At 43.9% G+C, this 121896-nt stretch overlaps 1 long non-coding RNA gene and 1 other non-coding gene across 4 annotated transcripts; both read right to left on the bottom strand.

Annotated features, from left to right (window-relative positions):
- Window positions 1-1362: 1362 nt before the first annotated feature.
- Window positions 1363-121449, bottom strand: LOC123464079. Of its 3 annotated transcripts, XR_006639336.1 has the most exons (6): window positions 121235-121449; window positions 96571-96667; window positions 63775-63868; window positions 26258-26396; window positions 23051-23200; window positions 13419-13697 (listed from the first exon to the last, which is right to left on the bottom strand). It is a non-coding gene; the product is annotated as an uncharacterized LOC123464079 (long non-coding RNA). The 3 variants fall into 3 exon arrangements; XR_006639335.1 differs by lacking the exons at window positions 13419-13697; window positions 96571-96667 and adding an exon at window positions 1363-1394; XR_006639334.1 differs by lacking the exon at window positions 96571-96667.
- LOC123464212 lies at window positions 75548-75654 on the bottom strand. Its single transcript, XR_006639450.1, has one exon. It is a non-coding gene; the product is annotated as a U6 spliceosomal RNA (small nuclear RNA).
- Window positions 121450-121896: the final 447 nt, after the last annotated feature.

Genomic DNA, 121896 nt, shown 5'->3' with positions numbered 1-121896 from the left:
GGCCAGCACAGCCTCACAGTTCTCCTCCTGGCTCATGTGTTTGAACACCCAGTCCCCGGCTGGTGGTGCTGCGGCAGGATCTGTGGAGCATTTGTGGCAAGACTTAGAGGGAGTCCAGCCTCGTTCCTGCCTTCCTCTCTGCTTCCTGGTTGGCCAGGATGTGAATAAACTGCCCGCTCCCGTCACTGCGGACTGGGCTGCGCTGTCACGCCGTTCCGTGATGATGGGCTATGGTCTCCGAAATCGGCAGCCAAAGCAAATCTCTCTTCCCTTAGTTGCTTCTGTCATGTGTTTTGTCACAAGACATAAAAAGTAACTAATGGGGGCTGGAGAGATGGCTTAGCGGTTAAGCGCTTGCCTGTGAAGCCTAAGGACCCCGGTTCGAGGCTCGCTTCCCCAGGTCCCACGTTAGCCAGATGCACAAGGGGGCGCATGTGTCTGGAGTTTGTTTGCAGTGGCTGGTCCCCACCTTCCCCTTTGAAACTCCACTGTCCATCATATCCCCTCCCCCTCTCTATTAGTCTCTCTTTTATTTTGATGTCATCATCTTTTCCTCCAATTACGATGGTCTTTAGTAGGTAGCGTCAGGCACTGTGAGGTCATGGATATCCAGGCCATTTTGAGTCTGGAGAAGCACATTGTAAGGAGCCCTACCCTTCCTTTGGCTCTTACAGTCTTTCCACCACCTCTTCCGCATTAGACCCTGAGCCTTGGAAGGTGTGATAGAGATATTGCAGTGCTGAGCACTCCTCTGTCACTTCTTCTCAGCACCGTGATGCCTTCTGAGTCATCCCAAGGTCACTGCCATCTGAAAAGAGGAGTTTCTGTAACCAAAAGTGAGAGTAGCATTAACATATGTGTGTGAACATTAAGAGAAGTGGTTACTGGGCAGTTTGGTGAGCATGGTGTATGCATTTACACCTTCTAGAATTTGATGATGCTGGTTCCTGACAAGGAGCAAGAGAGGGTCCCATATGTCACTGATAGGAGTAAAAATCAGTTCAGCTAGTGTTCAATAACCTGGAAAGCATCCTAGTAGAGTTGGAATATCCTATTCCTTCACCATTTCCATTTTAATATAGTCCCCAGAGGAACCCTCATGTGTGTCCAAAGAGACATACACAAGGATGTGGATAACATTGACACTTGAAATAGCAAAAAACAAACAAACAAACAAACAAAAAACCCAAAAACAAAACCAAAAACACTGTAGACATAGGGCTGGAGAGATGGCTTAGCAGTTAAGGCATTTGCCTACAAGCCAAAGGAACCAGGTCCGATTTCCCAGGACTCACGTTAGCCAGATGCACAAGGGGGTGCACATGTCTAGAGTTCATTTGCAGTGGCTGGAGGCCCTGGTGCGCACATTTTTCTCACTCTCTTTCCCTCTTTCTCTGTCAAATAAATAGAAATAAAACATTAAAAAAACTATAGATATACTCTATCTACAGGAGACTAGAGTCTAAAATATTTATGCAATGGGACAATATGTCACATAATTTTATAATATAGTATTACAAGCCAGGCGTGGTGGCGCATGCCTTTAATCCCAACACTCAGGAGGCAGAGGTAGGAGGATCTCCGAGAGTTCGAGGCCACCCTGAGACTACATAGTGAATTCCAGGTCAGCCTGAGCCAGAGTGAGACCCTACCTTGAAAAAAAAAAATAGTATTACAATGTTATAAAAATAGACCAGTTTGGGCTGGAGAGATGGCTTAGTGGTTAAGGTGCTTGCCTGTGAAGCCTAAGGACCCATGTTCCACTCTCCAGATCCCATGTGAGCCAGACACACAAAGGCTAGACATGCACAAGGTCGCACATGCCCACTAGGTAGTGCAAGCGTCTAGAGTTTGATTTTAGTGGCTGAGGCGCTGGTGCACCAATTCTCTCTCCCTATCTATCTCACTCACTGTCTCTAAAAAATAAAAAAGTAAAAAGCCGGGTGTGGTGGCACACGCCTTTAATCCCAGCACTCGGGAGGCAGAGGTAGGAGGATCGCCGTAAGTTCGAGGCCACCCTGAGATGACACATTGAATTCCAGGTCAGCCTGAGCTACAGTGAGACCCTACCTCGGAAAACCAAAATAAAATAAAATAAATATAAATAAAAAAGTAGACTAGCTCTGTAAGTATATAAATCTCAGAATCATGAGAAGAAAGTTATAGAAAAAAATGTATACTATTTATGTATGTTTGAATATTGAAAACTTGTAACAAAAGTAGGAAGCATGGGATCTCTGTTGTAAAGGCCTTTCAAGAAATTCTGATCCTCAGCTAGGTGTGAAAATGATAATTAACCATGCTTATGTTCTATCAATAGTTTCAACAAAGTTGGGAGAAAAAGAATTAAGAAAACGAGAGCTGGGCATGGTGGCACACACTTTTAATCTCAGTACTCGGGAAGCAGAGGTAGGAGGATCACAGTGAGTTCAAGGCCAGCCTGAGTTCCAGATCAGCCTGGGTTAGAATGAGCCCCTATCTTGGGAAAAAAATAAAGAAAGAAAGAAAATGAAAGGTGGAAAAGAAGGAAGATGGAAGGGAAAGAGGACCAGAATAAGCCTTTTAAGTTTAGTTCTAATCCTCCCCACTCTCTTTTTTTCTACACTTCTCTAGGCTTCTTCCCCTAAACTTGCTAGAATTCTATTTTTTTTTTAATTTTTATTTATTTATTTGAGAGCGACAGACACAGAGAGAAAGACAGATAGAGGGAGAGAGAGAGAGAATGGGCGTGCCAGGGCTTCCAGCCTCTGCAAACGAACTCCAGACGCGTGCGCCCCCTTGTGCATCTGGCTAACATGGTACCTGGGGAACCAAGCCTTGAACCGGGGTCCTTAGGCTTCACAGGCAAGCGCTTAACCGCTAAGCCATCTCTCCAGCCCAAGAATTCTATTTTTTTAATAGCATTTATCTGGCAATTACATTCTTTCCTGTACACTCCTAAAATGGATGTTTACTCAGTAAGTACATGCTTTATTTCTTAAACTAGGCTATAAGCTTCTGAGGATAAAAACAATATCTTGTTCATCTTTATACTTTCACCCATCCAGGTACTAACCAGGCCCAGCTCTCCTTAGCTTCCGAGATCAGAAAAGATCAGGTGTGTTCCGGGTGGTATGTCTGCAGACCACCTTTATATTTTCTACAATGTCTAACATAATGCCTCTCAGCGTAAGTAGTAAAGCATCCTAATTAAGATTATAAGGTTGGAGAGATGGCTTAGCGGTTGAGGCCCTTGCCTGTGAAGCCTAAGGACACGTGTTTGACTCTCCAGGTCCCACAAAAGCCAGACACACAAGGTGACGCAAGTGCACAAGTCACACATGCACACAAGGTGGCACATGCGTCTGGAGTTTGGCTGCAGTGTCTGGAGACCCTGGGACACCAATTCTCTCTCTCATAAAAAGAAAAAGAACATAAGATAAAAAGCCTGTGGCAGAGGAGGTCATGAGCCCTAGGGTTGTAATGCCTGTTCTTGCCGGGCTAAATGCATATATTATGCTCACCAAACTGCCCTGTAAGCACTTAAAAAAATTCATACCCATATATCAATGCTACTCTCACTTTTGGTTAGAGAAGCTTCTCTTTTTCAGATGGCGGTGGCCTTGGGATGACTCAGAAGGCACCATAGTGCTGAGAAGTGACAGAGGAGTGTTCAGCACTGAAACATCTCTATCACACCTTACAAGACTCAGGGTCCATTGCAGTAGAGGTGACAGGAAGAATGTAAGAGCCAAACGAAGGGTAGGACTCCTTACAATGTAATCTTTTGGGCAGAAATTGGCCTTGATATCCATGACCTCTCAGTGCCTAGCATTACCTTCACAAGACCCTCATAACAGGAGCAAAAGATGATGACATCAAAATAAAAGAGAGACTAATGGAGAGAGGAAGGGGATATGATAGAGAGTGGATTTGTGAAGGGGAAAGTGGGAGAGGGGAGGGAATTATTACAATTTATCATCTATAATTATAGAAGTTGTCAATAAAAAGAGGAAAAATAAGATAAAGCCGGGCATGGTGTCACACACTGATAATCCCAGCACTTGGGAGGCATACAGGAGTTTAAGGCTAGCCTGAGACTTCAGAGTGAGTTTTGGGCAAGACTAGGCTAAAGTGAAACCCTACCTCAAGCCTCCCCCAACAAAAACAATTTCAGAAATGTGTTAACATATGAAATCAATATATAAGGACTAGAGCTGGAGTGATGACTTAGTGGTTAAGGTGCTTGACTGCAAAGCCAAAGGACCCAGGTTCAATCTCCCTGAATCCACGTAAGCCAGATACACAAGGTGGCACTGGCATTTGGAGTTCATTTGCAGCAGCTAGAGGACCTGGCATGCCCATTCTCTTTCTCTCTCTCAAATGAATGAAAAGTAAAAATATTATATATATGGAGTAATCATACTTCTGTAATCTAGCAATGAAGAATCTGAAGAAATGAAATACAATGTAATTCCTATCCAAAATATTTTTGGGGGCTGGAGAGATGGCTTAGCAGTTAAGTGCTTGCCTGTGAAGCCTAAGGACCCTGGTTCAAGGCTCAGTTCCCCAGGTCCCACATTAGCCAGATGCACAAGGGGGTGCACACGTCTGGAGTTCGTTTGCAGTGGCTGGAAGCCCTGGCGTGCCCATTCTCTCTCTCTCCCTCTGTCTTTCTCCCTGTGCCTGTCACTCTCAGATAAATAAATAAATAAATGAACAAAAAAATATTTAAAAAAATATTTTTTGCAGAAATTGATGAACTTATCATAACATTCATAAAAAAAAGAACTACAGGGCTGGAGGGATTACTCAGTGGTTAAGGCGTTTGCCTGCAAAGCCAGAAGGATCCAGGTTTGATTCCCCAAGGCCTCCGTTAGCCAGATGCTCAAGGGGGCGCACACATCTGGAGTTTGACTGCAGTGACTGGAGGTCCTGGCACGCCCATTCACTCGCTCTCTCACACTCTCCTTCTCTCTCTCTCCTCTTTCTCTCCCTTTCTCTGTCAAATAAGTAAATAAGTAAAAAATATGAATATAAAAAAGAAAGAAGTACAGATAAAAATAGGCACAATAACCAGAAAAGCAACAAAGTTGGTACTTCATATTCCCAATTTCAAAGCCTACAGTTCAACTACAGAAATCCAGTGTAAGGAATATCTGTATGGACTGATGGAAAAGAATTGAGAGACCAGCAATTAAACCTCATTTATGGTTAATAAAGCATCACTTCATGGATAATTTAATGGGAACATAAAATAATAGGTTGTGTTGTTGTTGTTTGCATCTTTGGGGTCGGACCTTGGGCATCATGAACCTGAAGCAAACCTCTGTACCCCTGAGCTCCATCGCTGAGCCTCCTTTACTTTGTATTATGACACAGGATCTGATCTCACTAAATTACCCACGCTGGCCTGAGTTCATTTGTAGCCAGGCAGACAGGGAGCTTGTGATTCTCCTGCGTCAGCCTCCTACGTGGATGGATTATAGGCATGTGCCACCAGGCTAGTAGCTAAGAATAGGTTTTTATGAACAAATGGTGCCAGGGCACTGTATATCCACATGCAAAAGATGAAGTTTGTCTCTGTTTTAATAAAAGAATACTCGAAGTTTTAAAAAAATACATTTAACAAATATTTAACTTAAAAATTTTTTTGTTCATTTTTTAATTTACTTATTTGAGAATGACAGAGACAGAAGGAGGCAGAGAGACAGACAGAGAGAGAGAGAGAGAGGGAGAGAGAGAAAATGAGAATAGGCATGCCAGGTCTTCCAGCCACTGCAAATGAACTCCAGACGTGTGCGCCCCCTTGTGCATCTGGCGAACATGGGTCCTGGAGAATCGAGCCTTGAACGGGGGTCCTTAGGCTTCACAGGCAAGTGTTTAACTGCTAAGCCATCTCTCTAGCCCCTAACTTTTATTTATTAATTTGAGAGAGAGATACAGAAATAGATGGAGAGAGAGAGAGAGAGAGAGACAGAGAGAGAGAGAGATAAAGAATGGGCACCCCAGGGCCTCCAGCCGCTGCAAACAAACTCCAGATATGTGTGCCCCCTTGTGCACCTGGCTTATGTGGATCCTGGAGAGTCAAACCATGATCCTTTGGCTTTGCAGGCAAACGACTTAACCACTAAGCCATCTCTACAGCCCAAACAAATACTTTTTCTTTTTTTGAGGTAGGGTCTTGCTCTAGCCCAGTCTGACCTGGAATTCACTCTGTAGTCTCAGGGTGGCCTTGAACTCACAGCCATCTTCCTACCTCTGCCTTCCAAGTGCTGGGATTAAAGGCGTGTGCCACCATACCCAGCTTAAGCAATATTTTCATTTACTTACTTGCAAACAAGAGAGAGAGAGAGAGGAGAGACAGACAGACAGAATGGGCACACCAGGGCTTCCAGCTGCTACAAACAAATGTGCTATTTTGTGCATCTGGCTTTATTTACATGGGCGTTGGGGTATTGAACTTGGGTCATTAGGCTTTGCAGGCAAGCACCTTAACCACTAAACTGTCTCTTCAGCCCCCAAGTTTGACTGTCTTGAACACCATACCCCCCAAGAAAAGTTCAGCAAAGAATATGAAATGTATCTATGAAAATGTAAGAATCTAATTCATTATTTTGAAGTCCAACTAAAAAATTCATAAAAATACTAATTCAAAATGGGCCATTCACCTAAATGTAAGAATCTAAACTATAAATTCTATTTTTTTTTCCTTTTTTGAGACTGGGTGTTACTATGTACCCCTGGCAGGCTTGGAACTGGCTATATAGAATAGACTGGCTTTGAACATGAACCAATCCTCTTGGCTTTGCCTACAGTGTTGCAGGATTGCATGCATGAGCTACCACACCTGGTATAATATAAAACTGGACTGAACATATAGCTCACTGATAGATCATATGTTTAGTGTGTGGGAGGCTCTGAGTTCAATCTATAGCAGATAAATAAATAAATAGATAAATAAATAAAATCTCCTAGAGGAAATACCAGAGCAATGGTTTCTTAGATACGTCACCAAAATAAAAGTGACACAATTCAAAAAAATGGCCAAATTTGGGGCTGGAGAGATGGCTTAGCAGTTAAGCACTTGCCTGTGAAGCCTAAGGACCCTGGTTCGAGGCTTGATTCCCCAGGACCCACGTTAGCCAGATGCACAAGGGGGCGCACGCGTCTGGAGTTCGTTTGCAGAGGCTGGAGGCCCTGGCGCTCCCATTCTCGCTCTCTCTCTGCCTCTTTCTCTCACTGTCTGTCACTATCAAATAAATAAATAAAAATACCAAAAAAATTTTTTTTTAAAATAGGCAACTTTCAAAAGTAAAAACTTCTATGTTTTACAGGACACCATCAAGAAAACAAAAAGGCAAACCACAGAATGGAGGAAAACTCTTTGTTTAGCATGTACCTGAAAAGGGTCTCATATTCAGAATACACACGAAAACCCAATAAAACAAGTAGACCAATTAAAACATGAGTGTGGTGGTTTGAATCCGATGTCTCCCCTGAAGTGATGCACTCTGAATACTTGGACTTTGAGAGATGGAGTCTTGCTGGAGGAGGTGTGTTGTTATGGCGGGCTTAGGGGTGCTGGGACAGCTCCCTCTTGCTAGAAAATTCTGCTCACTCTTTTGCTGTGGCCTTCCATCTGCTGTGGCCGAGATGTCCGGCCTCTGCTTGTGCCATCGTGGAACTTCTCCTTGAGATGGTAGCCAAAATAAAAGCTTTCCTCCCATCAGCTGCTTTTTGTGCCAGCAACACAAAGGTGCCACCAATAATGAACAAGGAATTTGAAGAGACTTTCTCAGGAGAATGTATGCCCACGAGAGATGCCCAGAGCCATTAGTCCTTAAGAAAACACAGACCTCCATATAATCTGCACACCGACAAGAACAGTTATGACAAAAACACAGTAACAATTGCTAGTGAGGTCTATGAAGAAACTGGAACCCTCATATGCTGCTAGTGAGAGTGGAATATGATGCAAGCCCTTTGGAAAACCATATGGTATTTCCTTAAAATGTTGAGGAAATATATATAGTCAGTGGGCAATTCCTTCCCAGGCATACACATGCCCAGAGAAAGGAAAATGTATGTCCACACAGAAACTTACACATAAATGATTCTAGCAGCATTGTGTGCAATGAACAAGATGTGAAAGCAGTCCATGTTCATCAACTGAAGATCACAAGAACAAAATGCAGCAGATCCAAACAAAAACAAGTCATATGCTGAAATACATTACAATATGGGCGGACCATGGAAACATTATGCTAAATGAAAGAACCTGGCCACAAGAGACCACATATTGTAGGATTCCATTGACAGAAATATCAAGGATGACCCTTTTATGAGTGCTACTCTCACTTTTGGTAGAGAATCTTCTCTTTTCAGATGACCTTGGGATGACTTGGAAGGTATCATGGTGCTGGAAAGAAGTGACCAGAGTGCTCAATACTGTAATATCTCTATCACACCTTCTAAGGCTCAGGGTATGATGTGGAAGAAGTAGCAGAAAGAACGTAAGAGCCAAAGGAAGGGTAGGACTCCTTACAATGTGCTCTCCCAGGTACAAAATGACCTGGATATCCATGACCTCACAGTGCCTGACACTACCTACACAAGACCATCATAAGAGGAGGAAAAGATCATGGCATCAAAATAAAAGAGAGACTGGTTGAGATGGAGAGGGGATATGATGGAGAATGGAGTTTCAAAGTGGAAAGTGGGGGGGAGGGAGGGTATTACCATGGGATATTTTTTATAATCATGGAAGTTGTTAATAAAAATTTGAAAAAAAAGAAATATCAAGGATGTGCAACTCTAGAGAGACACAAAATAAATTCATAGCTGCTTGGGGTGGGGTGAGCTTGAGGGAAGGGAATGGGGGTGAGGAATGATACTTGGCAAATACAGTACCTCTTTTGTGGCTATTGACAATGCACTTGAATTAGATCTCTGTTGATGGTTACACACACCTAGGAAAACAGGTTTTAAAAAATTGACTGCACATTTTAAATGGGTGATTTTTTTAATGGTATGTAGAATATATTACAATTGCTATAAAAGAAATAACTAGAAAGAATGCTGGGTGCGGTGGCGCATGCCTTTAATCCCAGCACTTGGGAGGCAGAAGTAGGAGGATCTCCATGAGTTCGAGGCCACCCTGAGACTGTATAGTGAATTCCAGGTCAGCCTGGGTTAGGGCGAGACCTTACCTTGAAAAACCAATAAATAAATAAATAAACACAAATAAAAATAATAACTAGAGGGCTGGAGAGATGGCTTAGCGATGAAGCGCTTGCCTGTGAAGCCTAAGGACCCCAGTTCAAGGCTCGATTCCCCAGGACCCACGTTAGCCAGCTGCACAAGGGGACGCACGCATCTGGAATTCGTCTGCAGTGGCTGGAGGCCCTGGCATGCCCATTCTCTCTCTCTCTCTCCCTCTCTGTTGCTCTCAAATAAATAAAAATAAACAAAAAATTAAAAAAATAATAACTAGAAAACCCACTTTTGCATTCTAAGTCAATTAATGTTGCCAAGCAAGCCAAGCTCTTTTGCCCCCTCAAGCTCTTGGCATTTGTTGTTTCTCCAAGTCTTCGTAGTGCCAGCTTCCCATCATTTAGGCCTTCTGAATCCTTCGTCCACCCTGTGTGATCTCCTTCTCCTCCCCCAGCCCCAATCAAGCACCATTAAACACCGAAATTCATTTTTCTCACAGCACTGATCGCTGCCGGAAATCATCTTATCTTTTAGTTCACTGAGTTTACTAGTTCCCTATCTGCCCCTTTCACAAGAAGATAAACCCTGTGAGAATAAGGCCCTTGTCTGCATCCATTATCACAGTACCGTTATGCCTGGCACACATAAGCTCAAAAGTATTATTGGATGTTGAGTGAATGGAAGGTAGCTGATGTCTCTAGAGGATGTTGGCAACCTGTGACCCATGGGTTACAAGAACATACGTGTTTATTTTGCACGACATGCTGACATCATCTACAAAGTTCTGCTTGAGAAGGGCACAATCAAGTTACAAAACTAAGATCATAAAACAAAAAATCTCCATATTTTAAGTGTGTTTGTGATGTCACTCTTCCTGCTGGCTAGTTTTCACAGTACTGGAAGATAAGCTCTGCAGACTCTCGGACAAGAAAAGTCACCAGCAATAACTTGCACTAGCTAATCCTGCATTCTACAATACTGACCCATCAGGCAAGACATGTCCTCTGATGTAATAGTGGCATGGCTGTTATGGGGGTAACCATCACCTCTCTGATAAGATTTGGGGGCCACTCCATAAGAGGGAACTCATGCCTCATAGTGAATCTCGGGTCAAAAGCCCATGGCTCTGGAGACTACAGGCCAAGGGAAGAGTATGATATTGTATTGCTAAGCAGATGTGCTTCAAACTGCCTCCTAAATGTTTGTCTTTATACCCACAGATCAGCTCTGACCTCAGCCCTAATCACAGAAGCTGTATCTGGCCTGGAGGGATGGCTCAGTGGTTATAGACACTTGCTTGCAAAGCGTGCCCAACTGGGTCTAATTCCCTAGTACCCATGTAAAACCAGATGCACAAAGTAGCATAAGTATGCGGTGTTCGTTTGTAGTAGCCAAAGGCCTGTCCTGTCCATTTTTCTCTTTCTCTCTCACTCTCAAATGAATAATTTGCTTTTCAAAAAAGAAAAGGTGTATCTTTTTTCTCAGCACAGAGAAAAGAATCATAACTGGTCAAGTGCTGAAAATGAATGGCTGATGGATGGTTGGTCCTACACAGGACTTGCAAATCACCTTTTCAGGGCTGAGGAAACACTGTGGAAGATGGGATGGAAAGAATGTAAGAGCCGGGGGGGGGGGGCACTGTGGAATTCTGTCATCCTGACGTGACGAAGCCAACGTACCCACACCCACAGCAGCCGAAGGTTCCTGCTCAGGTCCTGCACATGATGGGGTCAGGCAACATTCTGTTGGGTAGGGAAGAAGCTTGAGGAAAAGTCCCTTTCCTGATGAGCTCATGAAAGCAATGAAGACAGGAGACAATGGGGAACTAAGGGGGAGGAGTAACGTGGCGGTACATATGATCAAAATGAAATGTATGTGTATGAAAAAATTAAGTTAATCTTTTTAAGTTTATAGTTTTTGTGTTGGGCCACATTCCTAGCTATCCTGAACCACATGTAGGGATTTTCATTTCCTAGTAACATGATGGCAACCTGATAATAATTACACGTAGCCCATAGCGTTATTGTGAGGGTTGAATAACAGTGTACGAAAAAAGATAGCTCATGATGACATTCAAACCATGTGAATAGTAGTTATTGTTACTGTTTCCACCACCACTGCTAATCCATGATTAAAATCGTCTGGATGAAGATAATGAACACCTGAAATAAGGTATTTTCAATAGGAAAACATAATTTAGCTTCCATCTTCAAGGCTAGACAAATTTGCAATCAAGACCCCTAGAATGTGGCTCCTCTTTAAACTAAAGTAATAGCTATAGTTATATTTTTTCTTTCATTTGGAGGGTGAGATGGATGGGCTTTGAATCTAGGGCCCAGTGCATGATAAAAATACACACCATCGCTGAGTTACACCTCAGCCCAGTAGCTATAATTTAGTTGGTATTACCTGTATTATAATGACGCAATACAAAATAGAAAAGAAAAAGGAAGAGAAAGAGAAAAAGACTAAATATCAATTCCCACCTCCTAAAGAGAAAAAGAGAGGGGGGCGGCCTGGAGAGATTGCTCAGTGGTTAAGGTGCTTGCCTACAAAGCCTAACAATTGAGGTTTGATTTCCCAAGTACCCACATAAAACCAGATGCATAAAGTGGCGCATGCATTGGAGTTTGTTTGCAGTGGTTTGAGGCCCTGACACTCTCAGTCTCTCTGTCTGTCTCTCTTCTATCTTTCTCTTCTTGCAAATAAATGAATAAACATATTTTAAAGAGAGAGAGAGAAGCCAGGCGTGGTGGCACACACCTTTAATCCCAGCACTTGGGAGGCAGAGGTAGGAGGATTGCTGTGACTTCGAGGCCACCCTGACACTACAGAGTGAATTCCAGGTCAGCCTGGGCTACAGCGAAACCCTACCTTGAAAAACCAAAAAACGAGAGAGAGAGAGAGAGAGAGAAAGGGAAGATCTTAAACCTATTGATAAGATTCTAGTAACTTTTCATCCATGTATTTAATATTCCATAAGCATCGAGTGGTTAACAAATATAATAGCCACTTGATGTTTGACACCTACTTGTTTCCTTAAAAGATCCAGGCCATAAAGTCAGTGAAGCATAAATCTGAAGTGAGGAGTGAGGCTGGTGTGTGAAGAAGTGGGTCGTGCAGACAGCAAGTGACTTTACACACTGATCAGCATTCACCCTGAGGCTTGTCACATTCGCAGTCATTCTCGTTAAAGTCAGACAGAGTCGCAGAAAGCTATCCTTTATCCTTTCCGTCTTTTGAGAAAGAAATGATATGGTGTAGAGGCGTATAAATCAGGAAAATTACGGTTATGCTGCAAGAACAAATGATCCCTAAAATCTCAGTGGCTTACAATAATGGTTTATATGTCACTCATGCCTCTTGTCCGTTGGAAGTCAGATGGGGCTCTGCTCTGGGCTTCTCTCCTATGAGGCCCAGAGTTAAGGAGCAATGCTGTCTAAAACTCCACCGGCTGTCATGAGGAGGGCAAAGAGAGTGGGCAAGCTCTGCCCACTTTGCTTCTGCCACACCTATTTCACTGGCCCACACAGCAAAATGAGAAAGTTCAATCTTCTGGTAGGGATAGAAATGGAAGGGAAGAAACCTGGAATGTCTGGGAAAATGTGAAACAACTCACTACATTGATCTTGTTACATTTTAAAACTTGGGAAAAAAAACTGCCTAAAAAGATCTCTCTTTTATTATTTTTTTTTAAACTTTTTTAAAAATTTATTTATTTATTTATTTGAGAGCGACAGACACAGAGAGAAAGACAGATAGAGGGAGAGAGAATGGGCGCGCCAGGGCTTCCAGCCTCTGCAAACGAACTCCAGACGTGTGCGCCCCCTTGTGCATCTGGCTAACGTGGGACCTGGGGAACCGAGCCTCGAACCAGGGTCCTTAGGCTTCACAGGCAAGCGCTTAACCGCTAAGCTGTCTCTCCAGGCCAAGACCTCTCTTTTAAATCTCAAAACTGTTCTTTGGGGGCTGGGAAGATGGCTCAGTGGTTAAAGGGGCTTGCTTGCAAAGCCTGACGGCCCCCAGTTCAATTCCCAAGCTACCCAGGTAAACCAGACACAGGAAAGTGGGGCAGGCCCGTGGTGTTGGTTTGCAATGGCAAGAGGCCCAGACCCGCCTCCACCCTTCACACACATATGCAAATAAATAATAACAGTAACTAAAAACTGTTCTTTTGAGTCGGGATGCAAAACTAAGCATATATGGAACGGAACGACAAGTCAGTGTAATAAAATAACCTTTAGAAGAAAATAGGTTATGATGTCCTCTAGAGTCTAGAGATACGCAAATTGCATGCAAAAATGCAAACAAGAAGCCTTTGAGAAGTGGGACTTTCAAGAGAATGTAGTTTAGATGACGGCTCTTCCTAGCCCGCCTGAGCACTAGTCACAGGGCCATTCCATGAATTTCTCTGGGGACTGAGACATCCTGTCTTTCAGGAAACTGGTGCCTTGTACAGCTGATGACTTGCTGGATGCTGGAAATGAGCCGGTTCCTGACGGCTGTGAATTACAGTAGCGATCGCATTAGATTTCTGGGAGACAAAGTGTTTTACTAGCACATCTTATGACTTATACATTTCCTCAAATCTAGAGTCCCGAACTACTCATGTTTCTTTAAAGAACTGTAGTGGTCAAGGGCTAGATGGCGTACCCCCATTCCAATGCATGTTGGAGTCCTAACCCTTAGTACCTCAGGCTGTAATCATATTTGGAGGTAAGGTCTTGAAAGAAGTAATTAAGTTTAAACTGAGTGAGGCCTTTGGGAAAAAAAAATAATGAAGTCTTGCCAGGCATGGTAATACACAACTTTAATCCCAGCACTTGGGGGGCTGAGGTAGGAGGATTGCCATGGGTTTGAGGCCATCCTGAGACTACATAATGAACTCCAGGTCAGCCTGGGCTAGAGTGAGACACTACCCTGAAGAAAAAAATGAAGTTTTTAAGTTGGGCGTGGTGGTGCATGCCCTCAATTCCAGCACTTGGGAGGCAGAGGTAGGAGGACTGCCATGAATTCAAGGCCACCCTGAGACCACATAGTGAATTCCAGGTCATCCTGGGGTAGAGTGAGACCCTGCCTCAAAAAACTTAAAAAAAAAAGTCGTTGATACAATCCCTTATCTCATTTGGCTGTTGTCTACATAAGAAGAGGAAATCTGGGGCTGGAGAGATGGCTTAGCAGTTAAGTGCTTGCCTGTGAAGCCTAAGGACCCTGGTTCAAGCCTTGATTCTCTAGGACCCACGTAAGCCAGATGCACAAGGGGGCGTATGAGTCTGGAGTTCGTTTGCAGTGGCTGTAGGCCCTGGTGCACCCATTCTCTCTCTCTGCCTCCTTCTCTCTCTGTTTCTCTCAAATAAATTTTTAAAAATGTTTTTTAAAAAGAAGAGGAAATCTTGGGCTAGGGATATCAGTTAGTGATAGAGCACCTTCCTAGCATGTACAAGGCCCTGGGTTAGAGTCTTAGACCCTGAGAAGAAAAGGAAGAGAGAATGGAAGGAAGGGAAAAAGAAAAAAGAAAGGAAAGACCATGTGATGATACAGAAGCGAGGCAGCCATGTAGTCCAAGGAGAAAGCGCTCAGAAGTCAAGCTGGCTGACACTTGGCTCTTATACCTCCAACCTCTAGAACTGTAAGAAATACAATTCTGTTACCCAAAAAGCCCAGTCTATGGAGTTTTGCTTTTGAAGCCCTGGCAGACCAATACATCGGTGCTTTTGAGTCCGAAACAGTGACATGCTATGTCAGAAAGGACTATGTTTTTGTTTTCCTTTTTTAGTCCTAGGAATTGAACCGTGAGCCTCACCTATGCTACACGGTAGACTTTGAACTATACGCCCAGGCCTACGCTTGGTGTAACCTGTTGTTTTTCACACTACAGGTGTTAGGCGTCACGTCGGATCCTCCTTGTGCATAGACAGTTAAACACGTACCACGATCAAGGGCTGCCCGGGTTACTATGCACATACGCCCTGAGAAGCCCTGACCTGTGGGAGCACTTAGCTCACCTGTTCAAAAGGCCTCTCTCCAGGGACTTTTGTAAATTGGTAGAAATTAATCCAGATGTGCTTAAAAACAGGGGAAATGTCATTTTAAATGATGTCTAATTGCTGAGATCTCTTAATAAGATGGAGAAGTGATCACATCACAATTTACATAAAAACCAGGGTGCAAAATTAAAATGGATAGACCGAATCACCTCATCTATGTAATAATATGCGCAAAAGAAACACTAGCTAGAGACGTAGAGTTAACATTAGCTTTTCCTTGCGAGGAGATGGGCTATTTTTGTTTTCTTTTTTATACTCTTCTGCATTTCTGAATTTTTCATGTTGAGCATGTGTTACTTTTATGATCACAAAATATGCTCATATTTTAAAGATTAAACATTTGAGCAGAGGGTAGATGAGCCAGTGCCACAGATGAGAGCCAATTCCAGGGGATACGGACTTCAGGGCTTGTGGGTATGATCCAAATGCCATCAGAGGCCTGGTGCTCTTGGGATTTGGCCCTATATGTACCCCCATGTTTGGAAGCTTCAACTTCTTTTCTAAAATATTTTTATTTATTTATTTGCAAACAGAGAGATAGATAGATTGATAGATGATAGATAGATAGAGAAAATGGGCATACCAGGGCCTCTAGCTGCTGCAAACAAACTCCAGATGCATGCACCATTTTGTGCATCTGGTTTTATGTGAATACTGGGGAATTGAACCTGGGTTATTAGGCTTTTCAGACAAGTCCTGAACCACTAAGCCATTTCCCGATCCCAGAAACCTCAACTGCTATGTAGAACAGGTATCTGAGTGCCGACCGACCCTTATATCCAGACCTTTTAAGTTTTGCCTGTGAACGTGGACTTTCCTTGCTGGATTTAAGCGTCCACACCTTTCTTAACCAATGTCCCAACCTAACTGTTCCTCCCTTCCCCAGCCTTTGCTCCCAACCTTCTGTACTATGAGGTTTTTCTGGCACCTGTGTCTTCCATGAGCAGAGCGGCTACAAAGTAACAGGCACCAAAATGAAGGGAAGAGGGAAAAAAGGAGAGAAGTCTTGGAGGAACTGCTTCGGAGGTTTGCTTCCCTGTGGAGGTTTGACAGTTCTGGCTCTCCCAGGCCCTTCTCTGTAATTCTTTTTTTTTTTTTAATTTTTTTTCTTTGTCCATTTTTTATTTATTTATTATTTGAGAGCGACAGACACAGAGAGAAAGACAGATAGAGGGGGAGAGAGAGAATGGGCGCGCCAGGGCTTCCAGCCTCTGCAAAGGAACTCCAGACGCGTGCGCCCCCCTGTGCATCTGGCTAATGTGGGACCTGGGGAACCGAGCCTCGAACCGGGGTCCTTAGGCTTCACAGGCAAGCGCTTAACCGCTAAGCCATCTCTCCAGCCCCCTTCTCTGTAATTCTTGACTGTTACATTTGCAAAAAAACACAAGGTATAATCAGCGAGTCTCCTCCGCCCTTTCCCTTGCCTAGCTGTGCGCCCGCCCATGCTGAAGATATCACCTCGCTCTGCTTCACACCAAAGTCTCCCTCCCAGCCCAAATTCCAGCCCCAGCTTGTGCAGGCATGTTACCTATGATGGGGTCTGTTTACCTAACTAAAACACAGACGTCCTATTAGCTTTCACAGTGATGGATCTTCACCCCCTTTTTTTTCACCCCAGCACTGGGAAGTGAATCTATGGCCCCTTACATGCTAGGCAAACACTCTACACCTGAGCCATATCCCCAGTATCAGCTGGTCTTTATCTGTAATAGTAAAATAAAAACATGTACTGAATAATACACCCCCACAGTATTGTGTTGATACACAACCCCCCCCCATGATGGCATTAGGAAGTATGGTCCACAGGAAGTGATTAGGTCATGACAGTGGGGAGCTCATGAGTAGGATTCCTGCCTTTAAAAAAGGCTCCACAGGGCTGGAGAGAAGGCTCAGTGGTTAAGACGCCTGCCTGCAAAGCCAAAGGACCCAGGTTCGAGTCCCCAAGACCCACATAAGGCAGATGCACAGGTGGCATGTGTGTGTGGAGTTTATTTGTAGTGGCTGAAGGCCCTGGAGTACCCATTCTCTCTCTGTGTCTGCCTCTCTTTCTCTCAAATAAATAAAAATATTAAATATATATAGATATATATTGGTTTTCCGAGGCAGGGTCTCACTCTATCTCAGGTTGACCTGGAATTCACCACGTAGTCTCAGGTTGGCCTCGAACTCACAATGATCCTCCTACCTCTGCCTCCCAAGTGCTGGGATTCAAGGTGTGTGCCACCACGCCCAGCTAAATAAATATTTTTTTAAAATTAGACACACACACAAAAAAAGGCTCCTCAGAGAACTCTCCCATTCTTTTATACCATGCAAGGTTATATATAGTGAGAACTTGGTGTATAAGAAGGACCCTCACCTGATCATACTTGTGCCATGATTTTGGATTTCCACCATTAGAACTGTGAGAAGTAAGTGTCTACTACTAATTAGCCATCTGGTCTTTGGTACTTTTCTCTCAGCCTGAACTTGGATAAAGATGATTATTTTTAAAGTTATTTATTTATTTGCAAGGAGAGGAGACAGAGAGAGAATGGACGTGCCACAGCCTCCAGCCATTGCAAACGAACTCCAGAGGCATGTGCCACCTTGCGCGTCTGGCTTACGTGGGTCCTGGGGAATCAAACCTGGGTCCTTTGGCTTCACAGGCAAGCACTTTAACTGCTAAGCCATCTCTCCAGCCCAAAGGTGATTCTTTGATATTCACTGGCTCACTTTTTTGGTCTCTCATCCTGATCAGAGTTGAGGTTAGAGCTTGGGTAAAGGAGATGCCATTATTGAGTTCTTCCTGGAACTCAGTCAACTCTGTCCCACCAGAAAGAAAATAGCATTACATGTGTTAGTTTACTTAATCCCTAGGTACCAGATTTTTCTTTCTCTCTTCCCTTCCTTCCTCCCTCCCTTCCTTCCTTCCTTCCTTCCTTCCTTCCTTCCTTCCTTCCTTCTTTCTTTTTATTTATTTTATTTTTTTTTTTTTTGAGTTAGGGTCTCACTCTAGCCCAGGCTGATCTAGAATTCACTCTGTAGTCTCAGGGTGGCCTCGGACTCACAGTGATCCTCCTACCTCTGCCTCCCAAGTGCTGGGATTAAAGACGTGCACCACCGTGCTCCTAGGTGCTAGACTTTTCATCCCTGTGACATCATACCTGAGAAGACTTGAGAGAGGAATAGTTTTTTTTTTTTTTTTTGGCGCACAGGTTTGGCGGCTTGGTTCTGGACTATGATGAGGCAAAACAGCACGGAGCAAGAACAGGAAGGAGCGAATTTTCTCATCTTATGACAGGAAGCAGAAAGAAGGAACAGGAAGAAATTGGGTCTAAGACACCAGCAAACCTCCAGCTATGCTCATCCTCCAACCACCTCATACTGTCTATTCAAAATTGACCTCCTCAGCCAAGTGTGGTGGTGCATGCCTTTAATCCCAGCACTTGGGGGGCAGAGGTAGGAGGTTCACCACCCTGAGACTAGTTCTAGATCAGCCTGGGCTAGAGTGAAACCCTACTTCAAAAGAAAAATTAATTAAAATTGAACTCATCAATGGATCCAACCATTAGATTACGTCAGCACCCTCACGAACAAATTGCCCCTGGAAATGCCCCTCCTCACCCCCCAGAGGCATGGCTTTTCTTATCTCCTATGCATCTCCCATAAGATTAATCATCACACCCTACAGACATATCTGCTATTCTCCCCATCACATAAAAGAAAATTAAGGTTTGGAGGAATTAAGAAAATTGTCCAAAGTTTCACACTTAGTCAGTGGCAGGTGTCTAATTTCCAAAATGAAGCATATGCCTTTAACCCCAGCACTCAGAAGACAGAGGTAGGAGGATTGCTGTGAGTTTGAGGCCAGCCTGAAACTACAGAGTGAATTCCAGGTACCTTTGTTAACACTCATCATGGTTTCCATCTTCCAAAATAACCAAGTAAACTACCAACTGAGTGGCATACAAAGAAGGCAAAGATGCTACCACAAAGGACAATAAGTAAAATAACTATAAAACTGCAGACTGGGCCGGAGAGATGGCTCAGTGGTTAAGACGCTTGCCTGCAAAGTCTAAGGACCAGGGTTCAATTCCCCAGTCCCCACATAAAGCCAGATGCATAAGGTGGCACATATGTCTGAAGTTTGTGGTGGCTAGAGACCCTGGCTCACTCATTCATTCTCTATCTGCCTCCCTCTCTCCAAATAAATAAATAAACAAGATATTAAAACATTGAAGACCAGGAAACCTCCAAAAATCCATTTTCCCTCAGATTTATCAGAAAAAAATTTAAATTAACACATATATTTATTTTGAGATTGAGAGAGGCAGAGAGAGAGGGAGAGAATGGGTACACCAAGACCTCTAGCCATTGCAAGTGAAATTCAGACCCATGTGCCCCTTTGTGCATCTGGATTAACAAATTGGCACTCTAACTAGTATTATGGAGCATAAGAAATGCAGGAAAGAGAGGGTCACTGAATTTTCAACACGGTCTTGTGGTTTGGAAACTGCCATGGGTGATGTGAAGCAGGTTTGCTGGATGCCTGCATGAAGACCCGATGTAGCTGTGAGGATGGACCATGGGTTGCAGTGGAGACCCAGTGGAGATGCCAGGACCACAAGACAGCTGTTAAGGAAAGCTGCCATCCCTGGATAAAGTTTTCTAGGACTATGAGTAGTCTAGCTGGAGGGACGGAATTGGAAGTCCAGAGACTTGTTGCTGGTTAGAATTATTGGACTTGGAGAATCGTCACTGACTAGAGCTGTTGGAGTTGGAGCTACAGAGTTTGATGTTTGCCCTGTTTAAATTTGGTATTCATTTGGATATTTCTTTGCTATGCTCAATGCCATCTTTTGCAGTGTGAATGTTTATTCTGTGCCATTATGGATTTGGGGGAGATTTTTTTTGGTACTATGGCTCAGTCAAAAGACCTTGGATTATGGGGATGTTTGAGTACCATTAGGATTGATTACAAAGAATGGGGACTTTAAAAAAAAGTTGGACTGAATGAGGTGCATTTTACATCATGGATGGTTATCAGTTTATGGGGGCCAGGGGCGGGATGTGGTGGTTTGATTCAGGTGTCCCCCATAAACTTAGGTGTTCTGAGGGCTAGGTTCCCCAGCTGATGGCAATTGGAAATTAACACCTCCTGGAGGCAGTGTATTGCTGGGGGCAGGCTTATGGGTGTTATAGCCAGTTTCCCCTTGTCAGTGTTTGGCACACTCTCCTGTTCCCATTGTCCATTTGATGTTTGCCAGGGGGTGATGTCTATGGTCTGATCATGTCATCATTTTCCCCTGCCATCATGGAGCTTCCCCTCGACTCTGTAAGCCAAAATAAACCCTTTTATTCTTCCCCACAAGCTGCTCTTGGTCAGGTGATTTCTGCTAGCAATGTGAACCTGACTGTAACAAGGCTCTTACCTGCAAAGCCAAAGGACCTAGGTTAGATTCCCCAGGAGCCACGTAAGCCAGATGCATAAGGTGGCACATGCATCTGGAGTTCATTTGAGGTGGCTGGATGCCCTGGTGTATCCATTGTCTCTCTTTCTATCTCTCTCTCTCTCTCAAATAAAAAAAAAAAAAATCTTATGTCCTACTGCCTCAGGTAGCATGGACATAATTATAGTGAGTAACAAATTAACAACGTATGAAAACCAGAAGTAGTGAGTTATGACTACAAAATGATATTAAAATGCCAGTCATGGGTGACTGACCTTTTAAGCAGACCAGCTGAGGAAGTTTAGATATGACCTCTGAAGGGCAGTCAGCTGGGCCACAGTCTTTCTCAGCGAGCCAACAGACTCCCAGCTGCCAAGGACCGGGCGGCGCTTTCAGGATCTCAAAGCAACGCCACTTTCCTCTCATCTTCCCAACAAAAACTGAGAAAGTACAAGGGCATCTCACAGGCCACTAAGCACATTCCTGATTGCCCTCCAGGGAAATCTGATACTGAAAAATGGGCCTTTTTCCGGCATCGTGGTTCAAGCCACATGAAGAATTAGAGAAAAGACGGCCTTCCGTGGAAAATACCCTGCCTCCAAATCCCTAATGTCTTCATTAGGAAACTGAAAACACAGGCGACCAGCTGGTCCCCACTGCTTTGAAGCACGGTAGGGTAGTGGAACACTGCTGTAGAGGCTCGTGATGAGAGACCAGTCCTTCGGTCCCCAGCTCTGCCAAGTTTTAGCCGAGTGATCTTGGCAAAAGTGATTTATTTAAGGTCTGATTTCTTCAATGAGATCTTCACCAGACTAGGCTATCTTATGATTCTGATATCCTGTATCTTTCATCTTTGGATCAGCACCTTAGATCTGATGAAAACCAAGGCAGGTTCTTGGGTGTTATGTTTCACAGCGATCATGCCTCTCTGGGGCTGGAGAGATGGCTTAGTGGTTAAGCGCTTGCCTGTGAAGCCTAAGGACCCCGGTTCAAGGCTCAATTCCCCAGGACCTACGTTAGCCAGGTGCACAAGGGGGCGCATGTGTCTGGAGTTCGTTTGCAGTGGCTGGAGGCCCTGGCACGCCCACTCTGTCTCTCACTCTCTATCTGCCTCTTTCTCTCTCTGTCTGTCACTCTCAAATAAATAAATAAAAATGAACAAAAAAATTAAAAAAAAAAAAACTTTTCCATGGCTTCTCTTCTTGTACAAGGCTAAGGCAACCTTTCCATAGCATGGTAGCAGAATTCTTTATAATTGGGATATGCCTGCCTATCCCGGCACGTTCACTCTCACCAATCATTTATTTTAAGCTGCGCAATTGCTATACTACTTGATCCCATAATGCCCTTACTGTAATAGCAGATGTTTATTGATCATGCTTTCTGTGTTAGATACGCACTGTTGTATGTGGTTGCTCATGGTGCTGTCTTTGAGCGTCGCGCATTACTTAGGTGCGGGCTTGCTGCTATGACAAACTCTAATATATCAGTAGTTTAACGCAAGAGAAGATTATTTCTTCACCACGTGTGTCAAGTGGCTTTCCCCATGGAGTCCATCTATTTTACAGCTCTGCCATCCTTGAAGCACTAAAGCCCTTCACTTCCAGAGTTGACAGTTGGGGCAGGGGAAGGAAGCAGAATATTTTCATTTATTTGCAAGGAGAGACGGAGAGGAGAGAATGAGTGTACCAGGGCTTCTTGGCAGTGCAAACAAACTCAAGGTGCGTGCCACTTTGTGCATCTGGATTTATGTAGGTACTGGGGAATTGAACCCAGGCCAGCAGACTTTGCCAGCAAGTGCCTTTAACTGCTGAGCCATCTCTCATGCCCCACAACTACTTCTCTCTCTCTCTCTCTCTTTTTCTTTCAATTTTGGCTTTTCAAGGTAGGGTCTCACTCTAGCCCAATCTGACCTGGAATTCACTATGGAGTCTCAGGGTGGTCTCGAACTCACGGCGATCCTCCCACCTCTGCCTCCCGAGTGCTGGGATTAAAGGCGAGCACCACCATGCCCGGCCATATCTACCTCTTAACCTGGCTCAGATATGTTGCATGTCACTTTTGCTCCCATTCCTTTAATGAGAACTGGCATCCTGGTCCTATCTAGGAAAGGGGGATTGGAAGTTGGTAGGGCTACTTTCTGTCTTTCCATAAAAATGGCATACTGTGGAAGGAGAGCACACATCTTTGATTGTCAACCAGGATCTCACGGACTGCCTTGACCTCCTCTCTGGAGAAAGGGTTATTCACTGCTCAGATTGCAATCTAAGTGCTACTTTCTTCATGGGATGTCCCTGAAGGCCTGTGTACATGAAGCAAGGTCCACAGTTTTCCTGACCCACTGTATTGCATTTCATTCTCCACTATGACACTTACCACGTGGTGGTGTGTGGTTTGTATGTCAGTCTACTCAACTGGATGGACGGACTGTGGGATTCCTCCCTTCCTTCCTCTTCACCTCTTCCGCCCCATTCTTCCTTGTTTGTCACTGGCAGGTGGCACCATGCTACAGCCGAAGGTTCTACACTGAATAGATGGGGTTTATTTTATTTTTTTTTTAATTATTTATTTATTTATTTGAGAGCGACAGACACAGAGAGAACGACAGATAGAGGGAGAGAGAGAGAATGGGCGCGCCAGGGCTTCCAGCCTCTGCAAACGAACTCCAGACGCGTGCGCCCCCTTGTGCATCTGGCTAACGTGGGACCTGGGGAACCGAGCCTCGAACCGGGGTCCTTAGGCTTCACAGGCAAGCGCTTAACCGCTAAGCCATCTCTCCAGCCCTAGATGGGGTTTCTTGGGATGCTCTGGTAGGAGTTTGGGACCAGGACACCAACAGAATTTGACAGTGAAGGCATAGCTCATGAAATTTCAGAGGGGAATAAGGACTTTCCTGGGAGCTGATCACCTTGACTGCATTTAGAATTGCCTTAGAAATGGAATCTCCAGATATGTCCATGAAGGCACTCCCCAAAAGTTTAAACTAAGGTGGGAAGACCTGCCTTCAATATGGGCAGTACTGTCCCTCAAGCTAGGGGCCTGGGATGAATAAAAAGGAGAAAGAAGGTTGGAGAGATGGCTTAGCAGTTGGGACACTTGCCTGCGAAGCCTAGCCTTTACTCATGTTTTACTCTCCAGATCCCACGTAATCCAGACACACAAAAGGTGAGGCAAGCATAAGGTTGCACATGCCCACTAGGTGGTGCAAGCGTCTGGAGGTTGATTGCAGCGGCTGAGGCCCTGGCATACCAAATCTCTCACTCTCCCTCTGTCATTGTCTATCTCCCTCTCTCTTTCTCTCACTCTTTTAAAAAAAAAAATAATAATAAACAGCTGGGTGTGGTGGCACATGCCTTTAATCCCAGCACTCTGGAGGCAGAGGTAGGAGGATCACAGTGAGTTCAAGGCCACCCTGAGACTCCATAGTGAATTCCAGGTCAGCCTAGACTAGAGTGAAATCCTACCTCAAAAAACAAAAGAATAGAAAAAATAGGGCTGGAGAGATGTATTAACAGCTAAGGCATTTGCCTACAAATACAAAGGACCCAGGTTCAAGTCCCCAAGACCTATGTAAACCAAATGCACAGGGTGGTGTATGTGTCTGGAGTTTGTTTGAAGTGGCTGGAGGCTCTGGCGGGCATAATCTCTCTCTCTCTCTCTCAAATGAATAAATAAAAATTAAAAAAAATCAAAAACATTTAAAAAATAAAAAATAAGTAAAAAGTAAACTTAAGAGAAGGAGAAAGCAAGAACATTGGCATTCATTTCTCTTTGCTTCTTGATCGGGGACACAGGTAGCCAGCTGCCTTACGTGCCTTCCCCGCTATCACGGGCTGCACCCTCAAACTGAGCCAAAAATAAACCCTTCCTTCCTTCAGTTGTTTTTGTCAGACATTTTGTCACAGCAGGGAGAAAAATAGTTTATACAGTATGCAATCATTGTGCTTAGCTTTGGCTGAGTTTTTAAAAAAATCTTTTCATTGAGAATTTTTACACATGTACATATTGTATTTTGATCATAATTTCCTCCCTTTGCCAACGCTGCCTTCTTCTTCTCCTTCTCCTTCTTCTTCTTCTTCTTCTCCTTCTCCTTCTTCTTCTTCTTCTTCTCCTTCTTCTTCTTCTTCTTTTTTTTTCTTTTGAGGTAGGGTCTCACTCTAGTCCAGGCTGACCTGAAATTCACTATGGAGTCTCAGGGTGGCCTCGAACTCATGGTGATCCTCCTACCTCTGCCTCCCAAGTGCTGGGATTAAAGGCTTGCGCCACCATGCCTTTTCTTTCGTTTGTCACCCTTCCCATCCCCCTTGCACTGACCCATTCTTCATTCTAGCTAGTTTCTTTTCTACTTTGACATCTTTTTATTTCTTTCCCCTATCATCCATGAGGAATGTTGATGGGCCCAATATTGTGCAGGTGATGTACCTGGCTGTGATTCTTGAGGCAGAAATCTTGTCATTTCTTTCTCTCTCTCTCTCTCTCTCTCTCTCTCTCTCTCTCTCTCTCTCTCTCTCTCTTCCTCTCTCTCTCTCTGTGTGTGTGTGTTCTGAAAGCTTAGCACAGACTCTGGTAAGTAGAAATTTTGCAGTGATATTGAATGGATGAATATTTTGAGTGAATGAAGCAATCAACGAATGATTACCCTAAGGAAAAGAAGCTAGTTCTTACAAAGGAACAGATTCATTAAAAAAAAAAAAAAAAAGGCAATTAAAGGTTATCCAGGATGGAGCCTGCTATGGTGGCTTGCACCTATAATCCCAGTACTTAAGAGGCTAATGTAGGAAGATCACCCTAAGTTCAAGTCCAGTTTGGTATACAGAGAAAGTTCCAGGTCAGCCTGGGCTAGAGTGAGATCTCCTGCACCCAAACAAACAAACAAACAAAGTCTAAGGCATTAGGAACAAAATAAGTTTCCTTGTAAATATAGCAAGTATAATTAATATCTAATGAAACTATTTATTTAGAATTTTTCCAATAAGCTTCACTGTAGGAGATCTATATCTATATCTGTATCTATATCTGTATCTATATCTGTATCTATATCTATCTATATCTATCTATCTCTATCTCTATCTCTATATCTAATCTATATCTATATCTATATCTATATCTATATCTATATCTATATCTATATCTATATCTATATCTATATCTATATCTATATCTATATCTATATCTATATCTATCATCTTCTCCTCACTTCAGCACCTAACATCCAGAGTACCACAAAGAAGGTAGTCAACAAATATTTTGCAATGGACAAATGATGCATAAAAAGTATGGGCTGGAGGGATGTCTTAGCGGTTAAGGCATTTGCAAAGCCAAAGGACCCAGGTTCAATTCCTCAGGACCCATGTAAGCCAGATGCACAAGGGGCACATGTGTCTGGAACTCGTTTGCAGTGGATAGAGGCCCTGGCACACCCATTCTCTCTCTGTCTCTCTTCTCTCTCTCTCTGCTTGTACACAAATAAGTTATTTTTTAAAAAGAAATGATATGCACATCAAGATTATGCTCTTAAACCCATGAGTCATAAGAACATAATTTTGTGGAAAAAAGAAGGCAGAGAAGGACCAGTAAACTTACCAGCAACACTGGGGAAACAGTTGAGTGCACATCAGGATCTGCCACCGTCACCTCTCACTGTCCATGTCATTATCCTCTTTATGTGAGAAGATGAACAAACACTTTTTGCGGAAGTGAAAACCTCAATGGGAATTCTGGCCTGTGAGTAAATGAGAACAAATGGATGTCTCTAAAATGGTCAAACTATGAAACAGCCTTTGTAAATTAGTTAATGAGCGAAACAGGAAGAAAGGCTACAGACGATAATGTAGCCAAGACAACTGCAAAATATACTTTGCTTAAGAAAAGAAAACCTTTTGTTGATTTATTTATTGAGACAAGGCCCAGGCTGCTCTCAAACTCACAATCTTCCTGTGTCAGCCTCCTCAATGCTGTGAAAAATATCACTGAAGGAGGCCGGGAAGATGGCTCAGTGACTCAAGATGCTTGCTTCATAAGCCTGCTGAGGAGAGTTCAGACCCCTAGAACCCACATATAGTCAGACGCAAAGTCATGCTCCTGTCTGTAATTTCAGGGTTCCTATGGCAATGGAAGGTAAAATCAGAAGCATTCTGAGGTTCATGGGACAGTTGGTATGGCTTTCCCAGAAACAAACAACAAGAGAAACTACCTCAAACAAGGTGGAAGGATAGGACCAACACCCTGAAGATGTCCTCTGACCTCCACATGTGCATACCTACACCCATACACACACATACACATACATGTACAATATAACGACTAAAGAAAATACTGGCAGTGATTGAGATGGGGAGGTAATATGATGGAGAATGGAATTTCAAAGGGGAAAGTATTGGAGGGGAGGGAGGGAATTACCATGGGATATCTTTTTTATAATCTTGGAAAATGTTAATAAAAATTTAAAAATTAAAAAAAAAGAAAGAAAAAAGAAAATACTGGGCTGGAGAGATAGTTTAGAGGTTAAGGAGCTGGCCTGCAAAGCCTAAGGACTCATGTTTGACTCTCCAGGTCCCATGTAAGCCAGACACACCGTGATGCAAGCATGCAATGTCACACATGTGCACAAGGGGGTGCACGTGTCTGGAGTTCAACTGCAGTGGCCAGAGGCCTTGGCATGCCAATTCTCTCTCTTTCCCCACCCCTGCCTCTCTCACATTAAAACAAAGAGGCTAGACTGTTGGGCTTGCCTCAAAAAAATAACAAATTAAAACAAATGTTATTGAAGAGGCATTACAATAGACTAAAAGTTTATTTCTACCAAAAATTCATCTGTTTGAAACCTAACCTCTTCAATGATGATATTTGGAGATGGGGGCCTTTGGGAGGTGATGAGGTCAGAAGGCCAAAATCCTCCTAAGCGACCTCAGAGTGATCTTCACCCCCCCACACACCATCAGGGGACACAGTGAGAATGTATCATCTATAAACCAGAAAGCCGGCACCGAACATGCTGGGCTTTTCCGTTTCCAGAACTGTGAGGTCCAAACGGACCATGGTTTATAAACCGCTGCTGGTGGATCGAATGGATAGCGTCTCTCACAGCCTTGTGTGTCTGGGATTCCTGGGAGGTGGAGCCTTGCTGGGGCAGGCCTCGGGGTTTGATAATCCAGCCGCCCCCTGTCACTCTTGCTGCTTCCTCCCACCCGATGTGACAAGATGGGTCACCCTGCTGTCGGCTTTTGCCCTGTTTTTCCTGCTGAGATGAAACTTCTCCTTGAGACCTGCAGCTGAAATAAATCCTTTGCTCCCATAACCTCCTTCTGCTGGGTGTTTTGCCCCAGCAACAGGAAAGTAACCGCTACACCTCCTGGTTATATGTTGCTCCAGCAGCCCTACTGGACTAAGTTGCGCAACTATGGACACAATTCTTTTTTAAAAATTTTTTGTTTATTTTTATTTATTTATTTATTTGAGAGAGAGAAAGAGAGAGAGAGAGAGAGAGAGGGAGAGAACGGGCACGCCAGGGCCTCCAGCCACTGCAAACGAACTCCAGATGCATGCACCCCCTTGTGCATCTGGCTAACGTGGGTCCTAGGGAATAGAGCCTTGAACCAGGGTCCTTAGGCTTCACAGGCAAGCGCTTAACCACCTCTCTAGCCCAGAAGCAATTCTTTAGTAGACCTTATGTGACAAGTTTTCATTTAGCTAATCTGCATGGCTTCATGAAGATATCATGTTAGCAATATCATGGGAACCACCTGGTGAGATGGGCAACATTCAAGCGCAAGGACAGCTTGCGATACACAATCTTAGTATAGGTATCTTAGTATAGGTATCTGGAGGCTCTGAAAGTTCTATAGATGAATAAATGACTTCCTGTTTGGACTGGTTCATGGTCATTATGAGATTGATGATGTTGTTGACAGACCTTTTCTTTTGTCCCCTGTTTTTTTGAAACTGACCATACATGAGTGGCAGATCTAAGCATTAAATGAACTGAAATGGGATAAGATAGTTAATTCTGCACACGTTTGGTGGCATACAAGGACAGGACTAGCATTGGTACTATTTTTTAAATTTTTTTGGTTTATTTATATTTATTTATTTGAAAGTGACAGACAGAGAAAGAGGTAGAGAGAGAGAGAGAGAATGGGCGCGCCAGGGCCTCCAGCCACTGCAAACGAACTCCAGATGCGTGTGCCCCCTTGTGCATCTGGCTAACGTGGGTCCTGGGGAATTGAGCCTCGAACTGGGGTCCTTAGGCTTCACAGGCAAGCGCTTAACCGCTAAGCCATCTCTCCAGCCCTAACATTGGTACTTTTTGTCAATGGAATACAGAAACAATGAGTGCTAACCAATTCCGGGTCTTACCTTTAAAAAGCCTCTCGTGTAGTTGTGTAGTTGTTCTCTGAAGGCTTTCTGTCCCACTGGCTGAGTTGAGGGTTCTCTGGGAACCCTAGAAAACATGACTACAGCTCAGAAGAAGCCTATGTCTCTGAATTTCTGGATAGTGCGGATCGCCTCGTCTCCCACTTCTCAGCTCCAACCAGTGCGCATCGGACTGTGACAAGAGCTGTGTCTGTGGGACTGTCGAGATGGCCTCGTGGTTACGGGTGTTGGCTGGCAAAGCTTGCCAGCCTGGTTCAATTTCCCGGTACCCACATAAAGCCAGTTGCACAGATTGGCACATGCTTCTGGAGTTCGTTTGCAGTGGCATGAGGCCCTGGCATGCCCATTCTCTCCTTGCAAATTATATATATATATATAAAAGAACAGTGTGTTTATTTTAGATCAAACCTTTCAGATTTGGGGGGGTCATTTGTCACAATTAGCCTAGTCTGACCAGTGACTTATTTTCCAACTTTCCTCTTAGCCACAAGAAGAAAGAGTAATGGGTTAATTTCGGGAGTCCCAGAAGCTCAAGAAAAAGGAAAATATTGGTGACCAAGCTCAATATCGGAGAATATTGCATTTAGCAGAGTCTAGAGTGATTTCTTTTTTCTCTTCTTTTTTTCTTTTCTTTTCTTCTCTTCTCTTCTCTTCTCTTCTCTTCTCTTCTCTTCTCTTCTCTTCTCTTCTCTTCTCTTCTCTTCTCTTCCTTCCCTTCCCTTCCCTTCTTCTCGTCTCTTCTTTGGCAGTGTTACGGATTACATGCAGGGCAGGGCCATATGCATGTTAGCCAAGTACTCTACCACTGAGCTATATCCCTAGCCACTGGAGTGAACTTTACAGCCTTAGAAATTCTCACAGGGTTGAGGTCATACACATTACTTCTGCTTTTCTTTTTAAAATATATATATTTATTTATATATTTATCTGATGGGGAGAAAGAGAGAGAGAGAGAATGGGCGTGCCAGGGCCTCCAGCCACTGCAAATGAACTCCAGACGCGTGTGCCACATCACCTCATGCATCTGGCTAATGTGGGTCCTGGGGAATTGAACCTGGGTCATTTGGCTTTGCAGGCAAACTCCTTAACCGCTAAGCCATCCCTCCAGCCTTACCTTTGCTTTCATAACCATTCTTGAGGTCATTTTGATAGTCCTGAGAGAAGAGTGAAATACCACCTCCAACCTAGTTGTCCTGTGAATCCTCAACATAAACTAGTAGATTGACTATATGCAGAGTTCAAATAATAGCACATCTAAACCTGCTTGTTTCCATTTTTTTTCTAAACATGGTGATTAAGGAGAAGCACAAATATATTGGTAAGAAATTTTCTGCCTGGGAGCATATTTGTAAATGATTATAAAATGTTGTGGTTAGGTACAATACTAGTCGACAATTAGGGGGACCCAAACATCATGTAAAAAAATGTGATATTTTTGAGTGTGCTTGCCTGAAGATGTTATTGGGAAACTTTTGTTTACTTACCAGACTTTGAAATTTAAGACCATCTTTAACTAGCCTCAAGGTATTAAGGACAATAAATAAAAATGTGCTGATGGAAAACATTTAAAAAATAACTTGTTATGGTCTTTCAAATAATAAAGGGTAAATTCAGCTTAAATCAGAATACAGGCTCCACATTCATCTAGCCTGCTCAACAAAACCCCAGATTTAGCATCTGGATTCTAGGAGTCATCTCTGTCAGGATGCTCAACCAAATTGTTTTTAGAAATATTTTATTTTTTACTTATTTGCAAAGATGAGAGAGAGAGAGAAAAATAGCTACACCAAGGCCTCACACCACTGCAACTGAACTCCAGATGCATGCACCACCCTATGCATCTGGCTTTACGTGGGTACCAGGAAACTGAACCACGCTGACATAACACACCATATTCCATTGACAAAAAGTGCCAAAGATTATCCTGTTCTTGTATGGCATAGATCTGCCACTCATCTCTTGGTCAGTCTCAGAAAAAAAAAAATGTTTGTCAGCACCATCATCAGTCTGAACCATCTTCTTCAGCCATTTCATTAAAAGAAGTTTGGCAGGAGACCGGGACATGGGTTCTAGAAATTGCTAGAAAGTTCCTGGCTCTTAGTTGTTAATCTAGTTCCACTGGTAGAAAGATGACCACTTAATCTGTCTACTTCTAGAAGGATGAACTTGGAGACTGTCAAGGTCCAGGCAAAGAAAAGAGGGACAGAGTCAGCAGAAGGTCCCATTTCTTTTTTTTTTTTTTTTTTTTTTATTTATCTATTTATTTATTTGAGAGCGACAGACACAGAGAGAAAGACAGGTAGAGGGAGAGAGAGAGAATGGATGCGCCAGGGCTTCCAGCCTCTGCAAATGAACTCCAGACGCGTGCGCCCCCTTGTGCATCTGGCTAACGTGGGTCCTGGGGAACTGAGCCTCGAACCGGGGTCCTTAGGCTTCACAGGCAAGCGCTTAACCGCTAAGCCATCTCTCCAGCCCAGGTCTCATTTCTTAGAAGAGTCCCCATGGGACGCAGACAGGAGAAAAAGATGGGACATTTCTCTTCAGGGAAAACAATCCCTGACTTCATTTTCCAAGGCTGAAAATTAAGCTCTCAGAATGCCCTTGCACGCCTCATCTCTTTTACAATCTTCATCTTTAGCCCTTTTCCCTAGACACTATCCCTTTTTCTTTTTCTTTTTCTTCTCACCCGACATTTCCAGGACCACACCTGGTACTTACTGAAGTTCCCCAAGGCTATGTCAAAATCACATAGAAGCCAGGCGTGGTGGCACACACCTTTAATCCCAGCACTCTGGGAGGCAGAGGTAGGAGGATCGCCATGAGTTCGAGGCCAGCCTGAGACTCCATAGTGAATTCCAGGCCAGCTTGGGTTAGATCGAGACCCTACCTTGAAAAACAAACAACAACAACAACACCAAAAATCATATAGAAACTTGTCAGTGTAGCACCTGCCTGTGATCCCAGCCCTTGTGAGGATGAGACAGATGGATGGTGCTAAGTTCCAGGCCAGCTTGGGCTGCGGAGTGCAATGTGTCTCAAAACAATTACATCAGAATCAAGCAGGAAAACGAGCGGGCTGAAGCAAATGCTGCCAGGAGACTGGATAACTTTCGAGATGAGTCTTTTCATCAGCTCAAAGATGTGGGACTTCCTTGTATATACCCTAGTCAGAGGCCTTAGACTGGACATAAAAATCTGTTTTGTTTTTTTTTAAAGATAGTCTCACTATGTTCCATAGGCCGGCTGTGAACTTGAGATCTTCCTACCTCAGCGTTTTCCGTGGTTGGCTTGACATAAAATCTAAGAAAAGACTGATATGGACGGAGGAGACAGCTCAGCTGTTAAAGTTACTTGCTTGCAAAGCTTGTTGGCCTGGATCCAATGCCCCAGGACCTATGTAGAGCCAGATGCACAAAGTGTCTGGAGTTAGTTTGCAATGGCAAGAAGCCCTGATGTGCCCATACTATCTCTTTTGGCAAATAAATACGAGCAAACATTTTCAAAGCAAGAACACAGAAAAGACTAATGTGTCTGCACAGCTACCTCACGGGAGTGTTTCCCACCCTCTTCTGTCAATGATAAGAAAGATTTATCTCCCAAGGGCTGTGCGCTTTGAAAGATCTTTAGCTACAAATAAACTTCATCTGTAAAGATTTACGTATTTATTATTGGAAGTATTACCTTAATGGATGGTCAGTGCATATTATTAACAATCATCACAGTAGCCTGCAGAAGGGAAATTATTGGTCCTATTTAAAAAAATATATTTTATTTTATTTATTTAACACAGAGACATAGAGGCAGATAGAGAAAGAGAGAATGGATGCGCCAGGGCTTCTAGCCACTGCAAATGAACTCCAGATGCTTGCTCCCCCTTGTGCATCTGGCTTACATGGGACCTGGGGAACCAAACCTGGGTCCTTAGGTTTAGCAGGCAAGTGCCTTAACCATTAAGCCATCTCTCCAGCCCCTATTAGTTCTATGTTTTTGTTTTGTTTTTCAAGGTAGGGTCTCACTCTAGCCCAGGCTGACCTGGAATTCACTCTGTAGTCTCAGGGTGGCCTCAAACTCATGGTGATCCTCCTACCTCTGCCTCCTGAGTGCTGGGATTAAAGGCGTGCACCACCACTCCCGGAAGTTCTGTTTTTTTTTGTTTTTTTGTTTTTTTTATAAACAAGTAAAGTGAGGTTTTGGAGGTGGTAGGTAAATTGCCCAGGTCTTCTCACTAAAAACTAATTTCTGGTTGACCTCATCCTTAAACACATGTTCTTTCCTGTATATAACTCTTTTTGCTCATTGTTACTTTTCTTTTGTTTTTATTGCTATTTATTAATAAAATTATTGTTACTTAATTATCATTATGTTTATTTTTTAGATTTTTAAATTATCTTTCAGCATAAATAAATATAAAGGATGTATGTGTATGCGTGTGCACGCACACACCACTGTGGGTGTGTGCTTAGGTCAGAGGATGATCTCCAGGTACTGGACCTCCCCTTCCAACTTGCCTGCGGCAGCGTCTGTCACGCATCGTTCACTACTATGCTCACCAGGCCCGCTGGTCCCTGAGCTTCGCAGCAATTCTCCTGTCTCTGCCATCTCACCACTGTTGTGCTGGGATTACATAAGCCCACCACAGCCGCCGCGGATGACATATGGGGACCCAAACTCAGTTATTCAGGATTATATAGCAAGCGTTTCCTCCACTGAGCCATCTCTCCAACCCCACTATTTTGACTTTTTTTTTTTTTTTTTTTTTTTTTTAGGACAGGGTCTCACTATGTAGCCCAGGGTGGCCTCATACTCACAGTCCTTCTGATCCAGTTTTGCCTAGTGCTGGGATCATAGGCATGAGCCACGCCTATCCCCCGCACCATATATTCCTCTCTACCTAAAAACACAACCAATTAGAATTTCTTCATACGGGGTTGGACCGATGGCTCAGGTTAAAGGCACATGCTTGCAGAACCCGACAGCCCAGTATCCATGTAAAGGCAGATACACAAAGTGGCACATGCATCTGGAGTTCATTTGCAATGGCAGGCGCTCTGGGGAACCCATTCTCTCTGTCTCTGTCTCTCGTAAATAAATAAAATATTTTAAAACAATGAGTTATTTCTTTATAAAGGGCTATGTTCCTTACAATCTCCCCCACCTTCCAGTCCCATACGCCTTATTATGCTAGTTCATCTCTTTGGGGTTTATTCTCTGTAAATATACAAAATCCTCTAGGAATATTTAAGGGCTGGACATAGTTCAAGCGATTCTGACTCTACCTTGTTAGGACTCGGAGAGTCTAGAAATCCAGCCTAGAAGCTGCAGTTGGCAGTTCAAAACAAATGCAAGTTGGCCAGAAGGGAGTTCAGCACCTAGACCCAGGCACAGCCTGTCCTCCCCTGGGATTCTTCCAGTGGTTTGAATCTACTGAGTGTCACGCCACGGGCTGTGTGAAGCAGGAAAACACTATGAGAAAACAAAATTTGGCATGGAAAATCACCGAAGCACAGCAGGCTACGCTGGCAAAGAAAAGGAAGGAAGGAGGAAAAGAAAAGAAAACAAAAAAAGAATAGGTGGGGATGGAGACGGGGAAGGACCAGCCCAGGAGAAGAAAAGAAAGCAGCTGGAGGTCCTGGCACGCCCACCCTCTCTCTGTCTAACTCTCTCTCTCTCAAATAAATAAATAATTTTTTTTTTTTTTAAAAAAAGGAAGCAGGAAAGAGAGAAAAGAGAAAATGAACAGCTTCATATTATTTGGTCTTGTTAACGAACTGTGGGGTTTTTTTTAGCACCAATGACTAACTCCAGTTGTAAAACAAGACTTAGGAACCTGAATAGTATCTGAAGGTTAAATTCTGTTGTTTCTCTGCAGAAAATTCACAACTACCCTAGCTGAAAAACAAAATAACAACAACAACAACAAAACCCAAAAATGGACATTACAAACAAATAGGCAATCATCACCCCACCAAAAAATGCCCTTTAGGGGTCTGGGAACCCAGGACAGCCTTGGGTAGAGTTTAACAGGTGTGGCTATTTAATTGCTTTAGAACAAAGTGCTCCGAGCCGGGCGTGGTGGCGCAGGCCTTTAATCCCAGCACTCGGGAGGCAGAGGTAGGAGGATCACCGTGAGTTCGAGGCCACCCTGAGACTACATAGTGAATTCCAGGTCAGCCTGGGCTAGAAAACAAAAACAAAAACAAACAAACAACAACAACAAAAAGTGCGTATTTATCTCTCATTTTATTTATTTATTTTTTTCTGGAGAGGCTCACATTCTTAGTTTGAACAGAGAAGTCCTTCAGCTTGGCTGGGCAGATCTTCACAGGATCAGATGCCCAGTTCAAGGCAGCTGTGCAAGGAGCAGTAAGCTGCTGGCCAGGAAGCGCACGTGTGCTTGATCCTGGTTCTGAAAATCATGGCGCTCAAGAGGCGTCTAAAGATCTATTTACTTTGCACCCAAATAAATGGTCTTCCTTAACTTTTTAAAATTCTGGAACATAGGGCTGGAGAGATGGCTTAGCGGTTAAGCCCTTGCCTGTGAAGCCTAAGGACCCCGGTTCGAGGCTCGCTTCCCCAGGTCCCACGTTAGCCAGATGCACAAGGGGGCGCACGCGTCTGGAGTTCGTTTGCAGAGGCTGGAAGCCCTGGTGCGCCCATTCTCTCTCTCTCCCTCTATCTGTCTTTCTCTCTGTGTCTGTCGCTCTCAAATAAATAAATAATTAATTAAAAAAAATTCTGGAACATAAAGTGATTTGTGAAGATGGGAGGAGGAGGTGGAGGAGGAAGTAAGGGAAAATTACTTTAGAACATAATTTTAGAAATGTTCGGGTTGAGGAGATGGCTCAGTGATTAAAGGCACTGCTTGCAAAGCCTGGTGGTCAGGGTTCACTTCCCCAGACACACAAAGTGGTACATGAGTCTGGAGTTTGACTGTAGCAGGAAGAGGCCCTGGCATACCCACATCCATTCTTTCTCCCTCTTTCTCTCATAGGTTTTTTAATTTCATTATCTTAATTTCTAGTCTTCTATCTTTAGTAACTGCCAGTAAAAAGATCTGTTTGTCTATGGCTGAATTCTGGTTAATGATCACTTTCAGTGGGTCTTCTCCCTGAGCCCAAAGAATAAGTAGTCTCTTCTGGACCTCATATTCCAGAAATTTTTTGCCCTGATTAGCTACTTTTGGAGAAAAAAAAATTGCACTCCGGGATGGCATCCACTCCATAAAGAGGAAAAAGTTTTGGGTAATACTCTCTCATTGTTTGATTATTTTGAAACAAGATTTTACATAGCCCAGACTAGCCTTGAGCTCCTGATTCTCGCCTCGACATCTTAGTGCTGGGATGACAGGCGTGTACCACCACGCCCAGTTCATCTTCCTCTTTATACAAGGGAAAGACTACATCTTAGGGCTGGAGAGATGGCTTAGTACTTAAAGTGAAGCTTAAGGACTCATATTCGATTCTCCAGATTCTGTGTAAGCCAGACACAAGAGGCAACACAATTGTGCAAGGCCACACATGTGCACAAGGTGGCGCATGTGTCTGGAGTTCAATTACAGTGACTGGAGGCCCTGGTGTGCCAATTATCTCTCTTGCTCTCACTGTCACTCTCTCACACTTTTTATTATATATTATTTTCTTGGGAGCCAGGCAATTCCTGACAGCCACTTCACCTGAACACTTAAAGTAGGGACACTCCTTTTTATTATATTTTTATTTTTTTTTACTTATTTATTTGACAGAAAAAAAGAGGCAGAGAGAGAGAGAGAGAATGAGCACACCAGGGCCTCTAGCCACTTCAAACTAACTCTAGACATGTGTGCCACCTTGTGCATCTGGCCCACATGGGTCCTGGGAATTGAACCTGGGTCCTTTGACTTCACAGGCAAACGCCTTAACCGCTCAGCTATCTCTCCAGCCTAGGGGGTACTTCCCTTTAAGAGGTATAAGTAGTATACCATTTTGTAGCCCAGCTATTAAAAGGTGCTAGTGGGGCTGGGGTTGGTAGCTTGTGGAACATGTATGAAGCTCTCAGCTATATCCCAGTATCACCCAAACTAGGGGTGGTGGGCTGGAGAGATGGCTGAGCAGTTAAGGTGCCTGCATGAGAAGCCTAAGGACCCACGTTTGATTCCTCAGCAACCACATAAAGCCAGATGTACAAGGTGGAGCATGTGTCTGAAGTTCATTTGCAGTGGCTAGAGGGCCTGGTGTGCCCATTCTCATATCTACATATCTATATATATATCTGCCTCTTTCTCACTCTCTCTTAAATAAGTCAATCAAATAAAATATTTTCAAAGAACCTAGTTATGGTAGCCCGTGCCTGTGATCCTAGCATTCTGGAAGTAGAAGCTGGAGAATCAGGAGAGCAAGACCATTGTTGACTACGTAGGGAGTTTGAGGCCAGCCTAGGAACCACAAGACTCTTAAAATAGTAAATAAATTATAAATAAATAAAGCCGGGTATGGTGGCACATGCCTTTAATCCCAGCACTCGGGAGGCAGAGGTAGGAGGACCACTGTGAGTTCAAGGCCACCCTGAGACTACATAGTGAATTCCAGCTCAGCCTGGGCTAGAGTGAGACCCTACCTCAAAGAAACAACAACATTGACAAAGAGTAAGACTTAATTACTTTATATATATATATTGGTTTTTCGAGGTTGGGTCTCACTCTAGCCCAGGCTGAGCTGGAATTCACTATGTAGTCTCAGGGTGGCCTTGAACTTTTGGTGAGGGGATCCTCCTACCTCTGCCTGCTAAGCGCTGGGATTAAAGGCATGCGCCACCATGCCTGGCTCAAGTCTTATCTTTTTTTTTTTTTTAGCCTGTTATTAATAAGCTATCATCTCCTTAGCCTATGGATTCAATACTAACCCCACCAATAGTGGGCAACCAGGCATCATATTTGGTCTAATATATCTAGCAGTAAACATACAGCGTTACCCATGGGGAATTTGACCAGAGTCTGAACCTGACTCTTTTCAAGCCTTTAGATCTAATTACCAGCTTGCAAGATTAAAGAACAGAAGAGCATGAAATAAAATAAATGTGAACGTGGAAAGGGGAGAGAGCACTAGATGAAACATAATGTCTAAATAAAATACGTGACTCTTGTTTGAATGAAACAGAATCAAAAGATGCTTGGGGGACAGGGAAGATCATTCAGTTGACAAAGTGCTTGCTGTACAGGCATGAGGACTTATTTTTGTTGTTATTGTGTTTTGGTTTCTTGAGGTAGGGTCTCGCTCTTGCTCAGGCTGACCTGGAATTCACTATGTAGTCTCAGGGTGGCCTCGAACTCACGGCGATCCTCCTGCCTCTGCCGCCCGAGTGCTGGGATTGAAGGTGTGCGCCAGCACGCCCAGCAAGGATCTTGGTTTTGATCCCCAGTACCCATGTAAAATCCAGGCACAGTGGCCCACATCCGTGTTAGTCTAGTCAATGGGAAATGATGCACTCTTCAGTGGGGATCATGTCTCAAAAAAATAAGGTTTTAAGCCAAAGGAAGTGTAGGACTGCTTACAACGTAATCTTCTAGACACAGAGTGGCCTGGTTATCCATGACCTCGTAGTGCTTGGCATTACCTACACAAGACTGTCATGCCCAAGAGGGATGTTTTAAAAGAGGGAGAAATAGAGAGTTATTCTTCATTGGGTAGACTTCATGTTTGGGATAACAAAAACGTTCTGGAAACAGACTGTGGTGATAGTTGTACAATATTGCAAATGTACTTAATACCACTGAGTGATACACTTAAGATGGTTCAAATGGTAAATGTGTATTCTGCCATAATACAAAAGACCTTTCAGAGGACAGACAGGGAAATTTATAATGTGGACAGATATATAATGCTGTTAAAAAATTATGTGACTTGTGCATGATAGTGGAATTGTGCTTACCTAAAAATGTGTTTATCTTTCAGCAATTCAGGTTTTGCACATGAACTTTACTAAATGATACGTATTAGCTTTACTTCAGAAATGAGGAAAGTGGGCTGGAGAGATGGCTTAGTGGTTAAGCGCTCGCCTGTGAAGCCTAAGGACCCCGGTTTGAGGCTCGGTTCCCCAGGTCCCACGTTAGCCAGATGCACAAGGGGGCGCACGCGTCTGGAGTTCGTTTGCAGAGGCTGGAAGCCCTGGCGCTCCCATTCTCTCTCTCTCCCTCTATCTGTCTTTCTCTCTGTGTCTGTCTCTCTCAAATAAATAAATAAATAAAAATTAAAAAAAAAAGGTGGATCCTTACTTAAAAAAAAAAAAAGAAATGAGGAAAGTGAAGACTATGTGGCACAAGTTTAGCAATTATCTCATCTAGGTGATAGATACCGTGTGTTCATTACACTATTATAGAATTATGTGTGGAAGAGGAGAACTATGGATACACCATCTCTACAGACCAATTGGTAGCTGGGGTTCTACCTTGGAAACATGAGTTCTCTCTGTGCCAGTGCTCTTTCTCTCTCTCTCTCTCTCTCTCTCTCTCTCTTTGGCTTTTCAAGGTAGGGTCTCACTCTGGTCCAGGCTGACCTGGAATTAACTCTGTCATCTCAGGGTGGCCTTGAACTCATGGCAATCCTCCTACCTCTGCCTCCCGAGTGCTGGGGTTAAAGGTGTGCGCCACCACGCCCGGCTGCCAATGCTCTCTTGAAGGGCAAAGTCTCTCGCAGTATGAAGGTGGCACAGGATAAATGCTAGTGGGCATAACCATGTAAGTCTAACTGGTTACATTAAAAAAAATAATAACTCAGGCTGGAGAGATGGGTCAGTGGCTAAGGAGCTTGCTTGCAAAGCCTAAGGGCCTGAGTTTGATTACCCAGAACCCGCACAAAGCCAGATGCACAAGGTGGCACATACATCTAGAGTTCATTTGCCATGGCTAGAGGCCCTGGTGTACCTATTAAATTTCTCTCCCTATCTGCCTCTTTCTTTTTCTCTCAAATAAATAAACTATTTTAAAAAAATAGCTCAGAGAAAAGTTAAAGAGTGAAGAAAAAGTTTCAATCCAAAACCAGAGTATAAGAAGTCTGCCCAGGGGGAGGGAGGGCATTGCCATGGGATATTGTTTATAATCATGGAAAATGTTAATAAAAAATAGTTGAAAAGAAAAAAAATAAAGTTAAAAAATAAAAAAAAAAGAAGTCTGCCCAAAGAATCACTGCTCTAAGCTGTAAATAGTTCCCTACCTATCCCCACGTTCTCCGTCAAGGGTTATACTATTTAATTGTAATGAAAAAAACAGACAGTCGCATGTCTGGGAGCTAACCAGAGAGAAGGGGACTGCTTTTATCAAAGGCATCCTGTAGATCATTTTCCTTTTACAAATCAACATACCATAAGCAAGTCAGTAGGTCACGTCTCTTCCAGGTAATCACGAAGCTCATCTTCATCTTTCTTCTTTATCATAAATAGAAGTGTAGCATGCCTTCACTAGCGGTGATTCCAGAAGAGAAGGGAAGAAAAGGAAATCTAGGCCCAGCGTGGTGGCACACGCCTTTAACCCCAGCGCTCTAGAGGTGAGAGGCGGAAGTAAGAGGGAAACACTGTGAGTTGGAATTCACAGCCTGGAGCTAAAGAATGAATGCCAAATCAGCCTGGGTTAGAGTGAGAAGCCTACCTTGAAAAAAAAAAAAAAAAAGGCTGGAGAGATGGCTTAGCAGTTAAAGCATTTGCCTGCAAAGCCAAAGGACCCAGGTTCAATTCCCCAGGACCCATGTAAGCCAGATGCACAAGGTGGCACATGCGTCTGGAGTTTGTTTGCAGTGGCTGGATGCCCTGGTGCATCCACTCTCTCTCTCTCTCTCCCTGTCTCTCTCTCTCTCTCTCTTCCTCTCTCTCTCCTTTTCTCTGCCTCTTTCTCTCCAATAAATAAACAAAAATATTTTTTAAAAAACGAAAGAAAATAAAACAGTAAAACTAAAGGAAAGCTAACCACTCATACTGCAATTAGAGTAAGTCTCTAGAATTGTAACTGGGTGGTGCCCCTTCCCAGCATGCTGATAAACATCTACAAAGCATTTCATTTATACTAACAACTGTGGCTTTGATATAAAACACAACTCGCTTTAATGATTGTGCAATTGCTTTCTGGATTGAAATGTTACTTGAAATGTGCAGATTCCGCTCTCCATTGGATCTTTGATTTCCGAGAAACTTAGAGCATTCTAACTCACTAAGGCATTCTGCTCAGGTTTAATTTTACCTCATCCACCACCTGTCTCTCTATACCTCTGCCTGAAACCTTCCTTCCAAGAAAAGACTATCTCGGATTTTATCACAGGGGCTTTATTTCATCTTCCATTCTGAATGGTAGTTATACTGGATATGAGGTTTTTTCTTTCTTCTTTCCTTCCTTCCTTCCTTCCTTCCTTCCTTCCTTCCTTCCTTCCTTCCTTCCTTCCTTCCTTTCTTTCATTCTTTTTGATTTTCAAGGCAGGGTCTCACTCTAGCTCAGGCTGACCTGGAATTCACTATGTATTCTCAGGGTGGCCTTGAACTCATGACGATTCTCCTACCTCTGCCTCCCAAGTGCTGGGATTAAAGACATGTGCTACCATACCCGGCTGGATATAAGATTCTTAACTGATCTCTTTTTCTTTTCTTTTTTTTTTTAAATATATTTTATTTATTTATTTGAAAGAGAGAAAGAGGGAGAGAGAGAGAAAGAGAGAGAGAGAGAGAGAATGGGCTTGCCAGGGCCTCCAGGCACTGCAAACGAACTCTAGATGCATGCGCCCCCTTGTGCATCTGGCTCACATGAGTCCTGGAGAATCGAACGGGGATCCTTTGGCTTTGCAGGGAAATGCCTTAATAGATAAGCCATCTCCCTAGCCCCTGAGCTCTTTTTCTGTGAACATTTTGAATACATGAGGTTTTAGCAAAGCTCTCTTTGCCTTTACCCCTGTGCTCAATCTCTCATGTTTCTCTCTCTCATTATCTATCCCCTCTTGTTCTCTCTCTCCTTCCTCTTCTGTTCACCTCACGTGGTCTGCTTCTGGCGGGCTCTGATATCTAGCTCTTAGGCCCCGCTAGCTGCAAGCTCATTGTGCTTTTCGTTGTCATAATATTCTGGAAACATAAATTGTTCCATGCTTTGATCCAATCAAATTGAAGCAGGCCTAGCTTTTGAAGTCTGTCTTTAAGCTTTTCTTCTGAGCCCAAGCGGGCTCTTCAGAACTTTCTCTTTCCCTGTTTTAGCCAATCTCAAACTTAGCTTACAGCTCTCATGAAGACCACCAGCTTCCTTTCCATCCATCGTTTATCACCAACCTCTCTATTGTTCTTAAGAACTAACTTGAACTTGAACTTCTCCATGTTCTATTCCAAATAGAGTCCACTTCCTTTTCTCAGAGCTCCTTGCCCTTTGGACAGAGTGTCCAGGGGCTCTCCTCTAGGACTTGGCGTGGCTGGAATATCTCACTTCTCTTAGATTGATGTCCTTGCTTTAAAAGAAGAGCGATGTGTGGGGGCAATAACCACTGCTGTTCCTGGCTTGTATTCCCCTCTGTCTCACGTACAAACTACAGTGGGTAAAATCAGGACCCTGGGTTTTATCAGTCTATGACATCTTGGGAAGAGTTTCCATTCTACAAATGGAGGCTTGGTCAGGAATGGAGCCCCTAACCTGTTGGTTGTACTTTTCTGGAATTTAGCACCTGGAACATGGATCTAGGAAGGAGCAGAAATCCCATCATTCACACCGAAGTCAATGACCAGAAGACAGGGCAAGGGAAGCTCTATTTTCCTGGCCATATCTGTTTCAAGTTGGAGCTCCTGTCATAGCAAACCTCAGCGTGGGAGGCTGGAAGAGAGTTTGTGGTTCAGATACCATAGGGTTCTTGTTGGAGGATGAGTAAATCTCCCTGAATAAATGATTACTTATTTGCTGCATGCTCTTAGAAAACTATGCAGAGACTCTTAATGGTTATTTTTATGATATTTTTCCCAGTCACGGTTATTTTGTTGAGAGTGGGACTACAAAGCTCCTTACGCTATCATTCTGAAAATCATCTCCTAATAGGATCTTAATAGCTCCGAACATTTTCTTGACTGTTAATAATGTTTGTTTTTTATATAATTTTTTTGTTTATTTTTATTTATTTGACAGCAAAGGACACAGAGAGAAAGGCAGATATATATATAGAGAGAATGGGCACACCAGGGCCTCCAGCCAATGCAAATGAACTCCAGATGTGTGTGCCCCCTTGTGCATCTGGCTGACATGGGTCCTGGGAAGCGAGCTTCCAACTAGGGTCCTTAGGCTTCACAGGCAAGCGCTTACCATTAAGCCATCTCTCCAGCCCTGTTTTTTTTTTTTTTTTTCCCTGAGCTTCCTCTCAGGGTTAGGGATCTGATTAAAAAATGTGCAATATGAAGACTAAGTTGAAGGTGATACTGGAAATATAATATAGCTAGATCACCCCAGATCAAATGAAAACTTTACAGACAGGCTCTGAGCACCGTCTCGCTTGTGTATTCCAAGTACAGAGGTACCACTGACACTGACCACAATGAACTATGAGCTCGGTCATGAGAAGGTAAAAGTACCAATCTCGGATTTTCTGAATGATACAACATAAATCAGTCAACCTCCCCTGAGGTAAGCCTCCAGGAATGCTATTTCATATTAAATTATTTCTTACTAAGGTCTCTAAAACATGGTATGCAATTTAGATTGAATTTACAGTGGAACAATTTTCATTCAATCAACTCCATCCCTTCTCCCCCTGTTGCCCTGTGTTACTGACACCATGTATCTGTGAGGTGTCTGCTTGAACTTTAGGGGTTCTTGCTGCTTTGAAGCTAAGAAGTTCATACTGAGTCTTAGTCCATATGTTCTAAACACTTTGGCCTTATTGGATGACAAGGAAAGTCTCAAAGCTTTCTACCCTCCCATACAGAATGTTTTCAGTTGTGAAAGAAAGGGGATTAGGAAAATTTAAATTCTGAGTTGTGAACTTCTGGTCATAGCTATAGTTCTGCATTGGAATGATGTCTCATCTTCCCCAAGCACTGATGATTTTGGTTAAAATGCAGTTGGCAATTCCTCTCACAATTATGCCCTGCCTTGAGCAGGATCTTTATAAAGTCCCCTTGGCCCTGACTTAATTTGCACTGTCTTCCTCTTCTTCTCCTTCCCCTTCTTCTTTTTTGAGGTAGAGCCTCACTCAAGCTCAGGCTGACCTGGAATTCACTATGTAGTCTCAGGGTAGCCTTGAACTCATGGCGATCCTTCTACCTCTGCCTCACAAGTGCTGGGATCAAAGGTGTGCACCACCATGTCCAGCCACTGTCTTCTTTATAAACGTTGCCCTTATCCATCTGAATGCCTTGGGGAGCAAAATAAGTAAGTCTCATCAGTCACTGTGATGACTAAAATCAGTCTCCTCCCAGAGACTATGTTTAACAAGTTCACCCATAGGAACAGGACCTTTTGACCTAAAGGACCCTCATGGATGAATTAAGAGCAATTGATCAAAGAAGATCAATCCAGTTTTCTCAGTGTAGCAACCAAACCTTCATTTTGCTTGCAGAGATTTTGCAGCACAATAAAGTTTACTTAAGACCTTCTAGGGCTGGAGAGATGGCTTAGTGGTTAAGGTGCTTGCCTGCGAAGCCTAAGGACCCATGCTCTCTCTCCAGATCCCACGTAAGCCAGACACACAAAGATGATGCAAGCACAAGGTCGCACATGCCCACTAGGTGGCACAAGCATCTGGAGTTTGATTGCAGTGGCTGAGGCCCTGGTGTGCCAATTCTCTCTCTCTAAAATTTTGTTTTAAAAAATAAAAAAAAAAGACCTTCTATACTTTGGATATAGTTTGTCTCCCAGAATATCATATATTGGAGGTTGGATCCCCAGTGGAGTTGTGTGGAGGTGATAGGGCCTGTGGAAGGTGTTGATGGTAGGAGGGTTCAACCCTCATAAACAGATTAATGCTGTTCTAGAGGGTTCTGCCTTGTCATGTCTTTTCCTTCACCAGTAAGCACACTGCTATGAAGTTCTCAACACACTACACTGATGCCAGCATCATGCTCTTGATCTGTGAGCTCAATAAACATTTCTCCTTTAGAAAGTGTGTGTGTGTGTGTGTGTGTGTGTGTGTGTGTGTGCATATGCACTAACAATATAAAATGAACTAAGGCCCATGTCACTGGAGCACTATGGCTTAATGTATAACCATGATCAAATTTTGGAAGGACATATTGATGATGACACACCCATACACTGTAGACATACTTTTAAAAAACATGTGCTGGCAAAAGTCAGTAGCCTTTCTATATGCAAAGGACAAATATACAGAGAAAGAAATCAGTGAGGCTGTCCCATTTTCAATAGCAACAACAACAAAAATCAAATACCTTGCACTAACACTAACCAAGTATGTGAAAGACCCATATAATGAAAACATTAAAAAAAAATCTCAAGAAAGAAATTAAGGAGGACTTGAGAAGATGGAAAGACCTCCCATGCTCCTGGATGTGTAGAATTAATATTGTGAAAATTGCAATGTTAGCAAAAGCAATATACAGATTTAATGCAATGCCAATAAAAATTCTAGCATCATTCTTCATAGAGATAGAAAAAAATGATCTCAAAATTCATATGGAACTACAGCAGGCCTTGGATATCCAAACATATCCTCAGGAAAAAAAAAAAAAAAAAACACCACCACTGGAGGTATTACCATACTCAATCTATATTACAAAGCCATAGTAACAAAAACAGCATGGTACTGGCATAAAAGCAGAAACATAGACCAATGGAATAGAATTGAAGACCTGGGCCTTAGGGTAAGTAACTATAGCTACTTGATTATTGTCAAAGGTGCCAGTCATGTAGGTTGGAGAAAAGACAGTATCCTCAACAAATGGTGTTGGATAAATTGGATAACCACATGTAGAAAATTGAAACTTGACCCATTCATCTCCCCATACTCTAAAATCAAGTCCAGATGGATTAAAGACCTTACCATCAGACCTGAAACTCTTCTCCTACTGGAAGAAAAAAAATAGGATGAATGCTCCATGATATAGGAATGGGGAAAGACTTTCTGAACAAAACCCCAGTAGCCCAGGAAATTAAACAATCACTCAACCACTGGGATCTCATGAAGCTAAAAAGTTTTGCACAGACAAACATACCATAAGCAGAGCCAATAGGTTAACTACTGAATGGGAGAAAATCTTCGCCAGCTATATCACTGACAGAAGCCTAATATCTAGAATCTACAAAAACTCAAAATCTAAATGATAAAACAATCAAATAGCCCACTCCAAAAATGGGGCAGAGAACTGAATAGGGAGTTCTCAGAGGAAGAAATTCAAATGGCTAACACACACTTAACAAAATGTTCAACATCCCTAACCATTAGGGAAATGCAAATTAAACAACCATGAGATTCCATCTTACTCCAGTAAGGATGGCAATCATTAAAAAAAAAAAAAAATCTAACAACAACAAATGTTGGCAAGGATGTGGGGAAAGAGGAGCCCTTATTCACTGTTAGTGGAAATGTAAACTTGTACAACCACTGTGGAAATCAATATGGAGATTCCTGAAAAGGATGAACATAGAGCTACCAACAAACCCAGTTATTCCCTTACCTTGCATTTATCCTAAATGCTCCATGCTTCACTACAGAGATACTTGCTCAACCATGTTTACAGCTGCTCAATTCATTATAGCTAAGAACTGGAATCTACTCAGATGCCTATCATTGGATGAATGGATAACCAAGTTGTGGTACATTTACACAATGGAATTCGACTCGGCAGTAAGAGAAAACGGTACAATGAAATTTGCAGAAAAATGGACAGGCTTGGAACTGACCATACTCAGTGAACTCACACAATCACAGAAAGAGAAACACCACATGGTGTCACTTATCTGTGGTTCCTAACCTGGACCTGCCTGAGTTGCTGTCATACCTGATAGGTAACTCAAGGCCCAGACAATAGGAATGGAAGGGGTTTGAGGCTAGGGAAAGGGAGGGAGGAAAAACAAACACAAAACTAAATGCACATGCAGGTACCATAGGAACCTTTGTCCTTGGAGATAGCCTAAAAGACAAGCCTCAAAAGGAATAAAGGGGGAGCACCTGAAAAGTAAGGCCCTGAAGAGGGTGGGATGAAGCTGAAGCTTAAGAGAATTTTTTTTTTTTTTTCTGTCTCTGGCCTTTAACTCCCAGTTCCAGAGATTGGTTGCTGCCCACATTGAGCTGTTGACCGGAGAGACCTATGAGGTCCCCAAATCAAAACAGCTTTCTGTCAAAGCACTTGACTACCTGCCTGAGGCAAAAGGTGAGACCCTATTGCTGAAGACACCATATGCTGCCGACACAGAGCACAGAGAGACCTGGCTGGAATTCAGAAGAAAGCCAGTTCCCGGACAGTTAGCCTGTCTAGTGCTGGAAAGCGCTACATGAGCTCCTGGGGAAAAGTGGCCAAAAATGATCTGAGCAGCCAGAGGTCTAAGCAACTCAGGAGCAAACACCCTGACAGGATGTACACGCCAGTGCAATAGTGTCACACAGCCTCGGTGGGTAACCAATAGCTTTCTGACTGGCTAAGAGATCTGCTCAGTGGAAAGGAACGTGTATCTGGAATCGGGAGCCAGATCAGAATCCTATGGAGACAAAGATTATGTTCTCCAGCGTCAAGCTCTCACTAGTCTTTGACTAGAAGAGGGTTACGTACATCAACTTTTCCCTAAATTAATAATGCTTATCCCATTTAAACTGTGCTGACTTCACTGTCCGTTGGAGAATCTGTTCTTCTTTTTCAGAAGGTAGAGAGACCCCAGGAGATAAAATACCCCTCACACTTCAGCCAAGCCACAGCTGAATCCACAGAGGAACTGGGGAGATGAGCAAGAATGCTGCTTCCATGCTGAACCTGATAATCAGCACTAGGGTGAAGGAGACAGACCCTGAGGATACTCAACACCTACCAAAGCAGAGATCCAGAGGCTCCTAAAAGCTCATTACTGATGTAGACTTAAAACTCATCTATCACGGCTCAGGAATTTTGCAGAAGAGGGGGTGGAAAAGATTGTAAGAGCCACAGGTTGAGACATCATGCCCAGAGGCATTCCCTCCTCCCCACAAAATAACTGCTGCTCTTGTAATGCATAACCTTCAACCCCATGGGGAACACCTGCAACCCCACTGAGGAGCGTCCCTGACAGAATGCAGGCAGGGATAAGGGAAAAGGGGGTACCAACTCATGATGTATGCATATGAAATATGTTGTTAAAGAAATAACAATAGGGTTGGAAGCCGAGTGTGGTGGCGCACGCTTTTAATTCTAGCACTCAGGAGGCAGAGGTAGGAGGATCGCCAAGAGTTCGAGGCCACCCTGAGGCCACAGAGTGAGTTCCAGGTCAGCCTGAGCTATAGTGAGACCCTACATTGAAAAACCAAAAATAAATAAATAAATAAATAAATAAATAAATAAATAAATAAATATGGCTAGAGAGATGGCTTAGCAGTTAAGGTGTTTGCCTGCAAAGCCAAAGGACCTCAGTTCAATTCCCCAGGGCCCATGTAAACCAGATGCACAAGGTGGCGCATACATCTGGAGTCCATTTGCAGTGACTGGAGGCCCTGGTGTGCCCATTCTCTCTCTCTCTCTCTCTCTCTCTCTCTCTCTGTCTGCCTCTTTCCCTCTCTTGCTCTCTCAAATAAATAAGTAAAATTACAAAAACCCCCAAAATAAAAATAAGCAAAACAAAAAGTGGTGTTGGGAACTTAGGCCAGGTGCATGCTGAGTACATGCTATACTGAAGAACTGCATCCCCAGCCCAACACTGTCCATATACTTTAATGCCATTGAACTGTGTACTAAAAAGTGCCTCATGGTAAACCTTATGCTATTTTTGTTTGTTTGGTTTTTCGAGGTCTGGTCTCACTCTAGCTCAGGCTGACCTGGAATTCACTATGGAGTCTTAGGGTGGCCTTGAACTCATGGCGATCCTCCCACCTCTGCCTCCCGAGTGCTGGGATTAAAGGCATGCACCATCATGCCTGGCTGCTATATCTATTTCTTAAGTTTATTTTTTAATTTTTGTTTGAGAGTGACAGAAAGAGAGGGAAGCACAGATAGAGAGAGAATGGGCACGCCAGGCCCTCCAGCCCCTGCAAACGAAATCCAGACACGTGCACCCCCCTGTGCATCTGGCTAACATGGGTCCTGGGGAATCGAGCCTCGAACAGGGGTCCTTAGGCTTCACAGGCAAGCGTTTAACTGCTAAGCCATCTCTCCAGCCCTGCTATATCAATTTTAATACACACATGCAAGAAACATTTGGAGTGTCATTGCTGTTGGCTTTTTTTGTTTGTTGGTTGGTTGGTTTTTGTTTTGAAATAACGTCTTGTGAAGCTGAGGCTGGCCTTGAACACCTAATACTCTGGCTTCCATGTCTTGAGGGCTGAAAGCTGCTGGCTGTCTGTGTAGATGGTCCTCAAACTGTCTAACACATCCAGTCTGCCTCTTGGCCAGAATATTAGGGTTTGTAGGAGCTCCAAAAGCATCCTGTGTTATTTCTGCCATGAGCATGACTAATCAAAAAGAGATTAACCCTTCAAATCTCTGCCTAGTTCTCTAGACAGTTGGAAATAACATATAGTTAGTGATTTAGCGTTAAGGGATGTAGAATGGCTTGGGTATCTGTATGTTCAGAGTTCGCCTGAATTGGTATCTGCCTCCTTGTGCTGTTGTTTCTGGTACTTGAAATATCTAACAGGATCACAAAGTGACCTTCCGAAGTGGGAATCTAGAATTCTGACGAGACAACCCCAATTAGCTACCAATAGTTTTGAACATCCTTTTTTTTTATTGTGATTGATCATGCCTTTTTCCTGTTTATATGTTAGCCAGCTACAGCCTTGTGACCCAAGGCTCTGGAATAGATCAGCCCTCATCCCCTCCTGCGCACACCACAGCGTCTCCATGGAAACAGCTTGTCATGCCCTGCTTGGCGGCAGGTACCGGAGACCTCTAATCTGCAGGCTTGGTCCCACACAGATTGTCTTATCAACCAGGTAGGTGTTAGGAGCCGCATCCTCTGTAGCCTCTGAGATCTGGTCCCACCAACAAACCTCCTCTGGGGTGTACCTGGGAGGCTCCCAACCCCTCCGACATTTAGACAGCTATCAAGGGGATGGTAGGATTTCTGCACTGACTTCTGGTTTCAGCACGAACTCATTATCTCCCTCACTGTGCCCACGCTCCAAAGCCCAGAGCCATCCTCAGTTCCTCTGGCCCCACTTAGCAAAAACTCCTTCGTACCCTCAAACACCCATTTCTCTGCATTCCTGTTGCCTCTGGTATAGCCCGGACCTATAGGATTTCCTTCTTTAATTACCACAAGATCTCCCACACTGGTTCTAGTACTGCTGTGCACACAGTCTCCACGTTATGATTACTCCCTAAACATAGTATGTTCTAAAAAAAATGGAAGGATGTGGGGACAAGAGGATGTGGAGACACTGGGCAATAGGTGCCAAAATCAAGTTAAGGTGAATATAGTTTACAGCAACTTAGTACGTACTTTATAAGGAACCAAGAAAGAAGAGTTACAGGCTCCAAATACAAAGAAATGATAAATGTCCAATAATAATATAGAAATGCTCATCACCCTGATTTGATCATTACATGTCATATATATGTATATATCTATATACATATGCATATATAAAGTATGTATGCATTGTAGCCCATAAATATGAACAATTATTATGTATCAATTAAAATCAATTAGAAGTAAGATATTAGAACCAAAACACCAGAATTTCATTGTGCATATCACAGAGTTTTTCCCTCTGTGCATTAGAATTCCTATTAATTCTATGAAAAGGGTGCAAATTAGAGTCCTCTCTGAACTGAAATAGTTTATATTTTGGGCTAGACAGTGAATGTTAGGCATTGTAGAGATAAATTTGACTGTGACAAGAGTCCTTATTTTATTTATTTGATAGCACAAGAGAGAGAGAGGGAGGGAGAGGGAGAGAATGGATGCGCTAGGGCCTTCAGCCACTGTAAACAAACTCCAGACGCATGCACCACCTTGTGCAACTGGCTTACATGGGTCCTGGGGAATCAAACCTGGGTCCTTTGGCTTCATAGGCAAATGCCTTAACCACTAACCCAACTTTCCAGGCCCTAGTTTTAAATTAACTTATATTTCCCTTAGAATTCCAATATGTCTGGTGGGAGAGTCAGAGTCAGGATGAAGTCAACTTTTCTGAAGTAGTCATCTCTTTTTACAATTTATTATGCTTTTTAAATTGTAAACTATTGTTAATGGGAAATAACAAGGGTACCCTTCATCATTTTCCCATTAGACTTTTTTTGTTAAGATTTTATTTATATTTACTTATTAGAGACAGAACAAGCAAGAGCCAGAGCCTCTAGCCACTGCAAGTGAACTCCAGATGCATGTGCCACCATGTGCATCTGCCTTATGTGGGACCTGGAGAATGGAACCGGGGTCCTTAGGCTTTGTAGGCAAGTGCCTTAACCACTAAGCCATCAGTCCAGCCCCCATTAGACGTTTTTAGACATATAAAGTTTGATTCAAAACAAGGAGTAGGGTTGGGAAGCAGTTTAGTGGTACAAGTTGGATTCAATACCCAGTACACACACACACACGTATGTGTGTGCGTGTGCAAAACAAAGCAAAACTCCAAGGGCTAAAAGAAAAAAAAAAATAGGGGCTAGAAAGATGGCTTAGTAAATAAGGCGCATGTCTGTGAAGCCTGAGGACCCAGGTTCGATTCTCCAGGACCCCGTAACCCAGATACATATGAGGCACATGCATCTGGAGTTTATTTGTTGTGTCTAAAGCCCTGGTGTGCCCATTCTCCCTCTCCCTCTCTCCTTCTCTCTGTCTCTAATAAGTAAATAAAAATGAAGATAAAATCTTGAAAAAAATTATTTAAAAAAAGAGACAAAAAGTAACAGCTCACGTCCTTTTTCCACAAAAAGTAGTGGCTCCCACTACCCTCAGGGTAGACTCGAGGTCCTGTTGTAAGACACACCAAATCACACCATTTGAGTCTGACCTCCTCTCCTCTTGGACGTGGCTCCAGTCTCTTTCATGTGAACTCTGTGACTCAGCACCGTGTCCCCCCCTGAATGACCTGTCCTCCCCTGACCCCACTTGAAAACCTCCCACGCATTCTTCGAGACACTGGAGTTAAGTGTCTTCCACCTTTTCCGACCTGCCTCTCTGCTAACGTGTCGACCCACGGAGGGCGAGGAGAGTGCCCTGCCTCCAGCTCTGTGCTTAGCACTGCCCCTCAGGTGTCCCTGTGAAAGAAGGAATGGGCCTCTGGCACCAAAGTGTCAGCACCAGCTGGTGATAAGGTCAATGCCCCCTTTCCTAGAGCATCGATCATGTACCCGCTGAGCCCAGCTAGGACTGGCGCATTACTATACCACTTGGACTGCTGGCCACTGTGTTTGGGGGGGGGGGTCACTGACTTGGCTCAGCTCTGGCTATCACTGGCCGTCTCTTCTGTCAGTCCCCAGGGAGGTGCACCAGGCCAAGCCCATGTGGCTTTGTCAGCAGCTGGAGAGCCATGCCTAAGAGCCCAGGAAGGTCCCCTTCTCACCCGGTGGTGCAATGCTTTCCTTAGGGGAGTCCAAGATTTGAGCCCCAGTAAGAGCAGTAAACAGCAAGCCATCTCAGAGATAAACACACGGCAAGTGTCTCCAGGAGCCAGGATTGTTGTATTCTGTGGTTTGTTTTATTTTGTTTGGTTGTGTGTGTGTGGGGGGGTGCTGGGGAGGGTAGCAGGGGTGGCAAGTCACCCCAGTTCACAGGTAAGTCAAAGGAGGAGATGAGTGGTCACAGATCCTTGCTCCCAGAGACGGCAACATTTATGTAGGGAAAAAGCCAAAAGATGAGAGAGACCTTTTTCACCAGGGGCAGGTGCCCACCCACGTGGGTACACAGTGTGGTATTAGAGAGCATGATCTTTCATCTTCTAGTAATGAGAAACCGACTTTTTTAATTTTTTTTTTTTGCCATGGACCAGGATGAGATGCAGAAAGAATGGGTTTTGTTTCCGTGTGAGTTCTCTTGTAAGGCTGGCACAGAAGGGCAAGTCGGGGTGGTGGGGGAGCAATCTGATGCCCAGCTTCACTTTCTCCTCTGCAGTAAGCAAGCAAAGGGTCCATTAAATGAGGAAATGGATGTGAAAGCACTTAGCACAGTGCTTGGCAAATGGATGGGATTCAATAATATTGACTCGTTCGTTTTATCTACACTCAGTGGGGAGACCTGCAAGGCAGATTTGTGCGCAGAAAGCATGATGGAGGTACCAGTAAGGGAGGGGTATGGTCTCTGCCTGGGTACTTGTTAACTTTTTCCTATAGAGGTTCCTTCCTTTGATTCTAGCAAAATCCAAAAGCCCATCAGAGGCCAAAAAAAAAAAAAGTAATTGTCTTTGAATATTTGTATTTTGCTATTAAAGGACTGATTGATTCTAACCTTTCTTCTTCAGGTAATAGTGAGGGGAATTTATTTAATCATTTTTATAATTTAAAAAGCTATTTACTTATTGGTAAATAGAGAGAGAGAGAGAGAGAGAGAGAGTATGGGCACCCCAGAGCCCCTAGCTGCTACAAATAAACTCCAGATGCATGCACCACATCGTGCATCTGGCTTTATGTGGGTACTCGGGAATCAAACAAGGGTTGTTAGGCTTTGCAGGTAAGTGACTCGCTTTTATATGTTTTATTGACAGCCTCCATACAAAAACCATGTACCATAAACATAATCCCCTCCCACCACCCTCCTATATTCCTCTTCCACTGAGGTGGTGAAGGGACTTTAGAGGCTTGAAACCCCATAGATGGGGAGGAAAATGCAGTAAAGGAAAGTTGAAACAAAAACCTGCCAATCTAAATGACGACACGACTATGCTCATCACTTGCAGTATAGAAATAAACAGAGCTGGGCCTGGTGGTGCAGGTCTAGCTAGCTGGGGTGCCAAGGGAGGAGGGTCACAAGTTCAAGGGCTGCCTGAGTTACAGAGTGAATTAAAGGCCAGCGTGGGCCATGTAATGAAACCCTGTCTCAAATTAAAAAGTTAAAAGAGCACTGGGGCTATAGGTCAATGGCAAAGCACTTGCCTAGCATGCGTGAAGCCCCAGGTTCAATGGCAGTGGGGGTGGGTAGAGGAAGGAAAGACAAAATTAACCTTACCAAAGTTGCTAATAGAGATGAAAGAGCAGGGGCTGGAGAGATGGCTTAGCGGTTAAGGCATTTGCCTGCAGAGACAAAAGACCTCGGTTCGATTCCCCAGAACCCACATAAGCCAGATGCTTAAGGGGGTACCTAGAGTTTATTTGCAGTGGCTGGAGGCCCTGGCATGCCCATTCTCTCTCTCCCTCTTTCTGCCACTTTCTCTTTCTCTCTCTCTCAAATAAATAACTAAAGTCTTATGTTTTTTTTTTTTTTTAAAGAAATCAAAGAGCAAATATAGAGGATAAGGAGCAACTATTGTCTTGCCTTAGTTCTAAGGTGGTTTCATATGTGGGAGCGTTAGAGATTGTTGGAAACTTAATGAGTACCATTGAGGAAGAAAAGGCAGACAAAAATCATAAGCTTGCTTATGCACAGAAATCTCATTTTCTTTAGTTATTTGAGAGAGTGGGAGAGCGAGTGAGAGAGGGAGAGAGAGACAGAGGAAGAGGCAGAGAGAAAGACAGAATGGGCCTCCCAGGGCCTCTAGTCACTGCAAATGAACTCTAGATGCATGCATCCCCTTGTGCATCTGGCTTACGTGGGACCTGGGGAATTGAACTTGGGTTCTTAGGCTTCACAGGCAAATGCCTTAACCACTAAGCCATTTCCCCAGCCCTATTTATAGAAATCTCTTAATAGGCAGCTTCTAACTCTCTTAACACCACCTAGGACAAGTCAGCATCCTTACAAGTGCTCAGTAAGTGCTTGTCTAACTAAAACCAAATTAGCAGAACATAATCAGACCGAAGCTTATCCACCATAGTCACCTGTAACTCACATTGGGTTCAACCAAGCTCTTGGATTAACATAGGCCACATCCTATATTTGTCCAACACTACTTTACATGCACTTTTTCTCCACTCTCCACAGTTCCCTGAGATATCTAGCCTTTCCCCATTCTATTTACAGAGGGATGGAGACTGCATTGCAACAGGTAAAAGGGCTTGATTAGCAAGAATTAAAAAAATTTTTTTTTGGAGACAGAGTCTCACTTAGCCTAGATAGATAGGTCTGAAACTATCCTTTTTTTTTTTTTTTAATTATTTTAGAAAAAGAGAAGAGAGAATTGGCATGCCAGGGCCTCAGCCACTGAAATCAAACTCAAGAGGCTTGCACCACCTAGTGGGCATGTGCAACCTTGCCCTTGCCTTACCTTTGTGCATCTGGCTTCCATGGGATCTGGAGAGTCAAACATGGGCCCTTAGGCTTCACAGGCAAATGCCTTAACCACTAAGCCATCTCTCCAGCCCAGGCCTGGAACTATGTAGCACCAGCTAGCCTTGAATTCACAACAGTTCTCCCATCTCAGCTTCCAGAATAGTGCAACTATAGATGCAAGATTTAGCCAGAAAAATAAAGTTGGCCTTAGAGGCGGAGATTCAGATCTTCAAAATTAGCAAAGCCAAAAAAAATTGCATTGGGTGAGCTGTTGGTCAGAGAGGCTACAGAGGCCCCCAAAGCAATATATGCTATTGCCGTTGCTCTAGGTTGCCCACCAATGCTAGATGGTAAGTCCATGCTGTTGAAGACACCACACATTTGGGTTGCCAAACAGAGAAGCTAAATGAACTGAGCTGGAAATTTCCTCCCAGCCAGCTAGCTTTCTTCATAAAAGGTGCTACATGAGCTGCTGAGGGAAAACAAAATCAACAGTTCTACCCAGCTGTGGATCCTGTGTATTCCACAACAGACCTGCCAGGCAAGATGTACTTGCTGGTGCAATAGTGGCATGAAAGTTATCGGAGTAACCAACCGCTCTCTGATTGGACTTGAGGCCCACTCCACAGGAGGGGATTTGTAACTGGTACTGTAAACCTGATCAACTTTGTGCCCTGGCTAAAGGAGAAGGGCTTAGGGTGGGGAGGGGGAACCTGCTACTGTGGTGAAGCTAAGTAGACAGCATGCCAAACTGCCTTCAAAATATCTCTGTTTGTTCCCATAGATTAGTATGCCTGGAGCCTCAATCACGGAAGTTTATTTTTATTTATTTATTTGAGAGTGAGAGAGAGAGAGAAAGAGGGGGAGAGAGAGGTAGAAAGAGAGAGAATGGGTGCACCACGGCCTCCAGCCACTGCAAACAAACTCCAGATGCATGCGCCACCTTGTGCATCTGGCTTACACGGGTCCTGGGAGATATAGCCTTGAACCGGGGTCCTTAGGCTTCACATGCAAGTGCTTAACCACTAAACCATCTCTCCAGCCCAGAAGTTTCTTACTGCAATGGGCAGTTAATATAGAGATGCACAGCTTACAAAATAGCAGGGAATGAGTGACTTCCGTATGCTTTACCTCCATAGGATGTCTGAACCACCCTCTTCAATGTTCAGGAAACCTCATGGAAGAGAGGGCAGAAAAAAAAAAAAAGTAAGGGCTGGAGGATGGGGAGGAGGGCTGCAAAATGCTGGATACGACAGGCTGTGACAGTCATGAATTCGTAGCAGCTGTGGTGTTCTGCACAAGACTGAGCCTGTCAGTACTTCGCCATCCACGTGGGAAGGTCACAGGGGGTCCCAGGTCTCCCAGAGTAGCTAGTGGCGGCCAGTGGTTGCTGGGAAAGGGGGTGTATTAGCCAGGCTTCTCTAGAGGAACAAGAACCAGTAGAATGAATTATTTTATAAAGGGAATTTATTGGATTAGCTTACGGTAGTCCAACAGCAGTTGCAGGCCCGAGAATCAAGGAACCTGGTAGCTGCTTGGTCTACTGGCCAGATGCCTCAGAAGTCCTGATCGGGCACTGCAGATGGTGCTTGAAGGCCTGGAGGCTTCCTGGGTTTCGATCCACACGGGTCTTCAGTTGACGCTGGTCTTCAGTCCACCCTGGAAGGCAGAGAGCAGCTCCGGCAGCCAAGTGGGAAGAAGGAAGGAAGGGGCCCTTTTCACCCACAGCTTCTTTATATCAAGTCCCCCCTCTGAGCGGAGCTGCCCACTCTGGGGAAGGGCTCACTCTGGGAGAAGGACTTCCTCCTTCAGTTAATCCTTCCTAGAAGCAACCTCCAAAACCCATCCGAAAGGGATTTTTGTGGATTACTAAACGGATAAAGTTGACCACACCTTAACTATCACAGGGGGAGTCAGGTTCATCACTGGTGTAGCCACTTGTAAGTTGTCCATTCCACGGTGAATAACCTCCACCCGTGATCATGAAGGCAAGCACCAATTTAACTCAATGGGTTGAAAAACTAGGCCTGAAAGTAAGATGGGGATTAATGATGAAGAAGAGGGTCTTAGGGCAGGGGAGCGGACAGGAGGAAGTAGTCAGGGGAATAATCAAAATATATTATATACATGTATAAAAATGTCAACACGGATTAAAAACGAAAATTTCAAAAATTGTATTGGGGAAGATTTTATTCCATCATTCTAACAAAGAGCTATCCCAACCATCTAACTAAAAGGCAGGGACCCCAGCATAAAATCCAGCAAGGGAATGACCTATCAAATTGTAAAAGACGATCTCAGCAGCAACAATAACAACAGCATAACTTTACTGTTGTTCAGCTCCTGCCTCAAATAGTGAGTTCCAAGCTTTCTGGTAATTTGAGCTGGATGAAACTGCAAGGCCAAGGTTGAAAATCTATCGGTCCTTTTTCTTGGGTGAATCCCAAACCAAAACGTTGCTGTTTTAACACTCTCGACTGGGAGTGGAGATAGGAGAAAGGCATTTGGAGGAACAGTTCAGCATTGTCTGGGCCGTTGTCATTGGCTGAGGAGGAGGAATGTGGAGGGCACAGTCCCTGAGCTGACGGGCACCATGTCCTTTTCAGGGACAGAGTCAAGCCTTGCCTAGCTTTCTGCCAAGTCCCTGGAGTCTTTTTATTTGTTTACTTTTTGCATGTGCCTGTGAGTCCCAGGACCCCCTTTCTCTGCTCCCTGAGATTACAGGCAGGCCGCTTTGGTATTTACATGGATACTAGGGATTGAACTCAGGTCCTTGTGCTTGCCTGGTAAGCACTTTTTCCACTGAGCCACCTCTCCAGCCTTGCCCTTTTTGAGTATTGCTACTCAGGGTTTCGTCTGGCCAGCAGGATCTCAAAGGATCTTACAGAAGTGGAGAAATGCAAGCCTCACCCAGGCTTCTTGTACCAGAATCTGCATCTTAATAAGCCTCCCAGGTGATTTGCACACACTGATGTCCAAAAAGCCTTCCTGTGGCATCAAATTCATGCTCATTCCTCTTAGGTGCTTAGTGAATGACTGCTTATAGGTGCTTGGTGAATGTCTGCTCAGTGCATTTAGAGGTGCACAGGATGGCCTCTGGAATGTCCTTCAAAACCACATCATCAGGGCTGGAGGGATAGCTTAGCAGTTAAGGCATTTGCCTGCAAAGCCAAAAGATCCAGGTTCTATTCCCCAGGATCCACGTTAGCCAGATACACAAGGGGGCACACACGTCTGGAGTTTGTTTGCAGTGGCTGGAGACCCTGGTTTGCCCATTCTCTCTCTCTCTCCCCCCTCTTTCTCTGTCAAATAAATAAATAAGTAAAATATTTTTAAAAAAACAAACCACATCATCAGAGTAAATGAAAATGGTCATACTCAGTTGAGTCCAGCATTCCCCATTTTACAAAGGGGTTTAAGTAAGATTAATGAATTAAGTCTTGATGTTTGTACGGTGGATTAAGAGTTTCTTGGTGGTATCATTTCACCGGGCTTCTTGTTAGATCCTAGAGACATGGGCAGAGATCACTCCACCTCTCCTTCAGCCTTTTCCTATTCATCTCCAACAAAAAGCAAACAATAGGGCTGGAGAGATGGCGTAGCGGTTAAGCGCTTGCCTGTGAAGCCTAAGGACCCCGGTTCGAGGCTCGGTTCCCCAGGTCCCACGTTAGCCAGATGCACAAGGGGGCGCACGCGTCTGGAGTTCGTTTGCAGAGGCTGGAAGCCCTGGCGCACCCATTCTCTCTCTCTCCCTCTATCTGTCTTTCTCTCTGTGTCTGTCGCTCTCAAATAAAAAAAAAAAAAAAAAGCAAACAACATGCCTAAAATAGTTGGAGGAAAAGAGTGCCCATGACGTCAGGTCGTTGCTCTTGCCCTACCTGTCCCCAGACCGAAGCCCGTGAGCTTTCACCTGGTGCCATTCAAAGGCCTGTGTGGAGGGGAGGAGGAAAAGAAGGAAAGGAAATGGGTAGGAAGGGAGAAGAAGAAACCATGATGCAAAGACACCCCACCTATGCTACTCTAGAAACACGTATGGACAGAGATGCCACACGCGGCCCCCGAAGCCCCTCTGAGCCCACTGTGGAAGTCAGGGTCTTTGTCTTCATCCTAATGCCTCTTCACCGCAAGGGCCATGTCAGTAGCAATCCGGGTCTCTAGCTTCAAGGTTGTCCCGAGATCCTAGGCTGCCGGGAAACCAGTGAGAAGCAGGGAGACAAAAGAGATGCAGGGGATGGAGAGGCGTTCTGCATTCGGCTAATGAGCGAGGTGACTCACGGGCTGACTCAGACAGAACAAGGCTCCTGGGAGAGGGAGGCAGTAAGGGGCCGACCTCAAAGGAGCCCCCACTTCACATGGGAGCCAGGAAGCCAGGGACACCGTGTTACTTGCAGAACTGCTCATAAGCTCTGGCGCAGGAGGGAGGTGCAGATCCTGGAACAGGGAGAAAATTACTTTTCTTTTCTTTTTTTTTTTCTTCGTTGTCTTCTTCTAGAAGCTGGGTTTTTGAATCTGTAGTCTTCTGTGCTTGGAGAAATAAAACGCATAGCATTCTCCAGAAATACTGATCTTCTCTTGGGTAAATCTCTCGATGATAGGAATTAACTGTCAGCAGGTCCAGAATACAGGGAGGAATCAGGCAACGCCCTTTTTGGATTTTCTTTAGTACTTTATATTTGAAGAATATTGACCTGTGCTTCCAAACACACTTCTAAAAAAAAAAAAAAAAATTAAACGAGCCGGGCGTGGTGGCGCACGCCTTTAATCCCAGCATTTGGGAGGCAGAGGTAGGAGGATCGCTGTGAGTTAGAGGCCACCCTGAGACTCCATAGTGAATTCCAGGTCAGTCTGGACGAGACTGAGACCGTACCTCGAAAAATCAAATAGGTAAGTAAGTAAGTAAGTAAATAAATAAATAAAATAGAAATTAAAAATAAAAATAAATAAATTTTAGCATATGATTAGGGCATCTTCTTTCTTGTGAATTCTAATTGAGATTCTTTGAAACAGAGTCCAAGGTTGGATACTGTTATGAAGGTTGTTGCCCGTGTCGTCTTACAGGAACTGTAATGAACGCCCTCTACACACAAGTCAGGCCCTCTAAAGAGCACGTATTTGTGACATGGCTGGGTGTAGGTAGAGAACCCTTAGGTGACAAAGTTTCATCATGTGCTAAATAGCCCACATAGGATCAAACCCACAGCCTCCGCTCATCCAGTCCATGTAAACCCACTGAGCTCTCTAAAAATAACTTTGGTTGATTACATATTTATATGTAATTTGATGGTTGTTGTCTCAAATGTACTTCACTGCAGTGGTACGTGGAAAGGCAGGGGGTTCCCAGCAGCTTGGCAATGTGACGACTCTCATGGAGATGAAAAATGCATTGCTTCCAAAGCTTTTCCCCGCGCCCCCAGGAGACAGCCAGAGGAGTTGGCTATCGTCATTTTAGCCTTGACTAACTAGTTCCCTGGTACCAGGAGGCTTGTTGTACTTTGGGCGTTTTGCAACATTATTACCCCCATATGTGTGACCATTTGCAAAAACACTGAGAATGTTGAATGTGACGCTCTGAAGAGGCTTATATAATGAAAATGAAATAGATCAACAAATTCAATGTGGTGGAAAAAAAAATGCTGTGTGTGGGCCACGAGCAAAAGACCATTCATCCACATTGGGAATTGAACCCAGGACCTCTCGCCTGCCCGGCAAGAGCTCTACCCCTGAGGTATTCCCCTAACCCTACAAGGCTACTACTGATAGACAAAGGGATATTGGGAACACGTGGGATATGTTAGCTCGGCTTATGCAATGACCAGTAATCTACAAAAGATGAGGGAAAGCCATCTAAGAAATCAAAACTAATTTGAGGGCTGGAGTGTTGGCTTAGCGGTTAAGGCACTTGCCTGCAAAGCCTAAGGACTCAAGTTCAGCTCCCCAGAACCCACGTAAGCCAGATGCACAACGTGGTACATGCATCTGGGGTTTGTTTGCAGTGGCGAGAGGTCCTGGTGCTGGATGTGTGATCCGAGAAGGAACAATACTGAAAGCCTAAAATCCATACATGAATTCAGGTGGGGGCTAATGTTACATGCGTGCGTTTAAAAGCCAGATGTGCTGAGCATTCATTCTGAAATATTTGCTAAACACCAGTGGCGCTTCCACAGGTTCAAGGCCTTAATGTTTATCTGATTGTTCCTAAAACCTCTTTGCATGTGCACGTGGGTGCGTGTGTGTGCACGTGTGTGTACGTGTGTGTGTGGTATGTGTATGGCCTATGAATGTGTGTGTGTGTGTGTGTGTGTGTGTGTGTGTGTACGTGCAGAGGCCCGAGGGAGATATTGGGTCTCCTCCTTCTATCTGCGTTCTTTCCCAGAGACAGAATCTCTCACTGAACCCAGAGCTTTTCATTTTACTGGGGGGACAGACTGGCTAATCAGTGAGCCCTACTGATTCTCCTGTCTCTGCCCCCCTCAGTGTTGGGGTTGCAGGCATATGTGATCCCATCCCATTTTCATATAGTATTTTTTTTATTTGCAAGGAGAGGGGGCGAGGAGAGAGAATGGGTATGCAGCTGCAAACAAACTCCAGATGCATGCGTCACCTTATGTGGGTACTGGGGAAACAAACCTGGGTCCTTTGGCTTTGCTGGCAAATGGCTTAACCGCTAAGCCATCTCTTCAATCCCCATCCTACTTTTTACATGGGGGCTGGGTATCACCCCCAGGTTCCCATAAGTGTGAGTAAGCACTGTTACCTACTGAGCCATTTCCCCAGCCCCTGTTAATAAGATCTCTGTATATTTTCTCACTTAGAATCCTTGCCAACTTTCCTCTGGGTACTGGTCTTTTCATTAGTGATTGGTAATTGGGCTGTATGTTTTAAAAGTCCCACTTTCCCTCGTTTTTATTAGCCTTTTAAATTATATTTTATTGTATATTTATTGGATTTATTGTGGCAACCATCATTTTTCATCTCTAAAGTATGAAACTAAATTAATTTTCGGGGTGATGGGAAAATATCTGCAAAACTGCTATGAGAAGGCTGGAGGGATGGCTTAGCGGTTAAGGCATTTGCCCACAAAGCCAAAGGACCCAGGTTCGATTCCCCAAGACTCATGTTAGCCAGATGCACAAGGGACCACATGCATTTGGAGTTCATTTTCAGTGGTTGGAGGCCCTGGCGTGCCCATTCTCTCTCTCTCTATGTCAAATAAATAAAATAAAATAAAAAAATGCTATGAAATATGAAGAATTTACTTATCTACTTATTTATTTTGGTTTTTTGAGATAGAATCTCACTCTAGCCAGGCTAACCTGGAATTCACTGTGTGGTCTCAGGGTGGCCTCAAACTCCACATTGAGCCTCCTACTTCTGCCTCCCGAGTGCTGGGATTAAAGGCACGTGCCACCACTCCCAGCTGAAGGATTTCTTTTTATTATTTTTAATTTATTTGAATGCAGAGAGGGAGAGAGAGGCAGAGAGAATGGGTACTCCAGAGTCTTTAGCCACTGCTAAACAAACCCCAGATGCATACACCACTCTGAGCATTTAGCTTTACATGGGGACTGGGGAATTGAACCTAAGTCTTTAGGCTTTACAGGGAGGTGCCCAAACCATTGAATCATCTCTCCAGCCCCCAAAATTATAAAGGATTTTTACCCCATACGTTCAATGATGATAGTACTGAGCAACAGAAAAGCTTGACTCACATATGAATTTGTAGACAAATTCCTACTCCTCTCTCTTAAAATATCTTACCAAATAAGAAATTAATTTGAACATTAATAGATACTAGAAATTGTTACAGTTTGAACATTAAATGACCTCCAAAGGCCTAAGAGTCAAAGACTTGGTCCCCAAGTCACTACTAGTGGACGGTGATGTTCTTAGATAGATGAGGGATCCTTCGGCCACAGAGGGTGTGCCCTGGTGTGTGTGGGGGGGGGGAGTAGGGGGGGAATTATGGGATCCTTTGCTTCCTGGGCATGAAGTGGGCAGTTTCACTCGGCCACATACACCACAATATGCTGCCTCTCCACATGAGGCCAACTGATCATGGACTGAAACTTCTAAACTTGTGAGCCAAAATAAATCTTTTCTCTTCATAAGATAATTATCTCAGGTGTTCTGTTATTGTGGTGGAAAACTAACATGAGAATGTTATGAAAATAATCAAAGAACTTGGAGACTTTTCGATGAGTCTCCACAAAGCAAAATTGTTGCCTTGATGTTTGTTTTACTTTCCTTTGAAAACTCAAATTAGCTCAGTATAGACTTGTCCGGAGACAGGCGCTACATTCAGCATTATTTTTACCTCCGGCTCAGAAGTTATGCCTCAACTCACGTTCCCAAGCGCTCCTCTTCTTGGCTCTTCTCCATTGAAAGTCAAAAGAAGTCAGTCCACGAAACTGCAATAGAATGAGATAGTTTTAATTGTACTTTTTTTTTCTTTTATAAATAGATAATACAGCAAAATTTAAAGGGATCCATGAAGTCTTGTGTCTCCATCCTGTCCTCTGCCCTCGCCCTGACCTTGGTGCTGATCCTTCCTGTGTCGCATCAAGAATGCAAACAAACAAGAACAGAGAGCACTTCCATCTTCACACAGAGTATGCTCCTCTGTTTTGATCTCTTACAGTACTGTTTTGTTTTTTAACCCAACAATCCTTACTGACAACTTGGGATATAGCTCTGTACTTGCTTAGTATGTTGCAGTGCCTGGATTCAATCCTTACCACCACAAAACAAAACAAACCAACAAACAAATAGGTCCCTCCCCACTATGTCTTGAATAGGAGACCTTCAATCAGAAGACCCAAAATAAAACATGAGACATGATGACACTGACTTTAAACAAGAACATTTTTAAGAAACCAAAAATTTATATATTTATATAGGGCTGGGGAGATGGTGTAGCAGTTAAGGCATTGGCCTGTAAAGCCAAAGGACCCAAGTTCGATTCCCCAGGACCCACGTTAGCCAGATGCACAAGGGGGCGCACGCGTCTGGAGTTCGTTTGCAGTGGCTGGAGGCCCTGGCGCTCCCATTCATTCTCTCTCTCTCTCTCTCTTTCTCTGTCAAATAAATAAATAAAAATTAAAAAAAATTTTTTTTAATTTTTTTAATATTTTTATGAGGGGGGGGGATTGGCATGCCAAGGCCTCCAGCCACTGCAATCAAACTCTAGATGCATAACCATCTTTTTTTTTTTGTGACACAAATATGCATTTGTTTTCCTCACAAACAGCCTGGTTTCCTAAAACAATATAAATAGCAGCATGCACCATCTTGCATATGCCACCTTGCACACTTGTGTGCCTGGCTTACATGGGACCTGGAGAGTTGAGCATGGATCCTGAGCCTTTGCAGGCAAGCACCTTAGCTACTAAGCCATCTCTCCAGCCCCCAAATATACCTTTTATTTATTACTTATTTGCAAAAAGAGAGAGATAGACAGAGGAGAGACACAAAGAGAATGGGTGTGCCAGGGCCTCCAGCTGCTGCAAATGAACTAAAGACGCATGTGTCACTTTGTGCATCTGGGGATACTGGGGAATACTGGGTTGTTAGGCTTTGCAGACAATCACCTTAACTGCTGAGCCATCTCTTCCAGTCTTATTTTAAAATTTTTATCTCACTATATACAATGAGAATTATGTGAGGTAATATATATGTTAATTAGCCTGACTTAGCCATTCCGCGACTTATGCACATATCAAAATGTGTTGTACACTATAAATACGTAAGATTTGTATTAGCCAAGTAAGAAAATAAATTAGTTAAATAAAATATGAAAGTGAATGAATAAAGAAGGAAGGAAAGGAAAGGAAAGAAAAGAAAGGAAGAAAGCTTACTGTCCGCCATCCAATCTTATCTTGGTTCTACCACACAGTTATGGGATCTCAGAATTGGGTATTGTGATAAAAGATTTGCCACCACTCAACATCAAAACCTGCTTTTCTTTTCTTTTTCTTTCTTTCTTTTCTTTTTTCTTTTTGTTTTGTTTTTGGAGGTATGGTCTTGCTCTAGCCCAGGTTGACCTAGAATTCATTATGTAGTCTCAGGGTAGACTCGAACTCACGGTGATCTTCTTATCTCTATCTCCTGTGTGCTGTGATTAAAGATGCCACCATGCGTGGCCTCTTTTTTTTTTTTTTTTTTTTTTAGCTGGGAACATATTTCTCTTTCTTTCTCTCTCTCTCATGGGGAAAAAGCCCAGGACCTTGAGCTTAATAAGCAAGCAGTCTACCATTGAGCTACACCCAAGCTCTAGACTGCATTTTGAGGCTCCCTCTTGGTTGGGTGTGGACACACAAATTCTAGCAGACAGAACAAGTAGAGTAAATGAGCATCGCTTCTATCTGGGTGCAGCCCAAACCCACCCTATAGCCCTCTACGCTCTCTCCCGTCCGTCAGCAGGACCACAATTCCTAGAATGACTGCGCAAGCTCCATGTTGAAGATGGCAGGATCATAGAATACAGGGACTGGAATCACCACTCGAAAGAGTGTTACCCACCACCGTAAACATGTATGTTAGATATTACACAGTCAGAAATAACTCCCCCATAGGGTTGAGCCATGGGACCATTTTTAGGTATATTAAAACATCTGGGTTTGCTTCCGTTAACATGGACAGTAGCCTCAAAGTGGGTCTAGTATACCCTTCTGTCCAACACACGGGTACACTTCCTAGCGTTCTGGATGACCATCCTGCTATCCCTGAGCGTAAGTGACAGGGAGCCTCCACGGGACTGTGAGGTCTCAGTAGGAAGTGGCCATGTGGCTCAGCTGTGTGTCCTCAGCATGTAGCACAAGTGGCGTATGGTAGGCGCTCACTAAATGCTTTGGGAGGAATGAATGAATACTAGAAGTCCTTCAGCGATAAAGGATTAACTTGTGGCCGTTATCAGTCAGTAGAATATATCTTGATTCCGTTGCTTCTCAGCCTGTTACCTAAGATCAGGTGTAATTTAATATACCACTGTCACTTCGAATTATTAGAAAATTACTAATACGGAGCTAGACTCGAACTTGTACCAATTTCTGACTGCCCTTCTTCTCAGGAACACAAAATAAATCTAAGCTCTCTTCAAGACAGTCTTTTATGGGGCCAGGGAGAAGGCTGAGCAGATAAGGGTGCTTGGTACATAGGCATGAAGACCTGAAGCCAATCCTTAACACCCACGTAAAAAGCCCAGCACAGCCATGTGGGAAAGAGACAGGAGAATCATCGAGGAGGGCAGAGACAGGAGCACTACTGAGTTTCTCTGGCCAGATTGACTGAAAAAAGAAAGGAAGGAAGGAAGGAAGGAAGGAAGGAAGGAAGGAAGGAAGGAAGGAAGGAAGGAAGGAAGGAAGGAAGGGAGGAAGGAAAGAAGGAAGGGAGAATGGAAGGAAGAATGGAAGGAAGGAAGAAAGGAAACAAAACAAACAAACAAAAAAATAGCTTCAGATTCAGTGAAAGACAATCTCCAGGAAGCAATATGGAACAGTGATAAGGGAAGTCATTTGATGTTTTATTTTGTGTCTGATAGCACACACATGTGTATACACTGTGCATACCATATCACTCACACACACACACAAAATATAAGTAATATATTAATAAATAAATTATAAAATAGGCATTTACTTCCATAAACTTGTAGAAAAATAAAAAAGGGGCTGGAGGGATGGCTTAGTGGTTAAGGTGCTTGCCTGCAAAACCTAAGGACCCATGTTCGACTCTCCAGATCCCACATAAGCCAGACACACAAGGGTGAGGCAAGCACAAGGTCGCACATGCCCACTAGGTGGCGCAAGTGTCAGGAGTTTGATTGCAGTGGCTGAGGCCCTGACATGCCAATTCTCTTGCTCTCTCTCTCTCTCTCAGTCTCTAAAATAAAAAGAAAATAAATTAAAAAATATAAAAGTAAAAAAGGCAACCCTTCAGCTATTTGGTGGTAACTCTTTCTCATTTTCAACAAGTCCTTTGGTCTCCAGGCTAAATACTCATGTCTTTCAAATGTTCTTAGAACTGATTTGCCCTCTGCTGGCTGTGATCAGACTTGTCATTGTTTTCCCATTCAATTGGTGGGACATTATACTGTTGGCATATACTGACCAGTCCATTGCTCCTTTGGACCAAGACTCCATACGTTAGTCAAAGCAGCTTACTATCTAAACAGTATTGACGGTGGCTTGTGATCTTCCTCTCTTCCTCTTCTTTCTAACTCAAGGAGCAGTCCCTTACTTCCAATATTCACACTACTTTAGTGAAACCTTAGATATATCACTTTACTTTGCTTGGACTTATTTCTCTTGCAAAAAAAAAAAAATGAGATGGGGGCTGGAGAGATTGCTTAGTGGTTAGAGCATTTGCCTGTGAAGCCAAAGGACCCCAGTTCGATTCCCTAGGACCTATGTAAGCCAGATAGATGTACAAGGTGGTGCATGCATCTGGAGTTCGTTTATGGTGGCTGAATGCCCTGGCGTACCCATTCTCTCTCATAAATAAAACAAAATGAATAAAATTTAAAAAATGAGATGGGTAGATCAAATGATTACTGGGGTTTTTAGTTGTTAGCTTTTTTTTTTTTTTCATTTTAACATCTATGAGTGTACCTCAGGAAGTTCTGGGAGAGTTCACAATCTCTAAAGTAGAATCTCTCACTCAGCAGTAATGAGTGTAAATCTGATCAGAACATCAAGTTTGTCCAAAACATGAAGCGGTAACTTTTCTCAGCTATATTAAGCTCATATCCACAGCTATCTGGACACTGTGTGATAAACTAGATACACTCAGTAGGGACCATGGGACCACAGAGATAAGTCAAGTCAAGAAAAGGAAAATCAGGGCTGGAGAGATGGCTTAGCGATTAAGTGCTTGCCTGTGAAGCCTAAGGACCCCGGTTCGAGGCTCGATTCCCCAGCACCCACGTTAGCCAGATGCACAAGGGGGCGCACGCGTCTGGAGTTCGTTTGCAGTGGCTGGAGGCCCTGGGGCGCCCATTCTCTCTCTCTATCTGCCTCTTTCTCTGTCTGTTGCTCTCAAATAAATAAATAAAAATGAACAAAACATTTAAAAAAAACAAGAAAAGAAAAGAAAAGAAAAGGAAAATCAAACACGGTGCTGACATCAGCGACAAGAGTGAAAACATGAGAAAATCAGGGCATGTTTTGAATCCAAGGGAGAGGGCTGGAGAGATTGCTCAGTGGTTAAGGTGCTTGTCTGCAAAGATTAAGAACTCAGGTTTGATTCCCCAGTACCCACGGAAAGCCAGATCCACAGGGTGGCTCATGTACCTGGTATTGGTTTGCAATGGCTAGAGGGCTTGTCATGCCTATTCTTTTTCTTTCTCTTCCTCTTTCTCTTTCCTCCTCCTCTCTCTCTGCCTCTTTCGCTCTCCCAATTAAATAAAACTTCCTTAATTATACAACTTCCTTAATTATAGACAATAACACATGATAATTCCCTCCTTTCTCCCACTTAATAAATAAAATTTTTAATCCAAGGGATAGTAACCATGAAGCAAGATTTCATTCAGCAGAAAGCCTAGTTTGATGCATGGTCAATGTCTTTTTTTGTAATATTTTATTTATTTATATTGGAAAGAGAGAGAAAGGGAGAGAGAATGGGTGTGCCAGGGCCTTTAGCCACTGCCAACGAACTACAGACACATGGACCACCTTGTGCATCTGGCTATGTGGGTAGTGGGGAATTGAACCTGGGTCCTTTGGCTTTGCAGACAAGTGCCTTAACTGCTAAGCCATTCCTCCAGCCAGCATTGTAAATTTCTTCTTGTTCCACACACTATAATCCGTAACCCAAATACCCTCAACCATTGGGAAAAAGTGCTGTTTGCTGGGGGTCTGTTTATTTCTTGCCCTTGGTCAAGTTCTTATAAAGCAGACATTGTTACATGCTTTTTAAGCTGATTAATTCCTCTTGCTATTTCTGCCAGATTGCCCTCTATCCATGCTTGGGAGCCTGAATTCACCTCTCACCTTCAGACCACGATTCTGCACGTTATTATCTGACCTCCTTTGCAAACCTCATTGCCAGCGTTCTAACCCGATCTGGGCACACTCCCCATCGGGTCTGCATTTCCTGTGGATGATGCGATGGTTTCCTAGGTGACGGTGGGAAGGAATAGACCTGTTAGCTTGTGGCTTCTGACTCACGCTCTGCAATGGACGTCACCGAATCCTGGCTGAACAAGTGGATGCTGATAATAAGCCTGGGCTGAAGGCAACAGCCGGGCAGACCATCGCTTTCTACCCGCTCTCCCTCCCACTGGGCCAACCGACAGACCCCCAGAAGCACCAGATCTGAAGAAACAAACAGCAGTCTTGAAGCCTGCCTCTGTCTTCCATTTGGACATTAACTCACAGGGGTGTCCTATTTACAAGCCCAATATTCTGCTCCTCCCCTTGGACAATTCCCTTGGCTTTTATGGAATGTGGAGATTCTCTAATGAAATGCCATATGGAGGCTAAAGAGAGAGAGAGGTGGGAACAAGTGAAAAATCCACCCAAATTCTGTCGGTGACAGCTGCTTTGAAACTGTCACGGTTGTTCCCAAAGTAGTCAGTAAACTCAAGGTGGGCTAACCAATCGTCAGAGCCCAGAATGGAAGAACACGTCCATCTTCAGAAAGCTGGATTTCATGAAGCGTGGAGACAAGGAGATGCACACGTGTGTGTGTGTGTGTGTGTGTGCACGTGTGCTCACTCACTCACTTTCTAACTACCCTTTTTGGCTGGGGAGATGGCTCAGTTGGTTAAAGTGCTTTTGCCTTCAAAGCATGAGGACCCAAGTTGGACCCCTTATACCTACCTAAAATGGCAGGTGTGGCTGTGTGTGACCCGTAATCTCAACACCAGGAAAGAAAGAAATTCCTGGAGCTTGATGGCTGGCTGGTTGGCTGGCCTAAGGAGTGAGCTCTAGGCCAACAAGAGACTCTGTCTCAAAAAGAGGTGAACAATTTTCTGGAAGACAATATGTGTACCACACATGTGTGAACACACATACACATGTGTATACACACATCCCATACACTCCTCTTTTCCTGTCCTCCATGTCTGACTCACTGAAGACTGAATGGATTCTTAAGAGTCTTGAGTTTTTTTGGTTTGTTTCTCTCTCTCTCTCTCTCTCTCTCTCTCTCTTTTTTTCCCCAAGATAGGGTCTCACTGTAGCCCCAGGCTGACCTGGAATTCACTCTGTTGTCCCAGGTTGGCCTTGAACTCACAGCGAGACCCTCCTACCTCTGCCTCCTTGAATACTGGGATTAAAGGCATGTGTCACCACACCCAGCTAAGATTCTTGAATTCCTTAAATGACCAGCATACTCAAAGGTTCCCTACTTTGAGAATGCATCTTGTTTTCCTCAGGGCCTTGAGGGGTACTTTAAATAGCATCAGCAAGCATTCAAATGAATTAGACAGCAAATGTAGGTTAGCTTTATTTAGACAGATAAAGACAAGCAGAGAAAGTTGTCTGGTCAAGGGCAGGAGGGGAAATTGCTGTAGGAGAGAGAGGGAGAGATATTTTGGGCAAAGAGCAAAGTCCCTTGGATCTCGGGAGGGAGGGGGCGGGGGCGTGGCGACAGAAACGCTATGCTGCTCAGCACAGAAGAGCAGGGTTTAAGAATGACCCGTCACCCATTGAAAGAAAGAGCCATAGATTTACCATGGCAAACAGATTTTTTGCATTTCTCGGTTTACATGTCATCTTTGCTTTTTCTCCATGCCCTGAGAACACCATCAGAAAAGGCAAGCCTCCCAGAACATAGGCTGGACCAGGGAACCCATGTAGCCCCTCGGGAGCTAGGTTTGAGACCCTGGGCAAAATCGAGGCAGAAAATGTTGTCATCCTTGGTACCTGCAGGAGGTTGGTTTCAGGACCCCCTGTTGGGACACCAAAAACCTGAGGGTGCTCAACTCTCTTACACAAATGGCACAGGACTGGTTTATATCCTACGCACATCCGCTTGAATACTTAAAACAACCTCTAGATGCTTCGTAATATGGGACCCAATATAAATACTGTGTACATGGTTGTTATACTATCACGGTCAGGGAATAATGACAAGAAGAAAATACCTATACATATTCAAGACAGATGTAGGTTTCCCCCCTCCCCCCAAAATATTTCCAATCCGTTGTTGATTGAATCCAAGGATACAGGATCCATGGATACAGAGGGCCAAATGGCTGTCCAGATGGAGGGCCTCTGGAGATGTGGACGCTCACAGAGCATGGGAAGAGGCAAATGTGGACAGAGTCGCACATTAAATAAACCTGTAAATGCTTGAAGAACGTCACAGTTAAAAAACAGGCTTTGGGCTTTTTCTTCCTTATTCTCCTGCACCCCCCCCCTTTATATTATTTTCTGACAATAACTCCTCCATTCTATGTTTGCTGAAAATAAATTATGCATGAATCTAGGCGTGGTGGCGCACACCTTTAACCCCAGCACTCAGGAGGCAGAGGTAGGAGGATCGCTGTGAGTTGGAAGCCACCCTGAGACTCCATAGTGAATTCTAGGTCAGCCTGGGCTGCAGTGAGACCCTTCCTCGAAAAACCAAAGGAAAAAAAGAAAAATGCCAACAAACAAAACAAAACCAACCAAACAAAAAACCAACTTGTGAATGAAAGGTCTGCATCTAGAAAAAAAAAAAAGAGTAAGTTTTTGTGCCACTCTATTCTATTGTTTTTACTGTGATGTTTGTGATGTCTCTAACTTTTGCTAGATTCTTCTCACTTGGCAAAAGCCAGATGATAATTGACTTCTTAAAGTTCAGCAGTTAGCTCCAGTTATAGTTTTTTTTTTTTTTTTTTTTTTTTTGTGTGTGTGTGTGGTTTTTTCGAGGTAGGGTCTCACTCTAGCCCAGGCTGACCTGGAATTCACTATGGAGTCACAGGGTGGCCTCAAACTCACAGCGATCCTCCTGCCTCTACCTCCCGAGTGCTAGAATTAAAGGCGCGCGCCACCACACCTGGCTCTAGTTATAGTTTTAAAACAAAAATGAAAATTTCTTTCTTTTTTAAATATTGTATTTATTGATTGATTTAAGAAAGAGAGAGAGAGAGAGGAGGCAGAGAGACCACATAGGCACACCAGGGCCTCTAGACACTGCACAAAACCTCCAGTCACATCTTCTACCTTGCGCATCTGGTTTACATGGGTACTGGGGAATGGAACCTGGGTCCTCAGGTTTTGCAGGCAAACGCCCCAACAGCTAAGCCATCTCTCCAGCCCCCAAAAGGACAATTTCAGTTAGATTACATTATTTGAGTAAATAATTATTTTAAGTAATGAATAATTTTGTGAGCAAACCAGTTTATTCCTAACGTATATATTTTCTTCCTCAGGTAACACTGAATTTAGACTTATGAAAAAGATTTCTTGCAAAAAACTGAAAGTTAACTTTCCATATATTTCCATTTCCCTTCTAAATTGTTTTTTTTTTTATTCTTTCAGCACATTTATTTATTTATTAGTTGTATGATGCTAGGGATTGAACCAAGGGCCTTGCAACACGAGGCAATAACTACCACTGAACTACATCCTCAGTCCAAAATTAATTTTTTTATGTGTGTCTGTATGTCTGTAGGAGGGCACACACATGTGTGTATGCAGATATGAACATGTGTGCATATGCATGGAAGCTAGAGGTTGATAGTGGGTGTCTTCCTCTATCTCTTTCAACCTTCTTTTGTTTTCTTTTTTAATATTTTTTGGGGGGGTTTGAGGTAGGGTCTCACTCTGGTCCAGGCTGTTCTGGAATTAACTATGTAGTGTCAGGGTGGCCTCGAACTCACAGCAATCCTCCTACCTCTGCTTCCCGAGTGCTGGGATTAAAGGCATGCACCACCATGCCTGGCTTAATTACATATATTTTATTTTATTTATTTATTTGAGAGAGAGGCAGATACATAAGTGGATAGAGAGAAGAGAAACAGAGGGGGGGGGATGGGCCCCCTAGGGCCTCTAGCCACTGCAAATAAACTTCAGATGCATGTGCCACCTTATGCATCTGACTTACATAAGTTACTGGGGATTCAAACCTAGGTCCTTAGGCTTTGCAAGCAAGTGCCTTATCTGCTAAGCCATCCCTCCAGCCTTTTATTTTTTTTTTAAAGTATTTTATTTATTTAAGAGAGAGGAGAGGGGAAGAGGCAGATATATCGAGAGAATGGGCACACCAGGGCCTCCAGCCACTGTAAATGAACTCAGACATATGCGCCACCTTTTGCATCTGGCTTACATGGGTACTGGGGAATCAAACCTGAGTCCTTAGGCTTTGCAGGTAAGCACCTTAACCACTAAGCCACCTCTCCAGCCCACCCACCTTATTTTCCTGAGAGGTCTTTCACTGAGCCCAGAACACACTGGCTTGTATAGACAGCTAGCCGGGAAGTCCGAGGGTACCCCCAATGCAAGGATTACAGGCACATGCTACCATGTCTAGCTTTCTTACAGGGGTGCTGGGGATCCAAACTCAGGCCCTCATGCCGGCACTTTACCTACTAAACCTATTCCCCAGCCCACCAAACCGACTTTTGATCTCATTTGTTTAAGGGGCTCATTACTTCTGAAAATTATATGTCTTACATATCACCAAGGCAGTATCACAATAAAAATGCTACAAGGCTGTCGCGAGCCCGAATTGAAACTTCATTTTGAATTGGGCCTTTTACACTATCCTCTGTACTTATTCCTTTACTCGTTTCATTAATTTCTTCCTTCAGTAATTATTTACAGAGTATCTACTGTAGGCAAACAAAGCAAGTATCTTTACTCTGCCCTTTCTTCCTTACTGTCTGCTGTTTTCTGATTCCTCTTTACCTCAACACCCAAGCTGTACTCTAGTTACTTTTGCTGGTTAACTACCTATACACTGAAAATGTATCCAGTTGGGAAATACTGCTTACACTGTTAGCTAAAGCATACAAAATTTGCCTCATTCACACTCTTGGTTTCCTACCAGGAAACAAAAAATGGTAAAAACTTATTGTTGAAGACGCAACATCCTTGGGCTTCAAGGTCATAGAAATCTTGCTGCAGCTGAGCTGAAAACCTCCTCCCTGTAGACCAGCTGACAGAAAGCTGGAAAAAGCTATGCTGCATACAGCTCCATGGGAGAGAGAGAAGTCATCAGTGGAGATAAACACTAGTGGACACTGCAAGCCTTAAGTTGGATCAGCCAGGCCAAATGAGCCAACAGGTGCAATAGTGGCATGTCTGTTATGGGGGAAACAAACTGCTCTCTAACTTGACTGGAGGCCTGCTCTATAGGAGGGAATACATGGCTGATGCTGAAAACCTATGACAGGGGAAGTCATGAGCCCTAGGGGTATAACACCCACTGGTGTCTGGCTAAATGCATATAGTATGCTCACCAAAATGCCCTGTAAGCACATTTGATGTTCATATTCATACATTAACGCTACTCTCTCTTTTGGTTCGAGAAGCTTCTCATTTCAGATGGCAATGACCTTGAGATGATTTAAAAAGCAACATAGTGCTGAGAAGAAGTGACAGAGGAGTGCTCAACAATGAAACATCTCTATCACACCTTCCAAGGCTCAGGGTCCATTGCGGAAGGGGTGACAGAAAGAATGTAAGAGCCAAAGGAAGGGTATGACTGCTTATAATGCACTCTTCCAGACACAAAATGACCTGGATATCCATGACCTCACAGTGCCTGACACTACCTACACAAGACCATCATAACAGGAGGAAAAGATGATGACATCAAAATAAAAGCCTGATTGAGAGGGGCAGGGGATATTATGGAGAGTGGAGTTATGAAGGAGAAAGTGGGGGGGGGGAGAGGAGGAAATTATCATGGTTTATCATCTATAATTATGGAAGTTGTCAATAAAAAAAATTTGCCTCGTTCATTTCCAAAATGTCAATATACTGGTAACTATTTGTGAAAATGGCAAATCAGCTAATCATTTAGAACAATTACAATTCTAGAAGAATAAGAGAATGCCAATACTTGTGACTGTATTTATAAAGTAATAGATTCAAAAGGCTTATTTGAGACCTGGATGCCAAGCATATTCCAATATTAAATAAGCTTTTTTAAAAAAATACACGGAATACTTCACAAATTTGCGTGTCGTCCTTGCACAGGAGCCACACTAATTTTCTCTGTATTGTGCCAATTTTGGTATATTTGCTGCCAAAGGGAGCACTAGATCAGCTTTTTTTAAAAAATTTTTTTAAAAGTATTTTTATTTATTTATTTATTTGAGAGCGACAGACACAGAGAGAAAGACAGATAGAGGGAGAGAGAGAGAATGGGCGCGCCAGGGCTTCCAGCCTCTGCAAACGAACTCCAGACGTGTGCGCCCCTTTGTGCATCTGGCTAACGTGGGACCTGGGGAACCGAGCCTCGAACCGGGGTCCTTAGGCTTCACAGGCAAGCACTTAACTGCTAAGCCATCTCTCCAGCCCTAGATCAGCTTTTTATATGCTAATCAAAAGGAAAACTCAGCCTGGAGAGATGGCTCAGTGGTTAAAGATACTTGCTAGAAAAGCCTGCTGGCCCTGGCTCTATTTCCCAGTACCCACGTGAAGCCAGGCATACAGAGTGGTGCATGCATCTGGAGTTCATCTGCAGTGGCAAGAAATCCTAGCTCACCCATACTCACTCTATCTTTCTTTCTTCACTCCCAAATAAATAAATAAATATTTTAAAAAGGTAAAGCTATTCACTTCTTTTTAGTGAAGAGACTAACACTTCTATTTGAACTGAAATGAAAAACAAATATAAAATATCCTGAGGAGCTACAGTATTGGTTCTCATATCTTCAATCACCTCTATATTATTAGAATATATTAGCCTGCATGGCGGCGCTCACCTTTCATCCCAGCACTCGGGAGGCAGAGGTAGGAGGATCGCTGAGAGTTTGAGGCCACCCTGAGGCTACATAGTGGATTCCAGGTCAGCCTGGGCTATAGTGAAACCCTACCTCAAAAAGCCAAAAAATAAATAAAAAAAAAAACAACCAAAAAACCAAAACCAAAACAAAGAATATATTTGTACTAATAACACAACCTCTTAAATGTTCTTTTTAAAAAAATACGTTTTATTTATTTATTTGAGAGAGAGAAAGAGGCAGAAAGAGAGAGAGGGAGAAAGGGAGTGAGGGAGGAAGGGAGGGAGAGAATGGGTGCACCAGGGCCTCCAGCCATTGCAAATGAACTCCAGACACATGCGACCCCTTGTCCATTTGGCTTACGTGGGTCCTAGAGAATTGAACCAGGATCCTTTGGCTTTGTAGGCAAACACCTGAACTGCTAAGCCATCTCTCCAGCCCCTTAAATGTTCTTTAATGAAACAATTTCATAGCTTGTTTTCAATTTTTCTAAGTCCTGGAAAATAAAACATCTACACGGAGATGCAGAGCAAAGCTATAATGTAATTAGTTGCTGGTACAAATAAAATATAGCACATGTAACTTTAAAAGTTTTTAAAATTAGAATCTCTTGTTTGTTTTCTTCGTGTGTGCCATGCCAAATATGATATCAGTCATTTTATTTCACTGTAAAAAAAAAAAAAAAAAAAGAAAGAAAAAAGAAACCATTGTAACAACCTTTGTCTGGGTAAAGTCAGACTCAAACACATTTTATTTTTATTTGGTGACATTTGTGTCTCTTCAGCATGACACTGGCACTCTTCCTCTTCTGATGCAACTTCCTGCTCTGTTTTTATTTTGGGGGATTGTTTGAAGCCCACCCCCTTCTTTCAGCTGGCCTATGAGGAAGGATTGAGCCTTTGTTTTCTGAATCTCCACTTCTGTTCTCTGGGGCGACACCTACAACAAACAGCTAGCCACCCATCCAGACAGACAGAGAGACAGGCAGACACACAGACACACACACACACACACACACACACACACACACACACACACACACGCTCCCCTCTCCAGGGAGCTCAAATCATTCCAGCTGTTTCCTGGCCATGGGGACAGAAGCCGTGGCGGAGCTGCTAATGTCACTTCCTTGCTCAGAACCAGTACTTGCCATCTGCCGCGTGCGGGGGAAGCGCTCGGGGCTCGTGGACCAAAGAGAGGCTGTGCACTTTAAAGGCAGGACAGGTGAAGGCTTCCGGCTGCACGTGGTGGTTAAGAGAGAGGGGGGAAAAACACACACCAGGGCTTCTCTACTGACAGCTTTGTATGTCTTGCTGGCCGCGGGCTGAGATCTCAAGGCAGCTCCGCCGTCACCACTCGCTGAAGCTTTGCCCGAGACGCTGTCTTCTCTATTCCCCTGAAATCTTCCACGCCATGCCCAACCCCCGCAGCCTTTTAAAGGCATGGACATTAACTACTTTGCCCTCCCTCCCTCCCTCCCTCCCTCCCTCCCTCCCTCCCTCCCTTCCTTCCTTCCTTCCTTCCCTTTCCCTCCCTTCCCCCTCTTTTTTTTTGTGTGTGTTTTTTTGAGGTAAGGTTTCACTCTAGCCCAGGCTGACCTGGAATTCACTGTGTAGTCTCAGGGTGGCCTCGAACTCATGGAGATCCTCCTACCTCTGCCTCCCGAGTGCTGGGATTAAAGGTGTGTGCCACCACACCCAGCACCACCTCCCTTCCTTTCCTTTCCCTTCCTTCCTTCCTTTCCTTTCCCTTCCCTTCCCTTCCTTCCTTCCTTCCTTCCTTCCTTCCTTCCTTCCTTCCTTCCTTCCTTCCTCCCTCCCTCCCTCCCTCCCTCCCTCCCTCCCTCCCTCCCTCCCTCCTTTCTTCCTTTTTTCTTTTCTTCTCTTCCTTCCTTTCTTCTTCCTTCCCTCCTTCTTTTCTTTCTGCGTGTGCCATGGCATGTGTGAAGGTCAGATGGAAAGCTGGAGGTATGTCTGTGCTCTTCCCTCTGGCTTTGCATGGGTGCTGGGGAGGATGGAACTCATGTGAACAGGCGTTGCGAGCAAGCGACTTTAACCTCTGAGCCACCTCTCCAGCCCTCTCGTCTTTTATCTTAGTACCTGGCACACGGTGGGCATCAGCATGTGTTGAATGGAACATGACTTGGTGGAGAGGGAAAAGACACAGGTACCCTCATTGGCATCTCTCCTCTTAGGATTGGCAGCAAAGAGTCCACCTTACACTATTGGCCAAAAAATAAAATAAAACAATAAAAATTAGTGAACAGGGTGCTGCCTCATGCTTCATTATCACAGCACCCCGTCACCCCACTGCAGATGGCTTCTAATGACCTATAAGTAAGCCCTATCCCACCCACAAACACACTTTCAGAACCATGTAAGAACAAGGGAGAAGAGGCAGCTATACCAAGGAAGACTGCGTTAGTAACAGGAAGATGCAACATTCATCTTTTAAGTGGTTGTTAAGATCCATGGCCCAGAGTAAAATGTTTCATTTAAGATACCTTAAATATCAAGCAAGATAAGGGTGAAAAAAGAAACTGTTAGGTTCTTTATTTGCAAGATCTTGTTTCATGTGCACTGAAATCCATACATGAGGTTTCATTGCCTGCTGTTTTCCCACACAGAGAGTGAGGGTCAGAAAGGATCACTTAGGAAGCACATCTGTGTGGCCCCTCAGCCCAGCCGACATTTGAACCTGTGCTCTTTGTTCCTAGACCCATTTTTAAGACACTGGCGTCTTTTGTTTGGGCTGGGAGCAAAGCTCAATGGTGGAACACTTGCCTAACGAGCAAAGCCCTGAGTTCAATCCCCAGCACTACTGATACCCTGCCAAAAAGATTGAATATTTACTGAGCACTGACAATGGGTCACATTTACACTGGCTAGTGGGGGTGAGGGGAGGGAGTATAGAAAAATCACCCTCGGGCTGGAGAGATGGCTCAGTGGTTAAGACGCTTGCCTGCAAAGCCTAAAAGCCCAGGGTTCGATTCCCCAGGACCCACATGAGCCAGATACACAAGGGGGCGCATGCGTCTGGGGTTCGTTCGCAGTGGCTGGAGGCCCTGGCAGGCCCATTTTCTTTATCTGCCTCTCTCCCTCTCAATTTCTCAAATCAATAAATGAAAATGTTTATGGAAAGTTAAAAAAAGAAAGAAAAATCATCCTCCACTCAAAGAGACAACCATCCTGACTCCAGATCATAAGTAAACAAAGTATGCAAAGCAGAAAAATATAGAAAGTCAATAATCTTTTTCTTTTCTTTTGAGATAGGGTCTCTCTCACTCTAGCCCGGGCTCACCTGGAATTCACTATGTCATCTCAGGGTGGCCTTGAACTCATGGCACCCCTCCTACCTCTCTCTGCCTCCCGAGTGCTGGGATGAAAGGCATGTGCCACCACACCCGGGTTTTATTTATTCTAAAATTTTTTATTTTATTTATGAGAGAGAGAGACAGAGAGAGAATGGGCGGACCAGGGCATTCATCTACTGTTAACAAACTCCAGACACATGTACCACCTTGTGGATCTGGCTTATGTGGGTCCTGGGGAATCAAACCTGGGTCCTTTGGCTTTGCAGGCAAGTGCCTTATCTGCTAAGCCATTCCTCCAGCTTTTAATTAATTATTTATTTTACTTTTTTTTTAAAGTTTTTTTTTTTAATTTTTTATTTATTTATTTGAGAGAGACAGACACAGAGAGAAAGACAGATAGAGGGAGAGAGAGAGAATGGGCGCGCCAGGGCTTCCAGCCTCTGCAAACGAACTCCAGAAGCGTGCGCCCCCTTGTGCATCTGGCTAATGTGGGTCCTGGGGAACCGAGCCTCGAACCGGGGTCCTTAGGCTTCACAGGCGAGTGCTTAACCGCTAAGCCATCTCTCCAGCCCTAATTATTTATTTTTTAGAACATTTATTTATTTATTTGAGAGAGAGAGAAGGAGGGAGAAAGAGAGAGATAATGAGCACACCAGGGCCTCCAGCCCCTGCAAACAAACTCCAGATGCATGTGCCTCCTTGTGCATCTGGCTTACTTGGGGCTTGGAGAGTTAAACCAGGATCCTTTGGCTTTGCAGGCAGACACCTTAACTGCTAAGCCATCTCTCCAGCTCCCTTTATTTTTATTTTTAAGGTAGGGTCTTGCCCTAGCCCAGGCTGACCTTGAACTCATGGTGATCCCCTACCTTTGCCTCCCTAGTGCTGAGATTAAAGGCATGCGCTACCACTCCTGCCATCAATAATCTTTTAAAATCTATTTTATCTTTATTTATTCATTTGAGAGAAAGAGAGAGAGAGAGAGAGAATGAATGGGCACACCAGGGCCTCCAGCCACTGCAAATGAACTACAGATGCATGCGCCTCCAGCTTGTGCATCTGGCTAACGTGGGTCTTGGGAAATTGAACTGAGGTCCTTTGGCTTTGCAGGCAAGTGCCTTATCCGCTAAACCATCTCTCCAGCCTCAAAGTCAATATGCTTAAGACTAAAAACAGGGATGGGGAGATGGCTCAATGTTTTTTTTGTTTGTTTGTTTGTTTGTTTTTTAAAGCACGTGCTATATAGACCTGACAATCTAAATACTGATCTCCAGAACTCACATAAAGCTAGATACCGTAGCAAGCACCTGTAATCCCCCAGCTCTCCTATAGCAAGGTGGGAGGCAAAGACAGGGGAATGCACGAAGTTCTAGGACCAGCTAGCCCGGCTTAGGCAGCGGCAAACAAGAGACCCTGGCCTTACACAAGGTGGCAGGCAAGGACCCACACTGGCGGTTGCCCTCTGACCGCCGCACACATTCTGCGATGCACATACGCGCGGACACACACAAATACTAAGACAGAAAAACCAAGACTTACAAACAACCACCATCCAAAACAAACAAATAAAAACCCAAAGGCCTGGGCTGGGGAGATGGCTTAGCCGGTTAAGGCTTTTGCCTGCAAAGCCAAAGGACCTCGGTTTGGTTCCCCAGGACCCACGTTTAGCCAGATGCACAAGGGGGCGCACGCGTCTGGAGTTCGTTTGCAGAGGCTGGAAGCCCTGGCGCGCCCATTCTCTCTCTCTCCAATAAATAAATTAATTAAAATAAAATAAAAGTATTTAAAAAATACAAAGGCCTGCTCACTCAAGGAAAGAGCATTCCTTTACCCCTGAGACCTCCAGCCCCACCAATCATCTTCCTTCTGCCTCAGCCAAGAATGGCCCCATTCTCCTGACTGTGGAGACCGTGCCACACACCAAAGCAAACACAACCCCTCCTCCCGAGAGAGAGAGAGAGAGAGAGAGAGAGAGAGAGAGAGAGAGAGAGAGAGAGAGAGAGGAGGAGGGGGGGGGAATTCCAGCCAGAAAATGACAGTCCCTTTCCTTTCCTTCCTGTTGGGAGGTCAGCCCAGGAAGACAGCTGCCCTTCTCTCTCACCTCGGCGCTCCAGACCCGCTGGCTAGAAAGAGAACTGGATCCTGATGGCTTAATTGAGTTAAAAGGGAAAGTGCAGGGCTTCTAAAAGCCACTCGATGGCTGCACAGAGGCGCTCAGGGCCCTGAAAACCCTGTGGCCATGGCCTCGCTGAACCTCTGCCCTTGCTCAGGAAAAACAGGGTGAGCTTCCCAAATCACAGACTTTAGAAGCTCCCAAAGCCAGTGGCTCAAGAGACTGAAGAAAGGGCTTGTTTGCATTTTTTTTTTTTTTTTCCTCTTGGGCTGAAACCCATCTATTTAAATTTTAACCAGAGGCAATTATAAACCCGGAAAAGCCAGACATGGCATCCTGCACAGGACGCAAGTCAGATGCCAGCAGTCTGGCACTGAGCGAGGGAGGCGAGGAATATTTTGAGAAAGGGGTCAAGGAAGAGCAGCAGAGGTCTGGGAAGCAAAAGGTGGCTGGTCCTCAGAAGAGCACAGGGAATTGTGAGGAGAGGGCAGGAGGAAGGGAGGCAGCGAGTCATCGCAGGGGTTCACAAGCCCACCCATCCACCAAGGCCCACAGCTAGAGCTTTGAGCCTACCTTCTTCCTTCTGCCCCAGCCAAGACTTGGCTTGCTCTCTGGAGAGCGCTCCATCCACCCAGCCCCTTGAGGCAATGACTATAACCCTCTCGCTCTGGTTCCCAGGCAAGCATCCTCTTGCTTGGCCCTCACCCACTGGGAGGAGAGAAGAGGCTCTCTGAAGCCTCTTCCATGAGCACACTAAATCCGTTCATGAGAGCTCTGGCTCGGTGACCCCATCATGTTTGTTTCCTTCTTGGGTCGAAAATGCATCTCATGGGCTGGAGAGATGGCTCAGCGGTTAAGGCACTTGCTGGCAAAGCCAAAGAGCCCAGGCTCGATTCCCCAAGACCCACGTAAAGCCAGATGTACAAAGTGGCACATGTGTCTGGAGTTGGGTTGCAGAGTCCCTAGTGTGCCCATTCTCTCTCTCTCTCTCTGAAATAAATAATAAATAAAAATTTAAAAATATACTCAAAGGGAGGAGGGTACTTAATAGGTTGGTATTGTATATATGTAACTACAGTGATTGAGATGGGGAGGTAATATGATGGAGAATGGAATTTCAAAGGGGAAAGTTCAGGGCGGGGAGGGAGGGTATTACCATGGGATATTTTTTGTAATCCTGGAAAATGTTAATAAAAATTGTGAAAAGAGCCGGGCGTGGTGGCGCATGCCTTTAATCCCAGCACTTGGGAGGCAGAGGTAGGAGGATTGCTGAGAGTTCAAGGCCACCCTGAGGCTACAGAGTTAATTCCAGGTCAGCCTGGACCAGAGTGAGACCCTACCTCAAAAAACCAAAAAAAAAAAAAAAAGAAAAGAAAAATTGTGAAAAGAAAAACAACAACAACAACAAAAATATATTCAGAAGCTGGGGAGATAGTTCAGGTGGGAAATGCAAGCACGTGGCCCTGAATTCAAAACCCATGTAAAAATGCCTGGTATGGTGGCACTTGCTTGGAACCCCAGTGCTGGGAAAGTAGGGGCAGGGGGATCCCTGGGGCCTCCTGGCAAGGCACTCTACTCTAACTGGTGAGGTTCAGGCCAATGAAAGACCTTGTCTCAAAAAAAGTGAGGGTACTGGAGAGGTGGCTTAGTGGTTAAGGCATTTGCCTGCAAAGGCAAAGGACCCAGGTTCTATTCCCCAAGACCCACATAAGCCAGATGCACAAGGGGGAGCACACATCTGGAGTTCGTTTGCAGTGGCTGGAGGCCCTGGTGCACCCATTCTCTCTCTCATTCTCCTGCTCTCTCAAATAAATAAAAATATTTTTTTTAAAAAGAAAAGTAAGGACTGGCCAGTGGCAAAGTGCATGCGTTTAATCCTAGCACTCAGGGGGCAAAGGTAAGAGAACAGCCTTCTGGAACTACGAAGTGAGGTCTGGGTCAGCCTGGTATAGAGTGAGACCCTACTTCGAAAAAAAAAATTAATTTTATAAAGGTGGACAGAACCTGAGAGGAATGACACTAGAGGCTGCTCTCTAATCTACACGCATGCACGCACACATACACGTACACGTGAACGTGCACACATGCACGCACGCATGCACATGAATGCACATACACATGCACGCATGTAATTAAACAGTTTATTAATGGGCTGGCGAGATGGCTCAGTGGATAAAGGCACTTGCTTGTAAAGCCCAACAGCTTGGGTACGATTTCCTAGTACCCATGTAAAGCCAGATGCACAAAGTGGTCCATGCATTTGGAGTTAGTTTGCAGTGGCAGGAGGCCCTGGCATGCCCATTTTTTCTCTCTCTCAGATAAAACATTAAATTAAAAAGAATATTTGGGGGGCTGGAGAGATGGCTTAGCGGTTAAGCTCTTGCCTGTGAAGCCTAAGGACCCCGGTTTGAGGCTCAATTCCTCAGAACCCACATTAGCCAGATGCACAAAGGGGCGCACATGTCTGGAGTTCGTTTCCAGTGGCTGGAGGCCCTGGCGCACCCATTTTCTCTCTCTCTCACTCTCTCCCTGCCTCTTTCTCTGTCTGTCACTTTCAAATAAATAAAAATAAACATTTTTTTTAAGTTTTAAAAAATATTATTTATTTATTTATTTGAGAAAGAGACAGATGAGAGAGAGAGAGAGAGAGAGAGAGAGAGAGAGAGAGAGCACACACCAGGGCCTCCAGCCATAAACGAACTCCAGACCTTGTGCATCTATCTGGCTTATGTGGGTCCTGGAGAGTTGAACCTGGGTCTCTTGGCTTTGCAAGCAAGCCTCTTAACTACTAAGCCATCTCTCCAGCCCCTTAATTTTATTTTATTTATTTATTTATTTTTTTACTAATTGAATTAACCTAAAGAATCAGCATTAGGAGAGCCAGACTGAAGGAGGTGTGCTTGACCTGCTGGGACACAGACCCACCTCTCCGAAGTTCACTTCAGTGCAGGATTCCTGGAAAATTCCTACCCGGGAGCAACTTGGGAACCCGACTTGACAAGGGACACAACTTGGGGTGTGTTTTAAAATAAAGAAGCCAATAGATTTTTAAAAATTAAAAAAATTGTTTAATTTTATTTATTTATTTGAAAGTGACAGACAGAGAAAGAGGGAGAGAGAGAGAGAGAGAGAGAGAGAGAGAATGAGAGAGAGAGAGAATGAGAGAGAGAGAGAATGGGCATTCCAGGGCCTCCAGCCTCTGCAAAAGAACTCCAGACACGTGCGCCCCCCTTTTGCATCTGGCTTGTGTGGGTCCTGGGGAATCGAGTCTTGAACCGGGGTCCTTAGGCTTCACAGGCAAGCGCTTAACTGCTAACTCATCTCTCTAGTCCCCAGCCAATACATTGTTAAAAGATTACTAGCTATTTATTTACTAGAGGCAGAAGGAGGGAGGGAGGGAGAGAGAGAGAGAGAGAAAGAGAGAGAGAGAGAGAGAGAATGGATATGGCAGGGTCTCTAGTCATTGCAAACTTATGTGGGACCTGGAGAATCAAACCTGGGTCCTCAGACTCCCTAGGTAAATGCCTTAACCACTAAACCATCTCTCTAGTCCCCAACTTGTGGGTGGGGGGGGGTCTTGCTCTGGGCTCTAGACTTGGTGAATCCTACCAACCAAGGCAGACAGAAAGTTGCTACCAAGTGGATGTTTTTCCTCTGGACTTTGGGACCCCTGTGGACCTGGGTTTGGCATCTGGGACAATGTTAGATGCATTGTACCAGTGTGAGAAAGCTGCAGTGGAGAAAATGCATTTCCTCAAATGCATATGTTGGAAATCTCACCACCAAAGCAAGGGCCTTTAGGATGTGATTATTAGGTCATGTGGCCAGAGCTTTCATGAGAGATCCTAGTGTTCTTATAAAAGAGACCTATCTCAGACAGCTGCCCCCCATCCCAAGCCAGGGGAAGGCTCAGGAAGAAGGAATTAAGTGGTCATGAGAGAGGGATAAGACAGGGTAATAACTAGTGAATATGACCAAAATACATTATACACATGTTATTTTTTTAAACTTATATTTGAGACAGAAAGGTGGGGGGGGGGAGAATGGGCACGCCAGGGCTTTCAGCTGCTGCAAACAAACTCCAGACGCACGTGCTACTTTGGGCATCTGGCTTAATGGGTCCTGGGGAATCAAACCTGGGTCCTTTAGCTTTGCAGGCAAACGCCTTAACTGCGGAGCCATCCTTTCAGCACATTTTTTTTTTTAAATTTTTACTTATATTTGAGAGACAGGCAGAGACAGAGAGAGAGAGAGAGAGAGAGAGACAGAGAGAGAGAGAGAGAGAATGGGTATATACACGTTTAAAATTGTCAAAATTAAAATTAATTCAATCTCTTACAAAAGAAGACAGCCGTCTGTGAAGTGGACCAGCCCTCACCAGGCACCAGATCTTCCAGTGCCCTGTTCTTGCTGGTCCAGCCTCCAGCGCTGTGACAGCTAAAGTTCTGTAATTGCAGCTCACCCAGTCTTAGGTATTTTGTTACAGCGGCCTGAGTGCGCTAAGGCAGCAATCTTGAAATCCTTCCCATGCCCAGGAGCCCGACATCCCACCCCTAGATGTTCATTCCTCTGGCTTTCAAGCTTTTTGATTTGCATGTCTCCATTAAGGGCGAATGCACTGTGTAGAGGACAAGCTATCATTTAGTTGTTACCAGCTAACTTCTTAGCAGGACTTACTTTGCTCTAGTTGCAGAACCAGTGAGAAGAAGATCTAAATGGGCAGAGGCCTTGGAAGTGACAAGCAGGAGAGCCAGCAGGAAGCGTGGAAGGGCCAGAGACAAGTCTCTCTGTGTCAAGTGAGGTACCCACCTAGGTCAGAGATCACAGAGGCAGCAGAACCCCAAGGTCATCCTAACTTTCTCCGAGCCCTTGTCTCTGTTCCCAGTTCTTGCCAGTGAAAGCCAGTTGGGACCCAGCCAGAGGAGCGTTGGGAAGGTCAGAGCACCCTGTGATGTTCAAGGGGCCAGGCTGTGGTCTTCCAGATTCTACAGGCCAAGGTCATGGGCCTCTCTCCAGCTCTGTTTGCCACCCTCACCGGAAGGTCTGTCCTGTAGTTTCAAACCACTTTCCTGGTTCCAACCAATCGGCTAAAAAATTCATGACCCTGTTCCCTAGGCCTGAGTGGCTCCGTGCAGGAACATCCTGGCTGGTGATGGATTCCAGAGTGATATTCCTTGTGTGTGTGGGGGCAGGGTGCTTCATACCGGGATGATAACACAGTGTTTGTTGCTTATTGAAATTTGAGTTCCTCAAGTTCTGTTTGGGTAGAAATTGTTTCTCGTCCCCTGCTCCCTAGAGAGAAAGAAGGTCAAAATTCTAATGTCTTACTGTGGGTTGGAACCCTGTGAACATGACTGCTAATGGATGTCCCAAGAGCAGTCCAAAAAAAAATCTGAGGGATAAACATTTCACTCAACACCTTTATGGGGAAAGAGAGGTCGTAAAATTTGGCAAGAAATTCCTGAAAGATGTTCTGGGAAATGGTACCTCCACCCAGAAACAGCAGAGTGTTAATTTTTTAAATTTTATTTTTATTTATTTATTTATTTATTTGAGAGTGACAGAGAGAGAAAGAGGCAGATAGAGAAAGAGAGAGGGGGGAGAGAATGGGCGCACCAGGGCCTCCAGCCTCTGCAAACGAACTCCAGACGCGTGCACCCCCTTGTGCATCTGGCTAACATGGGTCCTGGGGAATTGAGCCTCGAACCAGGGTCCTTAGGCTTCACAGGCAAGGGCTTACTGCTAAGCCATCTCTCCAGCCCCAGAGTGTTAAATTAAAGATATATAGCTCTGGATGGGCAGTATAATGTTTCAAAAGCAACATGACCAAATCTCCAGGCCGGGACAGTGTGTTTAATCTCTCCCCACAGCAGAATAACAACACAGACTGAAGATCCCCGATGCCTTTTTCTCCCAACACAAGCTTCCACTCTGAATTCTAATGGTGGATTTGGGCCTGGTCCAGGCCAAGGCAGAAGCCGTAACAAGGGGACCTTACTCAGTATCTGCACCAGGAACGGGAATGACAAATTCACATTCCTCAGCCCTTCCAGCTTCCAGCCTGCGCGGCACAAAATGATGCTAGATGGAGCTGTCCCCTCCCAGAGGATGCCCTGCTTTAGGCCAGGGTTCTAGAACACAGATCAGCCATGTGGAGAAAGAGGGGAGGGAACGGAGACACCAGCAAGTGGTTAAGAAAAAGGAAAGAGGAAACCAATCACACTAGAATTAAAAAAAAAAAGAAAAAAAGCTGAAGTAAGTACAAGAAAACTTTTTTTTTGTCTCTCTATTTTTGGCCAAGTGAAAAAAAAATAAAGTTCAAGAGAAGCAGACAGTACCAGCGCAGAGAAGGAAAAAAAAGAAGCACAGGACTGCAAAAACACGCTAATTACCTCACCCTTCCTCCCATGTGGAGATGGGCGCAGGGCCCATGAGCCATTCGACTGTGGCTCAATCATGAGCTGCATCTCACTGGTTCCCCCACATTTTTTATTTCTTCTCTTACCAAGTCCACCGCAAGTCTAGCGTGTTTCGAGAAGAAGCAGCAAGGTCTATCTTTAGGAAAGTAAAATGCCAACAAAACTCAGATGAGCATCATTGGGAAGTGGAGAAGAGTTGGTGTGACTAGAATAAATATCAAATCACAAATATTTGAAATTCTTCCCCTCTATGCCCCGAGGAGAGAAGTGTCTTTGTTTGCTGAGCTGGCTCCCAGAACCACTTGGCCCTTGTCCTGGTGTGTAGGATGTCAAACGGAGAAGGGAGAGGGGAGACGGAGGCAAAATATTAGTCAAGTGCCTACTACATATGTCTGGCCTTCTGTTAGATGCTAGAGAAGAAACCATGACACAACAGGATCCTGTCCTTAAGATACTATTTTTTTTTAAACTTAAAATATTGGCTCCTGGAGAGATGGCTTAGCAGGTAAGGCACTTGCCTACGAAACCTAAGGACCCAGGTTCAATTCCCCAATACCCAAGTAAGCCATATGCCCAAGGTGGCACATGCATCTGGAGTTCATTTGCAGTGGCTAGAGGCCCTGGTGCACCTGTCTCTCTCTCTCAAATAAATAAATAAGAATAAAAAAGGTCTTAAAATTTGGTAGTAAAACATCATACAGTTTATTTATGTTAAGTGTTCACATCATACCTGGCATGGTGGTGCACACCTTTAATCCCAGCACTGGGGAGGCAGAGGTAGGTGGATCCCTGTGAATTCTAGTCCAGCCTGGGCTCCGCAGTGAGTTTCAGTCTGGGATAGAGTGAGACGCTGCCTCAAAACAGAAAAAGAATGCTCACATTGTTATCACCCATCTTCCAATCTTTAGAATTTCCCCTTTAACCTTGCTTCAACTCTTTAGACTTTCCTTCTTTTTTTGGTGGTACTGGGGCTTGAACTCAGGACCTCACACATGGTAGGCAAGAAGGCAAGCGCTGAGCTATATCCATAGCCCTCAAAATTCAAACTCTATACTCATTAAACGACTCCCATTTCCCTCTCCCCCAAGCCCCTTGCAATCACTGTTCTGCTTTCATTGCTACGAGTTTGACTGTTCAAAGTACTCACATAAGTAAATTCTTGAAGTATTTGGCTTTTATTTGTGACTGGTTCATTTCACTTCTCTATTGTTCTCAAGGTCATCCATGTTGTAGTATGTGCCAGAAATTCCTGTCTTCCTTTACAAAACTGAATACTATTATATCCTAAATAAACCCCATTTTGTGGTCATTCATCATTTATCCATTCATCAGTTTAGGCTGCTTCTGCCTCTTGGCTATTATGAATAATGTTTCTATGAACACAGGTATAATATCTCTCCAAATTAACACCTTACATCCCTCACTCTTTCCTTCCTTCCTTCCCTCTTCCCTTCTTTTTTCCTTCTCTCTCCTTCTTTTCTTCCAGGCTCTTGATATGTAACTCTGGTATTAGATTTACCATTCTCCTGCCTCCGCCTTCCAAGTGCAGGAATTCATATTTCTGGCCAAAGTAGTATTGTTGTACCTGAGCCTTTGATGCACTTACTTGCTCAGCTCCAAATGCAAAGCAATGATTATTGTATTGGCCTGTTTTACATTATTACTGTAACAAAATATGCAGGGCTGATTCATTTAGTTCAGGGTTCTGGAGGTTAAAGGAGAAAACCTTGCTGTCAGAGCCCCAAGGTGGTAACAGGACATCACACAGTGTGTGTGTGTGTGTGTGTGTGTGTGTGTGTGTGTGTGTGTCTATCCTCTCTCTTGGGATGGAGAGATGGCTTAGAGGTTAAGACATTCAGGTTTGATTCCCCAGCACCCATGAAAGCCAGATACACAAGGTGGCCATACGTCTGGAATTTGTTTGCAATGGCTAGAGGTCCTGGCATGACCATTCTCTCTCTCTGCCTCTTTCTCACTCTCTCAAATAAACAAAAATTTAAACAACAACAACAAAAAAGGCCAGGCATGGTAGTTCACTCCTTTAATCCCAGTACTTGGGAGGCAGAGGTAGGAGGATTGCTGTGAGTTTAAGACCACCCTGAGACTACATAGTGAATTCCACATCAGCCTGGACTACGGTGACACCCTTCCACCATGCCTGGCTAAAAGGACGCACTTGACAGAAGCTTGGGCTATCATGTTTGTATTATTGACTTGCCCATCAGTAAGCTCAACTCAGTGCTTTTAAATTATTTATTTATTTATTAGCAAGCAGAGAGTGAGCGAGAAAGCAAGAGAGAAAGAGAGATGAAGAGAGAATGGGAATACCAGGGCCTCTAGCCACTGCAAAGGAAGTCCAGATACATGGGCCACTCTGTACATCTGCCTTTACGTGGGCATTGAGGAATCGAACCCAGGTCATTAGGCTTTGCAGGCTAGCGCCTTAACCGCTGAGCCATCTCCCCAACCCTCAACTCAATTAAAAAATATTTTGTTTATTCATTTGAGAGAGAGAAAGAGGGAGGGAGAGAGAGAGAGGCACTAGGGCCTCCAGCCACTGCAAACGAACTCCAGATGCATGCGCCCCCTTGTGCATCTGGCTTAAGTGGGTCCTACAGCATTGAACTGGGATCCTTTGGCTTTGCAGGCAAACGCCTTAACCACTAAGCCATCTCTCCAGCCCCTCTCAACTCAATTTTGAACTGCACAGGACTTGTGTTATTTCTCCATGTGTCTTTGCTTCCTGCACTCTGTGGGCACATAGTAGGATCTCAAAAAGTGTTTTTTGAACAAAATATTTTTCTACTTCTCAGTCACCACTGTTGCAGCTGGCTGCTTTACATATTTTAATAAATAAGTTTTGCAGTTTTAATGAATGCTATTTTGATTATATTTACATACTAAGCTAGGTTATATAAGGAGAGTAGTATAAAAAGTATCTAAACCTCAATCAAAATTCACTTTCTACATGAAATACCAGTGGCAATTCCTTCCCATCCATTTCACATAAGTCAACTCTTTTTTCCCAATATACTTAATTTATTCATTTATTTGAGAAAAAGAGAGAAAGAGGCAGAGAGAGAAAGAGAGGGAGAATGGACACGCCAGGGCCTCTAGCCACTGCAAACAAACTCCAGATGCACACGCCTCCTTGCACATCTGGCTTACATGGGTCCTCGGGAATCAAACCTGGGTCCTTTTGCTTTGCAGACAAACACCTTAACCGCTAAGCCATTTTTCCAGCCCATAAGCCTCCACTGAATCCTGTCTTTCTTTTCTTTTCTGTTCCTCAAGTCATGACATGGCAGAGAGCCCAAGAACATTCATTCTCCTCAGGGCATGGGACATGTTGCTGGGTAAAACCAGACATGGACTTGGTGGGTTTGGTTAACTGAAGCAATTTCACTCACTGGGGATTGTATCAGGCAGAGGATGAGTAAGGCCACATTCTTTTTGTTGTTGTTGTTTTGTTTTGTTTTCCAAGGTAGTGTCATACTCTAGCCCAGGCTGACCTGGAATTCACTATGTAGTCTCAGGCTGGCTTCGAACTCACAGCAATCCTCCTACCTCTGCCTCCTGAGTGCCGAGATCAAAGGTGTGCACCACCACACCTGGCTGCCTGGCCATTCTTGACTACAATTAAGAGGCCTTAGTGGGCTAGAGGGATGGTTCAGTGGTTAAGGCACTTGTCTGCAAAGCCTAACAACCTGAGTTTAGATTCCCCAGTATCCATGTAATGCCAGATACACAAAGTGGCGCATGCATCTGGAGCTCTTTTGCAGAGGTGCACCTATTCTCTCTGTCTCTCTTCTATCTCTTTTTGCTTGCAAATAAATAAATAAAAATAATTAAAAAAAATTTAAACTGGGTATGGTGGCATATGCCTTTAATCCTAGCACTCAGAAGGCAGAGATAGGTAGATCGCTGTGAGTTCAATGCTACCCTGAGACTACATAGTAAATTCCAGCCCAGCCTGGGCTAGAGCAAGACCCTATCTCGAAAAACCAAATAAAACAAAAAGAAAAAAAAATAATAAAAATAGGCCTCAGTTTTCTCAGGTGCGAAATATAGTATTTATTTCTATTCTCCACTAGTCAGGGGATAAGCAGATAAATTACAGTGCTTATAAAGCATGACAACCTGAAGGATATTGGGAAAATTCTGAGTAGCATTTTTTTGAGTGACAATTACTATGTTAACTATCAGCAGTGGCTGAAGCTATTTCTGTATTGTTTCTCTTTTTTTTTTTTTACAAAAGTTATGTTGGAATTCGGATCTCTGGCCAGGATATCACGTTGTTGTGCTGGAGCCTTTGGGGACATAATATAATGCTTATTGTATGAGCCTGTTTTATATCACTATCACAAAATACATGAGGCTAGATAACTTTATGAAGAATAAAGGTTCACTTAGTTTATAGTCTGGAAGTTTGAAGAACCTGTATCTGGTAATAGCCTTCTTACTGCCAGAGTCACAAGCATTATGGGATGCCATATGGCAAGAGACAAGGCATATGGATGGGTATGTATTGTGTGTGGAGGGGACTGTGTGTGTGTCTCTTCTGGGTTTTATCCTTTTGGTTTGTTTTGGTTTTTCAAAGCAGGGTCTTGCTGGAATTCACTGTGTAGTCTCAAGGTGGCCTCGAACTCACAGCAATCTTCCTACCCCTGTCTCCCATCTGCTGGGATTAAAGGTGTGCACCACTATGTCTAGCTCCTTCTTCTTTTTATTAATAATAGTTTTTAAATTGAATATATTTATTAATATATCTATTTATGTATTTGAAAGAGAGAGAAGATAGATGGGTATGCCATTTGGTGGGTCTGAGGCATCTTGCTAGCCTTCTTACGTCTTCCCATAATGTCGCAAACAGTCCGTTGTGGGGCTCCACACTGATGACCCATCCGATCTCAATCACTTCCCTAAGGGCCTGCCTCTCCGCACTATATACATTCACCTTTCCACGATGCTCATTACCTCAAAATAGAAATTAAACCTCTATACATCAGCTCATGGGGAACACGAACACCACATCTAAACCATACCAGTCGTTAGGAACAAAAGAAAAGGCTTGAAAATCCAAATCAGGGGGCTGGAGAGATGGTTCAACAGTGCTGGCTTGCAAAGCCTGAAGGCCCAGGTTCAATTCCCCAGTACCTACTTAAAGCTGGATGCGCCTTCACCAATGGAAGGCAGAGCCAAGAGAATCCAAAGCATGGTGGGGCCCTTAGTATTGAAGGAGAATAGGATTGAGACAGTTTTTCTATAGGCCAGGGACAGAGGCCCAAGGAGAACATGGATGGATGTCACCTTGCCTGTCATGTCGAGACTAGAGCCCACATCTGATCCCACCAGTCTCATCAAGAGGTCTTCAAGCAGTTTCCTCAGCAAACAGCTTCCTGTTTTCCTCAGCTTAGCACAGTCCTTCCTGGGTCAGCCTCTGCAGTCCACCAGCCAATCAGGTCTCTCCCTGACACACCTTGAGTGTGGTGAGGAGGCTCATCCTAACTGGATGTTTAAAGCCATAAGTGGTCCCCGGCACACGTGTGCAAATCTCTGTTCCTCTTCTTCCTCTGGATCTGTCTGGGCTCACATGGGTAAGCCTCTCTTGGTCAACTCTCTTTCTCAGTGGGGAAGGAGGAGGGCTTCTCTTTGTCCGCGTACTTCCCTGTTTTGTTTTGGGTGTGTTTTCCTGCTTCACTACCCATCTGGTCTCTCTCTGAGCTCTGAGTTCTCTACTGTCTCTTAGTTTGCTCTGACCCCCTTATGTGTGGCCGGGGGTGGGGGTGGGGGAAGGACTCTTGTGTCTTGGGTTCTGCTGCTTTCTCTCTCCCTCTCTCTCTCTCTCTCTCTCTCTGTGTACACGCATATGTGCCCAAACTTTTCTCTATGTGAGATTTTTCTCCCTCTCCCCTCCCCATTCCCAGCCTGGCTTGGACAGGAGAGAACCTCTCTTTTGGCGGGGGTCTTTCTGCTAGTCTCCCCACTGGATCCTAACTCTACCTAAACTAAACCTCATAATGCATCATTTGACCTTCTAGGACTCATGTTTTCAATTCTTTGCTCACTCAGATAAGGATCCAAAAGTAGGGGTCCATGGGCCAGAGATGTCCTGCATCTTGATGGCATTTAATCCGTTCCTAGACCCCAAATCCGAGTCCCGCAGTGTGGCACTCATTTGTAGCCTGGCAGTTTGTTTGCAGTGGCAAGAGACCCTGACTCAGAGAAGGTGGAGCACAGACACCTCGAAGTTGTCCTCTGATCTCTCTTAATTTGGGTATTATAATTGTCTATGAAAAAAACGGGACACTCTCCATTATCAAGCTCCCACCAATTGTGGGCTACAAGAGGGCCTACACATATTACATTTTCTCTCTAAAAAAAGGGGGGGAGTTATCCCATTTATCTGGTGCTAACTTTTCTCTCCATCAGATAACTGGCTGCTCTTTTTCAGATAGATGCAGATCCTAAGGAGAGAACCACCCCATCATATCTCAAAAGGACCCCAGCGGAAACTAAGAATAATTGGAGAAACAAGCAAGGGTGCCGTTCTCTTGGTGAACCTGGTACCAGCACAACAGTGAAGGAGATAGACACAGAGAACACTCAACTCCTACCAAACCAGGTATCCAGAGTCACAGAGGCTCCCAAGACCTCATCACTGAAGCAGACCCAAAATGAACCCAACATGGCTCAGGGAAATTTGCGGAACAGGGGGCGAAAAGAATGTCAGAGCCACACGTTGGGTCATGATATGCACAGACATTGCCTCCTACTCATAACTGATGGCTAACCTCATAATTCATGACCCATATTCCACAACAAGGAGGGTCCCTGTGGAGGGGGGTGGTCAGGGAGGAGGCTAACAATGACACTAACTGGACTGTATTCACTGAGTAAAAACTAATATAAAAAAAATTGGGGCTGGAGAGATGGCTTAGTGGTTAAGCGCTTGCCTGTAAATCCTAAGGACCCTGGACCGAGGCTTGATTCCCCAGGGCCCACGTAATCCAGATGAACAAGGGGACACACGCGTCTGGAGTTTGTTGGCAGTGGCTGGAGGCCCTGGTGCACCCATTCTCTCTTTCCCTCTCCTTGCCTTTTTCTCTCTCTCAAATAAATAAATAAAAATAAAGTTTTATAATCTATATAAAGTAAATAAATAAACAGAGGTCTAGAGATGGCTCAGTGGTTAAAAGCCCAGGTTTGATTCCCCAATACATGTAAAACTACACACACAAAGGGGCATGTGTCTGGAGTTAGTTTGCAGTGACAAGAAGCCCTGGCATGCCCAAACTCCAGACACATGTGTCATCTTGTGCATCTGGCTTATATGGGTACTGGGAATCGATCTTGAGTCCTTAGGCTTCACAAGCAAGCACCTTAACCGCTAAGCCATCTCTCCAGCCCATGTTTAATATTTAATGGCACACAAGGATACCATATTTAATCGAAATATACAAAATTGTCTCTAGGAATAAATATTAAATGAGTTATGAATTTAATGTATAAATAAAATATAGATTTTTATTTAGACCCAGCTGGCCTTGAATGCACAATCCTACCTCAACCTCCTCATTACTAGAATTACAGGCATGTGCCATCATATCTAGCCATATAAAATAGCCTCATGGAAAACATTAAAGGTTTAAGCACGTGGAGCATACGTTCATGAATTGGAATCTGCATTATGGTAAGGTGTTGTTGTGTCAGAACCGACATTCACTTTCTTTTTTTTTTTTTTTTTTTTTTCGAGGTAGGGTCTCACTCTAGTCCAGGCTGACCTAGAATTCACTATGGAGTCTCAGGCTGGCCTCAAACTCACAGTGATCCTCCTACCTCTGCCTCCCGAGTGCTGGGATTAAAGGCGTGCACCACCACCACGCCCGGCAACATTCACTTTCAATGCATACTCCTCCACTGTGAAAAATCCCATCTGGTTGGATTCTCCAGGACCCACGTAAACCAGATGCACAAGGGGGGGACGCATGCATCTGGAGTTCATTTGCAGTGGCTGGAGTCCCTGACATGCCCATTCTCTCTCTCTCTCTCTCTCTCCACCTGTCTCTCTCTCTCTCTCTAAAATAAATAAATAAAAATTTAAAAACATTATAAATAACTCCTAGAGAACAAGTTAAAAAACAAGAAAGAAAATTGGCAAAGTATATGAATAGGAAGTCCTAGAAATGAAACCCTAATGACCACTAGACAAACAAGGAAATGTTCCCTATCACCCATAAGTTGGTGAAAGCGAATTTAACCGTACAAATTCCCCAAGCTAACAAGACACAGAGAAACAGAACGCTCGGAACGTGAAGCTGTAATCTATATGAAAATGAATGCTGAGACCCAGTCGTTCCTGTCTTAGGTATAACTGTCTACATTACCATTCCTCTACAGAGGGTCAGCTTGTCCCTGAGGAAATACGACAAGACATTCTGCGCTGTCACACACCGGGGCAGGAAGCTGGTGGCGTTCAGGGACCTAGTGAGTAGAGGTGAGAGGTGAGGGACACAGCTTGACATATCAACTCCCACACAACCATGGGTTCCACACAGTCCCAAATGTCAGTAGCATTAAAGGTGAGCAACTCTGGCCAGGAAAAGCGTCTCACATAACTGTGCATCAGGAGGCTGGTATGCAAATGCTAATTGCAGCATTGTTTGCTGTAGCAAATAGCAAACTAAAAATAACCTACAAGTCTTTAAAGCGAGGGGATGGATAACAGCGTGCATATTCGGAGGAGAGATTAATATACAGCCACTCTAAGAAATGAGTTTTTCCTTTGGGCTGTAATATGAGTAAGTCTAAAAAAATAATGAATAAAAACTATGGTGATGACATTGTATTCCTTTATACTTTACAAAGCAATACTATATTATTTATGAATATACACATAATATAAAAGTGTAAAGGCATGTGTGGAAATGATTTATAGCAATGTTAAGATAATGGTTACTTTTAGGGAAAGAGGAAAGTAAGAGAAATAAATGAGCTAGGAATAGGTAAAGGGCTTTAACTGGACTCTAAGACTTTTTATTAACAAACCCTAAACCAAACAAGACAAATATTAAGACCCGTTAAAGTGGGTGTTTTATGCACAGGTGTCTCGTAAATTATTTTCTGTATTTTTTTTCTATTTGAAATGTTTCATAATGAAACTATGTTTAAACATTTTAAGAACTGTATTTGCAAGAAAGAATCCCTTGTATGACTCAGGAGCATAAGGCCGTTGGAGGGTGTTGATGTTTCTGGAAGGAACTGTAACTCCAAAAGGAAGTAGAAAGGCAAGTGACTTCCAGGGAAACAAAAGCAAATTCATGCAAAGACCCTCTCCCAGGGCTTCTTGGCAGGAAGGGAACAAGGCTTTTCTGTTGGCCAGTGATTGGCGGCTAGACCTCTGTCCATGGTCCTTTCCCTGCATCCCCAAACAGCCCTAGAAGAATTCTGAGGCAAGATTGCCTTGAAGATAGTGAAATGTCTATTGAGCTGAGAAGCAGGGAGACCAGGAGATGTGGTCACAGCTGGTCTTGAGCATTTGGACAGGAGTTCCTCCTGCCTGTAGCCTGCGCCACCAACAGAGAGGGACCCGACTGGACAGCTAGTCTCTGTGGGTAAAGAAAACCTTCTCGGGCTGGAGAGATGGCTCAGCAGTTAAAAGGGCTTGCTTGCAGAGCCTAATGGCCTGGGTTTGATTCCCCAGTACCCACAAAGAGACAGATCCACAAAATGGCTTTTGTGTCTGGAGTTTGTTTGCAGTGACAGGAGGCCCTGGAGCGCCCATAACTCACACTCTGTCTGTTTCTCGTTCTCTCTCAAATAAAGAAAAAAAACAGTGCTTAAAAATTTTTTTTTTATAAAGAATATCTTCTTGCAGTGAGTAAGCTAAGTTGGCACAGAGACCTACCTGGGAAGGCTAAAGTGCCACCTCCCGAGAATTTCTTTTCTTTTATTTATCTTTATTTCTTTCTTAGTTTTTCAACTTGAAGTCACTGGGATTCTCCTACCTCTGCCTCCCGAGTGTTGGGATTAAAGGCATGCGCCACCACACCTGGCAGCTTTAAACTAGCTTATTTAACTATCAGTTTTATTGTTGTTGTTTCAAGGTAGGGACTCACTCTGGCCCAGGCTGAACTGGAATTCACTATGTAGTCTCAGGGTGGCCTTGAACTCATGGCGATCCTCCTACCTCTGCCTCCCGAGTGCTGGGATTAAAGGTGTGCACTAACACGCCCAGCTCATTTTGAAGTTTTAAATATATTTTATTTAAATATATTTATTTGAGAGAGGGGGGCAGATAGAGACAATGGGTGCTCCAGGACCTCAGCCACTGTAAACAAATTCCAGATGCATGCACCACCTTGTGAATCTGACTTATGTGGGTTCTGGGGAATCAAACCTGGGTCCTTTGGTTTCTCAGGAAAATGCCTTAACCACTAAGCCATCCCTCCAGTCCTAATTTTTTTTCTTTTTTCTTTTTCAAGGTAGGGCCCCACTCTAGCCCAGGCTAACCTGGAATTCACAATGTATTCTCAGGGTGGCCTTGAACTCAAAGATCCTCCTACCTCTGCCTCCCAAGTGCTGGGATTAAAACCATGTGCCACCACACCGGCTCATTTCTTATTTATTATTTTTATTTATTTATTTGACAGAGAAAGAGGGGGGAGAGAGAGAGAGAGAGAATGGGCGCACCAGGGCCTCCAGCCACTGCAAACAAACTCCAGATGCATGTGCCCTCTTGTGCATCTGGCTAACATGGGTCCTGGGGAATGGACCCTGGGGTCCTTTGTCTTTGCAGACAAACGTCTTAACAGCTAAGCCATCCCTCCAGCCCTCGTTTTTGTTTTTGTTTTTTCTAATATCCCAGTGCTTTCCATACTTTCTCTCCAATGTTCCTGTAAGACAGGTCCATATTCATGTCTGACTTGCAGAAATAAGGAGAGATCAGCAAGGCATCTTCAAAGACACTGCATCTCTCTCTTAACTAATATTTTGGCCCAAGTCACTGGGGACCCATAAACAGCAAGAGCAACTCGGCTGCGGAAGACATTTTATGGGCACCCTAGAGTAGTCACCCATCTTTAAAAAAAACAAAAAAAACGAAACAACATCTCCTGGGATCCCAGGAGGTGTTTGGCACTACACAAGCCGGAGAGTGCAGCACATAGTGTCTGGGAACACAATGTTCCTCAGGGACTTAGAAATTAATGCAGATGCAAAACTTGTTTTTGTTAAAATATATATATGAGTTGGTTGGCGTCAACATGGGAAGATGAAGTGAAATGGGTAGGGTCCCAAACTCCATGCATGGTGAAGTAGAATGGGCTGAGCCAATGAACCCCAGGAGAACAGCCTCACAGTGTGGGCAGAATACAAGCCATTTGGCTTGCAGAGCCAATTTTGCAGACTAAGTTTCTTGCTCACAACAAAATCAATAGCTGTTTCTGATGGGCCACTGGCAGGCAAGAAGAGTGGCAGCAGCCCGCATCTGTCGTTTTCTGTAGATGGGAGTCTCAACCATCTAGAATGCAGAAACGGTGTTTAGGGGGGGGAAAATACAAGCATCGGCAAGCTTAATGTATGAGATGAGAGGTGCACCTGGGTAAGAGCTCTAATGGAAAGAGGCGCAATTGGGTTTGTAGATGCTGATCTTGATCAGCAACCAGAAACTGTGCTAAAAGCTCAATTTGGCCTACTTTCGGCTCCCTGGTAAGTTCGTGGGGACTTTTTCATTCGGCTCTTTGTTATATAATACAGGGCCACACAGACACTGAGCCACATAGGTAGGAGGAATTGCAACAGAAATACGTACTCTAAGTCAGGGTTGCCTCGCCAAGGTGCCAGGAAGGGACATCTGGGGATACAGAGACTTCTCCTAGCACTCAGATTGACCTTTCTCTGCCACCCCAGTTTCATGGTACCTTTTTATTTTTACTTTTTCCAAAGTATCAAAGTAGGGTTTTGCTTTAGCCCAGGCTGACCGGGAATTCACTATGGAGTCTCAGGCTGGCCTGGAACTTTAAGTGATCCTCCTACCTCTGCCTCCCGAGTGCTGGGATTAAAGGTGTGTGCCACCACGCCAGGCTTTTAACGACTTCGACATTGCTAACCTAATGAAAGTGGGAGAGTCAGTTTTACATATTGAGGGAGAACTTCTAATTTGGGACTTCTCATGATTTCTGCAATTTTGTGTGCCTTGGCATCTATGTGTTTTCTGGTATTGTGGTCATATGCTATATGATTCCTTATATGTATAGATTTAAATGGTCTAGGGCTTTAAAAAAATTACTCAATTAGGGAAGGGAAGATGTTGGCAGTTATTTCCACATAAACATTGAAAAGACACCTTAAACTTAATATGGTTGAAGAAACCTTGGTAGTTTCCCTTAAACTTCTTTGTAGCAAATGACATTAAAGAGCTTACAAGAGACTTGCTTTTTGTTTGAATAAGTCAGGTGTCTGTCAGTCGATGATCATTGGTGTTGGTTTAGCTACTCCAGTTTACAAAGAACCCAGGCAATTCCTTTCTTTAAAATTTATTGATTGATTTTAATTTTTTTTCTTTTTCTTTTCTGAGGTAGGGTCTCACTCTGGCCCAGGCTGGCCTGGAATTCACTATGGAGTCTCAGAGTGGCCTCGAACTCATGGCGATCCTCCTACCTCTGCCTCCCGAGTGCTGGGATTAAAAGCATGCGCCACCACACCCAGATGATTTTAATATTTTATTTTTATTTATTTGGTGGAGAAGGAGGGAGGGAAGGAGAGAAAGAGAGAGAGGGAGAGAGAATGGGTGCGCCAGGGCCTCCAGCCACGCCAAACAAACTCCAGAAGCATGCGCCACCTTGTGCATCTGGCAAACATGGGTCCTGGAGAATTGAACCAGGGTCCTTTGGCTTTGCAGGCAAATGCCTTAATCGCTATGCCATCCCTCCAGCCCCAATTCCTTTTCCTACTTCAGCATCCTTCCTAGACTGGCTTTAAATCTTCACGCCTTTTGTCTTCAAGTCAGAAGATGCATGCCATGCTTCGAACCATTGTGATAAGGGCTCTGATGGCCACCTCTATCCCAAAGGGCTCTCATTTAGATGTCATTAGCCAGAAATAAGTTTCTTTTAGCTGCAAAAGAGATGAGGAAATTGAGTATCTATCAAAAGGAAATGGGATTATTATGACAGAATCATACAAATCATGATTCATCACTCGGGGCTGGACATGTGGTCGTTCTAAACAAAGTAGGGGATCTGCTAGCAAGGAGGAAGAAAGGAACATTGACTGGGGAGAAAATTAACCGTATCTGCCACACTTCTTCCCAGCCCACCTACTTCCCAGTGGCCCCTCCCAGTACCCACACTGACCATAGAGGCAATAGCTTTGATTCCTTACTTAAAAAAAAACAAAAAAACAAAAAAACCTCAGCTAGGCATGGTGGCACACGCCTTTAATCCCAGCACTTCAGGAGGCAGAGGTAGGAGGATCGTCGTGAGTTTGAGGCCATCCTGAGAATCCAGAGTGAATTCCAGTTCAACCTGAGCCAGCGTGAGACCCTACCTCAAAAATCAAAAAAACAAAACAAAACAAAAAACTCAGATAGAAATGATCAGAAAGTCCTGTTGACTGTACCTTCCATATTTACCCTCTATACTGCATTCTCCCCAGCTTCACGGTGACTTTCCTAGAGCAAGTCCCTTTGTTCTACTTAATACTATAACTGCTTCTTTCTTTTTTTAAAAAAAAGTATTTTAGGGCTGGAGAGATGGTTTAGCGGTTAGGGCACTTTCCTGCAAAGCCAAAGGACTTTGGTTTGATTCCCTAGGACCCACGTAAGCCAGATGCACATAGGGGTGCATGCATCTGAAGTTCGTTTGAAGTGGCTGGAAGCCCTGGTGCGTCCATTCACTTTCTCTCCCTCTTTGCCCCTCTCAAATAAATAAATAAAATATAAAATGTGAAAAAAGAGAAAAAAACTTATTTATTTATTTACCAGGAGAGGGGAAGAGAGAGGGGAAGAGAGAGAGAGAGAGAATGAGAATGAGTGAATATGGGCGTGCCAGGGCCTCTAGCCACTACAAATGAACTTCAGATACATGCACCACTTTGTGCATCTGGCTTGACGTGGGTACTGAGGAATTAAACCTAGATCAGTAGGCACTGCAGGCCATCTTTCCAGCCCTAACTTTTCTAAATATTCTCTCTCCCTCCCTCCCCCCTCTCTCTCTCTCTGTGTGTGTGTGTGTGTGTGTGTGTGTGTGTGTGTGAGGCTGTCTTGACGCTGCAAACCAATGCCCAACCAGATTTACATGGATGGCTGGGGAATTGGACCCGGCAGGCTTTGGAAGGCAGCACCATGCACTGCTGCGCCATCTCCCTAGCCCTGTCTTGAGGACCTATGAACCATCTGCTCTCTCTTCATTCTCCTGTTTCCTGACCAGCTCCCCCGTGTCGCTGAGGTCATTTCCAGAGAGCTCTTCCCTGGCCACACAGTCTAAAATGCCTGCTGGTCACCCGTCCCTTCACTCCTCCGCCTTGCTCTCACTGTCTCTCCCTCATCCCAGATGCCTCGTCACGTTTCATGCAGCGAACAACACAGGCTTCTGTATTTGTGACTCCACCGCACTGGAATCCAAGCTGCTCTGCTCCTGGCGCCCAGATCAATGCACGTGGCAAGCTCTCACCATGTGTTTCCAAATGAATGAACTCACGGAGGGCAAGATTCTTAAATGGAAATCTCATGGGAGTAAAAATAACATGGGCTGGCGAGATGGCTTAGCAGCTAAGGCGCTTACCAGGAAAGTCAAAGGACCCAGGTTCAATTCCCCAATACCCACGTAAGCCGGTACACAAGGTGGAGCGTGCATTTGGATTTGCAGTGGTTGGAGGCCCTGGCGCACCCATTCTCTCTGCTACCCTGCCCCCCCCATCTGCACTTTTTTCCTTCCCTCTTAAATAAATAAATAAATAAAATATTTTTTAAAAAATCTAACACATTATTAGCACCCCGGGAGTTACCCATTAGAGAGAAAACTTCTTCAGTTAAAAAAAAACAAAACACAAAATAAGCCATAATCCCAGCACTCTGGGAGGCAGAGGTAGGAGGATCACCATGAGTTCAAGGCCACCCTGAGACTAAATAGTGAATTCTGGGTCAGCCTGAGTTAGAGTGAGACCTTACCTTGGAAAACCCAATATATGTATATATATATATGGCTTTCAAACATCACAATTAATAACATTAATTGCAACATTAATTTCTCCTACCCATATTCCTTTCCAAAACTCAACAACTACATGTACTCTAGATTGGGTTACATTTTTCCATGAAGTAATTACATGCCATCTATACCGACTTAACTTTCTCTTTGTCTTATCATGTGAATGCATTTTCTCGCCATTTTCTGAAGGTCTGGGAGATTTGAGAGAAACATTTGGAGAATGTCCTCCTCCCTTCCAGTTTTGGCCAAGATTTCAAGAAGGAAAAAACCTAAATGTTCTTGAATGAAGAGAGAAATATTTATCTTCTCAAATGTTTCGCCTCTTTTTAAAGTTTCCAATTTCCAAATATGTTCATTCCAAAGACCAAAACTATCTGTACTTCCTTAACCAAAATACTACATTTTTTTTTTCATTTAACTGTCCTCCAGGCAAAATGATAAAGTTAATAGACCACCTTCTTTCATCTCTCTCTTTTTTTTTAAAGGCATGCGCCACCACACCCGGCTCTATTGTTTATTTATTTATTAGAGTCAGAGAGAGAGGGAGAGAGAGAAGAGAGAGAGAGAATGGGCACGCCAGGGCTTCTGGTCATTGCAAATGAACTCTAGACACATGCGCTCCCTTGTGCACCTGGCTAGTGTGGGTCCTGGGGAATCGAACCTGGGTCCTTTGGCTTGGCAAGCCATCACCTTAACCGCTAAGCCATCCCTCCAGCCCTCATCTCTTTCTTTTTTAACATGTATGTTCACATGTATGCACGTGCACATATATGTGCAAGAGGTCAGAGGACACCCTCAGGTGTCATCCTCAGTAACACTATATATCTTTTCATTTTCAGTTCTTGGCTTTTCGAGGAAGGGTCTCGCTCTAGCCCAGGCTGACCTGGAATTTACTATGTAGTCCCAGAGTGACCTTGAACTCACAGCACTCCTCCTACCTCTGCCTCCCAGATGCTGGGATTAAAAGGTTTGTGCACCACACCCAGCTCTTTTTTTGTGTGTGTGTGACGGGGTCTCTCATGGGTTTAGAGCTCACTAAATAGCTTACACTGGCTGGCCAGAGAGTCCCAGAAAGCCTACTCTTCCCATTCCCCAGCCCCAGGGATTAAAGGCACACACAATTATGCCCAACATTTTTTATGTAGTTACTGGGGATTGAACTCAGGTCATGCCTGCAAAGCAAGCACTTTACCAAGTGAACTATCTCTCCAGCCCTTATCTTTCTGTGGTTATCTTGGCCCTTTCTAAGCTTATCAATGCTCAGGTGGCTCTCTGGGGGCCCAGGTTTATGGCTCAGTAGCTGGATCGCTCCCCTCAGGCTCAACCTATGTTCCAAATCTGCAGGGCATGGTGGAGAGAATTAAAAAGTTTAAGAAATTCATATGCCTACAGGGGGCACAGTATCCTAGTGATGCTTATCTAGCACTTTCCAAAATTGTCATATGTTTAGAAAAAAATGTTCTAAAATACTACCTGTGTATCATGCATGCATGCACATGTTCATACGTGGGTGTGCGTGCACACACACACACACACACACACACACACACACAGAATCTCCTAATGCTTGAAATTCTAAGACTGTCCATGGAACATAACAAAAGAGGGGCTGGAGAGATGGTTTAGAGATTAAGGCACTTGCCTGGGAAGCCTAAGGACCTATGTTGGAGTCCCCAGGACTCACATAAGACAGACGCACAAGGTGGCATGTGCATCTGGAGTTTATTTGCAGTGGCAGGAGGCCTGTTGTGCCCATTCTCTCAATCTGTCCTCCCCCAAATAAATAAATAAATAAATAAAATATTTAAAAAGAGAAAAAGAAGAAAAGAGAGGCTAAAGGGATGGATTAGGTGAGAGCTTGCTATGTGATCATGAAGATCTGAGTTCAATTCCCCTTCCCCATGGAAAAATCCAGGTGTTAGCTGCATGTCTGGAACCTCAGTGCTGAGAGGGCTGGAGACAAGAGAATCACTTCTTGGGCAGTCTAACTAAACAAACGGGGAGCTGTGCATTCAGTGAGAGATCCCATCTCAAGGAAGGAACACAGAAGAGTGACAGGGAACGCTTGACGTCCTCCTACGGCCTCTGAATATGTGCACACAGGGCGCATGCATCTTCACACACGTGTGTATACCACGCACATATACACATGCTACACATATACGCACAAAGAACATGACCAAAGAATTTCCGTCTTCAAATTTCTTCAGGGAATAGATTACAGGTAGGAGTAAACTACTCGTCTGTGTTCAACAAAATCTTAGCTGCCGCTCCTTCCGTCTTCGCCAGCTCTTCCACGCACACCATATCCAGCTCTGATCCTAGACTGTACCTCTCAGAAATCCAGCACCTGTCCAAACAGACTGGGCAGGAGTTTTGATCATGTATCAGCAGGAAGACTGGGGGAATATACGCCTACATATGCCCATTAAAAATACACTCTAGTACTGTGAGCCAAGCCTTTAATCCCAGGACTAGGGAGGCAGAGGTAGGAGGACTGCAGTGAGTTCAAGGCCACCCTGAGACTACATAGTGAATTCCAGGTTAGCCTGGACCAGAGTGAGACCCTACCTTGAAAAACAAAACAAAACAAAAATACTCTCTAGGGCTGGAGAGATGGCTTAGCAGTTAAGGTACTTGCCTGCAAAGCCAAAGGATCCGGGTTCAATTCCCCAGAACCCACGTAAAGCTAGATGTACATGGTGGCACATCTGTCTGGAGCTCATTTGCAATGGCTGGAGGCTTTGATGTGCCCATTCTCTCTTTCTCTACCTGCCTCTCTCTCAAATAAATAAACAAACAAACTCTACATACATGTTTAAAAACAAAACAATTAAGATAATATAATAAAATAAACTTTTTTTTTAAACTCAATGCAATCAGGGGTCTGTTTCCAGACTGTACCTTAAATGAACTAGGTGACTATTTCCTTGTGGGAGGTAAAATTCTGAAGATGGGTACCCCAGATTACCATTCACTGCTTATTTAGTCGACACTAGTCTAGGTACTGCTGTGGAGGGGTTTTAGTCCCAAGTGAGTTTATGTTAAAATATTGGGGGTTAGGGGGCTGGAGAGATGGCTTAGTGGTTAAGCACTTGCCTGTGAAGCTTAAGGACCCTGGTTCAAGGCTCGATTCCTCAGGACCCACGTTAGCCAGATGCACAAGGGGGCGCACACGTCTGGAGTTCGTTTGCAGTGGCTGGAGGCCCTGGCACGCCCATTCTCTCTCTGTCTCTCTATCTGCCTCTTTCTCTCTCTTTGTCACTCTCAAATAAATAAACAAAAATGAACAAAAAAATTAAAAAAAATATGGAGGTTATGGCTGGAGAGATGGCTTAGTGGTTAAGGTGTTTGCCTGCAAAGACAAAGGACCCCGATTTGATTCTCCAGGACCCACGTAAGCCAGATGCACAAGGAGGCATATGCATCTGGAGTTCATTTGCAGTGGTTAGAGGTCCTGGCATGCCCATTCTCTTTCTCTCTGCCTTTTTTTCCTTTCTCTCAAATAAATAAATAAATAAAAGTTTTAATTAAGATAATGGAGGGCTGGCATAATTGAGTTCTTTTTTTTTAATTTTTTTTGTTTATTCATTTGAGAGCAACAGACAGAGACAGAAAGAGGCAGAGAGAGAGAGAGAGGGAGGAGAGTGGGTACGCCAGGGCTTCCAGCCACTGCAAATGAACTCCAGATGCATGTGCCCCCTTGTGCATCTGGCTAATGTGGGTCCTGGGGAATTAAGCCTTGAACTGGGGTCCTTAGGCTTCACAGGCAAGTGCTTAACCGCTAAGCCACCTCTCCAGCCCTAATTGAGTTCTTTAAAAGAATACTTTTTGGGCTAGAGAGATGGCTCAGTGGTTAAAGGAATTTGCTTGCAAAGCCTGGAAGCCCATGTTCAATTACTCAGTACCCACATAAAAATTGATGCACAAAGTGGTGCATGCATCTGGAGGTCATTTGCAGCAGCAAGAGGCCCTGGCACCCCCATATATACACACACACAAACATATACACACACACACACTCTCTCTCTGTCAAGTAAATAAATATTTTTAAATCCATGTGCTCTGAATGCGTGGTCCTCAACTGATGACAATTTGGGAATTAGATCCTCCTGGAGGCAGTGTATTGTTGGGGGCGGGCTTATGGATGTTGTAGCCAGTTTCCCCTTGCCAGCGTCTGGCACACTCTCCTGTTGCTGTTGTCCATCTGATGTAGGCCAGGAGGTGATGTCCAGCCTCTGCTCATGCCATCGTTTTCTCCTGCCATCCTGGAGCTTCCCCCTCAAGTCTATAAGCCAAAATAATCCCTCTCCTCCCATAAGCTGCTTTTGGTCACATGCTTTCTGTCAGCAACTCTGGAAGGTGACTGTAACACCATGCATACTGAAACAATTTTCCTCAGCTGATGGAAGAAGCAGTTGAGGAGATTGCCCATGTAAGAACGATGTGGGTGATGGCTGGCTCTGAAAATGGAGAAAACTCATAGAAGGAACAAATGAAAGTCTAGAGCAGCCGATGACAGAAGTGGATTCTTCCCCAGAGCATCCAGATGAGAGTTTAGCAGAAATGAGCGTCTTGATTTCTCTCTACCTTATGGGGTCCTAAGCAGACAGGCCAGCCAAGCCCACCTGAATTTCCATGACCTATGGAATGACAGAAACCTGCAGGTCACCTGGGATGTTGTTCTAACCTCCTCAACGTGGTCCTTAACTCCACAGCCATAGAAAATGAAGACATGTCTTCAGTGTCTCCCTGTCTCTAAATAAAGGTTATAATATCCGGCTATGCCTAAGAAACATCCCCAAGGCAAATGTTCACAAGATGTAATGTTTCGAGTTCAACTGAAAAGAAATGCACTAAATTATTGCCAAATGCCGTAACTTTCATATTAATTGCAATCCTCAGCGAGGTTCAGTTGAGGACAATTAGACTCTTTAATCCTAGTTAGGTTTGCCTTGCCAGTTTCACTGCAGTTGCAGGACAGAGCTAACTTTAGAATTCACGTCAGAAGGGTCGAGAGCTTGGGACTGTTGCTTCAGGGGGACGTGATTTAACCCGTAACCTTTTCAGTTCACCAAACAACAATGTTGAATGTATCGATGAGCCTCTGGGTCCTGTATCTACTTGTCAAATTTGACAGTGATTTTTTTTTTTCTTTAGCTTCATGTCTCTTTTGGAAAACCTTGACCTTCTCCTAGGAGAATCTATTGAAATCGGGTAAGCTATTTATGATCTTGAGAAAGTCACCGGAGAAGAGGCAAAATGGATCATGCTTGCTTTCATACCACTGATCACTTAGATAAGAGAAAGCCTCGGAGCAGGTCAAAAATGTTCAGAGCACATAATCTTCCCCAAGTAAATGGTGTCGTGAATGGCGCTTAGCCTGCTAGCCCAGATTTTTCCTGTTCAGAACAAGAAGTAACTGTGGAGCACAATTCAAGAGCAGACATAGTTTAAACAAAGCGACATGGGAAAGAGGAAGAGGAGATAGCTCTTAAAGAAGAAAGAGGTTGTAGACAGAGCCAGAACATTCGATTCAGGATTCCACTTTCCATACAGGATGAGCAGAGGGTAGTAGAACTTGGGGGTGAAAACTGGGGGTATAGTTCAATAGGCCTTTGCCTTGCCTTTAAGCCCGAGGACCTAAGTTCAATCCAATCCCCATTAAAAGAAGCCCTTGGTGGTAGTGTCTAGCAAAGTTGGCAAGTTCAAGTCCAATGAGAGATACTTTCTACAACAAACAAACAAACAAACAAAAAAAGTGGACAGTTCCAGCAAGCTGTTGGTCCCTGATGGCCCCAAAACATTATAGGCTGTTGCCAAGGCTCTTGGTTGCCCACTAGAATTAGATGGTAAGACCCTATTACTGAAGGCATCACATGTGTGGGCTGCAGGTCACACAGAAATCAAACTGGAGCTAATCTGGAAAATCCTGCTGACTAGCTGTCATGATGCTAGAAAGAGATATGCGGTCTTTTTGGAGAGAAAAGTCATCAAGTGTCTTAACCAGAAGTGGACCCCGCAAGTTCTACAGTGAGCCAGACAGATACGCCAACTGATGCAGGAGTGCCATGTCTGTTATGGGGAAAACCAACTGCTCTCTGAGTGGACTAGAGGCCTGCTCCACTGGAGAGAATTCCTGCCTGGTACTGAAAATCAAAAGCCTATAGCTGGCCAGGTCACAAGCCCTGGGAGGAAACTGCTACTGTTATCTGGCTATATGGAGATATTATGCCTACCAAAGTACCCTCTGCTAGCTATGGTTACGCCCATCTATTCATGTTACTCCCACTGTTGGTTAGTGAAGCTTCTCTTTTCAGATGGCACTCATCAATGGGACCACTCAAAACAACACCAAAGTGTGAGAAGAAATGACAGTGATGTGTTCAGTGCTAGGTAAGACATCTCTGTCACATCCTCCAAGGCTCAGAGAAGAGGTAGCTGAAAGAATGTAAGAGCCAAAGGAAGGGGAAGAGTGCTTTTGCAATACAGTCTTCCAGACACAAAGTGGCCTTGATATTCATGACCTCACAGTGGCTGACAGTACCTATACCCATGCACTGCACAACAGGAAGGGGAAAATGATGGCATCAAAACAGAAGAGAAACTAGTTGAAAGAAGAAGGGATTCAGTGGAAGGAAGAGCCTAGAGGGGGAAAAGATGGGTGGTGGGAGAGAATTATGATTATGGTACATTGTCTATAGGTATGGAGGTCAATGAAAGGTTAAAAATGGTGGACAGCCGCCAGGCGTGGTGGCGCACGCCTTTAATCCCAGCACTCGGGAGGCAGAGGTAGGAGGATCGCTGTGAGTTCAAGGCCACCCTGAGACTCCATAGTGAATTCCAGGTCAGCCTGGGCTAGAGTGAGACCCTACCTTGAAAAACAAAACAAAACAAAAATGGTGGACAGTGCCAGAGGAATGACACCTGAAGCTACTATCCTTTGGCCTCCACAAGCACACACCATACACACACACGCACGCACGCATGCACACACGCACCCACATACAAAATACCACATGGCCCCAGGCAAATGCCTTAAAGTCCCTGAGCCTCAGAGACCTACTGTCAAACAGGTTAGCTTTTCAGTGTTAGCATGAGGCTGGAGCATGGAACACTCCTTTACTGATGACTGTATTAGGAAGAGGCAACCTCAGCCTCTGCTCTTGTCCCCGAGTCCCCAATAATCGTCTGCTCTAACAGATATGGCTCTGTTGGCTAGACTACCAAGCATCACATTCAATGCCAAGGACTAGGGGATATCTAGACCAGTAGTCTACAGCAAGGGTGGCAGGAGGGTACGTACTATACCCACAGAAGGAAGGGCCTACAGGCAACTGTCCACAAATAAAAATGTCATCCTAAAACAATCCAATTTTCTGGCCTAATCAGTTGACAATGACTTGGCCATGGAAGATGATCTATTTTTCCAGCATGTCCAGTTTCTTGGCTTTCCTAAATCATTAATTATGGCCATGTTTTCCCAAGTGTGGAAATTCCCCTTGCACAGATGCAGCCATTCCTGGCCAACCCTCCTTTCCTGAGAAGTCTCCACAGCACAAAAATATTTTTTTGTTTTCCCCAATTCAAAGGGAAAATTTCCTCACTCTTTTCTCCCCTCCTCCCTTAAAGCCCTCTGGCAATTTCCAGGAATCAAAGTCAACCAGCAGTATCAAGATCACCACAGAGCCTTTTGGCTGCCCTACATCGAATATGACAAAAAAGAATCTGAGCGTCAAATTTCACAGTATAAACCATTTCGATGTTTGTTTGTTTGTTTGTTTTTCTGTAACTTTCTTATGTGAGAGAGAGAGAAACTTGGTGTTCCAGGGCCTCCAGCCAGTGTGATAGAATCCAGACGCTTGCACCACCTTGTGCACAGGTGTGACCTTACGCTTGTGTCACCTTGTGCATCTGGCTTGTGTGGGATCTGGAGAGTCAAACGTGGGTCCTTATGCTTCGCAGGCAAGTGCCTTAACTGCTAAGCCATCTCTCCAGCCTTGATGTGTTTCTTTTAATCAAGGTAGTCAATGCAATGGAAATCAAAATCTGCCCATTCCCACCTAAGAATGTGCTTCTAAGACTTGAGTGCTTCCATTAGCAACAACAGTGGCCAGAGTGATTAGTGTCACATCTGGATCCGGTTGCATTACATGAAACATACTTCAGACATGGAAAAGCCTTCTATAAATACAGGCATTCAGCACCCAACCAGATGCCTCTACAACCTGTATTAATTATTCAAATAGCGAAAATGTTGGACAATACATCAAGGTTACCATATTCGTGGCTGGGGCTTGTGGTGCTGGGCTGATCACAGGAAACCTAGGGATATTTTATTCTTTTTCAGAACACTCATCAGAGAAGCTTTTCTGTTCGGGAAACTAAATTTAGTTGGTGGGTAATAAAATGATGAGTCAGATGTGTGCCCTCCAGGTCTTTATGACCTAGTGAAGAAGGCATGGTACCTGCCCTGGTTCTCAGTGGGACAGTTTCTTCTTTCTCCTGGGGTCTTTGGCAATGTCTGGAGGCAGTTTTGATTATGAGAACCGGAAGTGTGTGTGTTGGGTGGAGGGGGGTGCTACTGGAATCCAATGTAAAGGAACAAGGACTCAGGTAAACAGCTAATTATACCTAAGTCAGCCTCCCACAACAGAGAATTATCTAGTACCAAAAGTCAATAGTGTCAAGGCTGAGAAACCCTGAACTAGCTATATTAGCTAGAATAGAGGACTTGTTGATTGATTGCTTAATTGATTGATGGGTGTTGGTCCACAAGGTAAATGACTTTCACCCTAAGACCTCAGCCACTTTCAATTTGTGCCTGTGACTCATTACATGGCCCACATGAATACATTTACATAGGTACTGAACGAAGCATGAGATAAAGTGTCATGAGAAAACGTGAACAGTAATTCAGAAGGAATTATTAAGAAGATAAAATTTGTACTGGGGAGCCGGGCCTGGTGGCGCACACCTTTAATCCCAGCACTTGGGAGACAGAGGTAGGAGGATCACTGAGAGTTGGAGGTCAGCCTGAGACTGCAGAGTAAATTCCAGGTCAGCCTGGGCCAGAGTGAGACCCTACCTCGGAAAAAAAAAATTATACTGGGGATGGTGTGCCAGTGACAGAGTCCTCACCCAAGGCCTCCACATGCACGCACACATGTACACACACACACACACACACACACACACACACACACACACTAAGAGAATAGTTAAGAGCCATTTTTAGTTGGTGGTTACTGAAAACTGAAGTTATATCTTTAAATTAGAAGATGTTAAAGGGAAACATGATTTAATTTACTAAAGTTATTTAGCACATCTTTTTAAAGTAAAACAGTGACAGTCTAATAGTTTAGTGTCAGTGGCATAAATAAAGCTATTACTGCATGGAAATCTGAAGTTTTGATTAAGTAATTACTTTCTATTGTAATGTGTGGGTTACCCAGGAAATACTGGCTTTCTTCTTCTATCTACATGACCTGTCTGTTCTCTGTATAAGTTCTGGAGTAAGTCAGAAAATGGCATGTAATTTTCTATTAGTATTACTCAAATATAACCCATTTTAAACAGAAATAACTAGAATAATCTTCTATTTGTATAATTAACATCAATGTCCTCTGAATTTAATGTAGCTGTCAAAACCATAATGTTCCTGATTTTTGCAACACAGAGGAGAAAAACTTAGAAAATTAACAGTCAAATTTTCACCCCCAAGTGAATTTAGTGAAGTATGTTTAGGAGCAAAAAAGAGAGTATTAATCATTCAGTTTCACAGAGAAACAATTAAACAAGTAAAAATTTCTTCATCCCTGTAAGACAAAAATTTTGTGAAGAATGGAGTTCCTCAATCAACGCATTGTACTAAAAGTGCATATTCTAAGCACCAAAATTAGAAAATTGAAAGAACAGAACAGACTGGGGCGTTGCTCACTGGCAAAGCACTAGCCTAGCGTGCATGAGACCCTGCGTTTGTTCACCAATAGTGCAAAAAGACTCACTAAAACTTGGAGCAGGGGAATATTTAATATGCACATAAAGAGTGCTCTAAGTAGTGAAAATGGGCCTCTCATTGTTGCCTACCTTTGCTTACAAGACAAAGTGTATCCCTTCTTCTTGTAGGAAAGCAGGCTTAGCTAAGCAAGACTAATGCTCTTTGCTAAATATTGAAAGGGGAGTTTTTATTGAGGATTATGCTTTGCTTTAGTGATGGGCACAGATTTTTCCAGAACAGCAGGCAGAATCTCCTATACCAGGGCTAGCGCAATTTCCGTAATCTGGGCACCCTGCTGGTCTGGCTTCCTGCTATGGCCTTATTGGCCTCCCACTTCACCTACTTGAAGTCTAACATGACCAGAGTCTCTCCACCTCTTCTCCATGGAAAGCTATCATCATGTGAACGAAACATATTGCCAAGATATGGAAGTATGAATTGGCACGGAGTTCTGCTCAAAGAAATGTTAAGTTTGGTAGTTTTGCTGGGATGCTTGCCACAGGGCAATAAACACTGGGAATGTGAGCATCAAAGGCAAAATGAGTGGAAGTGTTTTGTTCAGCCTCTAAAGTGCTTGACAAAATCTTAGGTTTTCCTGTATTTCCTATCCCCGGGATGATGTCCAAATATCTAATAACTGGCGTGACATGGGCACTGATCAATCAAAATAGATGTCGGAGCAACCAGAATGCACTAAGTCAGTCAGAATGCCCCAACTATTATGCACCAGCTAAATGACAACCCTGATTACTTAACATGGTCATGAGCCTCAGTTTAAAGTTAATTTGTAAACATTAGGAAAACATACTTTACTGTACAATGTTTTAATATATCTGCATTGAGGTTTAGATCATGTACATCCATATAAAATAAAGTATTCTATTGAATTAAAAATGTTGTAATTGTGGGCTGGAGCGATTGCTAAGTGGTTAAAGTACTTGCCTTCAAAGCCTAAAGACCCAGGTTCAATTCCCCAGGACCTGTATAAAGCCAGATGCACAAGGTGGCGAATGTATCTGGAGTTCATTTGCAGTGGCTGGAGGTCCTGGTGTGCCCATTCTTTTACTCTATCTGCCCCCCCTCAAATTAATAAATAATTTTTTAAAAAGAGTGTTATAATTACTTATCAAATGAGAATTGTAGTTCCCTTCATCATAGCTTTTCAGGTAATAGGTATTTTTTAAAATTCGGGTTTGGGTCTCTTTACTGGATTATCAATAAGACTATGCATAATTGCCCAAATGTACATCACATTATTTAAAATTCTAAACTATCACAGCACACAGGAGTCCTTGGTAGGAGAATCTCAAATTCAAAGCCAGCTTGGGCCACACAGTGAGCTCTAGGCCAGCCTTCACTATGTAACAAGTCCTTGTCTCAAAACACACAAGCAAACAAATCAATATGCAGGAAAGGCTTTATTTCCATGTCTGAAATGCTATTCCTCTCATTTAAAGAAAATATGTTATTTGCTTTATTTAAGAAAGAGAGGGTGGGGAGAGAGAGAGAAGAAAGGACAGGATTTTTTTTTTTTTTTTTGTCATTGGAAAATGTCAAAGTTAGGTTACATGACTGCTCTGGAAAGATACACCCATGAAAAGCAAACTTGAGTGTGCTCGCCTCATGTTAATCTTTAAATCTCTGCTGTGAAGTTTACCTGCTTTTGTTATGGTGGTAATGCATCATACCAGAAGGACAAAAGTCTCTCTGGCCACCATCCTCATTTTGTGTAGAATCTGAGACTTCTGTGAGCGTGCCAGCTAAAACAGAGAAGAGGTGGATAGGAAACACTCCAAAGAGATGCGGAGCTGTCCAGCGGTCTGAGCATAGAGGCTAGGCCCAGCCTCTCAGCCTTACTGTGGCCATTTAGAACAAGGATTCAGCTAGGTCATTTTGATGAGCAACAGGAGTGTGTATGCCTACATGTACATGGTAGTTTTCTCTTCTCTAAGGTTTCAGCTACCAAAATCAGCCATGGTCTGAAAATATGAGATGGAAAATTCTAGAAGTGAATAATCCATACATTTGCAAATTGCATGTCAATCCGGCTAGCATGATGGAATTTCATGCCAGCTCATTCTGTCCCTCCTGGGATGTATATCATCCTTTTGTCCAGTGCATATGCGATGTATATGGTACCTGCACATGAATCAATTAGCGGCCACCTCGGTTATCAGATGCAATGTCATGGGACCACAGTGGTTTTGTTCAAGTAACCCCTTATTTTACTTGGAAATGGCCCAAAGACAAAAATGTAGCAGTGCTGGTAATTCGACAGTGCGAAGAAATGCCATTAAGGGCTCCCTTTAAGCAAAAGGATGAAATTTCTTGACTTGAATTGAGAAAGAAAACAATGCATGCCAAGGTTCCTGAGACCTAAAGTAAAAACAAATTTTCTGTCTATAAAATGCTAGAAACCTAAAAGAAAATTTGTGTCATTAGTTTTGCTATCATACCATAATGTAAATTATGACTATAGTGGATGATAAGTGTTTAGGTTAAGTTGCAAAAAAGAACTAAGTGATAAGGATTGGTACTATTTGTGGTTCCAGGTATCCACTGGGGTCTTGGGATATACTTTGTGTATAAGAGGGGATGACTGTACAGATGCATGGACATCTATATGTCTGTGTGTCTGTCTGTCTGTCTATCTATCTATCTATCCTCTTCCCAAGGAGAACTTTCCTGCTTTATATATTGCTTTCCACTTTAAATAGTGTAGATGAATACGAGAGAAATACTGTGTGGGAGAAGAACAGGAGACTTGAAGAAGGCAAAAATAGGAGTATCACACTGTACAAATAGTCTTTCAGCCTGTTAATGTCAAGCTATTTTGCAAACACTCACACACAGGCACACGCTTATTTTTTTTAATTTTTCAATTTTTTCAAATTTGAGACAGAGAAAGAGAGAGAGGGAGAGAGGATGGGTGTGCCAGGGCCTCTAGCTACTGCAAACGAACTCCAGATGCATGTGCCACCTTGTGCATCTGGCTTATGTGGGACCTGGAGAATCAAACCTGGATCCTTAGGCATCATAGGTAAGCACCGTAACTGCTAAACCATCTCTCCAGCCCAGTTTCACTATTTCTTTTGCAATCAACAACAGTCATTTTTAGCATACCATTTTGGGGAAAAAAATGCCATGTATTAGCATAGAAAAGTTTCCCAGAGTCAGGTATGATGGCGCATGCCTTTAATCCCAGCACTCAGGAAGCAGAGGTAGGAGGATTGCCGTGAGTTCGAGGCTACCCTGAGACTACATAGTTAATTACAGGTCAGCCTGGACATGAGTGAGACACTACCTCACTCCCCGCCCCACCAAAAAAGAAAGAAAAGTTTCCCAGAGTATAACTAACTTAAAAATTCAAATAAATTATGTTTGTTCTTTATAAATTTCCTTGATCTTTTTCTCTTTGCATTTGACAGATAATGCATGCCCACTTCACTAAGGTTCTAACAAAAATCTTTTTTATTGATATGGGGAGGGGATATGATGGAGAATGGAATTTCAAAAGGGAAAGTGGAGGGGGGAGGGTATTACCATGGGATACTTTTTATAATCATGGAAAATGTTAATAAAAATTGAGAAAAAAGGGCTGGAGAGATGGCTTAGCGGTTAGGCGCTTGCCTGTGAAGCCTAAGGACCCCGGTTTGAGGCTCGGTTCCCCAGGTCCCACGTTAGCCAGATGCACAAGGGGGCGCATGCGTCTGGAGTTCGTTTTCAGAGGCTGGAAGCCCTGGCGTGCCCATTCTCTCTCTCTCCCTCTATCTGTCTTTCTCTCTGTGTCTGTCGCTCTCAAATAAATAAATAATTAATTAAAAAATAAAATAAAAATAAAAAAATTAAAAAAATTGAGAAAAAAATAAATAAAAATTAAAAAGAAGAAAAAATATTTTTTAATTTTGTATTTTATATTAAGTGGTTTGATGTCTAGCTATTTCTTCTTATATTTCCCTTTACAAAGGGCAAACTAACATATCCACAAATATCCTAGAGTTGAGAAAGGAAGGGAATTGGGAAAACGTATTGCCTAGCTTCTGCATGGTAGGCAATTAAACAGTATCCCACTTGTACAGATAAAACAAGTAACTATGGAAACACAAATTGCTCCTTAGTACTTTTAATGTTTTAAAACTACAAACTTAAAAATAAATGCTTTTAGCCAGGCAAGGTAGGAGGATCTCCATGAGTTCAAGGCCACCCTGAAACTACATAGTGAGTTCCAAGTCAGTCTGGGCTAGAGTAAGACCCTATTTTGAAAAACAAAAACAAACAAACAAACAAAAAGTTTTCATTTTAAAATTTCAAATTCCATATAGGAAGTTGTCAAATAAATATACACATACAAAAGAGAAAATTTAGGGGCTAAGGAGATAGCTAAGTGGTTAAAGGCCCTTGCTTATACAAAGCCTGCCAATCATGATTCAATTTCCCAGTATCCACATAAAGCAAGACGCACAACGTGGCGCACTTGCCAGGAGTTTGTTTTCAGAAGGAAAAGAAGAGGGCCTGGCGTGTCCATGTACTTTCTCTTTCGCTCCCTCTCCCTCTCTCTTTCTCTACAAATAAATACATAAATAAGCAAAATTGTTTCAAAAGAAAGTTTAAATTAGTCCTCCAAATACATGTATGTGGTCACATACATATTCCAAGCTCAAATATTTTTTTTTTTTTGGAATGCAAAGAAGGCAAAGTAAAATAGTTTTTGGTCCCAATCAGAAATCATTGCATATGCATATATATTTTTTTTCATCCTGGAGATGCAGCTCTACCACTGAGTTCCATCCCCATCTCTTATCTGTGTATTTGAAGATGTTCTCCCCTTCAGCTCAGTGTGACAATAAGTCCTCACTGTGGTACCAGGTCTATCACTACAGCTGGACGCAATTCCTCATCTGTCTTTTCCTAACTAGAGACCCAAGACATTATAAAAGAAATCAGATACAGCAAAAGAGCCTCATTTTTTTTTTTTTCTTTGTGAGAGAATGCCAAAGGTCTAGCGGACAGTCATGTGCTTCCAAGCACAAAGAGGCTTACAAAGGGAAGACGTTGACGCTGGCTTTGAAGATCATTTTATCTCCCACGATTTTGGTGCCTTTAAATATGTCACCTGAATGTGATATTAACATAATCGTCTGCATTTCCAGCTAATGAATGCACCTGCTTCTAAGACGTTATTTTAGCAGTTTTAATGAGCTCTTCAAAAGAGTTTGCCCGGCCTTGCTGCATTGCTAGAGAAATAGCAGCTGTAAGCAACTCACACGCATTCTGTATTCGAATCAAGCTCTGGGAAGGAACATCCATCTACCCATCTGTCTAAGAAAAGGGGAGTGTATCTGGGCTGTAGCTGTGGCCATTGGGAAAAACAGCCGCAATGTGTAGGTGCGCCTGGTCAAAGAAGGTTCTTCCTAGCATGGCTGTAAATGTGTTAAGACTCGGGCAATTTACCTAAGTCCCAATTTTCTCATCTGCATAATGGTATCCACATATAAGCTTGTCATGATTACATGCCACACCTGTTATCAGTGCTCAATAATGTTACATTTTCCTATGTGCATAATGTTTATTCTCAAGAAGATACAATCTAACCAAAGGTCAGAATCCCTTTACGTGAAAAATTCAGGATACGTAAATCCATAGAGACAGTAAGGAAGTTGGTGGTGTCCAGGTTCTGGGAAGAGGGAGTGAGCCTCAAACAGTTAATTACTTGATGGACACAGGGATTCCCTTTTGGGGTGATGAAAACGTTTTGGGCCTAAATATAAAGTGATGGTTGCACAGCATGAAGATATGCCTCTGAAGTGTTTACTTTAAGATGGTTAATTTTGGGCTGGAGAGATGGCTTAGCGGTTAAGCGCTTGCCTGTGAAGCCTAAGGACCCCGGTTCGAGGCTCGGTTCCCCAGGTCCCACGTTAGCCAGATGCACAAGGGGGCACACACGTCTGCAGCTCATTTGCAGAGGCTGGAAGCCCTGGTGCGCCCATTCTCTCTCTCTCCCTCTATCTGTCTTTCTCTCTGTGTCTGTCGCTCTCAAATAAATAAATAAAAAATTTTTAAAAAAGATGGTTAATTTTGCTATGTGAATTTCTCTGTTATGTTCCCCAAGGCATTGGGGACATTGTGAAAAAGGGGACAGAAAAAAAACAAACACCCTGTAAGAACAGAGGATGGAGGGGAGAGCGCTGGAACACTATCTTCCAGACATGAAATGGCCAGCCATTGCATTCACAACCTCACTGAGGCTGTTGCTACCTGTACAAGCAAGACCTGCATAGTGTCATCACGGCTGATAAAAGGGGACAAAGAAAAACAAGGCATGGCCGGGCCTTTGATCCCAGCACTCGGGAGGCAGAGGTAGGAGGATCGCTGTGAGTTCGAGGCCACCCTGAGACTACATAGTGAATTCCGGGTCAGCCTGGGCTAGATCCAAGACTCTACCTTGAAAAACAAGAAAAAGAAAAAAAGAAGAAAAACAAGACATCAAAATAGAAGAAGAGGGCGTTCAGTGGAAGGGAGGACAGAGGAGGATAAGACAAAGGAGTGGAAGGGAATTATGATCAAAATACACGATGTGGTACATGCATGAAAACTGTCAACTAAAACTTTAAAAACTAAAATTAATTAATTAATGAAACGTGTGACTTTAGCTGGATCGAATTCCGTTTGATTGGCTACAGGTTGTAAGACGGTTCTTAGGTGGATAACTGTCCATCAAGACCTATGGTAAGGAAAACCTCTCTCATCTCTTCTACTAAAGCAGTACAGATGGTGACCCCAATGCTAAACCATACCCTGAAACACAGGGAGACTCTCAGCACGCAAGCCCCCGAGTTGTCCTGGAAGCCATTGAGAATTTTTGAACTATAAAGTAGATATCGACATGCTGGAAGTACTTGCTTCCTTTTCATCTACACTTCATGCTTTGGTTTTGTGATCAAATTCATTTCATGATTGTCACTCTTGACTTCAGTCACATTTCCATGACTGTCAGCTACCTTCTCTCCTCCTATAGGCCCCTCCGTGTGATTTCATTGGAAAATGAGTAACCCATCCAAAACTCAACGGATGGGAGATGAAAAGTGAGGCCATTGCTGCTTTTAAAAGTGCACATAGGAAAAAAAATGCACACAGAAGGCACATAACACATCAAATGGTAGAAATGATATCCCTGATTTCAATCTCTCTCTCTCAGATAGCTCAAACACGAGACAGCTGTTAGGAAAACAGAAAGTGTCCAATTCTCTTTTTAAATTTTTATTTCAACAATAGTGAAACAAATATTCTGGCTGGGATGGAAGTAACTGACTCTCTGGCCTCCACACCCCCTAACGTGCCCTCACATGATACTAGACACCAACCCTCCCTCAATATTTTGAACTAGCTTCTCGATGCTTCTATGCTACTTCTATGCTGGAGTACCCATTCAGGAATCAGGCCCAGCTTGGGAATCTTATTAACACAGAGCTGATTTCTAGAATTCCCCCTCCCCCAAGCTGAACCTTCTGGCAATGATGTGCACCCCCACATTCTACAAGGTCCCCTTTATCCAGACTGGCGTGGAACATCTCCGCACTCGGTTGTACCATGTGACCACGGTTCTGCAACCTGGGAAAAGCATCCCCAAGGAGCCCCCCTCCAGTGTTGCCGAGGATGGCCTGCCATCTGTGGCCTCGCTAAGCCCACGTACTGTGGTTCTCCAAGCTGCAGTCATCTCAGGATCACCCTTGACCTGCTGGATCCCAACCCAGATCCCAAGGTGATTCCTGTGCACACTTAGGTTCGAGAAGCCCTGCTTTACCAGATCTACCTGATGGGGCTTGTGCCAGCAACATAACTCACCGCGTCCTGTTCCCATGTTGTATCCGTGCACTTTCCACTTGCAGGCTAGCTCTCTGTGGTGCTCCTAGGGAAACTATCTGTGTTTTGGAAGAGCTCCTACCCAGTGGGCCTTGAAGCGATCTACACGTCTACGGGTTTGGTGGTCACAAGTTTATATAGCACAGCCTCCCATTAAGCAAGCCATACCCACTCCCCTCCAGGTCAGGCTGCCCTCCTTTATTGCCACAGCCCTTCTGTTACCATGTTCATAAATTAGTGTTAAAGAAGGAAATTACCAAAAGGAAAAAAAAAATAGTGTCTATAAACCTGCATAGTTTAGAGCTAAAGAATATGTTAAAATTTTCCATCGTGGAAATTTCCCAGCTACTGGGCTCTTTAGTGTTTTTTTTTTTTTTTTTTTTTTTTTTTTTTTTTCATAGCTGCAAGCAAAGAATGGAAATTTCCAAATGCTGCATCAAGGGCTGCTGTTCTGCTGACTGTCTTGCTCAGCCGGGGTCATCTGCTTCTTTCTCTAAAACATCAAGGAATGCCAAGCTGGGTCTGAGAAAACACACACTTCCTTTGCAGGAAGGAAGGAAGATCTGTGTGCTGCCTCGGAGCTGTGATGAGGGGAGGAGCAGGAGAGGTGACATACCCTACTCCTCCACCTGAACAGCCTCCCC

This window comes from Jaculus jaculus, chromosome 10 (genome assembly GCF_020740685.1).
Source record: "Jaculus jaculus isolate mJacJac1 chromosome 10, mJacJac1.mat.Y.cur, whole genome shotgun sequence".
Taxonomy (NCBI): domain Eukaryota; kingdom Metazoa; phylum Chordata; class Mammalia; order Rodentia; family Dipodidae; genus Jaculus; species Jaculus jaculus.
Note: the sequence above shows the minus strand (reverse complement) of the source record. Positions and strands in the feature narration are given on the sequence as shown.